Source organism: Streptopelia decaocto (assembly GCF_964273445.1).
Source record: "Streptopelia decaocto genome assembly, chromosome: 6".
In the NCBI taxonomy this organism is placed as follows: domain Eukaryota; kingdom Metazoa; phylum Chordata; class Aves; order Columbiformes; family Columbidae; genus Streptopelia; species Streptopelia decaocto.
The window spans coordinates 18,228,799-18,372,977 of NC_138660.1; the positions used below are offsets into that span (position 1 = coordinate 18,228,799).

At 42.3% G+C, this 144,179-nt stretch overlaps 2 protein-coding genes across 2 annotated transcripts; both read left to right on the forward strand.

Annotated features, from left to right (window-relative positions):
* Positions 1–9,835: 9,835 nt before the first annotated feature.
* CUL3 (cullin 3) lies at positions 9,836–66,539 on the forward strand. Its single transcript, XM_082057116.1, has 16 exons — positions 9,836–10,305; positions 28,970–29,167; positions 36,101–36,214; positions 42,561–42,721; positions 44,020–44,134; positions 45,416–45,644; positions 47,224–47,369; positions 49,839–50,015; positions 51,081–51,251; positions 52,656–52,763; positions 56,056–56,180; positions 56,507–56,603; positions 57,650–57,784; positions 62,793–62,979; positions 64,718–64,863; positions 65,567–66,539. The coding sequence occupies exons 1-16, from the start codon at positions 10,240–10,242 to the stop codon at positions 65,696–65,698; spliced, it is 2,307 nt and encodes a 768-aa protein (XP_081913242.1). The 5' UTR covers positions 9,836–10,239; the 3' UTR covers positions 65,699–66,539.
* Positions 66,540–77,870: 11,331 nt separating this feature from the next.
* Positions 77,871–84,791, forward strand: FAM124B (family with sequence similarity 124 member B). The gene is made up of 2 exons (XM_082054912.1): positions 77,871–79,064; positions 82,074–84,791. The coding sequence occupies exons 1-2, from the start codon at positions 78,336–78,338 to the stop codon at positions 82,650–82,652; spliced, it is 1,308 nt and encodes a 435-aa protein (XP_081911038.1). The 5' UTR covers positions 77,871–78,335; the 3' UTR covers positions 82,653–84,791.
* Positions 84,792–144,179: the final 59,388 nt, after the last annotated feature.

Here is a 144,179-nt window from a genome sequence, read left to right on the forward strand (position 1 = left end):
TTGCTGAACCGTTGCCTGATGTCTAAGAGATGCTGATTGTGACAACATTTCAGCAATGAAAGGGCTAAAATAGCATAAGTGTTGCTCCTGTTATTTTAAAACACCTCAGGACTATCCTAGAATTTACTTGCTTTTATCTTCCTGAACAATCTGGTACTAGAGACAAGGTTTGCAGTTAACATTCATCCCACATGTATTTCATTAATGCACACATTTCTTAAATTCTTGTTCTGCTAAGATGCCTACTTGATTTAAAACATAAAATAAAATTGGAAATATTTGAGGAGGAGAATTCTTTAAGATCTTTATCTAAGATGAACCCAAACCCTTGCAAGTTGATTAAGAGCCTTTTTAAAGGCAGCTGGATTGATGGCAAAGTCACAAAAGGACACTGGCCTTCTTTGGGGGAACTCTGGGTGCCTAGATCAAAGTTTATGTTCTAGAACATGAGAGGAAAAAAGAAGGGAAGTGGGCTCCAGGGGGAGAGGGGTGTCAGGAGAGGCAGCGACCGTGGGTGCTGCAGTCCTGGTGCTCCTCCAACACCCCAGGAAGGAGCCAGTCCTGCTGCTGCACCTCCTGAACTTGAAGGAAATGTTTGCCCAGTGACTCAGGGAACAGGGCTGGACCTCAGTGATAAACAGGCAAACAAATGGGAAGTGTTTCTAATATATGTGTATACGGACAGTTGTCCTGCATGCTGGAAATGTCAGAAATATCCCTTGCAATGGCATTTAAAGTAAAATTGAAGGAAATGTTAAGTAATATTGATAAAACAATGAAATAATGTAATTTTGAAAATACCAGAATATTGTAATTGTTTTGTATTTGCACCTCCTTTTTTTTTTTTTTTTTTTTTATCCTGCAGTCCTGAAACCAATAGAGAGTAATGAAGCATGTAACTGAATCCATATTACCAGTTGAAAAAGGTTTCTGATGATAGTACATGCCTATCCCTAGTTGTTACAACTCCTCACTTAGAAGAAACAGAATAGCGGGAAAGGGAGATTATAGTTAAGCAATTTGCAGGAATCTTTTTAATTCCTCCACTCCCAGCTGGACATGGCAGGATTCCTTTGAACTGAGAAGAAGAAAATCATACTCCAGAGAGAATTCTTATTGCCTGTCTAAAATTTACTACTACTATTCTCTTTCCATACTAAGCCAGAAGTGTTTTACAGATTCAGATCTTTTTTACAGTGGTGCCAAACTTCCTGTTTGCTCAAATTAAGGAATATAATGGCTATGTGCAATAAAAAATTATTTTCAAGAATGCTAGGTGCAACGCAGGTCATTTGAGGAATATTGCTTGCCTTATGTTATATGGGCAGAATCTGCAGACTCTCTGACTGCATTTTAGATCCAAGTAGTGATTTTAGTCATGACATGAATAAAACATCCCCTAGACCAGTTGCTGGAGCCAAATATGCCTTGAGATCTGGCCACAACTGATTTCAATCCCTAGAAAGAACTTGGGTCAGAAACAGACACTAAGAAATGCAATTGCCAACCTGAGTACCATCTGGAAAAGCTGTTACTGTTTGTTCAGATATCTTTATTGTTTTTATCAGCACAGCAGACTTGTGTAAAGTAACAATGAACTTTTGTGAATATACACTGCATTTATATTGGGAAGATTTGCCATGCATCTGATACAGCTAACCTGAAAAAAATGCTCTTGCATACAGATTTTTATTCTAGTGTATGTAGCTCTTAATCCATTATGATCTTGGTTTTTTTTGTTGTTGTGTGTGGTGTTTTGCTTGTTTGTTTATTTGTTTGTTTTTCCCTGCATTTTGTCTTCTAATGTCTTGAGAAACTGTAGCCATTTCATGGGAGTGGGTCTGTACTGCCCAATATTAACATACCGTGCCCTCTCACCAGGACTATTTATTTAGGCATTTCCTGAAGGTAAAAAAACCAACTCATTGGCATCAAAAGCTTATCCTTACCTTGCATCCATGTCATGTCAGTTCCAAAAGCCAGGCTCAGTACGCGTGGACCTGATTGACTCTCGGCACAAGAGGCGTACACCTACATAGGTGATCTCATGCATGTCCACAGCAGATTCAAGATATCTAGTATGTGATTTTTTTTTTCCTCTTTTGCTTTAGGCCTCCTTTCAGACTCAAAGTCCAAGAACTATCGTCCCATTCCTGAAAATACACTTTCCTTCCCACCAATACACCTTTCTGCCCACCACACCTTCCTTATAACCTGCCTTATCTATGTCATTTGCAAGCTTTTTTGTACAAGACTGTCTGTGCTTTTTGGTGTGTTTGTCTGGTGCTGGATGAGTCTTATTTGTTGACCCTTAGATAAGAGTGTAGTAAAGATAGCAGCAATAATCTTACTGCTTAAGGAGGTACCTTGTCTGAATTTAGTGTCATGCTACAAAATCTGTTAAAAGATCACTTTCTGCATTGAACTCAATCTTGTGAGTTGGAAGCTGTTTAACGGCCAAAGGACAGTTGCGTTTTTCGCGGATGTTTCACATTTTTTACGCACAACTAAAAAGATGGACAGCTATACTGTGCAACGTGCTTAAATATTTGGTGGTCATGGGCCTTTACCACTTTGCAAACACCTCTAACTGCTGAAAGTCTTGCTCCCTCTACCTCCAGTTTTGCATTTTCACCATAGCCAGGAGTTACCACTGGGACAAGTCCACCAAAAAGGTGTAGCCAGGGGAATAAATGCATCAGACAAATTCTGCTGGGTTAGCTCAAACCGCTTTGTCTCCGGCAGACTAGGAAAAGAGCAGCACAATTCCAATTTATGGAGCTAAGGGAAGAGCCCTGATTTTCGGGAATGCGCATTTCAGCTGCCTGGCATCTTTAGCCTGCAGAACCAGGGCTGGAAGAGGATGTTTACCAGAAGCCTCTAAAATAATGACTGTTTTCTGAGGCTACAGTCACGCAGTCATTGTAGAAATGGCTTTGTGGCACTAGAAGATGTCGATTCCCACCCATAAACTGGAAATTACCCTCTTCCTCATACAGCTCAGATGTCACAATAAATCATCTGGGCACTCCTCACGTGTTTCAGTGCAAAGGCAGCAGGTTAGTAAGTGCTACTAGGAGTGATGTGGGTTTACCCACCTGACTTTACACTGGAATTTAAACACTGATTTTTTTTTTATACAGTCTTCTCCACTATGCAATAGGGCTGACTGTACAGCTGCTGGGGAGTGATGACAAACATCTGGATGTCAGTCACATGTTAAACTGGCACAGCTGCTTCTCCCATAAATACCTGACTCGATCCTGAAGATTAGTCACTGTGCTGCCCAAGGCTTCCTATGGCATTGTAAAGGACCTGGGAATTACGCAGCAACAGCTGGCTAGACGAATCTGCTGTGCAGAAGTAAGATTTAAAATGATGCATATTTTTTAGGTGGAGGAAATTCCCACATGGGAAACCCAGAATTTTTACCTGAATGTGAAGAGGCCACAAATGTACAGGCATTTTAAGTATGTAACATGACCAGTTCTTTGTCACTTAGCTAACAGGAAACATCAAAATAGCTGAGGCATGAAAGTCAGTAACAGCGACAAATAAAGTAACCTCTCGTAAGTGTAACTGTGAAAGCTTTGAAATGTGTTTCTCTCTCAACTTTCAAAGCAACTTCCTCCAGTCCCAAAGAAACTGAATTGGTACTAAGAAACTAGATCTCATAAGAATAAAAAATTGTCAGTCATCTCAGAGCACACATACTCCAGCAGCATCGTGTGCCACAACAAAGCAGTGGGTGAGTGCCACCAAACAGCTGTATTACCTACCCCAAGTTGTGCACAGTGCTGAGAGCTGCCAACAATATCTGTACAGAAGTGAGTGCCTCAGTAAATCCAGAGCTGCTCTTTTGGAAGAAAGTGGCATTAGCTAGTCCTGACGAAACCCACCCTGTTTGGACTCTGACTTGGTCTTTAGCAAGTTACTGAGCTTCCCTTGACAACTTGAATAATGAAGGATCTGTCACATCTGTAGGTAAACAGTTTTAAGGAATAATTACCTTTGGTGTAGCATTGTTTTTGATCTTGCTTCACTCTCCAACCATTTTGTTGAGCTGTCTTTTCCTACTTTATTTAAATCGCAGTACTCTCAGAATGCACTTTCCCACGTGGGTGCTTTACACACCAAGATCAGGTCACCCCTAACCTTTGGTAGGTGTTTGTGTAGCATGATGGTACTAGCGCAAACCTGTTAACTTTCATTTGGGTTTGTGCACAGTATTTTCTGCCGTGGTTTGTAACAGAAACTATTTTTTTCTTTTCTGAAATGAATGTTTTGAAGTGTCTGGCTCTTTCAGGCCATCTTCTGACACACTATGTACAGACTTGTTCCCCTCTAAGAGCAGATGGTTGTGACATGGTAGGAAAAAATTCTGAACCTGAAACATTTGTCTAACCACACCATTGCACATTTCACTGTTGGTTGCAGCTGCTGGAGCATGTTTTTTGGTTTTTTTTTTTGGTAATGTGAATGTTGTACAGAAGTTTTACTCTGACCCACTCTCCTGTCACACTACTGAAAGCCTGTAAAAACTCTCAACTTGACAGTGAGACAGTGGTCTCATGGCTGGAAAATGGGGCTGGAACATAAGAGTCTGCCTTTTCTCAATTTGACAGCGTTATCTGTTCTAGCAGTGGTAGTTTAGTGAGGACACAGGTGCTGACACTGTCACCTTATGCTGCTGAGGTCCTTGTTCGACAGAGACCAAAGCAGGGTGTGAAAGAGGCTGCTGCTGCAGTAGTTACAGCAATTCTGCCATAAGAAAAGGAGCAGCACAGGTGAATTACAGGCCATCAGTTTGCTGGTGTATTTTGCAGTCATATTGTGCAAGATGACTGTCAAAGGCATCCATTAGAGATGTGAGTTTGCACTTGAATTGAGACTTGGCATCGTTTGTTAAGGACTTCAGTATTATTCCATGTATTATTTCAGCAATCTTGAAGTGGGTCAGGTACTGAAAGGGAAGCCAGTGCTGGTTGGACAGCATTAATTTGGGTTATTATGTGCATTGTCTGGTTAGACCTGTTTTTAAAATGTGCCACTACATGATGTGCTCATTACAGCACCCTCACCATCTGCTGCCCGTCCCCAGCTCACAGCCAGGATACAGTCCCCTTGTGTCTGCCTGTGCTACAGGATAATATTGGCAGTGGAGTTGGCGGCTGGGATGGAAAGTGACACACAGAGCCCTAAGGGAGAGCAGGGGTTAAGCCGTGCCCGTCAGCAAGGGTTTTGTCTGTTAAGTCAAGTCAGTAATAGTGAAAAAAAAACAGGGTTGAGATAGTACCTCAACATCTCTTTTTCTTCCTGCTTGCAAGAATATTTGAAAGTACTTTAGTCTGTTTTAATTTTGAAACTGTTGGGCTGTTTAGACTGTCATATTTTTGCATTTACTCTATTTGTGGTGGCATTTAAATGCAACAGAAATTAAATTTAAACACAACCCAGCCAAATGTTCTAAGCAATGAGTTTCCATGAGGGAACAAGCAAATAACTTTATGTTGCCTGTTTTCCTTCTTGCTTTGCAACTCCACAGCCTTTCACTGCACCCCTGCCCTCTCAATCACCCTCACTGCCTCCACCATGTCAAAAATCCCCCAACCAACCAACAATAAAACCCAACTGTGTTCCTTTTTAAAGAAAATAGTATTTACATTACTTATGTAGAAGGAAGAAAGGAGAGTAAAAGCAGCCTCCTAAATTACAGATCTAACTGATATGTAGGTAGCTTTATTATGTTGAATTATACCTCTCCCTAAAGTCCTCTGAAGCAGTGATGGAGGAAGATAAAACCAAACCTTTTCTTCATCCGGGACATGCAGGAAAGTCTCAAAGTGGATAGAAATAATGTGAAACAGTTTGCTTTGAAATTGTTCTGTTTCTTTGAAGAGAAATTTAATAGTGCCCCGGTAAATCATGTTTCTGAATATTTATAATGTTTTTACAGGACCCTATTGTCCTTATTCTTATTGCAATCTACCTTTGTACATAAATCAGTCAGTTACTCTTCTGATTTGCAGGGGAGGGATTAAAGCATGAAAAGTATACATGTATCTGGTTGTCCTGACCTTTGTTGTTCTTTCAGTAACTTGGAGAAAGATTCTGCTTTTGGCAGAACTGCTTTTGGCAGAATCCTCAATACAATTTATTCAAAACACCCTGTGGTTCATTCATTGGATGCTTGTTTTGCTGGTGCATATCTCTGTGGTGTTACAAAAAAATATACATTTTTTCCTCAGGTTGTAGAAATAGTGATGAAAAGAATGATTTTACTGTATCTCCCAAAACAGTAACATGGGAAAGTGAGGGAACTGTCTTATACATACGGTTACTGCGTCAAATATTATTCATGCAAATCTGAAAGCAACCATCACATGCAAAGTGTTGCAGGCACTTAATGGGGAAAAAAATAAGAAAAAAAAAGGTAAAGCCCTCCCCTGATATTTGTCTTTAAAGGGAGAGAACTTAGTGTTTTTCCCACCACAATATGCAAATGCCTTTTTTCTTTCCTGCCTGTGTTTGCAGTCGGGTGTTCAGGTGCTCCGCAGACCAGGATGCGGTTGTTCTGTTTCCTGTGTGGTAGAGACATAGTTTTTTTTTCTTTGTGCTTGTGTTTTTCAATGGTCAAATATCACTGATGGTTGCAGGAGTGAGGGAATATGTAAAGAAGACCTGAAAATATCTGTGTACGAGTCCTTGGAAGTGATGTTTACTTAAAAAACAAAACAACGAACCTTCGTTCCTGGCTTTGGTGGAGCACAATCAAATCTTGCCAAGGAAAAAGTCACAATTGGAAATTAAAAAATCGTATTATCATAGGTACATAGAGAATATTTTTCTTTATGTTAAACAAAAGCCACGTTCTGCTTTTAAAGGCCCAATTACAAAAATGTAAATTTAGATTGATTCTAATGTAATGTACTCTTCACATTCTTCTAAAATTTCTGCTGCCCTTCACATGATTAAGGTAAGTGCCAAATCAGATGATAAAAACAGTGTTTAAATAATTAAATATTTGTTGCCGCCTTCCAGATACACGTCAATGAAGAGGGTCATCCTTGTGCTGACAGAAGGATGGCAAAATGTCATTCAGGTGGAAATATTCTGTGTGGATTAGCAGGCACCTGAGCAACTTCCACTATTAGTTAGTGATATCGTCAAAGTCTTAAGTCAGAGGACTGATAGGACCTCAGAAAAAAGCAACCAGTAAATGACTGTGTTGGATACTGCTGAACTCTTCTCTGCACAGCGTAAGTAATGTTGGAGGCCTTCATACCTCTGCATGTTGTTGTGGTTGGTGTGAGATGTGTTTATGGCTGCTGCAGTGCACAGATGTGAACTTTCCAACAAGGGCGACCATTCTTCAGCACAAGAACTGCTACTTCACTGCCGAATTAACAGAAGATACACAAGATAAATATGAGAGATAGCTGAGATGATCTAATTAAGCAACAGGGTGGCCTACTCTTCCTATGCTAATCTGTCCTTCTCCACCTGCCTGTCTTCCTTCTGGCTTTGACCAACCTAGAATTTACATTATAAGCATTCAACAAACCTCTAAATCAGTTCTTTGTGTAAGCTCAAAAGCTAATTTTTAGCAAAAAATTAATTTTGTACATTATGTGTGGAAATAGAAAATTGGCACTGAAAATATAATAATTGTCTCCACCTTGGACAGTCACAGAACAGACCTCAGACATGCAGGGAGGAGCTACTGGTGAATTTCCATATAGCAAATGTCCCCACTGGGTCATAAATCTGCACAAAAAGAAGGCTCAGACTGCAAATTCAGCATTTAGTAATAAAGCTAGACTAGCAATATACTTACATTTTTGTGTTATAGCTATAAACACATAGTGTAAAATAAAGCTACTTGACATGTGAATTGAGATCACATGGTAGTAGTTTTACTTTTTGCTGAGCAGACTGTGCCTGACTGAATGGTGTCTAAGGGTGAGTCAGCACTTTCCCAACTTTTAGATAAAGATGTACATTCGTCGAAACTTAGATTAAGAGAATGCAGGAGTCTGGTGGTTCAGGGCAGTAATGGATATAGTAAAAGCTGTTATTTTTCTTCTTTCTTCAAAGAAGAAATGCCAGTTCCTCAAAAACAGCTTGGGGGGGGGGAAAGTTTTGGTGTTTGAAAACAACACTAAATTTGTTGAAAAGTATTCCTGTAACATTTTAAAAATTAAAAACCTCTCTGTTTCACTACAAATTTACTTATTACTTTAGAGTCAAAACTAAACCTTTTCAAATGACTTGATCTTAACTGTCAGGAATGGAAAAACACCCCAACATATTAACGTAAGAGGTTGTCCTCATTTGCCAAAGGAAGTACTTAGGAGGAGAAAGAAGATTGAAATGATATTGAAACAACGTGGAAGCCATACTCTTCATATTATAATAACAAATGGCAATGTTTCCCTTCTCACCTCACGTTTGTTTCATCTGCATTTTGACTACACTGTAATTTTGAAAGGACAGGTTCATATTGCATAGTCATGTTGCAATCATTGTTTATTGTGTTGCTGTTATATAATATCTTCTCTAGGCGTATATGCTTCAGCCTGATCAGGAGATTAAAAAACATGTCATATGGGAACATGCACGGTTCCAATGGGAAGTGGTTGTAGAACGTAAAAGAGACAAAACCAGTGAAAATACTGTTACAGAAGGTAAGCTAGCTCAGAGAAAGTAAGCTGCTTCTGTACCCCGAGGGCATGTGCTGCGTGGAGGCACCTGCAGAAGACAGTGATGACACAGGGCAGTGGAGCTGGGTGCAAGATCTCCATCAGTCACCTGGTGCCCTGGCGTTTTGAGTCCAGTTTAAGAGTCACCTAAAAGAAATTATCTTCCTGGCCATGCCACGTCCTTCCTCTGGGGCATCTTGAGCAAGGCATGTTTTCAACCAGATTTCAATTTCATCCACAAACTTTTCAGTCAGTGACCTGGTGACTGCGACACAGATTTTTTTCCGGCTCACCAGCCCAATTCTCAGAGGTTCTGTGCAGCTACTAACTCCCAGAATCTGCCATTTTCAAAGCGTTCTTCCCTTGTACAGCATGGGATGACCCACATTTAACTCCGCGCTCACGTAAGCGTTGCCCCAGGTACCACCCTCACTCCTCGGGCACGCACGGCGACCAGCACAGCACAGCAGCGCGAACTGCCCGGCACCGTGCGCGCCGGTCACCCCGCCGGTGCCGTGATTCAGAAGGGCGGAATGGGCACCCGGGAGACTTCAAAGCGGAAGGGACAGAACAGAACGAGCTGTGCTGTGCCGTGCCCAGCAGGTGAACCGCGGCGCACGGCGGGTGCTGTCGCGGGGCTGGGGGCCGAGCCCGGTGTCCCCGTGCGGCTACAGCAGCGCCCGAGCCCCGCTCGCGCCTCCCGGTACGGGCGCCAAAACCTGCGCCGTAACCCAAGTGAAACGTGTGCCACAAGCGCAGGTGCGGGGTGTGTGCGCGTGGTAAAACACCACATAAACCCCACTCAAACCAAACACACACCGCCCCAAATACAGGCAGCTGCGCTTGCACCAACCACCACCCCCCGACCGGCCGCGCCGCCCGCTTAGCTTCGCCCCGCCCCGCCTGCCGCGGCGTCGCTCTCCGCCAATCAGCACCGCCCTTTCCTCCCGCGCGCCTTCCCCGCCCTCCCCTCCCCGCGGCCGTGACAGCTCGGGGCCGCCCGGCCCCGCCCGCCGGAGGGGGCCCGACCGGCCATCTCGCGAGAGCGGCGGAAGCCTCGCGAGAGCGGCGAGGCGCCCTCCCCTCGCCCCCCGCAGGCGGCGCTCCGCCCCGTGTCCCTCCCGCCGCCCCCGCCCGCCGCCGCGGCCGGATCTGCCTCTCGCTGCTGGCTGGGCGGTGGGAAGGGAAGGCACAGGAAGGGGGGGTGGGGGGGCTCTCGGCCCTGCGCACTGAGCGATGTTTGTCCGCCATCGCGGCGGAGGAGGAGGGTGAAGGAAGCGCCGCCGCCGGAGCGAGGGGCCTGCGCCGCCGCCTCGCCCCTCGCCGCCGCCTCCCCCGCCGCTCCCCCACGTCGGCCCGGCCCGGCTCGGCCCGGCCCTCCCGCCCTCCGCGCAGCCCCGGGGGCCGCAGCCCGGAGTGAAGGTCGCCAGCGGCCTCCCCCGCCCGGCCCCCGGCCCCGCTCCCGCGGTCTGCCGCCCCGCCGCGCGTCCCCCGGCTCTCCTCCGGACGGGAGGCGCCGCCGCCGCCGGGCCCGAAGATGTCGAACCTGAGCAAGGGGACGGGCAGCCGGAAGGACACCAAGATGCGGATCCGAGCCTTCCCTGTGAGTACCGGGCCTAGGCCGGGCTGAGCGGCCGCGCCAGGCCCCGGCCTCCGCCTGCCCGCAGGCCCCGCGGCCTCGCTGCCCCGGCAGCCGCGCCGTGTGCCCGGGGCTGCGGGGCGGCAAGCCGGGCCGGCCCCGGGCAGAGGCGGCCTCGGGCTTCGGCGGGGGCCGCGGGTGCGAGCGGTGCGGGGTGAGCTGTCAGCCGGCCGGCGGCCTCGGGCACCCCCTGTGCGAGCTGCGGCGGGGGGAACGTGCGGGAGCTGAGGCTCGGGGAGCGGGGCTGCCTGCCGCACGGCCGAAGGAGGAACGGGGCCCGCCGTTATCGCCCCCCTCGTCAGTCAGGCAGTCAATTTTGAAAATCCACGGACAGTACTGGGGAAAAGGGGGGGGCTGGTTTCTTTGTTTCCAAGGAAAAGGCCTCAGAGAAGGAGTCGAAGGTTGTAAGCCGACATCAACAAAATTAGTCAGCCTCGGCAGGGAGGGGGGTATTTATTTATGTCTTCTGGAGAGTTTCCTCTTTGTGAATTTATTTCGCTCTCTGCTCAGTAAAAGAGGCTATAAGTCATATGATTATAAGATTTAGGTGGCACAATGCCAGCTGTTCAGAATATGTTACCGTAAACATCTAGGCATAGGTAACTTTCATGCGTGTTCAGTAGAGCCATGAGCGTGCCATCCCTTTGAGTTTCCAAGGAGAATGAGACAGTTTATTAATTTATACTGCCATAAAGCTTGCTGTGTTTTGACATTTGGTTCAATTAAAGCTTACAACAGAATAACAACTGCAGTACTATTAATGGTGTTGAGAACGAGAGAAATAGAGAAGCTTCAGTTTGCTAGAGGATGGCCAGGAAGCGTGTATGTGTTCATCGGTGTGTACGTTAAAAAATATACTTAGTTGAGTCACAGGCTTTTAAGGCTTAGCGTTAACTTTTTGATGCTGTGTCTGATCCCAGTAGGCAGTAGTGTAGAACTAGCGCACCTTCCTTTATAGACAAACTGGACATACCTGTTTATCTTATGTCCCTGGCAAGGAATATGTCAATATATTTGCTTCATCAAAACTCTCTCTGATGAAATTAGAGAATTCTTTATGCTCTCAACAGCAGACTTAATCGTAGCAATCTGATTTATACAGCTTTTCTCTTACTTTTTCATGTACTTTTAGTAATTGACAGTTGCATTTAATTGTAAAAGTCAAAAGAAAAAAACAGGCTGTGAAATTGTAAATTTTAGCTGACAAAAGGTTTTTGGTCTCCAAATGGCATTTATTTCTCTAAACAGCCTTTTCCAAGATTGTCAGCTTTGTTGGAATATGTTGCATTATAGGAATAAAGAAAAAAACTTACTGCAACATGGCCTGGGCTTTAGTAACAAGTAGTAGAAAAACTTGTACAAAAATAAACCATGACAAATACAATATGTAGGTTTTATACCAAACTACACCAAAAATATAGCAGTCTTTTAATTTGATAAATACATTAATGTATCCAAAGTGTGAACAAGTAGATATTGGTCAGCCTACAAAGGCATACTTAACAGGGGGACAAACTTTAGTTTGTATTTTACTTTTTTCACCACTTTTGTAAATGAACATATGAAGTCGGTTTGACACGTCAGGAATGCTCATACAGAAGCCTGTTAAACAGCATCATTAGGTTTTTTTCTTCCTAAACAGTTTTTGCTATCATTGTCTTTCTTCTCAGTTGCTTAAAGAATGTCTAGGTCAGAAGCAGGTTTGCTTGTTTGGTTTTTAATTGTTTTCTCCCTAAAATAATAAGTAAGGAGGCTTCAAGGCCTATAGATCTTAAATGTTTGATGACATCTGTTGACAGCATTTTTTTTGACAGTGTTCCCTTCAATAGATTGTATTTTTGAAGACAATTTGTTGATAAAGTGTTTATAGAAAATAAACCTGTACTTGGTTGAGAGATTTGGAGGAGTTTCACGTTCGTAACTGCAGAAGGCAGTAGCCATGGTTCATGTAAAAAACGCAAATTTTGTGGAGGCCTAAGTGGTTGTATAGCTTTGGTCCTGTGAATAGTGCCAGTGACTGCAGTGGGATTATTCATGTCAATGAAGTTACGTTTGTGTGTAGGACAGAGTCTATATTTAGAAAGTATAGTATTTGTAGTTCAGCTTCTGATCTTTATTCTTCAATCTCAAATTTGGTGGTTTTGCATTTCAGTTCTGAATTCAGAGTCCTTCCAGAGGTGACTTTGTAGGCTGCTTCAATTCATCTTCTTATTCATCATCTTTCCTCAGCAGGTCTGCCTGTTCTAGATGAGTTTGCTTCTTGCACGGAGGTAGCTCTTTACCATTATATTAAACTAAAAGTAGCCAAGTTGGAGAGGCAAAGTTCCTGGAACGCAGCAATATTAGGATAACTTTCTCCATGTATGTTCTGTCTCTTTAGTACTTTCTACTTTTCATGGTATTTTTTGATTTTTCTGCTGTTATATTTTAGAGTAGCTAAAGGAGAAGTAGAAATTTACAAAATATTGCTACTCCAAAGTTTTCTTTTTCTACCTTACTAGAAATTAACTAGAAATTGCTGAAAACATTTGAAAACCACCAGGGTTACACCTAGAGATCTGTAACGTTTTGGAATTAATTTTATTCTAGATTTCTTTCTTCTGTTTTGTAATTGGTGGCACATTATCTGTTACCCCAAGCGTCCGTTAATATTTGCTAGATCCTGGTATGTGCTCTGATGTGCTTTTTCTTACCTCAAGGGCAATGACTTTGAGTATTGGCCATACTGTTTTGCTGAAGTTGGTTGTAGAGCGATCAAAAATAGTCAAGGAAAGTAGTTTTCTATACATTTAACTAATTTTTCTGTTCATAATAGAAAAAAATGCATTTATTTTCCTAATTTAAAAACTAACTTATTAAAAATAAGTTTCTTGTGTTCTCCTGTTGCGCTTGACTTAAAGACGGTGACAATCTTTGCATCAGAAGTGGTCCAGATGAGAATGCATTCTTTTTTGAGACTTCAGACTTGGGCATTTTTTTTTAATCTAGAAAGAATATTAGGCATTTTTATGAAAGTTTACTGTATAGTCAGTAGAGCAAACTGGTGAGGTTAGGCTTGTACACTTAAGTAACCTTAGGTACCAGCGTAAATTTCTGTTGTGCTACTTTTAACACCTTTGTAAGTATATGGCTGTTCTTTATCTGTATGAGGTCTATCCAGATAGTGTTCGGAGTAGCATTAGAGTTAAAACAAGAGATGGAGTACTGTAAGAGGGCTTTTGCATGAGTGTGGGTTCCTTTTTTAAGTGATCTTTAAACTATTTTCTTTCAAATTCATATACACTGCAACAAATAGGAATGTTATCTTTAATGCCCAATCATAATTTTTGAAATCTTGAGTAAATGTCAGTGATATAATTTGGATATAGTTTATAAATTTGGGTTTTTTTTATTATTTGGAGGAGTGCCTTAGTATTTTTGCTGAATACAGAGTATATGCATTATGTGAAAATGCAGGTGTAATGCTCTTACAAAACATGAATCAGTTTCACCTGGAGAAGTGTTGGGGGTTGTTTTCTTCCCTTCTCTGGTTTAGTTTAAAGTACTCTCAGGGTCTCAAATTGGATCTCATTGTTTAACTCTCAGTGAGCCTGTTACTGCTGACTAAAGGAACACTTCAAAAGCTCTCAAACAAGCTTGCACCCAATCTAATTTTAACACTATTTAATTGATCTTGAAAAGTGGTCCCAAAGAATGCTAGGTTTAAAACTTTTGCAGAGATGTGATGTCTATAATGGAGATAGAGCATGTATAAATTATGTTTCCTGCAAGTGTATTTGAACTAATTTGCTGGAACAGTTTATCTAGTGGAAAATAGTAGCCTTAAATGTGTTTCAATGGAAAAGTTATACAAAGTAGAAAATACGCATTGCTTTTGTAAACAAACAGTATGTGAGAATTCAGAAAGCATTATGGGAATTCATTTTCAAAATACATACAAGTAATGTTAAACTGTGTCAAATGAACTTTTTGCAAGAATTCATTCTTATCTCAGTGCAATATGTCAGTTGTCACCATAGAATTGGTTGGACAGATCTTTCTGAAAACCAGCATGACCCGATGTAGGTTATTGGGGCTTGGTTTTTTTTTTTTTTTTTTGAGTTCTTGTAATCATTTTTATTTCCTGCAGAGCTATCTTTCCTCTCTAGAGCAGGCTACAAAACAGTGTTTTGCCAATTCTCAGAACTATTCCTGTGGATCAGTATTATATGATTACATGATGAATTCTGGAAAGCATTTAGAGAGATCCTGCACACACACTTGAGATAGAATGAGTCTTTCAAGTATGTGTATATATATGTGTGTGTGTGTGTGTATATTTAAGCTTCACTGATTCATTTTATTTAAAATACTTGTGCCCAAGAAAATTCTGATTTCATCCAGTCTGCAGAAAGGCAGACAGCCTTTAGTTTCTCTCAAGCCCATTTATCAGTTGATGTTGCTTCTTCCTCAAGTAAAGTTCTGTAAACCTAGAAGTAAATGGTTTCAGCTCTTCCATGAGAAAGTGTTAATGCTTGTATTTTCATTGCCACTGCTCATTCTCCTCAGATCTAACAGCCACTTGTTTTAGGCTTTGTGTAGGCAGAAGGCATATTTTTTCTTTTTTTCTCAGGCAGTGCTGACTGCTTCTGTGGTTTGTTTTGAATCTTGGGGAATTGATGATGCAAGCTGAGACGAGGTTTGTTAAATTTATGCTTCAACCTATAATGCATAGATCTGTCAGTTGAAGAAGTTGATATAAATTTTGTGTCTTGAACATCTTACAGCACATAGACCATATAAAACAGTGGAACTATGGCTAAATTTTTACATGTTCAGATTATGTAAGCAATACGTGTATTTCTGCTCTGACTTATAACCCGTAGTGCACATGTGCTGTATTGGTGAGTGAATGGAGAGGCACGGAGGATGGGAAGAGGATGGAGCTGGAGGGTGGTCTACTGCAGGCTTTTTCAGCTTTGATTAAAGTAATGCAAACCCACTGAGTTTAAGATCACTTAGTGAACTTAATGTTTTACCTGGTTGGCTTTGTGAATCTTGATTACTTTAAATTCTCAAGCATATTTATAAGAGCATCTTAGCCATTAATCCATATAGTTTATACAGTAGTAATAAATCAGTGCTCACAACTTAGAATTCTGGTAGCTTTAAAACCTAGGAAAACAACAACAACAACAACAACAACAAACACAAAACAAACAAACAGACCAAAAAACTAAACCACTGTTTATCTTATTAAAAGAAAAAAGGTTGGGTGTTAATGTAAATTACAGAAAAATACATAAATACTTTCTGTTTACTGACCAGTTAATCTTATAAAGGCCTTCTGGTCTTCACAGGTTTTTTTTTTGTTTTTTTTTTTTTTTTTTTTTTTAAATCAAATGCTATGAGCAGCCTGAATGCCATAATGCTACATGTAGAATATTTAAGAGATGATAACAGTAAATCCAGAGTATACTTTGAGTAATTGTACGTGCTTGGTTGTATTTAACACCCTGTACATACTATCTTTTAAGTTGTGGTCTAACCTAATCTCATTAGCATTCCTGAGTTCTGTAGATGTTTGGGGTTCGCTTGCAAATTTTCTTATTTCCCCTTGGTAGTTGGGTCTTAAGTTCTGAGCAATGATCGTTACGGTTGGTCTGAGTTTTGAGCAGGTGCCTCTGCATAGCACTGGAAAGAGAACTGCTCGTTGTGGATCTTGACTGTATTTGAAACTTGCTTGATTTTCGTGCAAGAATATAAAGTAACAGCATTAGTATTCTGTTAAGACTTTTATACTGGCTAATTCAATCTGAGTTTTTTCAAGTGTCTTGGTAGTTTTCTCCACCCCCTCATTCTTGTGCTGTATAGTAGTGTGTTACTAAACAGGAATTACTGTTTTTCCCTGGTAGCGGTAGGTAAAAGGGCTTTATGAGAGCTGCTATAAAACTGACCTTCTGGTGTTCTACATTAAGAGTTAGAATAATAGAAGTGTTTTCTAGAAAAAAATGTTACAATTTTTCCAAATGTTTCTTTTAAAAATATTTTTCTAGACAGGTGTACACAGCATAGGTGGGAACATTTCTCAAAATTTCGAATATGTATTCTGAAGTCTTGGGCTTTGATCTGTACGACAGGTAGTCTTACTGCAGGTGCTTTTACATTTTCATCTGCAGTGTCTGATAATCTCTCTGTATGTGGCGAAAACATTTTGTGGTAGACTGGGGCAGATTTTCTTAAGATAGTTTGATTGAGTCCATTCATAAAAAGCACAGTGATTCTGTTACAGTCCAAAATAGGTTCTTGACCTTGTGTGTCACTGGATATTATCTTTGGTTTCTAGTAGCTATACATGTGGAAAAACAGCTCTTGAGAACAAGCAGCTCGTATTTCTCATTCGGAGCCAGTTTTTGTGGAAACAAGGAGTAGAAAATACTGTAGTGGAATTTTTTTTTTTTTTTTTAATTCATATGGTGATTTTATTTTTCTGAAGTTCAACGAAAGCCAGTAGAATTTTTAAATCACTAGTGGTTCTTTTGTGAGGGTGCAAGTACTGGTATATCAGCAGAAGTAAATAGTGTTAGATGACTTAACAAAGGAACTTCCATATCAACATTTTTAACATAAGCATTTGAGGGAAGGAAAAAAGTGCATTTAATACCTGAGTATAGCAAGGAGGACAGCACTGTAATAAACATTTACATTTGAATGGTGCTTGCTGTGGAGTTGCCTAGGTTCTTTAATTAGTTGCACACAAAATTAGTGTTTGAGGGCTGGAAACTGTCATGCCTGTAGTTTAAATAAGGTGTAATAGTATGCAAAATGTAGACAGATAACTTACTTTGTTTGTTTATGGTTGTGGATGAGGTGCATTTCTGGAAATGCCAATTTTTGGTTTAATATTAATAAGAATAAACATAGATGAAGACAGTAATAATTTAAATTATACATGGGAAAGATATAAAATAGGAGTAGCTTATATCATCAAAAATTCATAACATTAATTTCATGTACAGCATGTAGTCTGAGTGAGTATGTTTCTTATGTTTTGTCTATGAAGAATCTTTATTGAAATGCTTTTTACTTTCACACTACTTTTGTTTTTAAAGTGTTGGTAGCATCTGAGTAGACCTTTTTTTATATATTATATACATGGATGTAATTTCCATGTGTAGCTCTGGGTTTGTTTTTCTGTTGCACTCATTTCAGCATCAGTCTTGCTCTTCCAGGCACTGCTGCTTTGTGCATCCTATCATGGTGTGTGCACTGTACGGTGCAAAAATGCCCCAGGGAACGGTTATTGTCAGCATGCAGGGGTATTGATTATCTGTAAATGTGTAAGTGATTTATTACATGTATCTTCTTTCCCTTCCCTAAGTAAGCTGAGAAAAAGAAATTATCTTGTGTTGGCCTCCATCTACTGTAAAATTTTACCCTTTATTTATGATAAAAGTTCTTGAATTGTTATGCCGTTATCATTATGGAGGAGGAGTTGTCATCAAGCCCAAAAAGCCTCTAGAGGCCCTTCTCCCTCCTGCCCTTTTCTTCCTTCATCCCCCTCAAATTGTTCATTGAGCTTCTTATTTTGAAATGGCTTCAGGAAATCTGTCTGCAATCTGTATAAATTGGTGTGTATTTCACAAATTTCCTCTTTAAATAGTGTTGATTTTTTAAACAATTGTAAAATATTGAACTACTTGTAGATAAACTGGAGAAAACAAACAAAAAAACACCCAAAAAAACAACAGAACTGATTCTTGTGGGTTTTGCGTTGAAGTTGAGTGCACAAGGAACAGGCCATTGTGGGTGAGAGAAGCTTTCTGAATCCAGGTCACTGAGGCTGAGAAGTTAATGAGGTGATGGATTTTTTCACTTGGAGAGGTGATACCCTGAGGAGACTCAGTGCTGTCCGCAGAAGGTACAGATGAGCAGAACATTGCTCTTTCGTTTGGCAGATACCTGGGATGGCGGCATGCAGCACCTCTGATATGCTTTAAAGTCATTATAATGTTAATAGTATAGAAATCATCAATATAAAAGAGTAAAACAAACAAACATGAATTTTCCTCTTACTAAATTAATACTATTATTTCTACTTTGTAGTGTTGAAAAGTTGGTCTTAAAGCTAACAGAAGTATGATCACGTACCAAATCAAAGCTTTAAATGGTTTTGACTTAGCGTTGGGAGCGGTACAAGCAGCAGGCTGGGGTGTAGTTGTGCTGCTTCTGCGGACAGTGACCCCTCATCTGTTATGGCAGCTTCAAAACGATGTTACCCGGAATGTTGCAGCCCTGCACCTGGATTTTAGAAGGAGATGAGGAGAGACAGGGACCTAAATCCTATTGAAATCTGAGAGTTCCAGCAGTTTTTAATGTTTGCTAGTAAATCTTGTTAATAACTCTCCTTTCTGCTCTTAAGTAAATTGACAGTAATTCTAGTGGAAGAGCCACATTCCTCCTACTGCAGAGTAAGGAACCAGCTATCCCAAGTAACCTGCTTTGAGGAAATTTGCAGTCAAAATTACTTTGTGGTAGTTTGCTCATAGTCCTCAAATTTTGAAAAGTGTGTCCTTGGCTGTTCTGAGATTTTATTGCAGTGGAATGCTAAATGACATCAATGAAATTTTTAGGATCTGACCCTTTTTTTTTGTAACTGGGGAAAGGCATGCCCAGTAGTTTATAAAATTTTGTGCCACCGTTTCCACTGTATTTTCACCTTTGACAAGAGCCTGTTTGACAGTGACTGACACACAGCTGAGCTATTGAAGTGCAGAACTACGTGTCTCTCCATATACCTACTAGACCTCTAGGATCCTGCTGGCAGATGAGAGGGATAATTCACTCCCAGAAATTCAGCTCTTCTTCATGCCATTTCTGCTGCCAGAATTAGGTTCAAATATTTTAACACCAACTTTAAGATAAAAACCTTAAAGTTATTGTACTATGAACATATTTCTTGCTGTTACACATGCCTTACAGATTATTTTTTTTTTCCATAACTTTAATTTAAGGAAACTTGTCTTAGGATTGCTATTTCTGAAGTGAATTGAGAGGGCTCTGCTACTTCTCATTAGTCTTCAAAATATTGATATTCATTTTTAGTCCTTTGGGCGGGAGAGAGCAAGTATGCGGATCTTTGGTGTCAAAGCTGTGTGTTTATTGCTCTGTTTCATTCAGAATGGATTTTTCTTGAGTTAAGCAGTTCTGACCTGATATACTTTACTTCCCCCGCCCCGGGGTGTTGTTTTCACCTTAAGGAATCAACACAACTACTGAAATAAACCCAAAACTTATTTTGTTACCTTGCAAAGTTAAACATGAAAGATCAGACTTTTTGAAGGGTAAACTTAGATCTAGACTTCAGCTCTAACAGTTTGCAAATTAGTAAGAGAAGTTTCAGAAGTATAGATAGTTGTTCCTTACTATTGGTGGGTTGGAATGTTCTTAGGAAATAAATAGTTTCATTATAGGAGTTTTATAATCCTCCTCCATTTTCAAGCACTATAGTGACGAATGCTGTAGAAATGTCATTGAATGTTTTTAAAAGAACCTTGGCTAATAATACAGGCAATGTCACTATTTTGGCTGTATAAGCACTTCCATTCTATAGCAGTAACAACTATCTTTTGCACTAGAACTTCCTATATTTAGCCACTTACCAATTCAGTTCTTGTAGAAGCTTGAACAACACTAGTTAATTGTTACCTTTTAAATACAACTTTTTTTTTAAAAAAAGTTTGATAACCTGATGGCAGGAGGGCAGAAGCTTGCACCATGGCAGGGGGAGAGTTAGTAATTTACAGATAATGCCTTCTAGTATTTGAAAAGGCATATTTGTCTGCAGATACTGGGGGGGTGGGGGGATGTAACTTAAAAACGTGGATTTCTGTATTTTTAATTAAATACTACTCTGCTCTCCTCTTCGGGCAAAGCATGTGCAATGAGGGTGGTGAAACACTGGCCCAGGTTGCCCAGAGAGGTGATGGATGCCCCATTCCTGGAGACATCCGAGGCCAGGCTGGACAGGGCTCTGAGCAACCTGAGCTGGGTGATGTCCCTGCTCATGGCAGGAGTTGGACTGGATGTCCCTTGAAGGTCCCTTCCAACCCAAACTATTCTATGATTCTATGTAATTCTAGTGTAATCAGTAGCATCTTTGAAAGTTTATGTTGCAAAGAAGTTAATTTTGGGCTGTTTTCTTTGGTTTTTCCCCAGTATCCAGCTCTGTGGGAGGACGACATCCTTCAGTCCTTGCTGACTAAAGCATATGCATATTTCAAGGGGTTTTGGTCTTGTGGAAAACAAATAGTAATACAGATAGGTGTATAAGAGGCAAAGCTAAGCTGTGTGTAAGTGATCTTAGATACAGTATTTACTGAATTTTGATTATCCAGTGTTGTTACTTAACTTACTGATACAGTTTCAGTACAGAACCTTGCAGACTTGTCTGTGTGAATCCGTATATACCAATAAGTGAATGAAAAATGAGGCTGGTGAGCTATCATTCATTTTTCATTGACTCTTATAGACAAGTAAGATTCTACTTCTACCTGTATTTGTGAGAGTTCTGGTTTTGTCTTTATTAATGAGACTTTGAAGGTGCATTTTGTGAGTTGAGCATTTTAAATTGCAAATTGAACCCATAAGTTGGTTTTTAGACAGTATAACATAGTTTGTGGATTAACCTTAATGGACTTGTGGGAGAGGAAGGTAGGTGAATGTTGTCCGTGGACTTAAATGTGTTGTGCAAGAGTCTGCATCTCTAATAAAAAAATTGAAAGAATTAGCAAATCAAGAGAGTCTCAATGGTATTACTGAGTAGTGAATACACATAGACCTTGCTTTGAGTGAAATAGCTGCTGTTCCATACTATGGTTCTGCTATTTCCTACTGACCAGATATGTTGCCTTTTACAGTTGGGATATGCTGTGAAACCATTTTATGAAAGGCTGTTGACCTTAGTCTTTGTGTATATGATGCATTCTTTAAGTTGCTCATTAGTAGTTGTGAACACTTAGCATGAGTTAGTGTTGAGAAAGTGTACAAAGGTCTGTAAAGGAAAAGATACCTGTGTTCACAGAATCAGCACTGTGTAATTTTGTGTTTCAGTTTATGTTCAGTTGTCTGCCTCTCCAGGTTGTCTCCATTGTTTTTGCATTTTATAAAGTAATTAAACAAGGTTTTAGATTATCTTTTGCCTTGTATTTGTTCAGTAACTGGCTACGCAAATTTACATAGTTCGTAGTCACAGTTTAGATGAAACAGGTGTTTGGGAGGAGTTGTTTTGCTCAGGTTTTGCGCTTTCCTCCAGGATGTTATGTTCCACGGATTTGCAAGACTGAAGTTGAGGAGGGGCATTTGGGAAAAATGAAGAAATGGCATTAAATAAAAGTTGAAATCTAGAATGACTGAGGTATGCTGGCAGTTCAGGATTAGTCTCATTCTTCTGAACTGGTTCCTTAAATATGAAAGAGAAATGAATCTCTGATCTTTCTTTAAATTTGTTCAGTCTCCTAAACATGTCAAAACTGTTGCTGTGGTATGACATTTTCTATTAAAGACTTGTTTTAAATTTTTTATGTAGAGTGTTAAATTGCTATTATGTGGTGAAGCTCCTGACAGGTCTACCTATAATGCAGACAAATGTTACCTTTTGAGCGAAGGAGCAAATATTTTCTTCCTAGGATTTTGGTTTACTAGAAAAGTACAAAACCAACCAACCAAACCCCTTCCTCTTCCAGCTCCCACCCCAAAGCAGCAATTACTTTGTGATGAGACCATCAGTGCTGAGGCAGTGCCTTGGAGGTAGAACCAGTCTGTCAATCACTGGGCAGGAGGTATGACCCTGTCTTTTAAGGAACAATCACTTTTTAATCTACTTACCTCTTCCGCTCCATGCTGGCAGAATAGCTTTTCATTGTTGCAGAACCCATTTAAGCAAAGTGGAGAAGGAAAGGGTTTTACCTAAAATCCTGCAGCCGTTGGTTGTTTCAGTTGACAAAGAAGATTCCCCTTTTTTTACTTAATTGCATGTTCTGCATCCTTCTGCTGCATAAAGCCTGACAGAGCTGGGAAGGAGAGGTGGATATTGTGATTCCTGCATTTCTACTACTGACTGGATATTGTCATGGAGCCCTGTCTATTCTACACAGGCTTGAGCCTGTTTTGGGGTCAGACTAGGGTTGATTTTTCTCTTGGCCTTTATGGGATTACTGTCAGCACTGGTTACTCAGTTCATCTTCTGCGCCTGGAATGGAACATGGTACAGACCATGAAAATTCCTTGCAGGAGCAATCTGGAGAAGTTTAGTGTGGAGATTACCTACTCAAGCAAGGGTAAGGCTTGAATGTCAAGCAATGAGTGAAGAACAAAACACAGATATTAAGTTGTGTTGATATTTAACGCTGCTAATGATAACTGGCAGATGCCATAAGCAAGCTATAGCCATAGATCCCCCACCACCCCACACACCCTCTGCGGGAGTGTAATAGTGTAGTAGGCATTTCCTGGCACTCCTAGGAGATGTGGATAATACTGGATCATCATCTCCAGTTGTTGTTGTAGGTCACCTAGGAGCAAAAGTATAGTTATTAGGACCAGTTTTGGTAGCACATTGCTATGACTTCCCTGTGACTTATTCAGCAGATGGCCAAAGTAGAGTATTAGCCTGTATGCAGGAGAACAGCAGTAGGTCAGGGTGTCCCTTACTTTCTTAGCGTTCCTTCTCTTAGCTTCCAGTCATGTGTTTTGGTGTGTGATAGTCGACCTATTCAGATAACACTACTGAGGAATTTGTGCCTGGTGTTTTTAGTTGTTCAGAGATGAGTTGTTTTTATTTGTGAGTGTGTGTTACAGAGTTGTTTGCATGTTGGCATACAGATGTTTCTTAGGCAGTGAGGTGTTGCCAATATATCCTCTTCCAGATATGCTCATTGCTACACAGTGATGAAAACTTCAGAATTCAGAAAAGTAAAAATATTGAGCTGTCCGTTTGTCATTAATAGGAGTACGTTTTATCTGCTCTGTATTTGAACAATATGTAGTTCCGTATCTTATCCATATGCCATTTTTCAGATATATTCTTGGAGCTAACACTAGACAATATATCTCTGTCATTGTCTTTTAAATTAATAATATTCGAAGAGTTTATAAAAATTCAAGTAGTGATTAGGTTCTGAGGCAGGAAATGTGCTGCTCTTGCCCTTTTCTGGGTAACCTCAGCCAAGCTTCATCTGAAATGAAAGATCCAGGCTAAGGATGCTGAATTATTGTGTAACGGCTATTTAATACAATCTTGATGAATGCCCCGTCTTGAAATGGAAGTGTCTGTCAGTTTTGACAGACTCCCTTACCTCTTGGACAGTGGGTCAGGACCCCCGATGGCAACAGTCAGCCCCTGCTCCTTTTGTCTGCCAAGGGATAGGAACTGGGGGAGTGAGAACACACTGCAATTACTAGGTGCAAATGTTTACTCACAGAGCTGCTAGCCAACTTTAATTGTCAGTATTGACTCACTTCCTTCAAGGCAGACAGTGTAAACACTTGCATTCTGTAATTTCAGTTGATTCTCTCTCAGGTGCTCTGAGGTATTAGACCTAAAGGATGTCATGGAAAAGAATGAGACAGGTGATGGTTGTGTTTTGGGAAAATTTTGAGAAACATTGCTCTGCAGTAATCATTTCCAAATTAATCTGTTTCACCCAGTAGTGTGCAGAACTGTGATAGCCACTCTGTAGCTAGTCTGTAGAAAAACTGAGTAGTAATGTTTGCAACTTTTTTTTAGTAAAAATGTCCTGCAAGTGTGTTTACAATCTGTTAAAACTTCTCAGAATTAACAACAACCTGTTTGGCCTGAGATCTTTGTGATAACTTTATAGAACTTTTCCAGAAACAACTTCTGCAAGAAGGATGAGAAGCTGTGTCTAGTCATTAGTCTTGTGAGTACTAGTTCATGTCCCTCCTGTTTCTGCTGGTTGGTAAATCTCTGTGAATACTCCTACTGAGGTTCTGTAGGACACCTGTTACCTCTTGTAGGGAACAAATGCCTGGTCCCACTGGTGGCCACAAGTATTTTGTTACTCATCTTTGTTATCCTGCAATGCATTTCAGTTTGAAGACTGGTGCTGGCAGTTTTAATAGGTCATTCTTACTCAGGGAGTCCTGGTTTCCTGTCTTCCTTTGTGTACACCAGACCACAGGATGGTTGAGGTCAGAAGGCACCTCTGGAGGTCATCTTGTCCAACCTCCCTGCTCAAGCAGGGTCACCTAGAGCTGGTTGCTCAAGTGTGTATCCAGGTGGCCTTTGATTATCTCCAAGGACAGAGTTTCCACAGTCTCTCTGGGCAACCTGTGCCAGTGCTTGGTCATGCTCACACTGGGGGGGGAAAAAAAATCCCGATGTTCAGAGGGAATATCCTGTGTTTCAGTTTGTGCTCATTGCCACTGGTCCTGTCACTGGGCACCACTGAAAAAAACCTGGCTCCCTCTTCTGTTCACCCTTTAAGTATTTATACACATTGATTTGATCTCCCTAAGGCTGCTTTAAACTGAACAGACCTGACTCTCTCAGTCTTTCCTCGTATGAGATGTGCTTCACTCAGTTATTTATCTTAGTGGCCCTTCACTGCATTCTCTCCAGTATGTCCCTGTCTCTCTTGTACTGGGGAGCCCAGAGCTGGATGCAGTACTCCACGTGTGTTTTGGCAATGCTATGCAGAGTCCCAACCTGCTGGCAACACTTCTCAAAATGCAGCCCACGATATCATTAACTTTTTTTGCTTCAAGGTCCCATTGGCTGCTCATCAGTTTGGTGTCCACCGAGAGCCCCGGGTTCTTTACTGCCAAGCTGCTCTCCAGCCAGTCGGCCCCAGCATGTGTTAGTGCAGAGGGTTACTCCTCCCCAGGGAAAGGATGTTGCTCTTCCCTTTGAACTACATGACTGGGAGATTATAACATTTTGTATTAAGTTATGTATTAATACCAAAACTACTGGAGTTTAGCTGTTTGCCCTTTTTGATTTAAAGAATACTGATAAAGTTACTTGAAAGAGGTGGCGTCTGTAGTGTGAGTTTCTAGGGGGGAGACACTGAGAAGTATATTCAGGACTGTTACTAGCTTTACCTGCTGGTGTCAGTGCTCTTCAGGTGATAATAGCAATAGATTGCTGACAGCAATTGTTTATTTGGTCTTGGAGATTTTAGTCAGATAGACAAACATTGTTAAAGAGTTGGTATGTATCTGATCCTGCACTGTGGCAGCACTGTGGAATGAAAGACATTTTGAGTCCTCTGAAGACTTTTTTTTTTTTTTTTTGTGGAACAACTGCACTTTCATGTGCACTGATACTTTAGTGTAATTTCCTCAAGATGTACTTCTGCTACACTGTGAGTTCAGCTGTTTGTGTTCAAGTTGCATCTTTGAATCATTAGCATTTGGGCAGCGGTTTGTGGAAGTTTTCCAGCTAGCAGCTTCTTATAAACAGCTATCTCTCCTGCCAATAACAGACTTGACCTCTCTCCCATTCCCCAAGAAAGGTAATGTTCAGATGAACTGGAGTACGTTAACGTATTTCCTCTCTTTGGACACTGGCTTCTTACTATCGTGGTGAATCTGAGTGTGAACACTACAGAAATTACCGGGATTTTTCTTCTGAAAGCTTTCTGAACCTGAGTGTTTTTTTTTTCAAAGCACCAGCAGAAGCAGTAATGTAGCTTCTGCTTAAATCTGCAAGAATAGAAGGCACAAGCAAGGCAGCTGTATTGCAACTGTGGAGTTTGCTTTTAAAATATAACCATTAGAAGAAATCTGGGACGGAGCATGGAAAAACACTTGAACTCTGATCTGTATTCATATTTGTGGAAGCTGAACACTTACAGGCTTTGTTGTTGATAGCGATATAGAGAGTTGCATAAATCTTCACTGTTGGGTCAGACTGGGGAATTAGGATCACAGTTCTCTAATAGTGTTTTTAGAGATGCTTTTGTGCAGAATTCTGAAAGATGCCAAAATGTTCTAGTAGCATCACGAACTTACTTATTGCTTAGTTGTTTGGTGTGATGTGGGGGATTTTTTTGTTTTTTTTTTTAATCTGCGTGCAAACTTGACTTAAGGAAGGGGGATGAAAAGAGATGAACCTGTGAGTTAAATAATCCAAGGGTAGATTTAGTTATTCCAATTCTTATATAACTTTGATGATAATGTTACAGGAAGATCTATTCAAAAGCTAAACAGCTTTTCAGCAGTGGAGAGGAAATAATAAATTCTTGCTAAAGCTTTACTGCAGTGACTTAGTGTTTGATAGAGTGGAGTTATTTAAAGTATTAGGAGTTTTTGTTTGCAGCAGCGTTTTCTAACAAGCTAGCTATGCTAGATGTTTTTTTTGGAATATAGTGCTCTTCTAACTTAATATCCTAGAACTTTAACAACCCTGTTCCAACAAAACCTCACAGATATTAATCTGGAGTAAGTCAGCAGCAGAATAGGAAGCTGCACTGAGAAGCAGAGTCCTTCATGCTTAGTCTTAAAAGGTCATCAATTTATAATACTGTTTCAAATAATTCTATATATTTATTCCATGGAGATATGTACTCCTTAAAATTACCTTTTATGGATCTTTCTTGTGCTTCCAGAGCAGCTTGTGGTGTGTCAGTTGTTTAGTGGCAAAAAACTCTTGTGTGCATGTTTGTATTCAGTGAGTTTGGAGCAAATAATATTACAAATGTGCCTTCATTTTTTATAGTATTTTGATTAAAAGCAGAATTAAACAGTTCACTTTTACCTTTTCTTGAACAGATCCAAATTATTTGATTTACTGATATTCTGTAACATACAGAAATGTTTACCAGCTGGCCAACCCAGAGACAGCGATGCTGTCATAACTCTTCAGTTAGGGGCTGGTGATCTACCTGTGTCATGATTTAACCCCAGCTCACAATCCATACCTCAATAGCCGCTCGCTCACCCCCCAAGCAGGACAGGGGAGAGAACAGAAAGAGAAGGTGGAAAATTGTGAATTGAGATAGAAACAGTTTACTAAAACACGAAAATAACAATAATATACTGCTATTATATATTAAATAAAAATAAAATAAGTGATACTTAGGAATTTCTCATGAACTCCATCTGTACCAAACAGCCAGTCCTGGGAAGAGGGAGCACCCTGGTCCCGAATAGCTGATCCCGGAGAGACAGAGACCAAAAAGGCAGAGGCCCTGAGGCCGCTGCAAAACGGCAAAAGGGTGGACTAACCCCGAACTGCAAATGGAATAGAACTAACAAACTGGAAAACGCTAACGGAGCTAAGTAGGTGGGAAAGCAGTCTCCAATTACATACTGAGCGTGATGCTAATGGTAGGGAATATTTTGTTGATCAAGTGGGATGTCAGTCTAGGTGCCATCCTACCTGTGCCCCCTCCAGCAAGTTTGCTCCTGCATCTGGATGGCCAAAAGCGTCCTTGTATTACTTGATGACAGCTGAGAAATCAGTGAGTTCTTAACATCCTTCTCATTCCAGATCCCAAACACTGGAGAAGCTACTGGCTTTTTTCCTCCCTTCAGCCTTTTTCTTTGGATGTTTTTGTAAATGAAACCAAAGTTCACTTAAAACATTGCATTTTAAATTTGTTTCAATTAAAAAGTGTTCTTTTCACTTGGGTGATGAAACTTGCTAAATCACAAACTTCAGGCTATGTTGACATCTGATATTTTGTTGTTACATTAATTTGCCATCCTAGATACTGCTTTATCTATAAAGCATCATACTTTGAAGCACTTAGGCATTGGTAAAGCACAATTGTAAACTGATATACACTAAGCATTGGATAGTAGAGGACAAAAATTGATTTGCTGTTATATTGAGACTATTTCTTATAAGAGTGTCTCTGAATTTTTCTTTATTGCTGCAGTTTTTATTTGCTCTGTTTACTGAATAACAGATCAAGCAGATGCATATTCTGCGCAGTGCTTGATGCATATCCTGTAGCAAGTTATTAAACCGTATTTGTACAATGGAAATATGTTCAATACAGATGTTAATTTTGGACGTATGTGGGGCTTTTCAACAACACCTGTAAGTATTTAAAGTGTAGGCACAATATTGTAGGTACATAATTCTTTAGCTGTTGCTGTAAATAAAGAACACGTAGTTAGCTCAAGCGGATTACTTATTTAAGTTTGCTAACTCTGCGCAGACATTGTTATCTTTTATTGTACAAGTTGTTTTGGGATCTAGTTAAGCAGGTCAATGTTGCAGTATGATTTGTGAGGTGCCAAGTAGCATGTTAGTGTGGGAGGAAAGTGAACTGACTATCATTTGAACACTGGGGAGGAAGAGCAGGGAAGAGACTCCTGTCAACGATTACCTACTTTCCCACCTGCACAGGCTCTGCAGTTGTGTGGATTTGCAGCTCCGAAGGAGAAAAGCATTAAACTTTTACAAATAATGATTTTCATAACTATTTCTTGAAGTCCTTACTAGTTTCGTAAATATTTTTTTTTTTTTTATGAAGTCTGAGAAATCTTGTGATAATGGAATCAACAAAATGTGGCAGAAGCAATTAGCTGCTCTTGGAGTTACAACTTCTGAAGATAACTTTCTGTAGTGATCTTTCTTGATTCTAAACAATAATGTGTTGTTTTATCTTTACAGATGACTATGGATGAGAAATATGTGAACAGCATTTGGGATCTTCTAAAAAATGCAATTCAAGAGATCCAGCGAAAGAACAATAGTGGTCTCAGTTTTGAGGAGCTGTATAGGAATGCATATACAATGGTGTTGCATAAACATGGCGAAAAACTCTACACTGGACTAAGAGAAGTGGTCACTGAGCATCTAATAAACAAGGTATGTAATTTTTTAATTAAAATTCAAGTGTCTTATATGAGAGGATTCTGAAGAGTTATTTAAATGACCAAAAAAAAAAATCTAACTTTATTATATTGCTTTGTGTTGAAATTGTATTGCTAACCTCAAAAATGGTACCTTGGAACTAACATCAAGCTTAAACGATTTCATATTGTAGATACTGTTTGTTCTAAGTTGCTGATGTGGGGCATAGGAAGTATTTGAAACTGTATTAATGGAAACAACTTTAGCTGAGGCAAAACTGTTTCTGACTTTCTCACGACAAATTTTGGTTTGTTTTCCAGACAGTTTTTTCATCTGTGGAACAAAATAAATACCTATGTAAGAACCTGTTTGTTATGGGTTGATGAACTAATTCACAAGTTAATGAGAGAGTTCTGCTAGGATTATGCTATTTAAAGAGGCGGTAGGCAATGTATAAAAACATCAGCTCAGCAACAACAAAAGTTCCGAGTAGTCTGCATTCTATCATTTCAGCCTTTTCAAAACCATGTAATTCATTCAAAATAACATACAGAAATGTGTTTCTGAAGATGTAGCATCTGAGAAAAGGCTTCTTCGCATCTCATGTTAAACCATGGAACCACCTCTTCAGTCTTTGTGAAGAAAATTTAGGCTTGGTTAATAAGTAATTGAAAAAAAAGTTAAAATTCACTTTTTAATGAATCCAGATCATATTTAGTGTTAGTAGCATTGTAAGTCTAGGGAAGATGCCTTATTCCTTGCAGTAACATCCATAACTGCCTGTCTTTGAAAAGAGATACGTGTCCACTTTGATCCCATATACTTGGCTGTGGGTCCAGGTGGACTATCACTTTTTTTTGTCCTGTTATTACAGCATTTCTAAAGGAAAGTCACACACAATCGTGTGTCTTGGATGATTACTTCTGGTTGAATTACAGAGAGTGGATGGGACGTTTATGTGTAAATAATGCGTAATGCTTGGGGAGCTTTTTATGGTTTCTAACTGGAGTTACTGCTGTGGCACAGAAGTGTTGCTATTTCTTTTCTAAAATCTTAGTTTTCAAAGGTGTGATCCAGACAAGTATAGCCTAAAACTGCTTTGAATATGGTGCTTTTTTTACTGTTTGCCTGAGAAGAAACATCTTGTATGAAGTGGCTAAATAATTTATGGTAGTATTCTATAATTGTAGCACATCTGTGACTCTAAAACACTTCTGTTTTCATAATCTGTGCATTCGTAATCTGTACTGTTCATAAAAAAAAATGTGGCAAATGAGTGAAGCTTTTTGTGCTTTCTTCTTGTATTTGGCTATGCTTACAGTATATACTTATAATAATCATGACACAAAACATTTTATTCTTCCTAGGCTTCAGTTTAACCTGGCTTAATTTGGGGAAAGCTGCTTATCTTTGTTCCTAGCTATTCTGCCTATTAAAAATTATACATATGCAAAATTAATTATTCTGAAGTGCTGGTTGTGGCAAACTGACAAAAGAGCAGAAAATCCTGTGATCCTTGTCACTGCGCTGGCTGAGAGGGTTGCACAGATACCACTGTATGGAAACGCCTGATTTTTAATGTGATTAATCAACTTATATGTATCTGTATGGGTAACATAAAAATAGATGACCAAAAGTTTTTAAAGAAAAAGGCTAACTACTGAGTTTTAGTAGTTAAATACTGTAAAGTTTAAAAAGGCTAAATAACTCAGATGTCTGATGCTGTCCTATAAATTAAATAATCACAGAAAAATATTAAAAGAAAAAGTGGCTTACATTAAAAAGTTCTAAACAATAAAGAAGATTTCTGTAGGCTCAAAGCTGCTACTTCTCCTTTTGGTGGTTTGCTTAAGGATGTTATGTTGAGGCATTTATAGATGGAAGAATGGAAAAAGTAGTGCATTGTTTATTAAGAATAGGATCAGTTTTGTAATGGCATCTTATGATTGTGCCATTAGTACTTGTTGTAAGATAGATAAAAAGAAGTTTTTGTTTAGCCTCATACTTTATGTAATGGAAATTGTTGAAAAATCTTGTATTTTCAGTGTCTCTTTCCAAGAGCAGTTCTCTGTTAAATGTTAAGTAGCTGATTGACAATAAATGCTCTCATCACAAGTCTTTGTAAACTTGAATTCAGAGAATCAGTGGTCGATAGTTTAGAAGAAGGGGATTTTGCCAGCTGAAATGTTGTTCATGAAATCTGTTAACTTTTATCAAAATGAAATGTACAGAAATGCATAGATTTTAGTAAAGGACTGCACTCAGGTCAGGGAGTGCTTCTGACCAACCAAACCCAAATTTTGGATTGCTGGAGTCCTGGAAACATAATTGTCACTTGCTGTCAGCATCTGCTAGTTATCTTTCTACAAAAAAGTTACATTCCTTTAGTATTGCAGTCATGCTGGTTAATTAGGAGTAGATCAAGAGACTAGGTAGAAGCAATGTATTTGTTTAGATGTTTTTACAAATAGTATTCAAGCTTGGAGAAGGAAGTTTTCATTTTTGTGTGGCACAGTTAAGAGCTGTATTTATACATATGCTTATTTATTTGCTAGATGAAAGTTGTGCTTACTCGGTACTTTTATTAGAAAGAAACCAAACACTTTAGAGAATAAAATTATTTCATTTCTTGACAAGAAGACATAATATCATGTGCCGTCTTTGCAGCTTGTTTGATTGTAAATAAAAGATAGGTGCAAACATGGTCAATACAGAATACAACCACGCCAGCAAGTTCCTGTCCAGTGTGCTCAGTTTGGAACTTGCAGACCCTGATGGTTTGTAGTTACAGTCACCAGGTTCTGGCTGCTTGATGGTGGCAGGAGTCAGCTGTTGTCAACCTCCTTGTTTTTACTACAGGGTAAGGACATGCTAAAACTTGTCTTTGCCTGTGTATTGACATCATTATAAAAGTATAGTACATGTAGAGTTGAATTTTAAAATACTGTTGAATAAAAAGTGCTGAAACCTTTCATCTTAATTCAAGCATTTAATTCTTGTGCATCTGGTATTTCACTGATTTCTGCCTTTCTTGTTCTTTGGTGATCTTGTAGCTTGATGTGGTTGTTCGTTCTTCACACTTCTCAAGCCTGGTCTGTTAGTTCTTCAAACAAATGTTGTAAAAGTGTTTTTAAGAAAGAAACACACAAAGTTTAATTTACAGCTGTCTAAAACTTGATGACAAGCAACATCACTTGTGTTGGAATAAAGAAATCTGAAGTTAAAGTTTAAAATTTTGCAAGATAATATTTTTTTAACTTTCCATCATTTTTATGAATACTTCACAGTCCAGTGAAATCTAAAGCCATGATCTGCAACGTATCATCTATATTCTGTAAATTGTGTGTGTGATAAAGGAATTGATTGATTTGTTGACCAAGACCAATACAATTTTGTTGGGTTTTTTCCTGTGCAGTATACATCAGAGAATCAGAGATGTAAAGGACTGTCCTAAACTTAAAAGCGCAAAAACATGCTTGTTTGGGGAGATACTGGGACATTGCTGAAGGAAGAGATGCTTGAGATGTTCTCATGTCCTATAGGAATTCTTGATCTCACCAAACATTTCTGTTGCTGGCACGCCAGAATCCCTTGCGACATGGTGATTTTTGCTGCACAACTGGTGGAGTTTGGTAGCAGTAGTGCATGCTATTGCAGAAGAATAATAAAGGTGGGCAGGCAGGAAAGCCTGCAGTGGGCGCACAGAGCCAGTCGTTGAGTGCAGAAGGAATTGTATGGGGTGCCTATGCAGAAGGAGTGGGGTGAAGCGAGTATGTCTGCTTTGGGGCTTGTAAAGGTATATCTGTAATCCTTGGCAAGCTTTAAAATTTGCTATCATGGTGTTACAGAAGGAAGGGGAGAGGAAAGATGGGAATCTCCTACAAGGAGTTTGAAATAATTTCCATCACACCTATGAAATAGGGAGGAATGACATGAGGAGTCATGTAGGAGATGAATTAATTAATGAGCATCAGGGTGTACTGTAAGACTGATTGACAATGGATGAAGTGTTATTTGCCTTTATCTTTCCTTAATCTTTTCTTATCCTTTTCCAAAAGGATAGCAGCTGCAGGGGTGAACAGACATTTCTGCTAAAGTAATAGTTAATCTGTTAACTTAGTAGGAACTCTAAGATTTTAGAAAACTTATCTTTTGGACTACTTAGTCTTCTGCAGAAGATAAACTTGGTAATAAAATTTCTGAGACCTTGAGGCCTTGGTTTGGAAAGTGCTGTTCTATGCTGCTGCTCCCCACAGAAGGTTCTGGCTGTCCTTACAGTAGTGGAAATCACATAACTGAACTATTTGTGTTGCTGTGTCAGGCCAGGCACTGTAAGAAAGAAAATACTAGGCCATAAGTCTGCTTTGTGTCTACTTTAATAGAGTTATTTAAAGAAACTGAAAGCTTATGCCAACAAACTATTCCTAAGAGATCAGCAGTGGAGGGGGCTATATTTCCTTAAGAGCTATGTCCAGTATAAAATACAGTTGAGCCTGAAGTTATATACAGAGTTTCATTCTTGCGAATATAAGAAGACTTTACGTAGTTTATGAAGCTGTTAATTTATTTTTGAGACTGTATGTAGACAGTCCTATTTAAGTTGGATATGCCTGCCAATTTACTGCATAACTGCAAAGATTGCCATAGAAAGCACTACAAGCTCAGTTAATTGGAAGTAGCATTCTACTGATAAAAATGTTTGAAATTTTCTTAAAGCTTTGGAAGAGCAGCAGCTGCATCTCTGAAAGGCTTTCTTATCTGTAGAAGAGTGTGGATATCCAGGGTTTTTTACTCCAAGTCACTTATTCCACTAAGGTGGTTCAACTCTGCCCTTTTGCATGGCTAAGATGTTTTGTGCATTACAGTAGTTTTTCTGTAATGTTTTTGTATTCATAGCCCATAAAACAAATATGTTCAATGCTGATTAACTAGCCAGATGTTGTAAGCAATAATTTGGTTGGCTTTAGTAGTAACTAAAAGAACAGCTTCCTGAACCTGTCTGCAGCTTAAAATAAACCTAGAAGAATGTCATTGAGAGGCTTCACAGAGAGACTCTTGGAGTAGTTTTGTTGTACAGCACCCACTCCTGGATTTATGGCACATTTCCAAAAAGCCACACATCATACTGTGCGAAGCAGAGGTGGCACAGGTCTGAGCATCCCTGTGTCAGCTCACAAGCATGTTGTCATTGCTACCTGGTAGTTGCACTCCCTTTTGCTACCAGTTTGTGTGTGATTTGGCACTGTCTGGTCTAGTAGGATTATTGTGCTGGATGTGTGTAATTATAAAGGCACACTGTCCCTGAAGAGTTCTGTGTTGGTATGTTGCACTTAGGTAAAATGGATCAATCCTTGCCCTGGTTATCAGTGCTTGTAAACTAATCATGCTTTTACTTTTGCTTTCATAAATTTTACTAGTGTGGCTAATCTACCAAATAATGTTCCCAATGTTTTTCCATGTTGACTAAAGAAGTGAAAACAACCATGTTATGTTTGTCTCTCTTGTTCTGGGAGATGCTGAGCACTCTTTACAAGTATGGCTGGTGAAATTTTTAATGCATATTTACATCCTTAGCTAAGAACCTCATAGACTGGATTACGACAGGGCACGCATTTGGGAGAGCAAAGGGTAAATGATGGTCACTATCAGAAAGAATGAGACAGCTAAGCAGTGCTGGTTGTGATTTCTAAGTGCAGATTGTGTTTTGCAAAAGCAAGGAGGAGAGGCCTTGCCTGAGTCTGGGGAGTAAGTGCTGGAAGATTTCTGAAAGCTTTAAACAACCTCCAAGCCTACCTGTGTTACCTAGATTCAATAACAAGGTGAGTATTACAGGGATCAGTTTCCACAGCTTCTCGTTAAGAGACCGGTGTGTTTGTATGATACACTATGCTGTATTTCTCATTTGTTCATCTAAGTTTATGGAGTGTATATACTAGTGTGGCAGACTGAATTTTTTGTTATGCTGGTTTTGCACGATAACTTCATGAAACTTAAATGCCAGACTGAAGTCTGTCAGGTGGTTGCATATGATGTCGGTGCAGCTTGTGGCTGCTGATGACCTGTGTTTTGTTTTCCTGTTTGAACTCTCTGTACTGAAACTTACACTATCACACAGGTGTAAATACAGATCTGTAAATATAAAAATACATTACAACAGAGGGCAGAATGTATTCTGCATGTTATCTCAGAAGTCAATTAAGATGTTTTGTTTACTGGAACTTTTTTTTTTACATTCCCTCAGGTTTTTCTTTTATGTGAGTTTAAAGCTTGAGCACTGTAGTACTAATATGCGCCCACTGCATGAAGATTGCAATATGAAACTGGATGTTCTTTTTCATTGGTAGGGAATAGCAGTGTCATGAGACAAATCAATCAACTAGCAAATATGTTGGTAAAAACAATGACAACTTTGTTCTCCAGAGTGATCTTATTGGCAATTATGGACTATTCATATAAGAGTCTGGTCTTTACCAAGTGATTGTTTCCTTTCAGAACTGTTGTTTGCTCTAACTTTGTTATCTCAGCATGTCTTTCTACATGTTGTCATGGCAAATTTTCCACTTGTTCCTGTTTGTAACATTTACTGGTACTATCCAGTATTCTGACATTACTTGTGATAGTAAAGTTATCATCAATTGAAACACTATAGCATAGGAGATTAAACCTTTGAGGAGTTGTAAAAAATATTTGAGATTTCAGGTATTCCTTTGAAATTCCATGTTTCATTTCTTACTTGTTTTTAGCCTGATTTTTCTTACTTGCATGAAGTGAAATACAAGATAGGAATGATCAGCACCCTGGAAAAGCAAGAACTTCTTTGTAATATTCAAGTTTATAGAGAAGCAAGTTTTTTTTTTTTTTTTTTTTAAGTAAAGCTTGTTAAGATTTAAATAATGCAGGAGCAACTGACTTGTGTTTACGGCAATATATTCTTTCCTTTTCCTTCAGGTGCGAGAAGATGTGTTAAACTCCTTGAATAACAACTTTCTACAAACACTAAATCAAGCATGGAATGATCATCAAACAGCGATGGTGATGATTAGGGACATTCTTATGTATATGGTGGGTATTCTGCTTTTTCACACATTTAACTTCATGAAGTAAGTTGTCTTTAGATAAATATGAACCAGAGAGCTGGAGGGGTAAAAAGCAAGACATACTTATCACTCTTCTTCCTAAGACTTCTCTCTGTCCCTTGTTTTGAATTCCCTGTATGCATGCCAGACTATTATGGGTGTGTGACAAATTATAAGAAGATTCTTCTTTCAGGTCATCTCATTATCACTTGAAAAATGCATCAGAAAAATGACTGAATTTTGCAATTCTTAACAAATAAGCTAGGCAGACCCCTTTTGTGACATTCTAGATGTTACTTGCTGGTTTTAGTTTGGGTAGTATTGGTTTCTTACTGTGGAAAGCATGATAGTGCAAAGCTTCTTCAAACTTCCAGTGTAGCTGTTCTTTAAGCTTAAGGGTTTGAGGAGGATAACTTGGCTTAGGTACAGTCTGTGTCCTTGAATGTTAAATTCTAAGTGAATCCTTTGCTGTTCATATAGAGCTTGGATGCAAGATAAAGCAGTGTATGTAGATGAGAATGTGATCTTTGGTTGCATGGTTGTAATTTTAAAAGAAAAAGCAAAGCATTCCTTATGTGACAGCTAACGGAAAAGGCTTTTTTTGAAGAGATAGGGCTTTGCATTTTTGTGTCTGGATTGTGTTATGCTCTAGGGAGTTGGTATATGTTTTAATTCTCTGAATGGTGGGCATGCTCTGAGGGTGCAGGAGCATCTATTTTTGCATAGCTTCTAGCCAGAGGCTTGAACTTCAGAAGGAAAAAAAAAAAAGTTACACTGTTTTTGTTTTGGTTGGTGTTGTGGGTTTTTTTTAATTCCCTCCCTCCCCCCCCAATATCATACTGAAGATAGTACTTTATGCAGTATTAGGCAGTGAAGGACAGATAATGGTAGCACCTTTTTTGGCAAAAAAGGTGGTTAACTAAGATTGTACTCTTATCTGTCGAACAACTGGGTTTAAGCTCTTGTCTTGTAGAAAACAAAGATCTCATGCTATTAAACTGAACCTGTTTGTATTAGCTGTGAAGAAATCCCACTTGATTAATAAGCTACAAAATGTTAAATAATTTAAAGGAATTACTGTATCCACATAACTTACTTATAACTTACTTTTTAAAATTGATTTACTGTTGTGGGTTTTGTGGGAGTTGGTTTTTTTGTTTAGTTTTGTGGAATTTGTTTGTTTGGTTGGTTTTGTGTGGGTGTGGGTTTTTTTAGGTTAGGAAAAGACCACATATCTGAAAATAGAAACCTGGATAAAATACCTTTAGGGGCACTTAGTAATCTGCGTAACTTGTCAAAAGGAAGGCTGAGAGATTATTTTGAAGATTTACAGTCTTCTCTATGAGAAATCCTGGAATTTCTAGTCTGTTTGTGAGGGACAAATACCAGTCAATTGCTGCTGGCTGCATCTGGGGAAACTCAAGAATAGGTAACAATTAGAATAATCTACCAAAACTAGCCATGAATTTTCAGAAACGTTAAAAGATGGAATCCAGAGCTTTCTAGGAGACTAGCTGTTGTGTTTTAGCCAGATGCTATGTATTATTTCAGTATAGGAGGTGCTGGATGCTCCGAGGTACCAGGTGGTCAGAGTGGATAATGCAATGTAAATCTTTGATTCCTTACACAGTGTCAGGGAGAGCTGGCTTATCAGCTCTTCCTGCTTTAGTGTATTAACCAGTATATTGAGGACCAAGCAGTCTCGTCTTTGAGGACAAGTTACATGCTTCAGTTAGCACTTTTGGGGACAGATGAGAGCGGTTTCCAAAATATTTTTTTGTGCTCAGGAAAGGAGTGCCTTGACTTTTGTTTGAAGCTTGCAAATGTTGTTAGAGCCAGACAGTTTTCTCTTTTTTCCACCAAAACTCCTGGAGATGGAGACCTGCAGCATTTTGACAAGTGCAAATTGGACTTCATTGGGTTATATGTTAGATTCAGAACAGAATAACAAATAAACTTGAATGCCTCTGTAATATACAGTCTTTAGTGTACTGTGTGATAGTTTTCTAATTATTTCAAGTGGGTGTTCTGTTGAGACTTCTGCTTGAATAGTTATTTGCCTCCCATAGACTTTTTTCTCCTACCAAAATGAGATCCAAGGAAACAGAAAAGAGACATCTACATTAAAATGTATTCATAATATAATAGTGAAAATATAATTTTTTAAATTTCAAAATACATATATAAACTTCTGAACCTTTAGGAGGTCTGTCTGTTAAACACCTATAAGGTAACATGGTTTTTATAATACATTTTATCTTTATTAGATAGAATCATCTAAACAAGGAGCTGATACAGTGGGCAGATTCCTTCCTTTTCATTGACTTGGAGGGGTGTAAGACAAATTGTCCTTAGAAAACAGATGCTTTGATTAAAAATTACAGTATAGGCCATGGTTTAAAACATGACTAGTCTCAAAGATTTGAAGTTTCACCTTTGTCACTGGGATGTCCTGTTGAGTCAAACATAATTCTGTTCATTGGAAAGAGACTAAGAGCAGGAAACTTCTAGTCTTGAGTATGTGTTCATTCAAAAAGCTTGAAAAAAATTATAAAGCAGAGGAACAGCTGTCAAAGATGAGACCTGGCTGCTCTTCAAGAACTTTATGAAATAAGGAATTATTTCTGCTTTTATTATGTTTGGTCTGAATAAAATGTAGTTTTACAGTGATATGCTTATGTCAGTAGTTGTTTATACCTTTTATCCAAGCACAGCTAACGTAATTTACACACAAAATATTTCATCTTAAAAAAAACAAGCAAGCAAGAAAACAAAGAAAAAAGGAAAACAAACAAAACAACACTGTATAAACTCAGTTACCAGGCATTGTTCATTGCTCTGCTTGTGTTCCACCAGAGGAAGTATATGCAATTATAGTATGTTTATGAATAAAGGATAACCCAGTCCTTCTCTTATCTTGTAGGCTGTGCCAGTTGCTTACCCATCACTTTCAGGAAATGTACCTCTTGGTACCCAACAAGCCACAGTCTGATGTCAGTGAAAGTAAAACACTTAACATCCCCTTGAATTCTGATCTTACTCTCTTAAATTCTTGCTTCAGCCTAGTGATGTTACATCTTAAACTAAACCATATCTAGTTTAATGCCATGTTTATTTTCCAGCTTATTTTTACCCATTAGTTCCAATATGAGCTAAGTCAAAACAAACACCTCTCCAACTGACCTTAATCTCTTTCCTCTGTTTAATTTTGCGACATATAAAATAAAAATTATTTCAAATAATCTTTTTTATAAAGGTATATGTTTTGTACAATGGGCTTTGTACGTTATTATGATACTTATTGACTAGAATACTCTGAGGTTTATGGCAGGATTTCATTTTGCTTGCAGAACCTCTTCCACAAGACACTCATAAAACTTGCCATATAGTTCGATTTTAAAAGAGGTTATTACCTTGTCTCTTGTGTTGTGGTTGTTGTCTGGAAAAAGTCCACTTGAATTCAGGTCTGTTGTATAATATAGATCTAGTGTGAGGTTTTGCAACCTGGAATTGCACAACAAAGGTAAATCTTAACTTCCTTGAGATATTCTAGATTCTACAACTGAGTTTCAAGTTTACATAGTTCCACTGTATTTTGTAGTATATGTGCACTAGCTCTTCTCCTTTTGATTTGCATGTTCAGGATACAGCAATCAGTGTCAGAATAGCTATAGTGCTCTCTGTAAATTCATGGCACTGTCTGCAGCAAGTACCGAAGCAGTGCAGTCATGTCGTAAGTGGCGTCTTCACAAAGTCGAGTCACGTACTAAGGCACATTGAAGTAGTGAAGTCATGTGCTGCATTGGGCATATCTGGAAGTCAGCCTCATGTGTGGCTCCAGTGTAGGTAAACTTACCCACAGTAGCTTTTATTTAACTACTGTATGTGACAGTAGCAGTGGAGGTGCAGTTATTTGGTCTTCTCTTCAAGCTACAAGAGTGTGAGTATTCTTAGAATGTCTTATGGAAACTGGGCTAAACTGGATTCTGTGGTGTCCCTTCTTTACTACTTGTGCTTGCTAAATTTAAAGGAGTTTCGGGTATGCAAGTGCCGCAATCACACCCGTGGCTACATTATACATATGGGTAGTGCCAGTGAAGCACTGTCAGAAGTGAAGTATCACTCTTGGGAATACCGCTGTGTATCTTGCAGAGGGCAATGTGTTCCCTCCTTGTCTGTGCCGTGCATGAAGCTGGCATCTTGATTTAGGCCAGCACTGACAGATCGGCTGCATGAGCTTTGACCTCAGGGCATATGACTGTCATTGTTCATGGCTTATGCAAAAGGTAGTAGGGAGGATCAAAGGCACTTACCATATAGATACACGACAATGTCTGAAAGCTGTATCATCCAGGTAGTGCATCTATACAGAGATGGGTAAAATGCAGCTGGTGGTATTTTACAGTAGGTAACTTGATTTAGTTGAGATCAGAATTACTCTGCAGTGTAAGCAGCATTGTAGTTGGTGAATAATTACTGTCTTGAAACTCCACCCTTGTCTCCTGGGAGTTACTCTTACCTTTTAAGCACCTGCTGCTTCTCCCCATGGGAAGTGATTGCAGTTGAGTAGCATGCAGCCTTGTTAGTCAAACCTGTTCCCAAATGGGGCTTCCTGTCTCTAAGATTATTTTCTTTTAGGCTGGGAGATCTTCCAGTAAATAGTAAAAGTGATATTTTACCAAGAGTTAGCAAATCAGTATCAGAAACAGAAATACTGCTGCTCTAATTTGGATATTGTAGAGTGGTCTGGCTTACTAAAGAGGCATTGTTGTCACTTTGAGAAGAGTTTCTGGTGCAGTTACTATTTCATTTCATAATGGCAGTGTTCAGCACTGCCACAAGAGAAGCTATGCAGGTGAGTCATAACCATGGCTTTAATTCATTTTGATACGCTGCTGCCTGTGCTTCAGAGGCCCAATTATTCTTTGGAAGTAATATATATATATATTTTTTTTTCTCCTCAAGTTTTGTAGTATATTATACGCCACTTTTTTTTTCCTTTCATCTCTTTGAAAGTGTGTTTTAAGCTTATATTACTTTAAAGTCACATTTACTTCTGTTCTTGATGTAAGTGTGTAAATAAGAGAGTGAAATAAATAACCCTTTTTCTAAATAACAAAAGAAAATGGAGTAATATATTCCAAGGATCTAGACCACCACATATCACTAGCCTGACTTCATGAGACCGGTTAGTAAACTTCTTGTTTGAGGCAGAACTGAGCTTGCTTCATGAGCCATGGAATGGGCATAGCTCACCTATTGCCATCGTGTTTTTCCATTTAAAGTAAGTGCTGCCTCTGTGAAGGGAGTGGGAAATAATTTGTGAGTTGTGGAACCCAGTGTTTTGCTTTCCTCTGGTCATCAAGTGGCAATCCAGCCTATAATTAGTATGTGAATAATTTTGCCATGTAAATTCAGCTGTTAAAATACTAAAGGGTGCGGTGTCTGTTCCTTCTGATTTTTTTTCTAATTGTGGAATTTATATAAACTTAGAATTTTGTAATCTTTTTCTGTAGTATGATTTTTTTTTTAATTTATTTTTGTTTTCTAGGTGTTTGAGTAACTTTACATTTCAATTCTGAGTGTGGTAAAGCACTTCAGATAATCGATGGAACCAATGGAGAAGCTAATCTTTATACTCAGTTCCAAGCATTGACCTTCATCCTGTGTAGAATTTGTGGTTTTTATCATTATTATTTTGTTATAACTATATAAATTCCACAGATTGCCACAGATTTCTGAGTGGGATGCCAGGGGGTGTTCAACACAAGTTCGTATGTACAGTTTTGCAGAACCAAGCCATAAATGTTTGGTTGTAACATTTTGGCTTTTTCTTCTGTTCGTCTAATGATGCTATTTCAGGACATTTCACTGAATATTGAGGTGGAACTGTCTACCTATAAGGAGTGATAGGAAGATCTGTGGGAGATGGGGAAAAATTAATTCTTCTGAAAGAACAAAAAGGGGTGGATGGAAGGGGTTTGAGTAGATAAGTAGAACATCTTTCAGATTGTTCCATGAATTGTGTCAGTATTTGGAGATTCCCTGACCCCAAACGAAGAAGTGTCAAGGCTGTAAATTTGTTCTGGCATACTTTAGTCATAAATGCTGTGCTTACAGTCTTATGCAAAGTAGTCTTTCTATGCAAATGGAGTTTTGGAAAATGGGACTGATTTTTAATTTTGAGGGTATTCATAATTTCATTTTATGAAGAAAGGAGATAAGATTAGTTTGTTTATCTGTGCAGTACGAATATGACAATCTCCTGCAATTTTGAATAGCATGGGTGTACTGAATTTGAAATGTCATTGCTGCATATGCCTTTATTGTAGGACCGTGTGTATGTGCAACAAAATAATGTGGAGAATGTCTACAATTTGGGCTTGATTATTTTTCGAGATCAAGTTGTACGCTATGGCTGCATTAGGGATCACCTGCGGCAAACTCTGCTGGATATGATTGCAAGAGAAAGGAAAGGAGAAGTTGTAGACAGGTAAGATGTTTGTAAGGGATTGTCTTTTGTTGTAAATATTATAATACCTGTCAATTTTTAAGAGTGAATCAAGAGCATACACAAATAAATCATCACTTAAGGCTACATTTCTGATCAAAAGTAAAATTTCTCCATAATCTGGAATAACATATTTCTTTATACATTAAGGGTTAGCCTAATGGTAAATGGGAAAGCTGATTAATATATTTTTTTAATATTTATCTGTGTTTTTTAATAAAACTTTTGTTAAATCTCTGCATTACTACCTTGTGCCAGAGCATTTGGTTATAAAGCGGAGTTTTGACAATTCTCTGCCTCTTGCTACTCTGTATTTCCTCCGTACTGAGAGGTTGTTTAATTTTCTTGCACCTTTTTTTTTTTTTAATATATTTTTGAAGTTTTCTTTTGTAATTGTATTTTCCTTCCTCATGTTTTGATCCATCTGTTTCTTGGTAGTTCAGTTGCATCTCTGAGTTTTTAAATCTGTTCTTTGTGTTCTCCAGCCGGTTTAGTAGATGTGGAGTTTTGTGCCACATGCTGCAGATACTGCAGCTGCACTCACTTCAAACTTGCAAGTTTTCTTGTGCATCTCCAGTTTCAGAGCAGCTGTTGGGTGTGGAGATATGTAAACGCCACGCTACCTTGGCTGCAGTTCTGTGACTGAGATTGCCCAACACGTAATTTATGAAGAGAAAAATATTCCCTGGCAACAGCTGTGTATTGTCCCCTACTGCCAGCAAGTGGAATTTTTTTCCTGGATGCAGTTCTTTTGTTTTCGCATTTTATTGATCTGTTTCTAAGCCTGACTAAATGCTTAGCTTGCTGATACACTTTCTTTTCTTTTCTTTTCTTTTTTTTTTTTTTTTTTTAAACAAAAACCCATCCAACCAAAAAACACAGAACTTTGCACAGCAACTTCCATCTGTGCAATTGTTTTGAATTGCTCAATTCCAACCTACATGTGCAGTTTTCAGTTTTCTTTGAAGGAGAATTTTTTGTTATTTTCTTGTATGTTAAAATATATTATTAATAGTTTTCCCAGTTTGTACAATTTGAGACTGCTCTGCTATCATTGTATTTAAAATATTTAATAAGCATTGTCTGCACCTTAGTTTAGAACAAAAACAATCTTGCTCCTATAATCTTCCTGAAAACCTGTCATGAACAAAGCAGATTTAGGAAGGACTTTGTATCACTATATTTTAAGTCGATACTGTGTTCTGAGTTGTTTTCTGCTGTGTACTCTGTTTTACAAGCATGTGGATTTCTCAAGTTGTTAACAACTTACTTTTTGGCAGAGGCGCAATAAGAAATGCTTGCCAGATGTTAATGATTCTAGGTCTTGAAGGAAGGTCAGTCTATGAAGAAGACTTTGAGGCTCCGTTTTTGGAGATGTCTGCAGAATTTTTTCAGGTACAGCAATGTTGTAGTATCTTATTTAAAATGTTGTTACAACTGCCTGGAACCGTGAGAGTTGATAGTACTTTAAGTAGTTGCTGCTTATTTGCTGAGTATGTCCATCTCAGTTAAATGAAATAAGAAAAAAAAAATAACAACTTTGTGGAGAAAGTAACACAAATTTTACAAAATTACCATCATTTGAATGTAGTTTTGAGCTATGGGTGCCAATAACATGTAAAGTAATCACCATGCTCATCTTGTGCGTGTTTTGGGCTATTGCATGCAACTTAGTCTGTTCCTGAGTTGCAGCCGCAGTCTTTTTTAAAGGTTCAAATTGTTGCAGGTTTTGTTCCCTTCATAGTTTCTATATTTTTGAGTTGTCGTTAATAAAATGAACAAAGTAGAGGAATCAAGTGTATCCAAGTTGCTAGACAGTTGTTGACCAGCTGCTGAATAACACGTTTCAAATATTTCCTGAGTTGTTTTTGTGAAATAATTTAAAGAAAAAAAGCCAATTGAATGGCTGTTGAGTGTAATCACACTCATCTATTTTGGGGAGTTGATAGAAGTTGTAAAAGTGTGTTAAAAGATATCTAGATAAGATAATTTGTCAGTCTCCCAATTCTTATGCAGAATCAACTGTCTGTCATATCCTCTAGTCTCCAAACTTCTTTGAAAATCAGAAGCCTATATTACACAACCATTTAAAGTCATTGCATTCTGGTTTTTTATTCATGCTGCAGAAAATTAAGAAAAATATTTACTTACATTTATGTTTGAGTTCTTATTTCTACCTTGAAAAAATAAGATCTTTCCTCCAAAAGACTATGCTGAGCAATATGAATAAAATAAGTTTGTGAAATAATGTGCTCAGCATTTTCACTAATGAGAATAATGAGAACAGATGATCTTCACAACTTATAAGTATTACATAAACTGGTATTTGAAAGCATTTTGTGCCTCTTTCCTCTCCCCGTCCTTCTGTTCTCTTTGGACCCGTGGCTAAAACCCTAGTTAGTAACTGGCAATTAAGTTGGCTTAGGTTGTTTTAGTATTACAAGTACCATGTCCATATTGCATGTACCTGCTTACGTATGTAACACAATTAGAGTAGTAGAATCTTTATTTTCTGTTTAGCATGTATGTAAATCTTGGAAGTATGATAATCTTATTTCTTGGACATGCTGGGTTTGATTTGAACTTGCTTATAAATGCTGATCCAAAATAACTAGTGCATTTCATTTTTCCCCATTGAAAAAAAAAGTCTAAAGTATTAATTTCTGTTAATCACAGATGGAAAGTCAGAAATTTTTAGCTGAAAACAGTGCTTCTGTGTATATAAAGAAAGTAGAAGCTAGAATTAATGAAGAAATAGAACGGGTGATGCATTGTCTGGATAAATCAACAGAAGAACCAATTGTGAAAGTTGTTGAGAGAGAGCTTATTTCCAAGCATATGAAAACAATAGTGGAAATGGAGAACTCTGGGCTAGTCCATATGCTGAAAAATGGGAAGACGGAAGGTAAGACTGCATCATATGGGAGACAGAAATGCTTACGGTACCCCCTATTGTTTTTAAACATAGGATAAGTCAAGCTTAATGTTTTGTGTTCCAATGTAATTGTAAAAACATTTGGTGGCTCTGTTTTGAAAATATCTGAGAATATTACTTCAGAGACTTTTAGAGGGCTTGTATAACTTGTTTCTATTTAGCGCAAGATACAAGTACTTTCTTGGTAAGCCAAGTATCTCTTAGGAAGAGTACAAATCTACTGGAGTGGTCTTTGTTACCTGTTTTCCATGAGGCAGTTTATTACTTTAATTCCTTTAGTACATAGCTATCAAAATGCATCGAAGCGTTTGGGCCCACAGGCAGTGATTTAAAAAGCGCTACTGTAAATGACTTACTTAATAGAAGTATTGTAGGACTAATTCTTGGGGAGAGAACTTTGCAGAAACAAAATTAGCTGTTTTTAAAGGATAAGAGGCAGCTTATTGAAGTGGTTGAAAAAGAAGAGCTTGGCTCGATTTGATTTTCCCAAAAGAGGTTAATGTGTGACAGAATGACTGAATGAAAGTTACTATGGAAAGAAATAGAACATAAGTTTCTAGAGCGGCATAATGAAGAGACTGATTGTAGTATCTATATTTAAAAATCTCATGCTAAAGCTGTGAGAATGGTGAACGGACTTGCTGCTTAGATTAATGGCCTTTACTCGTTAAAGCAGCTTCGCAATTACTAAGTGACAAAATGAGCAAATTTCTTAGCTGTAAGAAAAGAGAATTACTGTATTGAAAAGGAAAGTGATGATACTATACTTAACATTTTTTCTTTAATATCCATTTAGGATAGCCTTCAGGCTGAGGGTACAAGGATATTGAAGGGTATTTAGAAGATACAGGGATCAGTTTAACTTTTCTAGGTCTTGGTTTGATTTATTTAAATACTAGAGAGGAAATACTTTCTGCATTGTGAAGATAAGATTTCACATAAATGTACAGGGATGGATTGGAAGGCAGTCTTCAACCTAAGCCACTTACCATTATTTTAGATGGATAAAACAAAGAACTGTAAAATTATATGGTGGACTTTAAGACAAATATGAACTAAACTCCAAATTTTACTAGTTTTTGCTTTGAATACAGAAACAAGTGCCTTGTTAGTGTTTTTATATTTGTTTTAACTTAGATTTTTCTTAACTTTTAAAACTGTATTTGATTTTTTGGGATGATAATCTTGGGAGCTACATTTTTAAATACCACTAGAAAACATAGTCTTACTGAAGCTTTAAGTGTACTATCCTTTAGTACAAGCATCAACTTTTGCTGGCCTGCGGATCAGCAATAACAGATTCCATGCTACAGACAACCTAGAATAATTGATTACAATCTTTGTTTTTAATTTTGTGGCTGCTGCAGTCAGCATGTTGGCAGGGGCAAAGGGGACATCAGAGGATTCTAGTGCCCAAGCTGTTACGGGGAATGGTTTTTGTGTCTCATATGACTGAACTTTTACTGTTGTCATTTGCTATGAAATGAATCAGTTACAGAAGTGTAACAGACAGAGGGTGTCTGGCATAACTTCTCATTCTTGTTTCCAGACCTCGCTTGCATGTACAAGTTGTTCAGCCGTGTGCCAAATGGTCTGAAGACGATGTGCGAGTGCATGAGCTCATACCTGAGAGAGCAAGGCAAAGCACTGGTTTCTGAAGAGGGAGAAGGAAAGAATCCAGTTGACTACATTCAGGTAGTTAAATATTTTAACTTCCTTTTCTTCCATCTTTCCCATGTTCCTCAGAGTAGCAGTTAACTATGTAATTAATAAGGTAATCCTTAATATTGATTCAAAAGGGATTATTATTGAGAAGCTACTTTTATAATGTTGTTTAAAATGTACATTCTCTGAATTTTCAGGCAGGTTTACAACTCTTCTTTCACCTAAGTTGATTGGAAATTACATGTTCAGTTTTTGTGGTTTTGGTAGCTGCTTTTACTAAACAACATATTCAGGCTAATTATCTAACTGCTGGGAACTTTTTGGATTATCCTAAATGATATTTGCCTCCAGAGTGAGTTGTACGTCTGCTGGCAAATAGCTTTATGGTGTCTGTTTTGTTTAATTTTATGTAATGTTATTGAGACAAAAATCATGACAGTATTTCATGGCAAGATTAACTATGTTGGAGAGGCAAAAGTGTTATAAATCATAACAAATGACTTCATTCTTGGTCCCCTGAGAAACAGAACACTTCTGCATGTTCAAAGGCGTAAGTGTTCTTTCTTGTTCTCTATTTCTCACTGAGAAGTGATGTGTACCATTAATTTATCAATATCGCAAAACATGCTTTAGGATTGTGTGTCATCTTTTATCTCCCATTGTCTCTGAGAAGATGGTTTTAAATTTGCACATAAAATCTTTATAGAGTTCATTGAACTTTAAGGAAATGTTTTTATAGATGGAAGATGTGTTATACTTAATGTGAAAATGTGCATTCATTAAACATTAAGGTTTTTTTTTTAAATGTGTAGTTGTAGTACTTGTGTCTGATCTTTGAGAAACATTTAATGCTGTATGTCTATTATCTCTCTTTTGTTTGAAATCAATAACTTCGCTAGAACTGGCTTTTATTAGAAGAATCCATTTGGGTATAAACCCATTTTTTATTGGATTATTAATTTTCTGGCAATGCTGAAGCAAACTTCATACTAGGCTCTGACAAGAATCACCTCTCCAAGGATTGTTAAGAAGAAGAATAGAATGCCCTTTGAAATTTATTAGGTTTAATGATTAAGTGCTGTTATGATTTAAAAAAAAAGGGGGGGAGTGTCAAATGATGTGCAAAATAAGCGTTTGGATTACTTTGAAGTAATTTTCACTCCTTTTAAATCTTGAAGGACCTAAAGGACTATCATAAAAAATATAACTGAGAACAAGTTAAAAACTTAATTATAAAATTGCTATCGATGTTTTCTGCTACAAAGGCAAGTAGCATATGAAGCTGAAGGAGAGACTTACAGCCACACTGCATGTTCTTTGGCAGAGCTTGTCCTCAGCCGATTAGGATGTACCCAGCCATCTCAAGGCGATGTCCTTGGGAAGGGATTGATATTTGATTACTGCTACGCTCCCAAACAGATTTAGCCTCATCCGCTTCCATTGACACAATGGAAGAAGATAAAAGTACTTGAGAAACCACCTCACTTTTCTCATCTCAGCCACGTTCATCTGAATCTTTCAAGGACTTAAATGGCAGTAAGAAGACAGACAAGGAAGCAGTGTTAGACCATCACCAAAAATCTTCATCACAGTACAGCACTGCAGTTGTTATCCATCATAAATTTAACTCTTGAGTGAAATTTCCCTCCCCCATCGAATGCTGTCTTAGTTACGTCTAAATCCTGGGTGTACTTTGTATGCTTAGCAAGGTGCTTGGGTGATTTTAAGATGCTTTCCACCTTCTGCACTTGGTTGTTTTAAGTGGGTGAAGATGGTGCAACCCCTAAAAACGATGTGAAGAATCTGATTATTTAGCTCAGAGGAAATGGTTCAGTTCAGGCTTTTGAACTTCACAGTGTGATAACTGGAGACCTATTGCTTGTACCTGACATTCATACCTTCACAGCAACTCTTGCAGATCATTAAGAAACATGCAACTAAACAACACAGAACATGTCCCTGGATTGAAATTAGAGATGGGGGAAAAACACCTGACAAGATTAGGCCTGTTGGTGCATTGTGTTTCCTCCTCAAACTTGTTTAGCAGCTCTAGGGATGCAGTTAATGGGTGCTTAGCCTCATCTTTCATATCCTGTTTTCGTGATGGTGACTTTGTCGAAGTTATTTGAAATAGGAAAGGCTTAACAAGTGCAACAAATACATCCTTTAAGTTGTCGATTTAAAAATACAGTGATCAGCCTGTTTAACAAGGATGATTAAAAAGCTTTCTTAATCTATTGCATAGCCTATTACAGCAAACTGCACCAGTATTTGACACCAACATTTTAGGCAATTCATTTGAAAATTGTTTCCGTAAGAGATTTATGGCAGCTATAGGTATTTTTAAATGGAAATTAAATTTCAGACACAATGCCGAATATAGAGAGCTTTGCAGAACCTCAAACTGAAGATGTGGTCTTCTCTACAACTTCATATATTTTTACTGTTTTACAGCTTACAACTTCAATTCAGTGAAAATGGTTTTGCTTTGTTTTAAAGGGTTTACTGGATTTGAAGAGTAGGTTTGACCGCTTTCTTCAAGAATCTTTCAATAATGATCGACTCTTCAAACAGACTATTGCGGGTGACTTCGAGTATTTCCTCAACCTCAACTCTAGGTCTCCAGAGTACCTCTCATTATTTATTGATGATAAGCTGAAAAAGGGAGTCAAGGGAGTAAGTATAAATTAGATGATCATGCTCTTTGCTGTGTAAACTTGGATGAAATGAAACTAAGCTACTGTTCCAAGAATAATTATTTTTATATTTAGAGAAATGGCAATGCTGCCTTAAAAATGTATTTGTAACACATCTGAGCTCACAACACTTTATATCTGAACTTACATATAAGGCACAGGGACATCTCAAGATGTTGTGTGGCTTTCCTTCATCTCTGAAGCAGTATACCTGCATCGCTTCTGGCAGATAGCCCCTCAAAAAACAAAAAAAAAGGTTGGAGCTCCCTTCCTTTGAAACCTAAATATATATTTTTTTAATATAGTTTGGCACTTACTCTCAATATCTAGTAATTTGATTTGGAAATTAAGTCACTTGGGTAGGGGAAACAGTTTGTCTTTGCTTCTTTTTACTGCTTTCACATATCAGAGGACAGATATCCATATCTGTCTCTTCTAGCTTAAGTACAACTGTTTCTGTCAGTCTTACCTCATAGCTGCTTTCATGAAGTTTTTTGACATATAGCACCCAGAACTGGACAGGGTGGTTCAGCTGAGGCTTCAGTGGCTCTGAATAAGACTGACTATTATTGCATGCATCTTATGCTTTGGGAATCAAATAGTAAATTCTACTTATTTATAAAATAAGTAATCATTTTATTGGTTGTGGCACTAGACAGGCTTTGCAAAATGAATCTTACCATGTAAAAGCTTTCATTCCAAGCTAACTTTTCATACTTCTAATACTGGTTTATTTTTTGAAAGCATAGATGAAAACCAACTTATACAGGAACTTCTACTGTATTTATCCAGGCATTCTACCCATCCATCATATCCGTTCTCCCTCACAATTGCTTTTCCCTCCATTTTACATCTATTTCTTTCACCGTTCTATTGAGTTTGTGTTCCGTTCTCTTGGCTCTATCGTTCACATGTTGGATCTGTTTTGTTGGCTTTTTATAGGCTACTGTTAGGCCATATGCTTGCTGTGAATTACTTTAAGTATTTAGATAGTATAAGACACTTGTGCTGGAAGGATAAAACCAGCAATTTATTTCTTTTACAGCTAACAGAGCAAGAAGTAGAAACTATATTGGATAAGGCAATGGTTTTATTTAGGTTTATGCAAGAGAAAGATGTTTTTGAACGTTATTACAAGCAGCACTTGGCAAGACGACTTCTGACAAACAAGAGCGTTTCAGATGACTCTGAGAAAAATATGATATCTAAATTAAAGGTAAGACAGTATCTGCATTATTCTTACTTAATTTTTTTTCATAAATATAGGTTATTCTGTTTTCTCATGAGGGATATATAGATAACATACATCTTGATTGCTGTTAAATACAGATTTTATTTTAAAGCCCCAACAGAAAATAAGAAAGCCTTTTCTGAGTAATTTTGTGGAAACAAAAGGAAATACTGGGAAGGACCCGTGACGAGAGAACGATCTAGAAAGCAAAACAGGTTTTTTTTTTCAAAATCGGTGAAGACTTTCCAAATTAGAAGACAACTACTGTTATCTAGTGACTGGATTTGAAGACAAGACTGTGTTTTATCCTAGGTTTTCTGTTATTCACAGTAGAATTTTTATTACATGCGTTATCGTGTTTTAGTTTCCTCCATCTGCAGACTGGTGATAATGCTCAATTTGCTTTTGCTTAAGTAGTTTGAGATAGATTGGAAAAAAAAAAATAACAAACTTCCTATCAGTATCTGGAAGGTGAAGAGTCCTTGAAGCAAGTTCTAATGCAGCTTCTTCCAAAGTGGCGTGATAAATGGCTTGGGAACTTCAAACCAGAGTGATTTGATCCTAAATCAAACTTTACTGATCATCATTTTTGACCTTCTTATTCTGTCAGTGAGTGCAGCCTGTTTGCATGAGATTTCTCCAAATTATCAGTATTAATTCCAAATTATTGATATAAATTCCTTCCCAATTACCTCTCCACCTCTTCTGCCCTCGTGATTTAGAAGGCACAGGGCATGAACGTTTGCAAGGTGAGTCAGTGCCCTCTTTTTTTACGGATTTGCACAGTGATTAGGATGCTGAAGCCAACATGCTTGCCTTTACCATATATGTCAAAATTTGTGTTAGAAATAGGTACAAAGTCCTGTATGTGCAACTGAAATGCATGTGTTTGTGCACATGTATCTATAGATCCATATGTCTCTGATTCTCAAAAGGTCTGGTAATCTCACTTGGTAATCTGCAGTAAATCTTCAAAATTATACATTCTTAGGACAACAGGGTTGTTTGCTTTAGGGTTTTTTTGTTTATTTTTTAATACAAATAATGTTTATTTCCTTTTATGGCATCATGCTAAAAAGCAGGTGAAGGTGTGTGCCTTGATCTGATAAGCTTTCACAGATATTTTTTTTAAGATAGGAAGATAAAAAGAAAGTGAAAATACAATAATGCAGAAGGAAAACAAGTTTTGGTATGTGTAGGATTAGATCCTTATATGGAATATGAAACTTACAGTAAGTTTTGAAGGTAATGCAAATGGGAATCCCAGTAACCAAACGTACCAAAATATCATTTCTGTGACATTTATAAACTAACTTAGTCTTGCAGTTCACATATCACAAGTTCTCTTTTCATAGTGCTGGCACAACAGGTTATTTTGTGTGTTTTTAGACCGAATGTGGATGTCAGTTCACGTCTAAACTGGAAGGAATGTTCAGGGACATGAGCATCTCAAACACGACGATGGATGAGTTCAGGCAACATCTTCAGGCAACCGGGGTAAGAACGTTGGGGGTTTGTGTGCTCGTCCTTTTACTGTAGTACAAACCCTAGGCCTGTATCAAGGTTTGTGATTTTTAATTTGTCAGTACACGCCTGTGGAAGGAAGGATTTTGTTAGCATGCTCAAATTAGATTTATTTTACTGTGTTACTTATCGTATGGAATTTGCGAGCATTTCCTGAAATAGAGAATGCAGTTGGAAGCTCGATCTGCAGTTTGAGTGGTGCCAACTTCATTCCCTGAAATCCTGGGTCAGCTTCTCTGCTACCTGCCCTCTGCCCAGAGGGCCCGGCTGCCGCCTCGCCCGCCCGCGGCCGCCAGGCGGCGCGCTGCTCCCGCTCTCGCCGCCCAGCTGTGCCCGGCTGTGCCGATCTGCCGAGCCCAGCTCTGCCGGTCTGCTGTGCCCAGATGTGCGTGCCCGGCTGTGCCCACCTGTGCCCGTGCTCCTGGGGCCGCCTGCCCACTTTCATGTGCGTTCCCAAAATGCCGTCTTATTTTTTAATCTTCATTGCGACCTGTACTTTATGCTACCAGCAATAAAAATATTGCATGCTTTGAAAAACACACCATCTCTGGTGTAACTTTCCTGGTGCAGTTAATGGCTTTAGTAAAAGCAGAAATCCCATTTTATTCCAATTGCCAAATATGGATTTAACTGGAAGTGTCATACCTTGGTGTGTAGTGGACCTCTGGAATATTACTTAGGGGAGAGATTGCTTCTGTTTTGAGGTATCAGTTTGCTCTAAACACCTTTTTTCTGTGCTGATACTCAGTAGCATTTAATATATAACAAACATCCAAGTAGTTCCTTGTCTGCAGGCAAGTATGTCAAGCATGTCTGAATCGCTTTTAGAAATCTGAATGCCAGGAATATCTTCATGGATGTACTCTGTCCAGTGTCCCTGGGTGTGCAAGGTGATACAAAATCTTTGCTGTCTTGAAGTGCTTGGCTGAGATCTTCCCCATCAGAATACTGTGAATCACCAGGAGTGAAAGAACAGGATGTTCTCAGAATGGTTTCAGAAGAGGTTCTAGAGGATATGGATACGTATAAAGGTGTTTGTGGACAGGCAGCATTACTACTGCTCTTTTTCTTTAGAGGTTAATAATGATTTTTTTCTAGAATGCTTGAAATATTAATTTCAAGAAAAATACATTAGAGGATCCCCATTTTTATAGGTGGTATGTGGGACTCGTACATGAGGGGTTTTAGTGTTAAAAGTTCATGTACTTTACATGACAGTTTTGCACTAGGTGAGTTAATAAGTGATGTCTCTCTTCTTACTAGCTATGTACAGCTAATAACAAGAATTTAAAATGTTAATAAATATTCTGCTAGGCCTTATTTGAAACTACTTCTTTTTTTTGACAAAGAAGCAGCAGTTTGCTTGGTGGTTGCCTTTTGGCCAGCCTAATCATGGCCTTTTAATGACATTTCTAGAATATTTATTTATTGTGGAAGTGTATATATTTCTATTAGTGTCAGTAATGTTTGAGAGGAAATAAAAACATGAAGATTTTGGGGTTTTTTTATGTTACTGTCAACGTGCTGGTGATACTGTTTTATATGAAGTAGCCCATTCTACTCCTTTTTAAGCAATTTGTGTACCTTGGTTATGTATGGTGCCTCCTAGAGGAGTCAAGTGTCTACTCTTCTCTAAATAATCCTACCCCTGCTGGATCCCATATCCAGAGATACAGGTAGTACCAAGGACCATGTAGATGGTTGGTTTGCCACCAGTAAGTGGAAAGCTCAGCACTAGGGAAAGTCCAAGCTAATTCATTATGATTAATTCCTACAGCTGTGATCCTGAAACTTCAGTTTGTTGGGGTTTTGTACAGATTAGATCCCTTCAGGGCACTTTCCATTAGGTCATACCATTTTTATGCTGAAAAGACATAAAGTGCTTCCAAAACTTCTCAAGTGACAAACTGCTCAGTGTTGCGTATAACGTGTGATGTGAGGTATTCTAAATGCTATATTCTGATCTGGCGAAGACCAAAATAATTTGGGCAATGGTTGCTATCTCAACTGAGATATTTCAGTTCCAAGTAAAGGTGTTTTCTGTATCTTTCTGCCTGCATTGATGGCCTTTTCCTGCACTTTGGCTGGAGGGGGAAAGCTGTTGAAGCTTGTGGTTTTTTAAGTGAGTCACAGATTATCTAGTTTTCTTTGTCTAAATGGCTGTTTCTTTGTCTAAATGGCAGTAATATTTGCTACAGAATAACCTTTATTTGGGTATTTACATACCTTAGTGAATTGCTCCTCTTAAACCTTAATGAAATTCAATCAAAGGGATTTCTGTATGAGTAGCCTGTCACTGCTCTGTCTGGATTTTTCAGGAGTTTTCTAGACCCAAGTTTATTGACGCACGCAGGCATTCAACACGCACGATACAAAAACACTTCCATAGTGCATGGAATGCTACTCTGCTATTTAGCAGTGGAAGTTTCTGAGTTCATATGACAGGTTTTGACCTTCTAAAATGTAATGTGCTTTAATTCTATGTAGGAGGTTTATAACAAGTTGCATATAGTATGCTTTGTTTTTTTGTGTCTGTAATGTGTGTTCTTTGAAGGTGTTAGTTATACCTCCTACAGCTGAAAGTAGTCAGTTTTAAGTTTAATAATATCCAGCTTAGTTGAGATACCTAGTAAGGATTATGCCTCACTGGTAGCAAGATGTTTATCACCTACTGACACAATTACTTTATAGATCAGCACAACATCAGTTGTGGAATGTTTTCTGACCAATGCTGAATATTTATAGGAACGGTGATGTTTAGGGGAAGTGGCTTGGTTGTGTGTGTAAAAGCAACTGTTTACATTGCAGTCCAGAGGTAAATTGCAGGAAAAGCTCCTTATGGTTTAACATTAGATATTCAGTATTTACTTTCTGGAAGCAGAGAGTAAATTTTTAAACAGTTATTTTGAAAGTGATATGTTTAGCAACCTGGCTTTACTGTATGTTGTCAAAAACCCGTTTAGAAAGAATTGTTACATATGAGTTCTGTTTATGATCAGACTTTTAATTCTTCGCTAAGAATTTATTTTGTTAAATTCTATGCACTCTTAAATGCCTGAGGGCAGTAACATGGAGGATTTTTGCCATACCATCTACTCTGATAGTGATGAATTAATGTCTGGCTTTGTTACAATAATGTTTATAGATTTATGTCTGTCTTTTTTCTTAGCCTGTGAAAATTCTATGTATTCTACACTGATAGAGAAAAGTGGTGAAATGCAGTCCTGTTTTAAAATAACATATGTTTTCTTCCAATTGTCCTTAGGTCTCATTAGGTGGTGTTGATCTTACAGTGCGGGTCCTCACAACAGGTTATTGGCCTACTCAGTCAGCCACACCAAAGTGCAACATCCCTCCAGCTCCCAGACATGCTTTTGAAATATTTAGAAGGTATGTATTGAAGCAGACTTTTAGGTAGAGGTTTTAAGAAGAAACTTTCTAAACTTAGAGGTGTTTTGCTCTTAAAGACATGCTGGCATGCTGTGCTTCAGCAGTTCATGTGAAAATTAGAGAATACAGTCACCATGTTGTGAGGCTTGAGTTTTTGGGAGCTTCTAGGTGGAATTCTAACAAGAGTTAATGTTTTCAAAAAGCAAAAGTTAGAAGTTTCTTAATCCTCAATGGCTATGCAAAGTCTGTGTAACTGTTTAAAGCAGTTTTCTCTTAGCTATATAATGTGAACTATGTATTAAGTTTTCAATTCAACTGTATTACAGATTTTATTTAGCCAAACATAGTGGGCGACAGCTGACACTCCAGCATCATATGGGTTCGGCAGATCTCAATGCTACTTTCTACGGACCTGTTAAAAAGGTAAAGTATCGAGATTAAAAAACAATGCAGCATTTTTACAAAGTAAGCAAATGCATGCTTTTAATAACTTCAGAATTTTGTAAAATAAAAGCTTACCCATCGATAGTATGAGAATAAGGTGCTTTCCATTGGCTTTCTAGTCTGATTATTCCTTTGTAGCAGTTTTGTTTTGACTTTTTTCCCCTCTAAATCTAATTTGAATGCATTACTCAGCATCATCTCTTTGCTACCTCGTAGAAAAGCAGTAATTTTGATCTTGAAGCGATCTCAGTGCTTTGAGTGCTTTGGGGCTTTTTTGACTGTGACTCCGTCAAAAGTGAAATGAAGCTTTAGAATAATTTTTGTTACTGTGAAAAAGTATTGTTAAGCCAAGTTTAGCCTGCTTTTCATATGCAGAGTGCTAGCAATGTAGACAAAACTTTTTCAAACATGAGGATTTTAGTAGTTTATAGAAGTACAATGCTTAATGTTTATGTATACGAGAAAACAGTTCGTTAATGATTTAGACCAGTTCTAAAGTGCTAAACTAGAGGTAGTAATGGCATGATGCTTGGGAACATAGAGGAAATGCAAAATGAAAACAGAACTCTTCATAACACAAAGTATAAATAACATGCACTTGAGAGGATATTAAAATTGTATTACTGTAGGATAAATATTTTGGTAATTTTAAAGATAAGAGTGAGAAAACAGGAGGGTGGGCAAGTAGTGGAACAGGGGCTGGAGAAATGGTGGAGTCTCCACCCTTGGAAATTTTCCAAGGAGTGGACCCAGTGCTGTGGAGTGGACACAGCACTGAACATCCTGCTCAGAAGGCTGGGCTGAGTGGGCGCTGCACCGTGGGGCCTGCAGAGCTGCCTCCAACCTCAGCCACCCCAGGACTCTGGGGCAGATACTGGAGAGACAATTCTGTGTATGCCACCAGGCGAGTGCTGTTCTATTGGTTGTGTAGACTGATCTGCTTGATATATGTATTTCAATCTTGCCGAGGTAAAATATTTTGCAGTGGAAAATAATCTAATAGTAGTTTTGCAATTTTAAAATAGGAAGATGGCTCAGAGGTTGGCGTAGGAGGTGCCCAGGTAACTGGCTTAAATACACGGAAGCACATATTGCAAGTCTCCACTTTCCAGATGACGATATTAATGCTCTTTAACAACAGAGAAAAATATACATTTGAGGTAAGTGTTGTGGTTTTCTCACCTGACTTCAAATAACTGTTTCATGCACTTAATTGCCGGTGTGAACAGACTTTTCATGATCAGGTGCCTCTCATTCTGTTTGAGTGTGGATCAGGCCGATAATACTGGAAGTAGATCATTAGCAATGCACCTGGGAAGCAATCCTGGGGGAGGAAATTGTTTGGGAACAGAAGTTTTCAGAAGTGTTGAAGAGTTGTGAGTGTGGTTATTCCTAGGCCATAGAGCTATTGAAAAGCTGAAGCTGGAATGCAGCAGGTGGCTCCATTTGCTCATTTTATCTTTGAGACACTGGATTTAGAGTCCGAAGGGTGGAGGAGAAGAGTTTGTATCTCGGCTTCTTAAACACTGAAGTGCTTAGATTGGCAGGCTGGAGTGAGCTGTAGGATGAATCAGAGAACTTTTGTCCTTTCTCTGAGCTGGTGAGCCACAAAGGCCAATGAAGAAGGACCAGATAAATTATTAACAAGGCAACTACATGGACATGGCTGCGAAAGGTCCAAGTGGTGAGCTGACAGGTGATGACGAAGGCTTTAGGAGTGGAGGAGGACTGTGCTAGGAGGTTTGAACATTGTATTATTATTGTCAATTAAGACATTATCAATTGTCATTGACATTGTCAATTTAGACATTATCTTCTGTTTGAGAGGGCAGTGGCAGCCTTGAAAAGCAGAATGGGTGCAGTTTAAAACTGAGCGTATTTCCAGGTTTTCTCATCCACTTTTGACTGTGTTATGCATAGTAATCATTTGCCTTTTTGTTTGGATTTTGTTTTCAACTTATTTGGCTTACTTCTAGCCTGTTAATAAAGAATGTTTCTTTGAAATGATCTCAGTTGGGGTTAAGGAAGGCAGGGTTTGATAAGAGGATCTTAACAAACTATTCACAGTTCAAAAAAAGATTATTTTAGAGCACAGAAAGTCCTGTGTGTTGTGAAATCTATTGCAGGAGCATTACGGCTTTGAGCACTTTATCTGCAGAATACTTGGAGGAGGATGGAAAAAAAAGGAAACTTAACAGCTTTTTTTTTTTTTTTTTTTTTTTTTTTTTTTTGGAAGTTGGTGATGAAACTGGGCTGGTGGGTTGGTGGCTACCTTATTCCACAGAATTGTAGGCTTTATTGAGTAGTAGAGCCTTACCCGTATATGAATAAATAATACTCAGTAGAGCAGTGAAAAATATAACTTTTAATATAGGCTCTAAGTTACAGTTTGTTTTACCAAGACCAGATGATAAATATGTCCGCGTGCTTTTAGGTTGTGTATGTCTTGTTTATTTCTGGTTTGGGAGTTCTTAAACTCTTACTTTGTGTCCCACTGTAACTAAAGCATCGAGAAGGCGTATTTGTTTTGTTTGGTTTCTTTGGTGAAGTGTGTGGGAGTTGTCTTTGACTCCAGCCAGGAAAGCTTGTGAAAACTTAAGAGTAGAATGAATTTTATCTTTGTTCATTGATTACTGGATATCATGATTAATTGCTGAGTGCTGTGCAACTATTACTTCTCTGTCACATCAAGTTAGTACTTTTACTGCAATATAGCATGAGCGAGGACTTGCGGTGTGTGTTTGTGTAGGCATAAAACTGTCTGATATACAAGTGTTCCTGTAGATTCACAGCTGAACAGATTAAATTGAAGTTGCCTTCACAGCTGAACAGACTTCGCTGTTTGGTTTTGTGTTTAGTGTGATTTTTTTAAGTGTAAATTTGACAAGATCTTCACAATAATCTTACTAGCTATTAAGCCATGATATTGAGAGAAAAACAGGATAATGATGACGTAAAAATTATGCATAAGATGCTACAGAAACTTAAAGAATTATTGTATAGCAAAATTCTTTCACAAAAACGAATTTATTGTATCCCTATACAGCAACATTTTATTTACATATGCAGAAGTATTGGTGACCATATAGGTCTAGGTTACTGCTACTTGAATCTAAGAGGAAGGATCTTCATACATGGCTTCAAAGAATGCTAAGTTTTACAAAGAATTTGATTTCTTCTAATCAAGTCTCATCTAATACTCAGCATATTTTTAGTTTAGTTTACAGTACATCTCACTATTTTAAAAGGTGAAATCTCAATATTTTAATGATGACATCAAAAATAAGGGGAAAATTTTTGTTTCTTTCTTTAGATTTTACAAACAGGAAATACACACGTGGCTCTAGTAGCAGTTACTGAATAATGCCACAAAAATGAGAGATTAGAACTTAAAACTGGTTTACCTGTTTCCTCTTTCACTGATCTCTGCTTTGGAAGGCATACAAGTTGGATTCTGTACATTTTCCTTCTAATAAACTTTTCCATGTATAGAACTGGATAGAGACAGTTCCATGACTAGAATAATGTGTTTTGTAGCCTCTGGGTACAGGTCACTTGGTAATATTTTTAGAACTAAGATTGTGTAATTGGTACTGCTGTTGTGCACGGCTAGTATGATCTTTAAAATAAGTCATTTTTGGAAATGGGGGAAAAAAGTACACATTTTTCGCTGTTGCATCAAACGTCTATATAAAAATATGTTTAGAAAAATGATATGTCACAGACTGAAGGAAAAAGAGCACAGGAACATCTGTTATTCCCCATTTACATTCATAGCTACACTTTTATATCCAACTTGAAGTTTTTGCATTCTTCTGAGGCAGCACAGTGCAGTGCAGCTCTTTCTGTGGTTCTTATTTTAATGTTGGCTTATAAATTCTGAAACCCAAATGGTTCACATACGTTAGTGGCTGAGTTGGAATCCTACAGAGTGAGGTAAAATAAACACAGAAATACATAGTGGTTAGTATAAGGATGTTTAGCTTAAAAAAAAAAATCTAATTCCATTTTAGCTCTTTGTTTTACTTTCGTCAGAAGTAGAGTAGATTTATTTCCCTGTAGAGGTGATTCAGTTTTGAAAGGATTAACTTTAGGTGCTGAACAAAAATCAGAGTTTGGGAACCTGCATGTCACAGGCATTACATCATTCATAATCTGGATTTGGGCTTTACATTTACCCAAGTCCTAAAATCTTAAGTGTCACCTTTCTTTGGTTTGTTCAATTTATGCTGAATAATCCATTTCAATGAGACTTTCCATTGTGACCATGTAAAGGATTATAGAGGTTTGTTTTTGTTTTTGTTTTTTTTAGTAGTACTCTGTGCTGTATCTGGGAAAAAATGTGTGAAGGTGACAGCTGTGTCTAAATAAAGCAACAAATGAAGAAATGGTCAATTTCTGTGAGCTGCTTGGGAAGAGGCCTTTTGGTACTAGCAAATAGATGAAGTATGTGGATACACAGCTTCAAATAGGATGAATATTTCTGAATGTATTATGCTAAGAATACTCCTAAGTTTAAGAATGCTTTATTATTACCCAGTCATCCATAAGCAGTAGGTACCAAAAATTCTGATATATTTTTTTAATTTTAGACTTTCATTTGAACGAGGTAAAGTTTTTTTTTTTTTCAAATGTATTTAAACTTGCGTGAAACACAATTTCACATGATTTCACATAAACGTTGTACGTGTAATGTTGGGTCCGTAGTTGAAAAGTAGGGCATATTCTGAGTCCTGCCAGTGAGATGTTGTGTATGAGATGCACTGGAATTAATGACAGAGTCTGCATAGAGACCAGTACAGCCAAATTGTTGTTATTGCATGTTGTCAGTGTTGGATGACCACTGAAGAGTGGCTTTTTTCTGGATTGATTTTTTTTTTTTTTTTTTTAAAGAACTTGAGTACACTCAAGAAATAATATCATATAATAGAACTTTGTTGTACTCTGAAGTTTAATTTTTCTGGTCAGTGTTTAAAGAACTTTTAACAAGTTCTTTACAGTTCTTTACAGATCTCAACATTTCAATCACTGGGAGTAGTTACTGCCGCTTTTAGCTTGAAGGTTGTCAGTTTGACTTACGTGCCCTGAGATTTAGGAATTTCTGTGGACAGTGTAAGAGCTTGATATTGCTCTTGGAACCGAAGGTGGGGAAGCTGAGAAAGTGGCAGCTCTTGTGGGCAGTTACTGTCTGTGAGGTTTATTTTTCTATTCAGTAGTTTTAATCTTTAGCTGCTAGAGGTCCCTCAAGAGTCTAAATGGGAATGTGAAATCAACAATGTCTGCAGTTTCCTCAAACTATTAATAGAAAAGGGAAGAAAATAGAGATAAGACTAAAATGAACTTACAGTGAACGGGAGCTCAGTAAACAAGTTACGTTTGAGGAAACGGCGATAGTTGACCTACTCCTGGAGCATGTTAAGACATCGTTCTGCATCCAGTATAATTTGCGTTACCAACTGATGATCACTGGTGGCTTACCTAACACACAGCTCTCAGCTGAACTCTTCAAGTGCTGACAGAGGTGTAACAAGTTATGTACATGTTTTTACAAACATTCTTCTTCAAAGTTCATATGTTTGCACTATGATGTGGGGTTTTTTTATTTCACCTGGAGAAGTCCCAGCCAATAGTAAATAGTTTCAGAAACGAGGTGTAATTAATCTAGAGTCTTGCTGTGTTACGGTGAAACTAGACCTTGTTTGTTCCGGTTTGTAACGATTTTATTTTCAGCAGTACTGCTGAATGCAAAAGCATTTACGCAGATTTCCATCAGGAATGCTCATGGACATCGTGGATGTTTTCCATCACTTGAGTTGCTCAGAAGGTTTGGTTTCGCTCTATTCTGCAAACGGTGAACAAATCCTTTCAGCCTTCTCAAAAATAGCAGTGAAATGAGACAGCTGGTTATTCGTTCTTCTATTTTGAGATCATGATGACTATTTACTTGACAGAATTCACTGTCTGTACATGGACCCAGGTGGATCGTTTTGCATAGTACATATTGAGACTTTGCTGCTGAATGAATTTGAACATTTTGAGCCCCACAGCTCTCAGTAGTATTTTGTATTCCTTGAAGGTGGACATTTAAGCAAACAGTGCTGTTGTTTGCAAAATATGATACTTACTTCTGCCATAGCCATAAACTAAGCAAGGTATTTTTTTCTTTAGGAAATTCAACAAGAAACTGATATCCCCGAAAGAGAACTGGTTAGAGCCCTACAGTCCCTTGCATGTGGCAAACCGACACAGCGTGTTCTCACAAAAGAACCTAAATCAAAAGAAATAGATAATGGTCATATATTTACAGTGAATGATCAGTTCACGTCTAAACTACACAGAGTCAAGATTCAGACGGGTAAGTGAGCTTTATATTTACTCTCTTGCAGTCCCAAAACTGCCTTAAAATGTCAAATTATCTTTTGCACGATTTATGTTCATAAAAGTAAAAGGGAGCAACACACCTTTTGTTGATGATTAGTTGCATCAAAATGAAAACTTAAATACTGAGAAAAGTGTGGAAGTCACACTTAAGCCTTTTACTTTACAAAAATTATCATATCTTAAAAGGAGGTGTTGAAAGAGAAATAAAATTCAAACTAAATTGTAAAATTAAAAATATGCTATTAATTGATTGAGAAATAGGAAAATTGCCTTATAAGTTGCTATACTGCTGTGAAATTGGGTGTTGTTTGTAGCTGATGATACAACAGCCATTTCCAAGTGCCAGCTAGCTGTAATTGTTTTGGGCAATGATTTGGGTTTAACAAATAAGAGAAGCTGATGAGTGCAATACCACTTCACTAGCTCATAGCTGGTTTGTATTATGCAGAAGTAACATTGGCGCCTTTTGTCTAGAAAGCTCTCTGGAAATAATTTCTGAGTTGTAGCATTGCTGTGGATGCAGCTCATGGAGTTTTTTGGAAGATCAGTTTGTAGAACATCTAAAAATATTTTCTGACTTTGCAGATCTCAGTACATAAAATACACAGCATCACTGTCAGGGTTTTAAGTGTGATGTTGGTAATTCACATGCTCATTGCACATAATATAACTTGTTGGGCTTCTGTGCAGCACGCTGTGTCCTGGGATGTCAGCGTGTAAAACCCAGTGGTACCTACAGACGCGACATGGCGTGTGTCCCTCTGCACGGGGGCTGGCCGCGCTGTTCCTGGCCATGCAGGTTGCTGAGGTGGCCACACATTTCCCGTGTCTGGAGAATGTTGCTGGTGAGCAGGAGCGCAGCAGCCAAGTGAGGGTGTTGAGAACCCCCTGATTAGGGCACAAGGCACTTCCCTGGCCTAATGAAAGTAAATTTTGTGACAGCTGTGTGAGGTTTAGTGGAATTCTGCTCTTTTGTTTCCACTTAACAAATGTCTGTGAATAGTGAATATGACTTGGGGTTTAAGGTGGATTTAGAGCAAATTTGGTACTTGTCGTTTTATGTTGATACCTTACACAGCAGACTTGTTACACGTATCTCTTTAAAACTGATAAAAACTTGGGGCTTTTGAGTGAAGTGGGGGAAAGTGGTATAGCTGTGTGGGAGATGGGCTTGGTTATAACAATGGTTGGGTGACAGGGTTAAGAAGAGCTAGACGTAAGTGCAGAATAAAGCATGAACAGGAGAACCAAATACAAAGAATGTAATTGAGTTGGAGAGGATAAAGTTGGACTATTTCTTCTGATTGGTGAACTTTTAAAGTATTTAGCTAGTTTGCGAAGTAAATTTTCAATTGTTTTTCTAATTTAATTAATGGATTATTTGCTATATTAAAGAGAAAAATGTTTAACAGGAGTGTGGGGGTTGGTGGTGCCTGTAAGCAGATTTGAGTACTGTTCAAATTTGAACACGGCAATAATTAAATAACAGATTGTTACCTTGTCAGTTGCTATGAAAATATGCCAAAAAGTGTTAATGTGTTCTCATGGTTCCTTTTCATTAAAAAAAAAAAAAAAAAAAAATCAAGTTTGAGAATGTCAAAACTCAGGAAAATATAACTTGATGTTTAGATGAAATAAGCAGTGAAACTAACTCTTACAGAATGAAATTAATTTTAATTTTGCTAACATACTTTACCTTCTCTTTCTTTAAGTTGCTGCCAAACAAGGAGAATCTGATCCAGAAAGGAAAGAAACAAGGCAGAAAGTAGATGATGACAGAAAACATGAGATAGAAGCTGCTATAGTTCGGATAATGAAATCTAGAAAGAAGATGCAACACAATGTGCTAGTAGCAGAGGTATACTTGTACATAGTTTTGATATGGGCTTGGGGAGTCTTTTTGCTTTTTCTTTTGATAATGAAAGTTACAGAGTTCTCACTAACATGATTCTGAAAGGCTTTTGAGAGATGCCATATTTAATCCATCCCTTTTTTTTCTCCCCGTGTATCTGAAGACTTGTAAATCCTTATCCTTCAGCTTAGAATGTACTCACGGGTATATCTAATTTTCCTTCCTCCTTTTAGCGCTATTATGATATTATCAAATTCCTTGAAATAACAGTTGGCAACAAAAACCACTGTACTTAACATGAATTACTTTGTGCTTTGATCATGTTACTGACTGTTGGGTCCAGGTTTGAGAGATTTGAGCTTTTAGCAGAGAGAGAGAGTCCTGCTGCTCTTAACCCCCGAGTTCTGACAGCATCAGGACTAGTACATGTTTTCTGCTCTGGAACTCCCTTAGGGCTGTGAAATGGAGAGGATTGTCAGGTTGTGGCTGTGCCTCTGTGGAGGGCCAGTACTTAGAATCCTACCCAAAAATGAGCAAGCAGTTGCAGGTGGGGGGGAACTCTGAGAATTTTGCAGCCTGCTTCTTGGGCTTCATGCTTGTAGCCAGCCCTGTCTAAATATATTTTTCTGATTATTTGGGTCAGTTAGGATACTCAATGACATTACTTACCCTGTGATCTTATATCGTTGGTTTTGATCTTGTGTTTTAGGTAACCCAGCAGCTGAAGGCCCGATTCTTACCAAGTCCAGTTGTTATTAAAAAACGTATTGAAGGACTTATTGAGAGAGAATATTTGGCACGAACACCTGAGGATCGCAAAGTATACACTTACGTAGCATAAAATGTGTTCAGAAAATTTGACTTATTCTTGGACTATACTCTTCGCATGAACTGGGAAGTTCTTTTAAATCATTAATATTAAGACGACCATCTCTTCTATTCAATTACAATACATGTTCTAGACCATTCAGATCCAGCCTTTTACTCCTTTTGAGAGTTTTCAACATCAATTGATTGAGCTTCAGGCTTTTCAACGTTATTCCTGTAGAGATCATCCTTACAATTCTTCGGGAAAATGTGAATGTGCCGCGTTTGTTTTCAATACTGTATGAAAACAGAAAAATAAAAACAAATTTAGAAAATACAGCTCATTTAAAAAAAATAAAATTGTTGGAATTTCATTTCCCCAGATCTTCAGTGTTGATGTAAATGTGTTTCTGTAGTGTTGCTTAGCACTTCGCGCATTGTATAAGTTGGGTTTAGAAGAAACCACAACTGGTAAGGCAAAATTCCCAGTTATATTACTCTGCTTCAAATGTTTTTTTAACTAGCCATGTTTAATTTAAATATTTGGTAATTTTTTGAAGACCCAAGAAGACAACTTGAGCATGTTTCACTCTTCCAGCTGCACTCACTGTTCCAGCAACATGAATCAGGAACTTCTGGGGGCTCAGGAAAGACCATAATAATTTTGGCTTTCCCTTCTGTAATTTGAGTTCTTCTCAGTTAAACTCTATATTGATTAGGTTTGTTCTGGTTTCTTTATAGGCAAAAGGAAAAGATTTTAGTGTGTATAAACTGTATAATATTTTTTGCTGTTGTACTCACTGCTGATGGTGGATTGTACAGGGCGATGTTTTTATTTCACTAAATGTAGACAAAATAAATTTAAAATAAATGGATTTAGTGTACACAAACTAATTCAAGTGTGTTAGAGTACAGGGTTGACAATCTTTTGGAATTAAATACTGTCCCCTGGGGAAATGTACTGGGATTATATTTTGTTAATAAACATCACAGATGGATCTGTAGCTCCAGGGCTTCCCATCATCAGTGCATATTTCAGGAGATTAAAGTGAAGCCAGCGTGCACTATTTGTTTTTAAAAAGGCATTTAAACATGCAATAAAAAATTGTTACTGTAATGAAATGTTTAGTTCTTACCTTGGAAATTTTTTCTTCTTGTCAGCATGCTGCAAAAATAGATTAAAAATTGCGGTTTAGCGGCATCATTATTCTCATAGTTAGAAATTGTTTGAGGTGTGCATTGTACTGCAGAGTTATTAAACAATATTTCTCACATTCCAGTGCACATATTAGATGGTTTCTCTGCAGTAGCTATTTTTCTCTTTAAATTCAAAACTATTTTTTTTCTTGGTTCACATTAATTGCATGCATAAATACTAAAAAAATACAGTTGGGCTGGGCTTCCTGATATGTAGAGCTGGAGCTGAAATAACAACAAAGCTTTGGTTGTAGAGTATTAAGGTAGTGCCAGAGCATTTATTGACGAGCTGTATGAAACAAATACATGGTGGTGCTGTAATGTGGTGGTGCCGCTGGAGAGTATTTTACGTAATGGGTCCCCGGTTTGGCCCCTCTCCACCTGGGTGAGATACAAGTCCTGGCTGTTGTTCAGTAGTAGGGTGTTTCATCTCAAGAGAGGGACTGCAATTGGGGTGGTATTTCAGCTTGACTATGCTGAAGCTTTTTTTAAGCAGCTATATACTGAAGTTTACTGCACACCCCCAACACACACAGGGTAGCTTGAAAGTCATTAGAGAGGCGGTGGCTGAGGGACTTTCCTGACATTGTTCATCAACATTTGGCCCCAAAAGAAAAGAGCTTGGCCATCAGCCATTCTAAAAATGTATTTGCTGACTGCTATTAAAACACTTGTGTGTCTCTGTCCAGTATACCCAAAACTTTATTCAATAGGAGTGTAATTGTTGTTTGGCCACTGAACAATGCTAACTACAGGTTGCATGAGATCTGGGGTTTGAATTGTGTCTTAAGTCATCAGAAACATCTTCCTCAGATTATAAGTCTTTCTTCCACGTATCAGTATGAAGGCTTTCTTTTATGCTCATTTTTTAATAGCATGAGTGTTGTGATAATTGTATGCTAATGCTTTCCCATGTGCTTTTCAGGGAGAAATAGATTCACATACTTTTTCCCTGGGAAGCTTATAGCAATATTAATGTTGCTGTCCATGACAGGGGGACTTTGTCCTTAGTGGTGTTGGCTCTGCATCAGCCAAAGCTTTCTACCTCTGGTGGCTTTTGAAGTGCTGAGGCTGAATGTTACATGAAGGACTGCGTAATTATGTGTTTAAGGTTTGGTTTTTTTACAAGCTGTGTGGGCAAGAGTGTTTGCTGAAAGAATAGCAGGTGGTGATGGCTATCTTCAGAAACAAATACTAAGAGTGTAGATTCCATTTTAAATTTGATAGAATTTTGAAGACCCTAATTATTCAGGAAGGGACTTCTGATGAAGTCACCTTTTGGAAATGTGCTCTTTACCATTGAATGACAAGACTATGATACTGAGGATTTAAAGACAGAGAATGTGAAAGCTGGTCAGAGAGAGCAAGACATCACTAGGACTCTGCTTAAGGTGAGTTTGCTTGTCCCTTTACACTGTGTACATCAGTGAGATTTATTTTACAGTCCATAGTAGAATTCTGCTGTGCCCTATCTAATCTTAACTTTGCTTACTTTCCTAATTTTCACTTCGTAATTTTGTTAAAATTTCATCAGTAGGATTGTAGTTACATGTATGAGTGTAATTATTAGTTTGGTTTCTTCACGTTAATGTGCCGTTAAATGCAGTAAAAACATAATAAACATGGAGTTTAATTATTTAGAATGTTTAAAATTAAAAGTGGGTTTTGAGATTTATAGCTATTTAAAGATACATAGGCATGTACTTTCCTTGTAGACAAGTTTATTTTAAGGGGTTGAGAGTACTCTTCATTTACCATCATAACGAATAAGTTTATCCTATGTATCCCTGATTTAGTTCTTGCTCTTTGCAATGCTAGCTACCTTTACAGCTTTGATTTGCCCTCCCTTCCTCCCTCCCTCCCTACAATTTCCCCATTTGCAACAAAAGAAATGAATGTTAAGCATGTCTGTGAAGTGGTCTGAATCTTGGATGTGAAGATATTCTTCTCTGGAATGTCTTTCCTCGCCCCCTTTCTGAAACACAAACTTTGCCCTGTTGTCCCTAAAGCTTTCGATGTAATACTGCCTGTTCTCATTACTTTTGCTTATTGAGCATTGGCAGCTGCCATAAGATATATTTTTCTGAACCTGTAAAACCAGAAGCATTGCACTGAATATTCTGGATGACTGAAGTATTTTATTCATATGTATTGTAAACAAATTGTTCTGTACCTGATAGGTGGTGCATATATATATATATATATATATGTCTATATATATATATGGTAATAGAGCCTGTCATGTTGCATGGTTTAGGCAATAAGCTTGCACAGAGGTGTGGTTCCTATTTTGTCTAAGGTAGCAAAAACTGGAACTATTGGTGGCCTCCAGTGTTATGTCCAAAACTGACCACAACCTTTACAGCTTAATCTAAAACTCTGATCGTTAGCTCCTGATTCCTCAGAGCCCCTGTGGATTAGAGGGAGCATTAACAGTCTAGAACTGGGCTCCCAGAGTGGAGGGCTCATGAGAGGCGTCTTGTTTGTGTCTGCACCCAGTTCCAATGTCTCTTAATATTCATTTTGATACCTTGAATAATAGTACATGGAATAACCAATGTCTGAAGTATGAGTTCAATGGCTCCTCTGTCTTCTGGAATGTGTTATGTGAAAAGTTCATAAAATGCAGAACTCTATCCAACTGAAAGCTGGATAAAAGAACAGGAGAGTAATACACCTATTTTTCTGTCTTTCATTGTGTAGGGAAGTGTTCATAGAGTGTGCCCACAAACTGGATTGAGTATTTGAAATCTTTTATCTGGCTTTATCCATGTTTTAACCCTGTGTCTGGCATTGCAGAAGTGAACGTTAATGTAAAGGTGCTGTTTTGATTTAAAATAGTGGCACACCTTTACTTGCCTAGCAAACAGCTGTGGTAGACAGCGTGTGGCACTGCCATCCGCACCAGCGCAAGCTGGCTCACGTTCTTTGGGCTTGGTGTTCTCCTTCAGAGCAGCAGCTCCCCGAGGTGTGCTGCAGTCCGTACGTTTGGTGTGACCAGACCCCTTAGCGCAGTCAGCTGCTGCTGTGTTGGCATCAGGATGTGCCAAGTTCATAGAACTGCTCCATGCCGTCAGGGTCTTGCTCTTTTCTCCATTTCTCCTCCAAATCTGGAACTCTGGGGAGAGAGCCCATGAGAGCTAATGTGTTTAATATCATTGAGATTAACATGAAGTTTACGGATAGGTAAAGAAATGACATTTGAACACACAGCAGTGATGTTTTATTAATTATTCTTTCTCCTGCTGTTCAAAACTTAACTTGAATTCTAGGTACAACAAATGCTGAGGAACCCTCCAACCTTAATGACTACTATTCTGTTCTTCCTCTTTGAACAACATATCTCTGCAATTCACTTAATTTGTATGCCTTATCCTTCAAATGCTGGCCAAGTGTTAATGTTTGACCTGTCAGAAACTGAAGCTAAAGCAAAGGTGGTGCAGTGTATTGTGCACGCTCAGGAAATAAATGTTTAGGCAGCAGAGTGGCGCGTTTTCAGTGAGGGACTGTCTGCTGTCTTCGCAGTGTGTCGGCTGCCGTGCAGGCAGGCACATCACCCGGGAGAACAAGGGAACTGCTTGGAGCAAAACCTGTTCTGAGATTCTGGCACGTGGTGTGGGGCCGTTGGTCAAACCTTGTACAAAACGAGGGTTTAGTAACTTGTATTCATCATGTATTAAGATGTGGCCGTAGGTTTGTGGTGTCCTGGATGACTTCCAGCAGGAAATGAGTATTACCAGAGATACCTTTTAACAACAACAAAGCAGAGTCTGCAGTACAAAACTGCTTTGAACTTCAGAAGTTGTGATGCTGTGATTGTTCCCACAACACAGACGAGGCTCTGCCCGTGCTCTCGTCACAGATGTGTGAATCCATGGGGGACCGCAGCGCGTCCCAAAGGCACTGCTGCCAAGCCACAGGGCTGTGCTGAGCGTTTGTTATTCTCATGAGGTTAGTACCTGGAGCCTCAGTTGTGATCACATTGTATTAATAATTATCCTGTATGTGGAAAAACACAGCATTGGTTCTTGCTTTAACGAGCTTATAATTGTATTTATGTCTAAGGTGAATTTCTTTATTTTTATGACCTTTGAAATGAAGCCAGGTTTTTCAAGGACAGCCTGGCTGGTTTAGGGGAGTACACTCACACACTGTGGTTCTGCAGCATAATATTTCTGCCTCATGCCAGACTTAAGGCCATGAGGTCCAGGCAGATACTTCTGGTCCTTGGGTCTTCTGATACCAAACACAATCTGACCTTTGTTGTCATGCTTTTTGCTTGCAAAGAAGATCTTTCAAGTGTGATGGGACTGTATCTGACACAGCAATGTCTGCCTGGGTCTCCAGGCAGCCTGATGTGGCCTGCCTGCTCTCAGCAGCTGTTCATCCTGAATCAAGAAGGCCTGTTCCTGTTTAGGAGAGATGGACCTGGTTCACCTCTTTTTTTTTGGGGGGGGGGACTGCTGACCTCGATTAGCTGCAGCCAAGATAAGGAAGTTTTCTGCAGAGATGGTGGCCTGGGAGCCATGTGCCCCTGTTTGCTTGAGGAGGGAAGAGGGATCCACCAGTAGGTGCAACTTCCATTCACTGTTTAGGAATAGCCTTTAGCAGCCCTGTTCTTGGGAGAAAAATATCACAATGGGAAGTCCTGAAGTCCTCAAAGTGATCCCACTTCAGAGCCTGATAGTGCTTTACTATGGCCTTGGGGTTCATGGGCAGCTGCTGCTTCGCAAAGTTTGCCAGGGCATGCCCCAAACCCCAGTACCCCCTGAGTTTCTGAGACCTTGTGAAACACTTCTGCTAATACTCGTTTGATGTTTGAATATTGTGCTTTTGAAATTCTGGTAGAGATGAAGCTAATAATCTCCTGCAGCTTTGTCTGTCACAGCATTCGTTATCAACTTAATTATGTAAATCTGCAATTCCAACATAATGTGGGATCCAGGCCAAGAGTGATTTCTTTTATCAGAGTTTGGGGTGTATTACTTTGTATCTCAGGAGGGTTATCCTCAGGAAAGGGAGTAATTAGAAGCCTTCACACCACATAGGTCTGACTTGTTCCTTAAGCTGGAGCTTGGACTCCTTGGCGAGCTCACCATCTCCTGGTGATTTGCTCTTATTAATGCTCAGTAGGGTGTAGTTTTTCTCAGCATCTGCTGCTGGCCTTCCAAGAATTTTGCCTGGAGTTGTCTTCAACAAAGCTAAAAGTAAGCTGATTAAATAAACACTTCATGGGGCCCTGCAAGTCTCTGTTTCAATTAGATGTGCCTGTTTGCTTTTTCTGGTGGGTTTTTAATTGAAGCCTATTGGCTTCTGATGTTTACTGGATCTTGGTTTGTGTGTATGGAGTGCTTTGGGGTTTTTTTGAAATATTTTAACTAAACTGAAAAGTGAGGAAGAATCTGTATCTGTCTAGAAGTGCCTCAATTTGCTGAGTACACACAGGCCAGGTTTGGTTAGAGCTGAATACAAAAGCTGCCTCAGTCAGGTTGTATAAAGCCACATCTCATGAACTTTGTGTGTGTGTGGCTGCTGTGGGATGTCTGTAGCCAGGCAAGGATGTGCTATGCCTTTTTATGACCTATTTGTTACTGATAGGAAGCTATAAAGGAAAAAGCATATTTCACAGCTTTTGGGGTATGCAGTGTGCGCCCATTGCAGCCAGCCAAGGCCACCGGTAGCCATCAGTGTGGAAACTTGACTGCGGAGGCCTGAACCGTGTAAGAGTTTCTGCAAAGATGTCATATCAGCCTGGTTTGTATCACTGCAATGACTCCAGTTTAACAGGTTTCCAAGATCCTGTTGAAGTCAGTATGTATTTGGAAACGCAGTCCTCAGTCTAGGCTCTCCTTTTCCTGAGAGATTACTCAGGTACCAATGGTAAAAGTTTGATTGCCTCAAAGTCTACAGCAGTTTTAACATGAGTTGTGGTTTGGTCCATTGCCAGTGATCTCCCTCATCTCTGTGTCTCGGTGCTGCTTGCCCAGCCTTGCACTTCCACCAAAGTCTGTGTTGCTTGAGGATAATTTACTTGCTTTACTTTCATAAATAGAGTCACTCAGTGTACATGGAAAATGTGGTTTGACCCCAGTTGTCCCTCTGATGCTGCGCTGTGCTGCTGTGAGGATGCCTGTTTCCCCAGCTGCTTCAGATGAGTGTCAGGAGGAACCTGTCTTGTTTTAGTTTGCATTTTATCTCCCATGAGTCTTGAAACCCCATCTTGTGTGTGCATCTCCCAGCTCAGTGTTCCCCACAGCTGGGGTCTCACCTCACCGTGTCCCATTGCTGGGAGAGGCTGCAGCCGCTGCTGCTGCCAGGTCGGGGCTGTGGGTCCCTGCAGCAGCCGTGGGTCAGCCCCACCGGTGGCTCTCCCAGCTCGGACAGCCTGCAGCCCCGTGTTTCTGGGGGGTGTGTGTGTGTGTATGTGCTTGTATGCTGATTTGCTGTGTGTGGTGGAGCTCTCTGTATTTCTGTGTCTGCTGACAGATCCTTGCTGGATTCCTACTCTTTGTTAGCTGGTTAAAAAGAAGAAATAAGAACCATTCAGGAGAGAAGTCCACTTAAATAAACGCAACCACGTCAGATGATTTTTTTCCTCCTTTGGTTATTGGGGTTTTACTTTCCTCCAAAGTGATGATGAACTGGAGTCACAAGGTTTGGAGCAAGAGACAAACTGTTTGAAAAGCTTATTGTATTCAAGACCTTAATCCTGATTATTATTTTTTTTGTCTAAGTACTGTCTATCTTGTAGATAATTGTCATCCAGCAGGTTAATTTAGTGTTTTTGTCCTTGTTATAGGAAGATCTTGAGACTGACATAAAACAACAATAAAAATTCTTTCAAAAGTTAGTAAGCCCAAGACATTGCATGGATTTAATGAGGCCTGCTCCTGAGATGCTGAGGTAATTCATACCCAGTCTCTCTGAAGTTAATTATGTGCTAGTAGAGAAAGCCTAAATCCTTATAATGTAACTTCCTTACAGAAGTTATTATGAACTTATTCAATCCTGTGATGCATCATCAGTCTTGTTGGTGTGAGCTAGAGTGAAGGGCTCTAAGCACTGTGGAGGACTAGGCACATCCTAAGGTTTCATTATGAAAAGGAATTTTTAATTATTTTGCTGTGCCTTTCCTCCATAAGATTTTAAACACACGGCACATAATATTCTCTGAAGCTTCACACAATAAAGTGTTTGTTAGTTGTTTATGTTTAGACTTTATGCAGTGTTTGCTCTAGCGTATATATTGGTGGTAGACACAAATGTTTGTATCTCAGGTGATCTGACACAAAGCTGGACTACCCCAGCAGCCTGTGTGGCCAGTCACTATCATATGGGAATGGTGCTTTGACACATTTTTTTGTGTACCATATCAGATTGCTTTTTTTTTTTCTCCCTCCTCTCATCAGAGTGACTTTTCACATAAGATTGAGCTGCTTTTTCTGATCTCTTAAGGAAGTCTTTCTTGGAGTGTTCAGTAGGCCACTATGAATAATGTGCTTTTCCGTTTGGCAGCCAGGCTGGAAAGCTGGGGGAAGGGGAAGTGGAGAGGAAGGCAAGGACTCACTGCATTTGGGGATTGGAGTGAAACCGGCACATCCCTTTCCTTATGAGATCCAGCGAAAGCCAGCACTTTGTTCTGGTGACAGCCATCCCTTTCGGAGCCGAGAGCTTCCTGCCGTCTCTGAGAAAAGTCATGGATGAGGAGGTCTGAACTCACCAGGCTCGGCAGTGAGGGAAGGGATGGCTGTGGCATCCTGGCTTTACCCCAAGGTCTTGAGGGGCAAGAGACAAAGTGAGGGCATGAGAATACCCTTGTCTGAGGTTGGGGAGCCTGGGTTTGGGCCCTCCCCTCTCAATATTTAGATGTCAAAGCGAAGTGGAAGAGGAGCAGAGCACTTCTTGGCTGGGTGGTGCTCAGCCAGGGTGGTGGGGATGCCCCCCGAGGAGGGGCCGAGGTAAGGCTGCTGTTCAGTTCGTCTCATGCTTCTTCTGACAGCAGAGCTGGCTACCCCTGACCTGGAGCTGCTGGAGAGCCTACGGGTCCAAGAACAGGGCCTAACGCTGTTCTGCAAGCAGCTCCTTCAGATAGAGCTCACTGGTGAGGCTGCTTCCCTGTCCCACCCCTGCAAGTGTGCTGCTCGCAAAGGAATCACAGCATGGTGGCAGGGCTTGGGATTCAGCTGTTTTTGTGCATAGGTTCAGTTTCTTAGCTGTTGTAAAACTTGGTGACACTTGAAATGTGTGGCAGCTGTGTCAGATCCCAGCTCTGCACAGGAGATGCTGGTCACCTGCAGCAGTCTCTGTGGGAGGCACCTGACCATCTGGAAACCAGTTTAGCTCCCACTCCTCACAGTGGGAGCTGGAGGGAGATGTGGTGTCTGCATCCTCTCCTAACCCCCACTCCTCCCAGCTTGCCCGGCCTTACTCTCTACAGCTGCTTTTTGAGAATTCTCATTACTGGTATTTTATCTTCTTCATTACGATGCTGCTGACGCCATGGGATCTGAAACAGCCGGGCTGATGTGATTCAGGTGGGAATGGGGGGCGAGAGCTGCAAGCCTGTGGTGATGGATGGGACTGCATGGGGAAAGCAGCGCTCACCAGCGCTCGCTCCCTCTTCGCGCTCGTGAGAATGGAAGGTTTGCCGGTGGAGGAGTGACGGCATCCTCTGCTCCGTGGGAGAAGGGGAAATGAGGGCGGGTACTGGGACTGGGGTGCAGGAGCAGCCCAAGGGTGATCCCCGGGGAGGGAAGGAGGTGCAAGTGGGGTGACCCTGCTCGTGGGAGGGGAGGGCAAGTGCTCTGCGACTGAGCAAACAGATGCTCTGGCTTTTCAGAGGCATTGCAGCGTGCCCCTGAACTCGTGGCCCAGCTCCTAGCAATGCGGTAAATCCTACATCCCTGCGTGTGCTCAGTCACCTGCTGAATCCCAATAAACTTCTGGTATCATGTTGCCTTGTGGGAGGCTTAGTGATGTGTGGAGGAGTGTTTCCTCACTTGCCTGGAAATGGTTGTTGCTATCTGCAGTTGATTCCCTTGCTGCTTTTTGGGAAGGTACTTCAACTTAGGACTGCCCTTTTAGCTTCCTCCTGCCATTCATAACCTTATGTATTTATACTGTATCCTGCTATGGTTCCTTCTCCAGGCTGAAGGTCCTCAGCTGCTTGTTCCTCTCACCAAAGCTGCTTCTTCCATTACTCCTGTCTTCCTCCTCCTGCTTTCTCCCTAAATATGCATATCCATCTTTCTAAAGGGCAGCTGAAACAACATATACTATTCAAGATACAGATGTGCTGTGGATTTATAGGTTGCTATATGATGTTTTCCATTTCCCTCCCTATTCCTTCCCTAGTAATACCGTTGTTTCAGGCTGCTGTTTTCACCCAGCTGCCTGCTCAGCCCTCCCCACCAGGCCACGGTCCCACTGCTGTGTGCGCAGGGTGAGGATGCTTTTCCCCTGCTCCGTGTTTGTGTTCACTCATATTTACCCCCTTTGACTCTCACTGGTCTCTGCTCCTTTCCCTGCCCCTGGGGCGGTACCGCAGGGGTGTGTTGTCCCAGGACCATGGCTGTGCCAGCACCTCTGCCGTGCCAGCAGCATTGCCTCTTGCCACAACAGGGACCCTGAAGTGCAGCTCATGCTTCCAGCTACAAACCAAGCCACCATGAACTTCCTTAGTTTTGGTGTTATCCTGTGCAGGCCAAATTCCCCTTTTCCTCACATGCAGGAAGGCAGATGACTGCTTGCCCCTACCCTGTCACAAAGAGATGAAGAACCATTTCCTTTTCCATATTTTAGTAAGATCGTTTTGTTCAGAGCTCATCTAGAGCATTTTAGTGTTTTGAGCACTTGCCCTCCTCTCTTCACTCTCTTCCTGCAATTGTCCAAATGCTGGACTTTTTTGTCTCCGTCCCAACAGTTGTTGCTTGCTTGGAAGTGGTGTGGGTGGGTTCGCCTTTGTCAGCGGAAATTTATTTTTCGTAATTTTCTAGTCAGCTTTGTAATTTTTATTGTACATTGGTGTCAGTGCAGTTTTAAAGCATGAATGTGTATTTCTGCAAATGAGATTGATCTTCTGCATAAAGGAAACCAAGGCACTGCTACTTGTACCTCTAGACCTTGGAGATTTTGTTCAATTGAATATAAAGCTAGAGTTATATTGAAAAAAAATTATTTTGGAGTTTTGAATAACAGATTCTTATTAATGCTGGGATTTCTGCATGGTGAACCACTCCTTTGTGTGCTTGGCTGCTTGAGAGGGAAATTGGTATGTCAGCAAGAGAGAGATGTGCTGCTCTGAATTAGAGCTGGATACATCATCAGAGGCCCCAGTGTTGATTTAAATACTGGCAGCAGTAGCGACAGTTCTGTACAGAAAATGGGGGTTAATTTGACTTGTATGTATTGCTCCTGGGTTGGCAAAATAAGGAGACAAAGGGACAGTGTGATTTATTGTCTACATGCTAGAAGAGGCCTGGAAAGAGGTGTATTTTTGGCATTCCTATTGTAGTGTACATAATAAGCTAAATTAAGTATCAATATGTAAAGTCAAGGAGCAGGGAAAAAAAAACTGGAGCATTTAAGGGTGCTTATTACATGGGCATCTCAGCATTTAAAAACAAACAAACAGAAAGACAGAGGAAAAAGAGGCTAACAGGGCATTGAAAGGGGAAGCCTGGTACCCAGCTTTTCTGTGCTGTGTGTAATAACCCAGGGCCTGGTTTCCAGCAAGGCAGGGAGCTACCTGTGTAGTGTAGTGCATAACTATAATAGGAGTTGAGCTTTTTTCCCAAAGCCCCTCTTTCCTGAGGCTGATTCATATCTGCCCTTATCTGTTGTGTTCACATGTGTTTGGGTTTTTTTCTTTTGTTAGTCTGTTTTCCTTCCTCATTTTTAAAGACCAGCTTATCTGTATGCCCCAGAAGGGTGTGACTTGCAAAGATCACAAGCTTTTTAAATGACCTAAAGCCCAGCCTGCTGACTACAAGAAAATATGCTGAGATTTTTCAAGCACGAGTGCCACGTCACATTCACAAAAGGCAGCGATCGCACCGAGATGCACAGCGTGGGGCTCAGCTGGATCCGCGGTGTTCGTTTCCACCGCTGACAGGCAAGCGCACCGACACCATCATCTCATCACAGAGGGTTACCGCGTCTGTGTTTCTGTGCTCTCCATCTCCCCTGCCCTGTGCAGTGAAGGGCAGGAGCAGCAGGACACAGAGGTGTTTCTGGACATGTGGGTGGCATGGACACAGTGGACAGACTTCAAGTCTTGTAGTTGAAAAATGAGGTTTCACCTGAGCTCAGCTGAGATGTGAGTGCCCTGGGACCTGTCACGCAATGCCTTGTCACCCTTTGTTCTGCTGCAGTCCTGGAGTACGGCCCTTGGTGTTACTGAGGCTTCAGTAGTAGGAGAAGGACAGGGAAGGCACCAGTTTGTCTATTTTTACTTTTTATCAGGAATCTTCGCAATGGATGACAGAGGAGATTCTCTGATGACTGTGCATCTTCTTGCCAATTCGGGACACTCATTGCTTCTGCAGCAAACTCTGGATCGGCTTTTGGATTGGATCTGCCCGGATGTTCGCCTTTTCCTGGTGTCTGAGCGAGTTACTCCACTGAAATACTACGAGAGGTATCATAAGAGAAGCTGTGGCTTTCCTGGAATATCTGTTCTCCTTTTTCTGCACGAGTCCTTGGGAGAAGAACGGATTTTCCAGGTCCACGAGCAATTCCAGCGTCCGCCGTGGTGCTACCAGTGTGCCCAGATTGCTAATGGGCAAAGCCACCCCGGTGTCCCAGCTCAACAGGACTTTTACAGCCTGGACGACCAGATGCCTGTGTGGGGCATCCGGCGGGTGCACTGTGGCCCCGAAATCCTGCGGGTCACTCTCTACTGCAGTTTCGATAACTATGAGGATGCAGTGAGGCTCTACGAGATGATCTTACAGAAAGAAGCAACCATGCAGAAAAGTAACTTCTGTGTCTTCGTGCTGTACGAAACCCAAAATATGGCCATGCAGCTGTGCCTGAAGCAGCTGCCCATCGGGGTGGCTGCCGAGCTGAAGGAGTCATCAGCCTTGCAGTTCAAGGTGCAAGAAATGGGGCAGCTGGTGCCTCTCCTGCCTAACCCATGTGTTCCGATCAGTGACACCAGGTGGCAAACGCAAGACTACGAAGGAAATATAATTCTGCTTCAGGTATGTTGGTTGTTTGTTTTGGTTGTTTGTTTTGGTTGTTTGTTTTGGTTGTTTGTTTTGGTTGTTTTTTTCTCCCGAGGAGAGCAGGACTGGTTCAAAGTGGTAATTTGCTTGTTCATGTTTTCTTTTGAATTTGTGAATGCAATAATTGGTACCTGCCAGTCCTGTGATGCTGTTGATAAATATAAACGCAGATCCTTGGGACGTTTTTATATTGTTAAATTAATATCATTACTGCTTGCCTGAAATGGAAAGTATTAATGCTTTCTTGAGCAGGCTTGTTTAACATCTTCCCTTCCATACCTGAATCAAATGATCATGGCAACCTATTCTTTATCTGATAAGCCATTATGTTATAAATGTTCTTGAATACAGGTTTGTAGCATCCAAAACCAGATGTATTGTAAGTATAGCGTTGATACAACATTGCCATAGATTTCGTGAGCTCTTGAGTGAGGGGCAGTTAGGTAAAAGTGCTAAAGGAATGTCATAGGAAATCTCTGCCTTTTCTGTAACTGTGCAGTCCAGGGGTTGTATGAACACAAATTAAAAAATTACAAAAAAGACTGTGCTGAGATGATACATAGTGGGAATTATACATCTGAGCAGGATGGCTTAGCCCTGTGTGCTTTCTTTCCATTGGAACAACTCTTCCCACCTCTGATTACTTTTTTCTTGTAATTTGGGTATTTTAATGTTTGTCCATCCTATGTTTTTTGTTTTCCCTTCCAGAGCTCATTTGTTACAAATCAAGTTAATTATTCTGTATGGCTTATTGTTATGCTGCTCTGAACACTAATCCTCAGGGCAGCTTTTGTGTGCTTCTCATTCAGTATCACTTGATAAACTGCTTTGCCACCCACTTGGACTGGCCAAGGCCCTGAGCATCTTCACGTAGCTTTGAAGTTGGTCCTGCCTTAAGCAAGGGACCAGGCCAGGTGACCTCCAGAGGTCCCTTCCTAAATTATTCTGTGGTTCTTCCTGCTACGCATACAAGATCCGACAGATGTACACGAATTCACTGGCAGGAAATTCAGAAGCTGCTTTGGGGGCGTGTCTGTGCTGCACTCTGCTCCTGCCATAGGAAACTGGAGTCCACTTGAACCTGGGGATGTGTATCTGTGTCTGTGCCCCACGTGCTTTATTCTGTAGCTCTTTGGTTTATACTTTAAACATTTATTCCAAGTACCTTGAAATGATTTATTTTTCTCTCTTGACTTTCTGCCTTATTGCAAACCAGATCCAAGGGTTTGCTCATGGACTGCCACCCACATAGAATTGTCATTCTCCCCTGAGCCTACAAGAATTCTTTTCTTGTTTATATTGGGGAGGAGATAAACCAAGCCACCTAAGTTGGTGAAGAAGTAAATAAACCACATCCTCTCCTTTCTTTCTTTTTTTTTTTTTTTTTTTTCTGAAGTTACTCACTGATTATGGGTCTATTCCCTGTCCTTTCTCTGAGTGCTGACAGGAGATCCCTGTTGTTCCAATTATATAAGTTTAGCCTTAAGACTCAAGTAGGAGTCTTAAGTAGGAGAGCAGGACCACTTCCATGTGCGGTTTAGTAAATAAAACCATGAAAACCATCTCCAGCCTGGCAGAGGGTTAGTGAGGTGGGTACCTTGCCCTGGGCTGGTGTCCCCAGGGGCACATGCTCCACGGGAATGAGTGGGACATGCTTGCAGGTCCTGATCCCGTTGGCCTTGCTGCTCTGAGTACCTCCTCCCTGGATTAGTGTTGGTCCATGTGTTGCCCAGCCATCTAAGGAATGCCATTTGATCCAGAGCTTCCTCAACGCGTTTCTTTCCAAAAACAGCTGGTCAGGATTTGCAGATGTGAAGGAAGTGCGGTAGATCTGATGTCTCCAAGAAGGTTTTGGGATGGGCACAGCTATTTGTGTGTGCTGTGTTTAGATCACCTGTAGCAAATCTGTCATGTGTGCGCACTAGTCCTGAGAGCCCTCTGAGAGCTGCCCAGAAGCACCACAGCATGTGCATGCTGCCATCAGGAACATCCCGAAGAACTTGATAGGTACGATGTGGTGATTCAGGCTTTTTGTCTGGACTGGGTTTTAGCCACAGCTGTCTGTCCACAGCTGGTGATAGATGAGTGACTGCCTTGGCAGGAGCAGCAAGAGGACAAGTGTATGTGTTACACCTCACCAATACACTCCTGAGCTGCCTGTTTTAAACTCGAGGATCTTCTAAAGGCAGCTGTGGTACCTCTCAGTGACTCTCCAAGTGTTTATCTGGTCTCCACTTGAATCCATGGGAACTTTATGTATCCACAACATACTTGGGCAGGGACACCCCCAGGTCTGCTGCTACATTCCTTTAACTGACACTGGCTCCAGCTGCCTTCACATGATGGCTCTGCCTTTTGCATTGCAAATGGCAGGGAATGGACAATACCTGTCTGTTTCTCCAGGTGGCTCAAGGTGTTCTAGCCTTTTATCCTTTCACTCCCAAATTGTTTTTTCCCCAGGCTTAAAATTCCCAGCATATGTGATTGTTCCTTTACTATAATTGCAATTATCCTTGTTCATTTCAGAGCATTTGCAGCTTCATGATACTGTGTCCTGCAGGTAAGGGACAGGCACCATGGTCCAGCTTTGGGACCACAGCTGCACCATGCACAACAATGTTCTCCATTTGGTTTGGAATAATTCTTAAGATTTCATTTGCTTTCTAGACTGCTGACAAGCCCTGAACTGAAGCTAACACAGCACTGTCTGTCACAGAAATGAGACTTTGGGTTATGGTCAACTTATAACCTTCATTTTGCATGTGAAGCTGGGGTTGTGTTTCTCCATGTGCATCACTTTGTCTACACAAAGTTTCATCTGCCATCACTCAGGCTTGTGTGACCCTTCTGCTGTTCTCCAGTGGGGCTCTGACTGACTCATGCTGCAGGTGATTTCAGCACAGTGAGACTGGTGAGAGCATCATCGCTTGGTCAAGCTATGTTAATGATATGTTAATGGTGTTCTTTCCAAATTTTCTTCAACAGGTTCAAGGCAGTTCTAAGGCCCATGAAAGAAATATTGGGCTTCTCCTGCAGGACTCTGTCCCAGCCCCTCTTCCTGTAAAGCAAGGTAAACCTGGGTGGAAAAGCCAGGTGGTCAGACCCACGAAGGGTAAAACAAAATGTGACCAAAGCGAAGCCCTTACTCCCGAGCAAGCCAGCAGTGACCTCCACAGGCACTTCTGCTCTTCTCACCGTGCTCCAGCAGCCCGGTCGTGGTGGGATGTCACCTGCCTCCACAGGCGGGCGAGCAGCAAGCTGCAGGCTTCTTTCCAGGAGAGCCGGGTCCGTCGACAGGCACTGGAGACCAATGTTGACACCGGGCTCACCGTGGTGAACTCTGCGAGCGGCCGCTGCCCCCTGGACCGCTTCCCCAGGGAGCTGCGGAGCTGCCTCCTCCAGCCGCCAGTGCCCAGGGACGGGGCCAGCAGGACACAGCTGCCCTTCGCTGCAGCCAAAAGCACTGAAGGAGCAGGACAAAGAGCTCCAGGCTTCCCCTTCCAAACACCACAGCCCAACCCTGCAGGCAGAGCGGAGGAGAACGAGGAGGAGTTCTTTATATGACTGAAAGAAAGTGTGCCAGATGGACTCATCATTTCCAAAAGACACCAAGGTGCTTTTGTGTATACTGTACCTCTTTGTGCTGTGGCCACCAACACTTAACTTTCCATGCAGTGATGCTAAGGAGGCTGAAGGCAAAGCAGAAAAAATACCACTATATTTCCAGAAAGGTTTATTTTTTAAAAATGCAGAACAGATTAGAAGTTTCTTACGCAATGAATAGCAATAAGCCATATGACTCTTAGAGCTGTTCTAAGGTGTTAATAGCCAGTGACGTGTTCAGATGGGGTTAGAAGGTGCCCACGTGGCAGGATGCCCCAGCCCTGGGGCTCACCCATCCCTCGCTGGATGTATTGGCACAAGGTAGTGGCGCAGTCATGGTGGCAGTGCTGAATTTACTCTGTTCCTTCTTGTTTCCCCTGTTGTTAGTATTATAGAGCTATCAATGTTGTCAATTTAATGCAAGATGTGAAACATAAGAACGTTCTTTCAAAATATTTTTGAAGAAAATAATTTCTAGAGAGACCTTTTCCCCAAATTAGCACAGCACATGCAAAAGCAAACATTTGCAGAGAATACTTTGAGCTGTGTTTATGCTCTAGTAAGACCTGCTGTTGTCTATTCATACAACACTTAGCAAAATAAACTCAGCAACAGGCCAGGCTTTGTTAAACCAGTGTGCAGTTATCAGCAGGCAATCCTAACTGGGTTTTAATTAACAGAAGACAAGAGAAGATAAGTGTCTTGGATGAGCTGCTGAATGCTGGAGAGTAAAAAGGATATCAGAAATGAATTAACGTTTCAGCAACAGCTGCTGAAAGACCTCCCATCTTGATCAGCCGTTTTCTTTTCTCAAGTAGGAGTAATTAAATCTTGAAGGGAAAGAGATGGGAAGGGCATGACAGAAGAATGAAATTATTAAAAGAAAAGGCAAATCTGACCATACTTACCTTCCAAGCAGCAGAAACAAAGAAGTATTCTCTCCTTAAGTATATCTGGACTCTGCTTTACACAACAGTATGAATTTGTTTGGAGAGTGCCCTCTCTTTGCCTCTTCTTAGCCTGTAACTCAGGTGACAGGTGGTGGGTTGGTGCAGCCCAAGGAGAGGCAGAGGGCGATGGGCAGCAGCAGAGCCTTCCTGTGGGGGCAGTTCTGCACTTTTTTGGGTGTTCAGGAGGTGTACGTGTGCCCACTGAGCACACCCCGTGCTGCAGCCATGGTACTGGGCAGGTCCGAACCCCGCACTGTGCTGCTGGGGTGTGCAGAGAATGAGCCCCCACTGGGTGTCAGCTCGGGCTGCAGGAAGGCCCAGCGTTTTGGGAAAGTTTGAAGGTTGGTCCGAAGAGCCGCAGGTGGCAGTAGGATTGTCCCTGCTCTGTGCCTCCATGTCCTCCCAGCTGCTCTTGCCCTGTGACACTCACACACTGTCTGATTCAGGGACCTAGACCTGCAGGAAGCTGTGCAGGATGCTTCACTGGACACTTACAAACCCTGATGCCACATTTTCATAAGCTCTGTAAAACTGTTGACTTCTTAATAAAATATACTGCAATATTTTACATCTATGAGGGTGATTATTTAATCTTACTGAGCATGCTAGAAACTTAGCTGGTGCTTTTCAGTGCTGGAGAAAATGCTTGGTTAACTAGGAAAGCAGCAAAGAGGAGAGGCTGCAGGCGGGTTTGCTGCGGCGTGTGCGAGCCGGGCTGGGGGCGCTGAGGAGGGATGGGGTTGCAGCCTGCCAGTGGGCATGGGAAGAATAGTCAGGAACCCAGGACTGAGAGAAGTGGAATTCCTGGGGCAAACTGCTTTAAAGAGAGATTTCATGGCCTTCTCTTTGCTTTCATGCTGAAGTGACTTCAGTGTGACTATTTTACCTAAGAGGGTAGGAAGTCAGTATCTAGCATGGGGAAAACGCTGTATCATTTAAAACAAAAATAAAAAATGGAGGAAATTATATGTGATGTCCACCTGCCTGCAACAGAACACAGAAGACAAGGAATTCAAGTTAATGGAAAACTGCCCTGAAAATAGACTTGTAACAGTGAATATATAAAATCCACATATTTTAAGTGCAGGATATACCTAGCATGAATGCTGTATTACACAGGCAGATGTAGGGTCAGAGGGCACCGTTTCTCCCTGGGTGGTTTCAGTGGTGGCAAGCAAAGTTTTAAATTTTCTGTAGACTGTTCATATCTCTGCAACTCTTGTTTTATGTTTTTTCTTTACATACTACGCAATTCCTTTCAGGTTTTTTGTTTGTTTTGTTTTTTAAGAGGGCTAGTAGGAGATACCACGAGTTGGCAGGGGTCTGCTGAAGCTCTGACACAACATCTGAACAAGCTCGCAGGAGAGCAGCCACACCTGGCACCATCGGGGAACAGGGGGACGTGTGGGGTGGGCCAGGCTGGCAGAGGCCTGAGCCAGGGGCTCATCTCCAGCCCAGCTCTCAGCCCGTGTGCTGGTCCCAGCAAAGCACACAGGGGAAAATGATCTTGATGGAAAGCTGAAGATGGAGTTTTGAAAAGCTATACTCTGTGCTACGATGGCATTGCCATCCTGAATGAAGGGAAATGAGGGTTCTTTACCATAGCTTATGTATAAAAATGTGAAATAAGTTGTTTACTCCTGTAGAAATGACTTTTCTGTGAGCATCAGAGTGATGGCATTATGGATGCTGAGCTGCTGATTCCTCTGATAGGCACCTCAATAGGCATCAGTCAGGGTGGTCATTTGGGCAGGCACCTGAAAAACAAGATTTCAATTTTTTGAGGTGCGTGTGTTTGCGAGGGCAGCAGGCACGCTCACGTCTGTCAGGTGGTGTCACACCTGGCAGCGTGATCCTGACCCCAGGGCTCCTGCAAGTCATGTTGTGGGTGATTTATTCCCAGGAGGGAGCAGAGGTGCTGCTGTGGCTGTGCTTGGGAAGGGATGATGGGGAACAGTCCGAGCCCAAAGGGAAAGGCTGACAAAGCGGAGTAGGGTGCGTGCTAAGAGCAGGAACCGCTGGCAGCAGGAGCTGGGCAAAACAGGAGAGCTCACTCCGGAGTCGCCTTAACCCAACCTGCAGAGGCAGCTGCTGTTGCTTTCATTGTATTATACCCTTACTACAGAAATGGTGTCTTTTGTCTCCTCTGAAGCGAGTAGAGTGGTATTTCTGAGGGATGCGTTGCTGGGAGGAGCGGGAGTGCTCTTCACTGCCAGGATGCAGGCACAAAGTCGTGGGTGCCTCCCCCTGCTCCCCACACCTGGCACAGTGCCACAGCACAGGCGGGCACCCCGGCAACCCAGCCGTGGCATGGGCCGCTGGAGTCAGCGATGCCATGGGTTTGGTCTCTTGTTTCAGGGAGAAGGTGGCAAGCTTGATTCTTTCGGGGAAGCAACTGCTAAATGCGCTCTTCTTTCCTGAGTTTTGGGACAAATTCAGCTTTCGTGAATGTGCTGGTAAATCCTGGGATAGTCCAGTGAACACAGCTGAGCTTTCTAGATTTACACTATTGGGTCTGTAGTGGGAGTTTTCTCTCAGTTGAGGCAGGATATTCTTCATCCTTGTTGGTGCTGGGCTGTGTGCTGAGGCTCAGGAGAGAGAAAGCTTCACAGCCACTTGGTGGAAGGAAAAAATGATGCACATATCAGAAATCCTGTGTTTGTAATGGGGGCACAAACCAGATATTGTCCCCTTCGCCAAAGAAGGGTGTTGCAGCTCCAGCTCCGCTGCCAAATGCGCCATGATGTGCTCCAGGCACCTGTGCTCAGCACACCCACAGCCTGGGCATCGCGCCTCTGCCGCCGCGAGCTGCACAGGGAGCTGCAACCACTGGCTGGTGGGCCCCTCCAGTAATCTGTACATAGCTGTAGCAGTAATGTAAATTTTTTGCTATTGCCCCTCTGCTATATTGCTTGAGTATGGCTGGGTGCCCTGTCCCCTCACCTCTAGGTCTTCTCAGTTTGCCAGATCTCTCTCTATATTTTTTTTCCCTTTAATTTTATTTTCCGTTTGTTTGTGGTTTTGTTGTTATTGGCTGGTTGCTTGCTTGGTTTGTTTTTTTTCCTTTTGTTTTCCAGTAACCCGGCTGTCGCGGCAGAGCTGCCGGGCCGTGCGCTGAGTGGGGTCCCGGGGGTGCGGGGCTGCAGGGCCGAGGTGCAGACGCCCATCGGGGGCGGGGGGGACCAGCACTGCCAGCCCCCGATGCACCAGCTCCGCCTGCTGCCCGCACACGGCATCTTTCCTCCCGCGGGTCCCGCGCCCCTGGTAGCCGCCTGCTCTGGGCGTCACCCCGGCGGTGTCACCCCCATCCCCGGCAGTGTGTCCCCCCCGCGCAGCAGCGGCAGAGAGCGCGGGGGATGTGGGTGCCTATTGCCCAGACTTTCCTGAAGCCGCCCGGAGGAGCCCCAAGCCGTTGTCCCCGTTCCTGCGGTCACACCGAACGGTGACATTCATACGGGCAGCGCCTTCAGCAGGGGTGGGCCAGGGCTCCCACCACCAGGCTCTGCCCTTCTGCAGCATCAGGTCTCCTGTGCACCCGAGCTCCATATGGAGCATCTTGCAAAACCTCTTCAGTCCCCCTCACCTTCCAGTAATTGAGACTTTTAATCCTCACTTTCATTAACATTAAATTGACCTGATCTATAAGAAAACAATAGACACACGAATAACAAAGAAAGCCAATTTATCTCTCACTCGTTCATTTTCTCTGCCAGCAAACTAGCTAATTAAGGCGATTTGTCATGTAAGTGACAGGGAAAAATAGAGTCCTTCCTCAATGTGTTTCATTGTTTTGATGGCACACTCAGACATTGATGCTCTGCAATTTCTTATGCAGTTGTTACTGTGTGTCTGCCAAGTGTAGAGAAAAATTAAGATACAGTACTGACATACTTGTTACAAAGACATTTTGCTAAAAAATGCTATGGCAGATCAGCTTTTTAGCTGTAATAACAGAAAAAAGTAAATCATTACTTTTAACTGGGGGCAATCTACTTTTAAAGGTTAAAAAGATAGACTTCTCTTTTTTCGTCAATAGTCGAGCACCAAAGGATCGCTGTTGGGTTGTGATGAATTAATCCCATTCCCCTTTATGGAGGTGATGGTCCATTGTGTGACAGAGCGGGAAGGGAAGCAGGACCTTTGCTTTGGCAGGGCAGAGCAAGAGGAGATGCAAACCATTCCTGGGTTGCTCTGCTCCTTGCTTGCAAAGTGAATGATGAAGCTCAAAGGCTTTGCTTTTTGCTAATAATGAGCAACAGGAAACTTCAGCTGAGACCGAAGTCCAAGGAGAGGTTTGGGCTGGGAGAGGGAGGGAGAGGGCTCGGGGGCATTCCCATGGAGAAACAAGGATCACATCCAGGTTTGGGAGGGTGTCTGGAGGGAAAAATCGATGTGTTGGGTACCAGTCAGCAGGGGCCTGTGGTCCTGGGCACTACGGGTAGGCAGTGATACTTCCACTGAATTTCTCAGCCTTCTCCTTCAGCAGACTCCTCCTGACACAGAAACTGCATTGCAGTTTGCTGTACTGTTCTTCTAATGTTTAATTCTCATAATTTGAGAGGTTTTGAGAGGTTTCCATCTCCCACGGAGCACTTGCATTAATATTCCAATTCAGGATCTCAGTTCTGCTGCTGATTACAGGCAAGGACAGATCTGATTCTTATTAGTGTGAATTAATATTCTTTAAGAGTTCCAAAAGCTTTCTTCTCCCCTATCACCCCTCTTCAGGCACTGGCAGCCTGGCTATGCTGGGAGGTGATTAGGTTTGTAAATTTGTTCCTGCAGACTATCAGTGACACCATTAGTTTTCTCATCTCACTTGTGCAGCTGAAATTGTGACAGCCTCACTTCTTTAATTGGGATCATCTCGAGTGGCATCTCAGCATCAGAAGGAGCCTTGTAGCACAGGCCTCGTAGGCACAGAGCAGACAGGAGCCACTGGGGCTTCTAGCTGTCACGGCTGGTAAGAAATTCATCCTCGCTTTCCAAAAATTGAACATAGGATGAGAGAGACACTGACAACGGACTGGAGGTGGGAAGGTGTCCCTTGCTCTGAAGTAACCAGCTACTGTTGGCATAGCTGGAATTCAGCACCTTGGTGTGGAGGAAGAGAAAAATCCCTCCTCCTCTTGTTGCCTGAGGTTTGGCTCAATGCTGCTCCCTTGGGAGGGGCAGGAGAGATGGGGGGAGGAAGTGGTGTCCAGGAGTACCCCAGCTCTTCTGCATGGAACTGGCTGTGACATGCTGGTGGCTGGGACCATCCCTGGTGGGTGCAGTGATGGGGACAAGCACAGGTCCTGCATCATTTCTGCGTTTAGGTGTTTGGGGTGGGAAGGGGCATAGTTGGAGCTGTGACTCCTTGACCCTGGCTTGCCCTGTGCCTGGGCCACCTTTGCCTCTTTGTTCACATGGTAGCAGTGAGTGCTTCCGTTGGGCTGGGGGGACCACAGGTCTCCACAGAGTTCCATGCAACCCTGAGTCACCCTTGTTCCCTGTGTGACAGGGTAACACCCTGCCACCACTGCAGAGTGATACTGTATTTATGTGAAACTAAGTATTAAACTGCAGCCTAATCTCCCCTTGGATCTCACAGTTCATCCATTCCTGTCTGCTGGTGTTGTGCTGCTTGGTCAGAGGCTGTGGACATGGGAGGAAGGGCTGTTGTCAGCCTCTGGCTGGTGTCCATCATGCTCATGGCCTTCACACAAGAGACCGAATTGGGTGCTCAGGCCATAAATGCTCATCTGTGATCCTTTCTCTGGGCTGGTTAGGAACCCCATCCTACCAATGGCCTCCCCAGGGCTGTCACTGGCTGCTCTGAGCTGCCCCACCATAGCTGGAGCCTCCTCATGCCATCTGACCCCTGAGTCCATCACCTGCAGAGGGAGTCAGGGCTGCTTTGGGGGAAAAGAGGGGCAGTTTTGAGGGCTACGAAGCAGCAGAGGACAGGCCCATGGTGCTGGGAACAGGGCTGCTGGAGGCAGGCTCCTTGGAGGAAGCAGCTGCTGGTGAGCTGGGGCGAGCACAGCAGGTCTGGTGGCACAGTGTCTGCCCACTGGCTCACTGGTCCTGCAGGCAGCTCTGTGCCTAGGCTGTCACCAAACACCTGTCTGTTCCCGTGGCCTGGCCTTTCACCGTGCTGTGGGGAGACGGCGTTCATTGTTGCCAGGAACTGAGCTGGGAGAGCAGGTATCAGGGTTAGAGTTGCTGGGGCGTGGTAATGGTTATTGCCCACTCATTTTGGTAATGAGCCTGCCCAGCTTGTTGGACTTTCCCTCTTCAGCCAGACACCGTGGCTGAGCAAAACACTGCTGCCAGCATGTGCTGTGTGCTGGGCTGTGTGCCCCAGCGGGGACACAAACCCCAGGGAGCACAGCCATGTGCTCTGCCCTGCCCTTGCACGGGCAGCTGCCCGCTCCTGCCCGGCAGCGCCACAGTGCAGCGCGTGGGCTGTTCACTCGCTGGTGATGGAGAGTTGTCCTTCCCACCTTGCTTCTTGAATCTGAAGCTTCCCTGGCGTATTGTTGGAGCGGAAGCGTGGTTTGTGTTTTTGCTCTTGCTTTGACTAAAATTGGCTTAAAATGCCCCAGGGATTCTCAATTAAAACAAAGGAAGGAGGTTACATTTCAGGAAACTCCACAGACTACATGAGAGATGTAATTCTGAGTGTGCAGTGAGTACAAAGGGATCATGTTTTGGACATTCCAGCAGCTGGAAGTTTTGTTTCCAGCCTGGCAGTGGATCTAAGCAAGCAGATTTGGTTGTGTTCCTCTCCACCCCTTGTTTGTTGGGTGTAAGACTGAAGCATCCTCAAAGGGCAACCACATGTGTTAGGGACAGCACCAAGAGCAGCTTCCTTCAGCTGCGGCTGTTGGGGAAACTGCTAATGGTCACTGGGATGGGTTTAAATGAGCAGTATGAAACCTCATGCTGTAGATCAAATACAGCATTTCATAGCATTGATATCCAACTTCCCAGGGGCTTCCTTACCCTTTGGGTATGGCAGTTGTGGTGTTGGCCTGTGTGGCCTCCTGCCAGTCCAGCCAGTGCTTAAAAAGGCAGATGCTTTTTCCAGAAGCAAGTGGAGTTGTTGGGAGATGGCTATCAAATTGTGTTCAGCACCACCAGAAGTATCTCAGTGGATCAGATGCTGAACACCAATGCCTGAGCTGTGCTGAGGGTCCTGCTGGGTTCCCACTGGCCTTGATGGGGGCTGTTTGGACACCAGTTGGTTTCATCTGTAGGATCAGGGGCTTCATGCTGTGGAGGGGACTGTGGTCCCAGACCTGCAGCCCAGCTTCCCAAAACCCCCAGCCCTGACCTAAGCCAGGCTGTGAGGATTTCCAGGCTGTCCATGTGAGCTGGGAAAACAGGGGAAAGGGTGGGGTGGGAGCAGAAATTCCCTGATGATTTTGCTCTTGTTTTTCATTTTGACCTAAGTCAGAGCTACTGGACTTCATGGAGGGACAAGCTGACTGCAGAAATGCCTCATGCTGATGCTTACCAGATATTCTTCTGAGAATCATTCTGTGTCACAAGAAATTTTGCAAATGTTAGTTTTTGTTGCAAATCAGAGTGAAACCAGATTTCAAGAGGCTCAAAGTTCTCACAAACTTTGAGTTCTGGCTGCCTTTAGCTGCAGCTCTCTGGCAGTCTGCTTGCGGTGCTGAGATCCCTTGTTCTTTAGCATGTGGCACAAGGCGTTAAAATAGCTGAGACCAGCTATGTGCCGTGGGAAGCGAAGCATTTTATATTAAGGAAGGGTAAAACTTTACTTCTTGTAGCTGTTTTGATTCAGTAGTTGTCTTAGTGGAGACTTCTTTTCAGTTTCATTGTTTGAATCTGGTAATAACCACTGTTGTGTTTGCGAGTTTTAAGTGAAGACAGTCCAAATGCCTCCCCAGCATATCATTTCTTCCTGTGTCAGCGTGCTGGCTCTGTCTGCCTTCATCAGCACTGAGGACTTTCTCTCCCTTGCTCCGCTTGAGATGTAACTAAGCTGTGGGGAAGCCCTGTCTTGTACCATGGGATACACAGTCCTCATGCCTCCCTAGATGATCAATGTCTCAAGGTGTCTCTCATTCAAAGAGATTATATTTGGTCTACAATTTGCTAACATCAGTAATGCAGGTGCTTGACATCGGGGTCCTTAATGGCCTTCATGTGCTTGTCTATGCCCTTTGTTGTACTTGGTTCCTGGGTTTAGTTTGCAAAGGTGGTGCTGCCAGGGCATTGCTGGGAGGAAGAGTTGTGTGGGCATCAGGAGTGCGGTAGACTTGGCAGTGGGCTCATGTGGAGGGGTCACGAGGAGCAGCTCCACTTCCAGGAGCAGGGACAGTGGTGGGAGAACGTGCCTGGGGCTGAAATCAGCCCAACTCCATGCACCAGGACAGGCTGGCCATGGCACATGCCAGGAACGGTTTCTTCTCCTCCTTGTCCACATGTGCTGCTGGCACAGCCTGTCCCTGCAAAATCTGACCAGGGGAGTGCAGCACAAACAAACCTGGCAGCATCAGCCAGCACAACCCAAGAGGCAGCGCACTTGGTATCTGGGAGTAGGGAGATTTGGGTTTCAGGGTGGGAGCTGCCTAGGCACGGGCTGACGTCAGCCCAGGGGCCCCTGTGACACCAGACAGCCCTGTCACCGCCAGGCGCTTGCCAGCTTGCAAAAGCTGCGTTACTTATGCTCACGAGTGTTGTGGGAAGCCACATCCCAAAGAAAACCTTGTGTGCTTAGCCAAAAAAAAAAAAAAGGGGGGAGAGGAAGGAAGGAAGGACGACCTGTAAAACACTTTCCTCCAACGTCTCACAGAGTCACAGCCCTTGCGCCACTTATCTGGCTGCTGGGTTTTACTTTCAGCTGTTTGATTCATGAGAACGTGTCTCAGGGCGTTCAGAAGGGTGTGGATTGCTTCCTGTCCCCCAGTGAGTCATGCCACCACGGTGAGCCAGGTCACCCTCCGCAGCCCTGCTCCTGGGGAGGGGAGAAGGGATGTCGAAGGGGGGGTCTGCCTGCACCCCAGAGCCCCTGCAGCACTGCCTGGCAAGGCGACCATGCAGTTTGCTACAATGGGATAGCGTGCAACTTAGAAAAACAGAGTGGGATGGGATCTTTCCAGGTTTAATTTGAGCTTTTTATTGATTTTGATGTAACTGTGACATCTGAGGAACTCCTGTGTTTTCCATGTTCTGCTGAGCTTTTGTGACAGGAGCAAGGGCAAGCCTCAGACTGTCATCAAAACCTGGTTTTGAGTTGTTTGTGAAGGAAACTATATTGACAATGAAAGTACTTGGGAAGTATTGCAAAACCAAGGCTGTGTGGAAATCTCCTCCCTCCATTGCCACCACAGAGAGCTTGGACCTCCAGGAGGTGGGTGAAGATGGAAGCGGTGGCCCCTCATGAGCAGCTGAACCAGGGCAGTCATGGTGAACGGGTCGGGTGGCCTCCTGGGTACTTGTTTCTGTTCCTATTCTGTATAGGATTTGATTGCAAGAAAATCTGTCATGGTTTTGATAGATTTGAGGGTGATTAGTTGAGAGCATTTTTTCTATGTGAATCTCTTTTGTGTTCCGTCTTGCTTGACCTGCACACAGAAATGCATGTTGGCAGCCTCAGCCCATCCATCTATTATCATTAATGCTCCAGCATGTGTTTTTACTTTAGGCAGGATTGCACAGTGTTGCTGATGGTAATGGGAAAGGAGATGTTATGGGCATGCAGCAGCCTCTCTTAATATCTACAACATCTTGGCCAATTTGTAAAAGCCAAGGCAGTCACCCGTTGTATGTTCTAAAAGTTATTTGTCTGTCAACTTAAATTGTAATAATAATAATAACCTTGCTGATGCAGAGGATGTGTGGGAGAAACAGGCCTCCTTGAAAATTTCCTATGAGGCTTTGCCAAGCTTGAAGTGATTTTTTTTTTCTTTTTTTTTTTTTTTTTAATATATGACTGAAAGCCATTTCTCACAGCAGTGGGTAGCAGTTCCAGCTGCGATATGTCAGTGCCGAGCACAGGACCAGGCTCTGGAGGCAGTGCAGCTCTGTGCTATAACCTTTTGCAAAGCGTGTAGGAGGCAGCACAGTAATTTCCCCAGAAATTAGGGAAACGAAGCCCTGGATGCAATTGCATTTCAGTCCTGCACAAGGCACCATCAGAGCAGTCCCATCCCCTCCCGGCCTGGCTCCTGCATGTCTGTGGCTTGAAAATCTCAGATTTGGGCTCAGCCTTCCCTCAGAAACCCCCAGTTCACCCAGCACCAAGACTGACAAGCTGCTCATCTCACTGGAAAGGATGCAACGCACCAGCTTGCTCCAAAGAAGTTAAAACTTGGTTACCTCTGCAGGACCCTGGAGATCTCAGCTGCATAAATGCGATTTAATGCTTTGAAACCAGCAGCACATGGGGGCGAGGGCAGGAGCTGGGAGCTGGCAGGGGTGTGGAGCAGCCCCAGCTCCAGCCACCCCTGGGACACTGTGCTGCGGCACAAAACTGATGAGATTGTCACAGGTACAGCCCTGCAGTCACGGCTGGGGAGGTGCTCCTGTCCCCAGCCCAAATCCTGGGGCTTCCAGCCTCTCTAGAAAATTACCCTATAGAGTGTCATTTCTCATGCTTATTCTTAGCCTAATGGTGTGTATTGGGTTTGGGTTTTGGGAGCTGGATGAAAGTCAATTCATTTGAGTTTAAAAATTCAGTCAATTGGATGTGGTTGGTTGAATTGTTTTTTCTTTCACCTTGTGCTTCATAGATGTTTTGCTGGCGGGCATTCTGAGCATGAGGGCCGAAGTGATCTAAACCTCTCCAGTGAGTAAGAAAATAGTATTATTCCCATTTTCCTCAGAGGGAAATGAAAATAAAGGGATTTTATACAGCTTGCTCAACATCACAGGGAGAGTCCCTTTGATAAAAAACCGATCTCTCATATCTTAATCTTACATGTTAACTGCAACAACATCCTTCTTCCTTAATCCTCCTTTCATACACTTCAAAACTTTGCACTAACAGTTTGTTTTTATTGGGCATGGCCTTGATAAGTGATTTCTTTGAACAACAGCCAATTCACTGCCTATTGTTCAGTGATAATGAGCTGGCTTAACGTAAATTCAACAATATGCCAAGACTTTATACCTGAATAGGCATCCAGAGGTCTGAAACCTATGTCTGATAGTTGAAAAAAAAAAAAAAAAATCCCCATTATTGTTTGGGAAGAAGGATAAGAACAATTAGGAAGAGGACAAATGCAGATGTATGGCATAAATGCAAACTTCAGTGATCTTGGGTACTCAGGCTGGTTTCTCTGTTTTCTTATCCTGTAACATCACTCTCTGTTTCAGTCTTTATAGTTCCTCTTTGTCAGAGGGATGGTGAGCCGATGATGTTGCCTTTAATCAGGGATGCTGTGGGCTGGGAACTGCTCGTTGAAGATTGGTCAGTGGTGGGTGGAAAGGAAGGAAGTAAGTTTTGGCATCTGTATGAGAAGAAGGGGCTTCTGGATGGCAGTGAAGAAGTCCTTCTCCTTTCCTGGAGGAATGACGAGGTCTTTAGTGCGTCTTTCTTGCATCTAAAGTGGGAGTTGGGCGGTCAGCTAGAATACAGTTAGGGCACTTCTTGATTAATCTGGGCATTCCCAGACAACAGGGTATCTTGGAGGGGCATGAATGGTGGGATCAGAAATAACTCATGGATATTTTTATCCCCATGTTCCTTATGTATTTATGTGTGTTAATGGAACTATTTCTTTTTCGTGCCTTTGGAGTTGCTTATTGCTACAGGGTGCTGGAAAATCCTGGCAGTGCATGGTCCTACTTTGGCCGGAGCATTGATTGTGCTTGGAAATTAAGTTCTAGCAGCACTTAGAGGTTTTTACCCTTCCCCTGGTAAAGAAGTGCATGTTACAGTTGTGTGCTGTACAGTCATTTGGATACTAGGGAAGCAGTTCCTAAGACACCTTTGCTGTGCCCATCTCTTGTGGGTTTAGGTCAGTCAGATAACGTATTGTTGATGTTGCCTTTTAGCAGTGATACAGCTGCAGTAGTTGTGCCTCCTCCTTGGGGTGCTCTGGTGCTGCAGAATCCCCATGTCCACCCATGGGTGCTCTGCTCAGTGGGCAGTGCTCCTTCCCAGGCTCCTACCTGCCAGTGGCAGAAAACAGATGCTGATCCAGCAGCGCTGGGTATTGGGAATATTGGGGCTGCCCCCGCTCATGTGTTGGCCTGCAGAGTTGTGTTGTGCTGCTGTCTCTGCAAAGCATTACTGTAACTGATTGTGTTCGTTGTTCACAAGAATTTTCTCCTGGGGTCACAGATTAGGCAGTTTTGGTTTGCTCTTTTCTCAGTTTAGTTTTAATTACTATTTGACCTCCTTGCGGCTGGTTCGCTTCTGCACTTGCTGTATTGTAGTCATTTTGCTCTGGGCTGTATTCTGAGAAAAACTAGGACATAGTCAGGGCCTTTGGTAGATGTTATGCCTGGAAGGTGGCCCAGTGCTGTAAGATATGCTGCTGACTGAGCAATAGAAGCCAAGAAATAAAAAAGCTGTGATAGTGTTCCAGTTAAAACATGGGAGTACCTCATACAATTGCAAAGTGGCTTAGTTTATGTCATCACAGTACCAAAAGAAAGGTGGGACCAGGGTGCTGCTGTTCCCAGGAGATGGTTAGTTGTATAAACAATCACTCAAATTAGGAGGTTTCAGAGACAGGTGAAACAGGCAGTGTGGTTTTAGGCTATGACCTTTGCTAGTCTAGCTGGCAGACAAGCCATCCCTCCTCTGTAGGACTTAAGTGCAAAGGACATGGTTGCAGGCTCAGTATTTATGAAGAGACAAGGCGTTGCTGGACTTTTTCTAATGGGTATAGTTTTAGATCCAATGTCCTGCTCTGCTTTCTGTGCCTGTATTTGTTTAAATCTCTTCCATGTGTGTTTCCCAGAGTGATAACATCTCAGCAGCACAACCTCAGCAACAACAATTGAATTTAGCCCATCATCCTTCAAAAGCCTCTGCTGTTGGCAGCAGCCAGTGGTTCCTCCTCGCTGGCTGAGGAGCTCCTGGGAGAGCTGCCCACAGGGATCACGCTCGAGCAGCGAAGCTGGAACAGGCCATCCGTGAAGGCAAACAGCTGAGAGTGAGCGATGGAAATGTTAAATGAGATATGGTTGCACCTTTTAAACCCTCATCTGGGTTATGTAGAGGGTAAAAATGCTTGTGCAAGGTAAACAAGTATTGTTTCTCTTAGTCCCTGTTCAGAAGGGTGTAATGGTCATTACCTCCAAATCAGAGTTGTGGCATATGCAGCAACTTACTCCAAAGCTCTTGGTTTGACCCAAGAGCTGGAAATATCCACCTGGAATAACAAAGATCTAGGTAGGTAAAGGCAATGGCAAGAGAACTTACAGTGGAGATGCCTGCTTTAGTTGAGATTTACTACACGTGACTTCATTGCCTAAATCAGCAAGGCTCCAATGTGCTTTTGTCAGTGTGACTTCTCTTGGCAAGGACTGGGTCTTCTGCTATATCTTTGTAAATTTCTTTGTTTAACAGGGCTCTGATTTGCTGGTGATATTGCTATGTGAGACTGAATATTGAAATGTTATTGTTTAGTGCTGAACAGGCATAAACTTGCTTTTTATCATCCCTACTGAATTTTTCTTAGAATGTTGTTGAATAAAATACTAATTTGTCAGCACGACTTCATTTTTATTGTATTTGTGCATTGAATCTAACCTACAGGCAATGCTGAACTCCACATTGGGCTGTGGAAATGCTGCTATTCTTTGTCTTGTGCTCTTTTAAACAAAGTAATCTGTAAAGTTTTCATCTAGGGGCATAACAGACGCCCTATGAATTGATGTGTAGCCCAACTTTATAAGACTTGCATATTAATTTGCTTATTTTCCATCTGAACAAAGGATCTCAGGAACCCACAAACATGATCAGAATCATCTTGATACAATTTGCTACATAGTTTTGCTTGACTGTGCAGATGTTTTCTGTGTGTTTGGCAAAAGAGAGGTCAAACTCTCTATCTGGGCCTACTATTTCTGGCAAAAACCCTGATGTTTTTAATCGTTTCTGGACACAAATCTTCTGAGAGCTTATTTTGATTTATTAACCTGATTGTTTGAACACAGAGAAACAGTCTGGAACTGTGACCTTCATTTGGGGAGGTGCATGCTCAAGCATTTCTGCTCTGAATCCCTCTAAGCTCAGTGCAAAGTGTGAGAAGGACCATGATGTGCACAGCAGGGCTCTTCAGAGGCACAGGTGAGTGTTGCCATCTGCCTCTGTGAGGTCTGGCTGCTGTTGGCTCTTGTGTTCTGCATGGGGTAGTGGGAACCGCAGCATGTGGTTACGCAAACAAGGTCTGATGGGGGGCTCCGGCTGTTTCTCCAGGTACCACTCCATGGCTGAGGAACCCCAGCCCCACCAGCATTGTGTGGAGTTCTCTGCTCTGGAGCAGTGTTGGCACAGGCTGAGCTCACCTGGAGACCATGGCAGGGCACTGGCCTTTGTAGGGGGTTGCTGTCTTATCGAGATTGGTCAGGTATTGGGAGATGTCACCCCATGCAGTTTTACTAAATAGAATAATTTGCTCTATATCTTCAAGGACCTGGCAATTGCCTCTTTCTGCATGCTTTGGGAATGTGTGGTATCTTAGCATCATATAGCTCCCATTGCCCGTTTGTCCTGTGGCTGTATGTGAGCTGTCCCCAGCACGGGTGTTATACAGACATGGCACAGAGGGACAGACGCCGTCCCCAGAGCCTTGCAGTGAAAGTGTACTTCCCCAGTGAGTGGCAGGATGAATAATACTCTGAAAATCTTTTGCGGGCTCGGCAGCCTGTGTGACGAGGCAGCAGTCTGGGTGGCTATACCTTCCTTCCTGTTACTCACAGCGGTGCTGACTAATTCACACATTTCTGGCCAATGCTTTTCCAACTTGGCTGCCTCAAAGAAGACACCTCTGAGGAGAGCAGCTGGGTTTTTGAGAGGTGCTGGGGAGTCCCTGCTGCCAAGCAGAGCCAGATTCACTTTTGCTAGCCTACATTTTCTTTATAATTGTAAACTCTGTAAGCATTATCATTGCAATTGGAATCGGGTATTCTTTTTAATCCCATGCAGCTGATCTGAGTGTGCTGCAAGCAGCCCAGATGGACCTGGGAGCAGCAGGGAGGCAGGCAGGAGGGTTCCCTGCCCGTTGCGCATCTGTCGCTGCAGTGCCAGCCGTGGTGCAACTGCTGCTGACGGCGTAAAGTGTGTGGTGCATGTCCAGGGAGGTGTCTGCTGGATGCAATTAGTTAGTGCTGCTTCTGCAAGCTGGATGCTGGAAAAGGAAACTGATGGAAACAATAACGGGAGCCAATAAACAGCCTTGTATACAGCAAACCTTTAAATTCTCCATTTCGTAAGAAATAGCAATTGTTCAGAGCCAATATCATAAACGCCCGTTTTGGAGTTCTGCTCTCCATGCTGACGATGACCAGATGTTTAGTCAAATCTGACTAACCTCTGTTTCACAAGTTCAGGCTTTTCCTGTGCTCTGGGCCAAACCCAAAGCTCACGGGTGTGATGGAGGCCCTCTGTGGGACGCAGGGGCTTTGAGATGTTTTCAAAGCTACGAGGCTGTCTGTATAAATATTGGAAAGTGGTTCTCAAGCAGCTCTCACTATGTTTTGAGTGCTGTTTGCTTCTGGGCTTTGAAAATGTGTCAGATGCAGACATCAGTGAAAATCCAGCATTGTGAGTGACACTGGAGTGAAACCTGGGGACTGGGAAAGAGTGAATTAAAAAAGCTTAGCTCATGCTACTTGCGTTACATCTTGAATACATTTCTCTCCCTCTCTTCTCCAGAGAAATCTCAGTGGGCACCACAGGGGCAGCTGTGGTTCAGATATTAGCCAATGATTTTATGTTCTGACTTAAGCAAAATTAAATTTTGGACCTTTGTGCTCTTTCCCAAAGCACATGCTGTAACTACGTTTTTGATTTAGGGATGAATTGCTATGGCTTTTAATTACCAGTCTTGACTGATGTGGCTTTGTTACCTCAAGAAAGCCCTTTTCATCATGAAAGCTGTCTCCAAGGCAAGCTCCATGGGCCTGTGGGTGAAATTCAGAGAGGTAGCAGGTCTCACAATCTTTTCTTCTAATTTCTAACTAAGAAGAGTGGAGCCAGCCAGCTGGTGGCACAGGGATGATCACTGCCTTTGGCTCCCGGTGACAATGACTTACCCTGCGCATGTTTCCAAAAATCCATTTTCACCCAGCAATGCTCTAGCTGGTGGAAGTGGCTCTGAAGGAGGATCCATCCCCAGACTTGGATTCATCTCCGTTGCAGTCTGATCTGCCTAATGGCCTGGACTAAGAGATCCTCAGCTGTATTGAGGCTGAGAAGGTCTGGGACAGATGTTGCATTTCATGCCTTGGCTGCCTCCTAGTCAGCATACAGCAGCACAGTGCGACGGCTTGGGCCCAGAGCTTGTCAAGGAAATTTCTCTTTTAATCCATAATGGAGGGCATCTGTCAAATTTATTCTGTTTTCACTAATGCCATGGTGCCTACTATGGCATCTTTGGAGTGGTGGTGTGTCTTTGTGTCCCTGTGATAATGGTTCACTGTGCAGGTGCCTCCTGGACACGCACAGAGAAAAACCAGGATATTTTAGGATAAAACTCCAATGCATAAATTTCTCCTGTAACTCCCCTAAATCACATACTTATCTATAAAATTGTCAAATATTTCCACTTCATTCTGCCCCCTCTCCTTCCCACCACATTCACATCTTTTGCTGTTGTAGCAATGGTCAGAAGAGTCAGTGCAAGGCTTTTCTGTAGCGTGTGCAAGGACTGGGTCTGTAAGCATACCTGAATTATTCTTCACCCATCTAGGGAGTCCTTAAAGTCTTAGATATTGCCTCTGCACAACAAACAGCACCTTAAATTACTTTGCTTTCTGATAGAGACAATTTTGGAGGTGGCATGTATGTGCTTTTCTGAGCCACCATGTGTTCTCCAGAATTATAACTTTCATGGCTACAGCTCATTTCCAAGGCAGGAGAGCCACATCCAGGAGCTCAAACTGTGAAGTCATGAGGAGAACCCTTGGCTGCCCCATGTACTTCTCCCTATAGATGAAGACCAGCACAGTGAAGCTGGCTGGTGTCTTCAGGTAAGCTAAGAAGGGCTTTAGCAGGTCAATAACTAGCTGTCTGTTAGAGAAACTTGGGGTGGAGATCATGCTGGAGAATGAATCACAAACTTGTGGACTACCCAATGTTCTCATCTAAGAAAACAAACAATTTGTTGCCAATCTGGACAAACAGTGGTGGGGTTTTTTTGAGCAGGACTTGCTCTAAGCCAGTGGTGACAGCATGTCTCATCCCAGGTTGTTATAAGAAATCCTACATTCAATGCAACTCTCTTAATAGGCTGCCTACTCATCTGCTAGAAACAGAAATTATAGTAAATGCTTTGTACCGTTTCCCCCCAGTATTTCACGTAACAGTGGCGGCTCTGATGGCTTGCACTGGAGCGTCCCAAATCCCAAATGTAGAAGCAATGTGCTGCTGCTGACAGCAATGCTGCAGGATTTGAAAGGCTGGTTGTTGCTTTCCTGGCAAGCTCTTTTAGGTCTCTTGGTCTCACTGTACCACCCTGTCCCCAGTAGGCTAGGTGATGCCTCATGGACACAAAGGGCTGTACCAGGCAGTGAGGACGTGAGGGGACGAGAGCTGTGGCCTTTGTCACCTTCCTCAGCAGCAGCCACTGCAGGGCAGGGACAATCAACCTCAGTGGCATCAGGGTCCACTCGTGTTCTCAGGCAGCAATTCCATGTGGGCCAGAACACCCACATTGTGCAATACCAAGTCTTGCAGACCGCACAAGTGAAAGGTAATCTCCAGGTACTTGATCGGTTGATTGATCGCTGTTCCTCTCGGACACACAAAGCTGCCTTGTAGGTCTGACCTGACCTCTCACTGTTCCTAGCAGAGGGGAATGGAGCCATCAACATCTGGTTTCCACCAACATCTGGATTTACCTGTATGCTACAGAGAAGGAGCCCTTTCTGCACCTTGATGTTAACCATGGTAGGACGAGGCATTGCTTTTGCTCCTCTCTGCTTCCAGGCAAAGTTTCTGTGTGTGGGCAGTAGGAAAGCAGGTTTGTGGAGTGCTCTTCCCTCCTCAGACCCGCGTGCTGGGATGCGCACTGCTCCCGCATCCCTGTTACAGGATGATGTATGAGCTGGTGTCACATGTAGCTCTTCATTTCTGTATGTGTGTCTTCCCTAAGAAGGATCTCTGTCTTAGCACTGACTGTAAAAATTAGGAAACATTGGTGTTTTATAGCTTGGCAGACATGGAAGCTGGGGCTTGACCACTGCACCATGAGAGGGTACAGCATGTCCTCCCTTTCAGTGTTTAAAGTAGGTTGATTTGAACACTATAACAGATTAAGGCACTGTGGGTGTTTAAACTTTCAGGATGATTGATCACCTCTCAGAGAGAGGCAGATGGTACCGTGATGAGTTCCAGATCCTTTCAATTGAGCATCTCCAGGGAAAGGTTTATGGACCAAGCTGGGGGGAGGGTGCCCTTAATTTGATTATTTTTTAAAAAAACAATGTAGGATTTCAATTTAGATCTTGGCTCATAAACAGCAACTCTAAAAATTGACTTATTTTAAAATAAACTGCCTGAGCCACTCTAGGTTGTGGGCCAGGCAAAAGGGCCTCGGTTTACAGACTCCAGAGGCTTTGGGAAGCAGGTTGGACTTTGTGCCATGGTCTCATCCAAGTGCTGCTGCATGTCCCCTGAAGGGAGCCCAGGTCTTCTCCCAGACACATGGCCTTGGACAGTGACCACTGCCAGCTCCTGGGCTCTGTCAAATGCATCTGCATTCATACCCCTGTTTGGATTACCCTACTTAGGAGTTTTTGATCCCTGGAGTAGGAACAAGCTTTCAGACCCACTTAAAATGTTCCAGTGGCTGTACTGACACTGTTAGCCCAGCATCTCCGTTATGGGGCTGATGGCCAGTGAGCTATCATTGATCATCATCAGCGAAAAGCCATGAGCCAACTAATGAGCAAAGCTCAGCAGCTTCCCAAACATGTCCCACCTCTCTGCTAGCCTCAGTTATCTGAGGTGGGGGAGGATTGATTAGAAAGTCATTTGCCTTCTTGTTTTCTGGCATAGATTTTAACACTTTTCAGCAAATGTGCTGTGCTGCAGCCTTCCCTTCACCCAAAGCAGTTTCCCCTGATCTTGGAGAAGTGTCTGTCTCCATGTTGAGGGCTGTGCCTCCATGTTCTCCTTGGGCCCCGGTTAGCCAGAGAGATCGGGAAATCACGCGTTGGCTTCAATTCACAAACCGTTAACTCTATCGATGCTGAAGGATCTCTTTAGTTTTTTGAAGGCGGTTTCTGGGCTTTACGGTGATGTAAAGTTTCTCTGCAGCCAGCTGGCAGCAGCGCCTGGGTGGAAGCCCATGCTGTGTCACTCTTCCTTGAAGCGCAGTCCCAGCCTGCCCCGATCCCAGCTCTGTGCCTGTTTGCGCTGTCTGGCTTGACTTCTGCAATTAGTTAAATGTTGTTGTAGGTTTAAAATGTTGCCTGCCTTGGCAGTATCTGTAGTCCCTTAAGGCAAAGATGCCTGTTTATTGTTATAACGCTGTCTAAGCACAACACAGCAAAGTCCCTGTAGAAAATAGTATTTCAGTGAAGCAGATTTTTTTCAAAATGAAGTCTTGGCTGGCCTCTGGAACTTAAATACCACTGGAAACTAATACTAAGTTGTTGGTTTTTTTCCTCCATAAATCACATCTCAAAGCTTTTGTTATTCTGCTCTCGCCCTGCTGTATCTTCCCAGTGCTGATAAAGAGCACTTAGCTGCTGTCTCAGATCCCCAGGGGGTGAGCAGAGCTGCTGGGGCTGCTGGCAGGTTTCCTGGGGGCTGTGAGCCCCGTGCTCTGGCACCACAGCATCGCCTGAGATTGGCAGTGCTGCCCGTGGGACCGTGGCGCAGTGGTGTTTTACCAGCGCTGATGGCTCCAGCCCTGCGAGTGTGTTTATTCAGTTGTGGTGCTGCTGCTGTGCAAACCTGGGTGCACACTAACATTGCCAGCATGGTGCTGGGCTGGGAAAAATGTTGGTTAGTAACAAAATGACTTTCCATTGGCTGTTGGCTGGTCTTCACTGGGGTCCATCCGCTGTGTTTTGCTCTTTGCCTGAGCATTAGTGGTTGAATAGACTGCCTGTGTGGTCTTGTTTCTCTGTGCTGGAAAAATGGTGCAGAAAAACCCTAATAATCTCTATTTCCTACTGGCCTTGATTCTCTTTAGTGCAGCTGCTGGACAGCCAGGGCCGCACATGAGTGGGGCTGGGTGGTCGCACGGCTCCTCTCCCTCTCTAAATACCCAGTCACCAGATAAGCCATCTCCAAAAGGAGGAAATCCTGTTGTGAGATGGGCTTGCATATGCATTAAAATAAGCAAATGCCCTGAAATCTATTTTGGGCTTACCTTCAGAGGGACTGGAATATCCAGTTCAGTATGAAAATCCCCGCATCCCTCCGAGTGTGAAGCGAGTGATGGCTGGCAAGCAAGAGTCTGTCTGACAGGCTGTTTTAAGGGTTTGAATGCTTGTGCGTTTTTATATGGCAGAGCAAAACCATATATATATATATATACGTATATGTATATGTATATATATAACCATCTACATATATATGGTTTAAGGGTTTTTTTCTCCTCTGGCATCCATCTTTGAAGCTTTGCCCCACCTCCACTGGGGCTGGGCAGAGGAGTAGCCAGCCCAGCATTACCTTGTGCCTTCATTTCACACACATGGATGGGAAGATGCTAAATGGCAGGAGAATTCAGTGTTCTTATGTGTCCAGATGGGTGCATGTGGCAGTCGTGCTGCTTGGAGGGAGGGATCGCATTTTGACAGGCTCCAAAGTGTTTGCTCATTTCTGAGTACTCCAAGCCAGGTAATTCTCGAACATTGCAATAATGTGGAATAAATACTGAGGTCTTTTAAATTCTGTAGCTCACTAGAAAAGGCAGTGATGCATCACCCTGATCCTTTCCTAATACTAACCAGCAGGGCAGCCACCAGTGAAATGGTAATATCTCTGTTTCTATACTGCCTGACTGTACAGCCTGTGGTAGCTGTTGAAGATTTTCCAGTAATCTGGCACATGATGAACTGGAATGATTTCTGATTTCACTCCTGACCCCCCTCATCATGCATGCATAATTTAGCAAGAATAATGAGCCAGATCATCATATCTGCTATGATACACCAGCTGATGAAGTGGCCCATCATCTCTGCAGCTAAGAGCACATCCTGGTGCGAGCAGTGGTTTGAATGCCTTGGCTTTTACTGAGAGCACTGAAACTTCTGAGTGGATTTATTGATATTTTCTCCTTGCATTTGGTGTGAACTTCATGCTAATACACTTCAACTCTCTTGATGTTCCTGTCAATATTCCAGCTTTTACATCTTTGCCAGTGAGGAGCAAATCAATTAGGTTCCTAAAACTTCACAGAACTGCTGTTTTCAAAGCAATTGCTTGTAAACACATTACTCAAGGAAGACAATAAGCAGAATATTCATGGTATAGGTTTACCTTCCAGAATGAAAAAATTCAGGCTTAAATATCTCTGTATGTTTTATCTGTCATACTTTCCTTTTTGGTGCTCCGTAACTACTATACAGGATTCTAACATAATATAAAATCTGTCATTTTGAAGAAAGAGATATTAAATATCTGCATTTTTTTTTCTCCTGCTATGTTAAATGGCAACTGTGGAAACAGTCTTTTCTGAGGATGAGGTTTTAATAGCAGTGTACATTATACCAATGTTTTCCTAAAAGCATGAAGTGGAATTTACACTTAAATTATCATTTGATTAAAAGCAGGATTATGTGAACTCACAGTAATGACCTTTCAGTGAGGATAATTTCTCTCTCATTTCTCTGAGGGTAAGGTGGGAGGAACCCTCCTGGAAATAAACAGGGTCGTAGTGCTATTGTAAACCTCCCATCTTTTGAGAAGAACTTGGGACAACACTTACTGAAACACAGTGCTGCTACAAGCCTGTAAAGTTACAGTGCACCCACTGCCCTTCCCTGGTGGCCTGAAAAAAATCCCTTTAGACCTCCTTTTGATAAAGGTAAGTCTGAATATTGTGATTTTAAAGACTTCTAAAAGGAGTTTAAAAATTTTTAAAGCCCTTTGCCAGTGCTCAGCTGGGCAGGGCGGGTGGTAGGGGACTCCCCTGCAGACCTCTGCTCAGCAAAGTTCTTCCACCCCACTGCTTCCTCCATGCTGCTTTGGGAACCACAGGCATCTTTCTTCTCCTTTGGGCATGTGGTTCATCAATGCTGTGCTGCAGCCTGTTGAGCCAGTCATACATAAAGAGCTGCTCTGCCTTCTTCAGTCTCGCTGGTTTTAGAGATAAGTTGTTTTTGTCCCAGCTCGGTTTGGATGCCACCTTCAGTGCTGCTTCCCTGCCTGAGAAGACCCTGGAGATAAACTCCCCTGCTCTCAGCACAATACGTGGATGGCTTGCATGCCTCAAGTTTCTGAAGCAGAGCTTCACTGCTTTGTGTTGGGTAATGATGAGATCCTTTGCCATCGTGCATGCTGTGCACAAAGCCATCAGGTATCTCTGTCCCACACGTTGTTAATCGACCACGGGTACAGTTGGCATTTGACAGGCAGCCAGGGGGTGAGCACCCTTTCAGCTTGTCGTTCACAGCTCACTGGATTGGGACATAGTTTTTTGCAAACATAGAAACTGCTCTTGAAAGAGTTCGGCAGGTTCTGTCCTTTGAGAATTCTGGTTGTGCCATGGGCTTTGTAATAAATTAACTTTGATACAAATGTTATTTTATTAAGTCTGGGAGAAGTAAACAAATGTTTTTGGGGTAGTTATGTCAGTGTTAAGCTGCTTTTTCATGTTAATACCCCATAAATTAAAAAATGACAACCTATTATTTGTTCGGAACCATACACAGGCTGTTGCACAATATCCTTGCTCACTGCAGATGAGCTTTATTTTCTGCGATTTTTGACTCTTAGTGGTTGGAGCATGAGCAGACAGGAGCTGGGTCTGAGTAGAAAACAGCCCCCAGGAGGGGACAAGCCTCGTGGCCACAGCAGGGCTGGGAGAGCAGCAGGGTGGCCATGGTGGCTGAGCAGGGGTGGGCTGGCTCTGCTGGTGGTCGCAGCTCTGGTGACATTGTGGGAGCCCTGTGAGAGGAGGAACAGGGCTCAGCCAAGGTGTTCCACACATCTACAGCGGCTGATGGTGTGCTTTGGGAACAACTGGCAAGTGCACTGTTTCCTACAGCAAAATTGCAGCCAGTGGCTGAGGCTGGGAATCAGTGGGAGCTCGGCAGGGAGGGGACGTGTCTGTGTCCTCGCCAGCTGGGCGCCAGCCCTCTGCCGTGTCACAGTGCAGGTCCGTCGGCGTGCTGCAGGGTCCCTGGGCTTTGCTGGCAAGAGCTGTGTCCATCTCCCTGCTGCAGTGGTTGTTCACGTGGGCTCACCGTGCTGTGCCACGCTGTCACCTCACTCCACACTGTGGGACACAGTCTGGCACCACAACCCCCTCCCAGTTGTGAGCACAGCAGCAGCTCTGCCACCTCACAGGGCTCATCTTGTAACGCCAATGCTCCAAAGGAAGAATTTGACTGTTGACAGTGTTAGGTGCACAAGAGAGCTCTTGTGAGACTGCAGACCTAGACTTCTGAGTCCTGAGCAGCAGCAGTCAGCAAGGGGCTGTGAAGTGGGATGGTCACTGGAGAGCAGCTATGCAGCGAGGACGTAACGACAGTGTGACCTCCCTGCACTGCCTTTTTGGGGCCAATAATTTCCAGATTTACCAAAATTAAATCATGTGCATGGAGCTGCTTTTGCAGGCAGGCAGCAGGCTCTGATCAGGGTATGTCTGTCTGTGTAGAGCTCCTTAAGTCCATTATTCACATTATTCCTGTGCTCAACATAAAAGCACTGCAGTGATATAAGCACATTCAGGCATTAGAGGCAGCCCTAGGACCTCGCGCAGGCTGTGACCTCAGATGCCATTGGCATTTTTAAGCTCATTTCTTGTGTTTCAAGTAAATGCCAATAGAGTTGAGGGCCACAAACAAAGCACAGGAGAATGCCACAATGACCCAGTGTCACCTGGGTGGTGAAGCCATACATAGGCACCAGGGCCTTATTGTGCTTGCAGTGTAGCACAGGCCTTGCGAAGAGCTGAGTTCCTCCCATCGCTTGGTGCCAGGCTGCTTGCCTGCAGATTTTGAACATCCTTCAAGTAAAACTAGAACAAAGCCACCCTCCCGCCTCCAAAGCTCCTAATTTGCCTTTGCCGGCAGCACGTTGCTGCTGACAGGAGCTGGCGATGTCGAGTGCCGGCAGATCTCACGGCAGCACAGATGGAAGGTCTGACAGGGGAGCGAGCACGTGCTCTGCACCTCGCTTTCCAGCTCCGAGCCGATGTGGTTCAGCTGCCAGTGCCAGGCAGGAGCCAGAGAGCGCCAGCAGCTGGGCAGGGGCTGCGCTGGCTCCACAGGAGGCTCCGGCGGGCTCCTAGCACTGCAGAGCCTCCCCGGCACTCCATTCCCTTCCCGGGGGTTGCTCATGCACTATGTCACCCCACAGCCTGAAATGCACGTTTATATGCGCCGTATGTTTTGCTTCTTCCCACCATCCTTCAGCGAGGTGCTGGAGGAAGCAGCTAAAGGTGGGTCCCAGTGTGTCTCTGTCGGCAGAAGCTGGGAGAGTTGGGACGTGTGCTTCTCCCTCGAATGTCACGGGTGGCTGTGAGACAGCCTGTTTCAGAAGGTGGCTCTGTCTTTGGGGAGACTTGCACTTACCCCCACTTATCCCAGCTGATACTCCTGTGCCATGCTGCTTCCCTTCTTATCTCTGTATCCCTAATTCTCCTCCTAACTTCCTTTCTCTCCCCATTTCACCCTGCAGTTGGAGGCCAGCTGTTATGGTGTGACCTGGAATCTTTCTGCAGAGGCGTAGGACGTGCTCTGATTGAATCGGGTACTCGTAGAAACACTGAAGGCTGCTGAGACCACCCCTCTATGATGTTGAAGCGCAGCTCTGCATCCAGATAAACCACTGTAAGTTTTTAACAGAGTCAGAACGATGATTTTCTTTTTCATTCCCATTCCTGATGCGAACATTTCCCCTAAAACCTTGAAAAACTCAGCCTCAGGCAAACACCTGGCTTGGAAAAAAATCTCATTGTGATTGATTTCAGTTGTGCAGCTTTGCATGCACCTGGCAAGGAAAAGTTTGGGGGCAGTTGGTGGCCGCAGGTCCCTGCAGCAGCCGGGAGGCCTCGGGGCAGTGGGGAAGGAGCTGGCTTGCTGTGCTGTTTGCAGCGCACCAGTGGCCAAGGCCGATGGTGAAGCTCAGCTCCGACTTCATCAGGAATTAGATTAAAATGAAATGCTATCGAGTTTCCTTTCTAATTATTGCTTTTCAGTGGGCACACACAAGTAAGCATTTAGCATATAGTGCGTGGAGCTTTTAGTGCCCTTTGAAAGGCTTCTTTAATACCAAGCTTGACTGGAAGTAGGTCAACTGAAAAATGAGTAAATTACAGTTGCAAAAATGCATTAGGAGCTGTGGTGTGCATAAATCTAACTGCCATTTAGCAGAGGTCCTAACAAATTAGATATTAAAGTTTTAGATAGAAAAGTTTTCCAGGCTGCAGTTGGTGAAGCAGCCTCTGCCTCTGGGCTCTTTGCCTGCCCTGGTGTTGCTCTGTCACCTCCCCTGGGGACCTGTGGGAGCAGCATGTGGGGCAGCTCATTACATGGCTTTGTCTGTCAGATCTCCTGTCTTTTTTTTCTTTTAAGGTTAGAGTATTCCATACAAACTTGTTTCTTGATGCACTCTTTATAAAAGGATGAATATTGCAACCACTGGCAAAGCCCCGTTCAGGGACAACAAGTGCTAGGCACCTTCTGAAAATCGGAACCTGCAGTTTATGTTTATGTAATATTTGGGCCTCACCAGGGGTTTGAAGCTAGAAGCCTTCAAAAATCCTTCTAACTTTAGTCGCTGCAAAGCCAAACTCACAAATTTGCACCTCTTGCCCTTTTTCTTAATGAGAGGGTGGGGGAGAAGAGGCAGGAGCTCAGGGGAAACACAGTTTCAGCAAGGAAAATTTTAGTCTCTTTAAGTTTTCTTTTTAGAGAGAAAAAAAAAATACACACCAAAAAAACCCAACAAAAAACCACAACCACCCTGAAAACCCAACCTTTCAAAACTATAGTCAGTATACCCAGCCAGAAATGCAAGCAAATCTGTTTCTCAAAGGATGTTCCTTACTCTCTAACAAACATTTTAAATACCAACTCTCTAAAAAGTGGCAAAGCAAAGCAGTTTAACATAAATATATTGGGTTGATTGTGATGACAAATACTTTGTAAATGTCATTTAAAGAAAATATTAGTGTTTTCTTGTTTCTCAGACTTATGGTTTCTGGGCCAAGCACCTTCAAACTGCAGAAAATCAAGATTTTTCCTCCTCCCACCTAATTTGAACTCTGTTCTCTCTTCTCCAGTGTGGTTCTTGTTCTGCTGTCTGCCAGGCATGCCTGCTCATCCAAACACATACAAAACTTGTGTTGTATTTAAAAATAAATGTTCATTATGTGCTGGCACCCATGCTCATCCAGCTCTCATTTTAAGGGTAAGAAGTACATTATTTTCTCCAAAAGGCAGCAGAAGATTAATAGTTAAGAAAATAGCTTTAAAAAGTACCTCCTTTTAAACACCTTTCCAGGTGCTTATTTTACTGACTGTATGTGCTCTCAGATACCCAGGCAGGGATGGTACTTCTGCATGCGCTGCTGAAATCAGTCAGATAAGCAAGTTTAAAGCACAGCATGTAAGTTCTCCTCTGTACTGCAGGTAGATGCTAAGCACAGTCCCTGGGAGCCCTGAGTACAGCCAAGGGCAGCTGGGAAGGGAGATTTTTAATTGTTACCTGAGTTCCTTCACAAGTGGTAATGGTATGTAAGCCTGGAAAACTTCTGTTTAATTCTTTGTTGCTGCTAGAGCTTCTTTATTCTTGCACAGTGAGAAAATTCACCCTGGCACCGCAGAAGGCAATGTGAAAACCCCACATTGCTGCCTTAAATCCTCTTGTAAATCAGAACCATGCTTTGAAATGTGAGGAGGCTTCTTCCTTGTGTGTCTTCATCTCCTCCCCGCTTTCCCAGCTGTTCTGCAGTGAGTTTGACATCTTCCTTCTCGCTGCATCCATTCCTACTGCAGGGCTGCTGGGTGATGCCACCACTGAATCCTTCTTTCTGATTGAGGGCGAGTATTTAGCTGAGTTTTGATCATAATATCCTAAAAGAGGAGCAACTATGAAAACTGTAAAGTTATTTAAAAATGCAACTGAGCTCCTGGACATAACATCCCTGTGAACCTGAAGAGCATAAGCCGCTTACTTGCTTTGCCAGATTAGCGGTTTTTGTGCTCTAAAGCTCTGGAGTCCCGAGTGCTAAATGTGCGATAGCCAGCACCAGAGTGAGGAAACTCAATCACAGTCACAGAGATTAATGTCCTGTCAGCTCCTGGGTTTGCTGTCCTTTGTAACCATGACCCACATGAGGCAACGGAGGCCTTGTAATAAAGTTCAACTACTTACCAACACCCCTCTGCGTCACCTGCTTTCCTGTGTCAGCTGCATTTTTCAGCAGTGGCTTCTACTTACCCTGTCTTGGGACCTTGGTCTGAACTTCCAAAATACCTTCTTGTGCCTGAACCTAGGGTTTGTATCAGTTTATTTTATAGTTTTCAGGGAAAACATCCTGGTTTGGGGAGGGAGAGGAGGCATTCTGTACAGTTCTGTTGCACTGAGCATCAAGCTATGTGTTTAATTCTCCATAAAACAGTTCAAAAGAAAGCTATAGTGATTCTACTCCAGGTTAAATGCTGTTTTAAATGCAAGGAGAGAATTACACTTGTAGACAGCTTGCAGTTTCACTGTCTTTCAAGTACATTTTCTCTCATTTTATATCTTTTCTTAAATAGTATGCAGATATTTCTACACATAAATTTTGGGTCATTATTGTATATACTTCTGAGACAAGGAAGGAATAGGTAAGACTGTGTTATGATGCAGAAGTACATCTGCACCCTCAACAACAGAAGCAGAAGCTGAGGCCTGACAGAGGCTCAATTCCTAAGCAAACTCAGCAGATTTCTCCTGGGCCTGGAACAGAGGGGCACATAGTGATGGGGACGAGACTAGGGCTGCACACCAAATTACATGTGTGCCACCAGTGGCTTTTCATCCTTGCTGGCACTGGGTTTCTGAATCTTGTTAAAAGAAAGAGCACTGCACATCGTGAGCATGTAGGCTCCTAGGAAGAAATAACCCCCCTGTCCAGGAGCTTTGCTGAGATTTGAGCTACAGGAGGTGGCTTTGGCTAGTTTATGGGGAGAGGTAAATGAATGGGAATATTCTCCAACTTGTAAAGCCTTTGCCACAGGAATCCCTGGCGGGTCTGAGGCTCTTTGGCAGCATACAGAGAGTCTTCAAATGGATACACAGCAGATGGCTGTGCTTGTGTATTCAATGCATCTTTCAAAATCTCTGCTATTATGTGATTTTAAACTGATGCTTTTCATACCCCAGTGTCTTGGTGTGGTGGGTCCTGCCTTTATAATGGAACAGGATTGTTCTGGGGAAGACTAAAATAATGGCAATGAAAAAGCTGTTTTGCTTGAATACAGCAGAACACCTATCTAGAAAGATAAGCAGTTCTGTTGCAATCAATAGAGTTATGTCTGTGTACCAGTAATGTGTCAAGTGCAGGACTATGGCCTTGTGTTGTATAATAATTCTGTTTCAAGCTTTTACAACTGTGACTCTCCATCTCCTCAGCAGCCGCAGAGTAGCACATTCCAATGACTGTCACGGAGCTCTGCTGATTTGAAGTGTTTGCATGTTGTTTTGCTGAGGAAGGTGAGGACGAGCACCTGGGGGCACTGGGAGTTGGGTGTTGCTCCGCGAGGACGGCAGCTCTGTGAGCAGAGCTGTCCTCTGCCTGCTGGCCTGAGCAGCTTCCCTGGAAAGGTTTATTAGTTTCCTGCTAACCGGGGATCAAGGTATGGGGACGCAGTGGTGATCACAGTTTGGATGAGGCCTTGTCTCTCTTCACTTCTTTTTTCTTAAGTTACCACTCAGTCAGTTCACCATTTCAAAGAAGGAGCAGAGACAGGCATGAAACCCATGGGAGTGCCTTTCTTTTTTTCTGTCTGCAAGTTGATGACAATAATGATGATTATTAGTAGTAGTAGTATTATATATTTTGTCACTTGAATGATATATATCAGAAATCTGAGCCAAGCAAAGTAAGGATGATAAATACATTACCACAAGCAAAATATAAGGAATATTTGCCTTTGTGTTCTTTTAGTTAGCTGTTTTGCACAAAGTGTTTCAACAGAGCAATTCATCCTCTTTGGTTACTCTGTATAACTGTATTAACAGAGGATGAAGTAATGATTGTTAATGATAGGTAAATTACTGTCAAAGCAGGTGAATCCTATGTGGTTTTGTTACGCATTTGTATTTATCTGTTGCATATTCCTCCACAGGGGACCAAGAGAGAACTGGCCCTTCAGATCCAAGTAACCAACCACTGTGTGTCTATTATCAGCAGAGGTTGTGCTCTACTTAAAATCTAACTTATTCCAAATGTCACTTCCAGATGATCCGAAGAGAAGTGCTTACAGATGCCTGACTTGAGGAGAACAGCAAGGGAAAGGGTAAAGGGCATTACATGCATCCATCTCATCAGGAAGTTTTGTCACATTGTCAAAACCTTAAAGTATTTGAGCTGCCAAACACAGTTTCTCTTGCCCTCTAAATCAGTTCAGTATGCTGTGCAGAAAAGCAGTCTGAACAGCAGTGTCCTTGAAGGACCCAGTACAGCTTGATTATTTTAATTGAAAATAATGAACCAGATGTTCTGCATATACTGGGAAACCCAAAACGCATCCCTACTGTGGTGGAGCCAGACCTGCAATGGATGGAGTGGGACCACATGTTGCTGGGACACGTTTTTCCCCTGGAGCTGCCTGGGATCTCCCTCCCCTCCCTGCTTGTTGTCCTGGGCATCTGCATCCCAAACCGTTCCCGACCCCATCCTGCCCTGTGTCACCGCTGACCCCAGTCCCAGTTCCAGGGTGACCCAGCCCTTCGCAGGGCAACTGCTGCCTCCCTCCCTCTCTGTGCCTGACCTCGCGTACACTCAGATGTGCTCCACAGTTGCATTTTGTTTTATATACTTATTTGGAGTCAGAAAAAGCACAAATGGAAAAACAGCTGCTGTAGCAAGTTACCTGACTTGTCCTTTTCCGTGTGGCTTGGCCGCAGCCCCGGCTTGCAGGAGCAGGGCTCAGTGTCCTCCAGCCTCCCCGTCTGGCATCTGGTCGGCTTTCAGCTGGAGCAGGATCCAGGCATTTACAGTGAGGAACAGGGGCTTGTGGGAGATGCTTGCATGCAGTAATGTGCTCTATGGCTCTCAGTCTAAGTATTGAAAAATGCAAAACACCCTGGAAAAACTGCCAGCCTTTGGTACCTAGCTCTTTGATGATCATGTAGCAAGTGGCTAATAACTCTAATAACTTGGGATTGTTTAAAAGTATACTTGTTTCCTCTTCTACTGCTTAGTTAGGAGAAAAATGAAATCTGACTTGCCAGCCCTGTTTAGAAAAATCTTTGTATACTTCTTTTCTTGTCTGAATGATAGTGCTATTTATTTCACTCTTTTTACTCTGTTTCAGATTAAATATCCTGGTATTTATCGATTTACTATTTGAGTCATTATAAGGTAACCAATTTTCAGGTTCTAGCAAGGATTAATCTGCCAAGATGCAGTTTCACAGATAAGCTTTCAGTGAGACTTGCTGAATTAGCTTGCTGGATCACATGTTGTATACAAGCATCGTTTGCACTGAGATTTATCTCAGGTGGCAGCATCTCCTGTCTGCAATACGAAAGTGGTTCACAGACTTGTGTCACCAAGAAAGGGTGACAGGAAAAGCTGACAAGTGGCCCTAACATCTCTAATGCTAATGTCTGACAAGAAGCCAGGCGCTGGCTGGGGCACTCGTGATGTGGCGAGGGGAGCGGCTGCCCCGGTGTGAGCACGTTCCCAGCACCTGCAGCACTGGGCGATGGTCGTGGAGGGTTCTGGAGCACGGAGGTTATGTTAGAGCTAAAACACTTGTGAGAATATTAAGGCCCAAATAGCAACATGAATAATTTTGGTACATAACTGTTATGTTCAAATGCATGTATAATAATTTATACTATAAAAACACATTATAAATTTCAATGTACATCTGTGGTGTATATGGCTTTAACACCTTTGCTCTAGTCTTCTGTGTGAAAATGCACAAGCTACTCTGTGAACTTCAGTTGATCTGTGGTCCTTCCTCTAGCCATCAAGTATATTGTTTAATATTTTTTGGACAGTACACACATCACTGATGGGCACTTCATAAATATAGCTAAATCCATCCTGGCAGGCTTCATCTTTAATTTTATGATGTGATTTTTCTGCCTCAGATGACTACATTTTTTCCTAACTGTTTTAACAAAAGCATCCAGCATGATCCAGGTTTCTTCTCTTAGCAATTGTACTTGGTGTGCATTCAAATTAACCAACTCTGCCATCTGGAGAGCTGTACAGTGCTCTTGAAGCAGCAGGTGAGATGCTTTAATCTGAGATTCCCATTAGAACGCTGGTGTAATCACTCCGTCTGACTTCTTAACACCTATATGTGGATTTTTGCTCCTCCCTGTGATCAGGAGTGACTCACTGACTGCAACTTCCCTGAATGGCTCTGGAGAAGCTGCCTGCTTGTCTGTGGTACTTGCTCTGCTTCTGTCTCTCTCCTAGGGTGACTGATGGGCTGGTACCAGGCCAGCTCCTCCTAAGCCTGTTTCTACCTGAGCCTGGCTCTAAGGGCTGGCAAAGGTGTGGAGCAGTTGTGCCCTCCCCTCAGGATTGTCCCATGTGGCCTCAGCACTCAAGAGCTGGCAGAAGCAACTTGCTGAAGAGGTGTTACAGTTTTGGTCAGTCTCTTGGTGCTCATAGAGCCAAAGGTTTTACTGTTTTTTTTTGGTCTGTGCGGTTTTTGTTTTGTTTTGCTGTGTTTTACTTTCCTCCCTGTGCATGCTCTCTTTTAAGAAGTTTAGAAAGCAGAAACATTCAGAAACAGCTGGAGCTGCTGGGTGAGAAGAAAACCATATCAGTGATCAATTTGAGTGGGAATAACAGAGAGTTGTTGGTGGGAGGTCAAGGCTACAGTGCGTCATGTCTAACTAGCCTGTTTACCTTCTGCAGTTCTTTCAGAATGTTTCTTCACTTTTTTTTTACGTGGAAAATCTGGGGGTGGTTCTTTCCTTTCTGCTTGTAATCTCTGGGTTTAGTTAAACCCACAAAAATGCTGAAAGAAATTGCTTAATCCCACTGAAGTCTGTCATCATCTTTAAACTTGATATAAATTTTTGTTTGATTTTGGAGGAAACTGGCATTTAAAGTACTTTTTAGGCTATGACAGAAGATGGTATGTGTCTATCTGATGGAAAGGTTTTTAATAAGTACAACTAACATATTGCAAAACGAGTGTCCTGCGCATTCAGTTTTTAGGGGTATGTCAAGGAAATGCCCTAGAGGGTTGGGCTGAGCAGGCTCTGTCTGCTGCACTCAAGCTAGTACAGGTTTCACCACACATGACTACTAAGATTACATATCTGTGAGGGTTTTGCTTTCTGCTGTATTAGCCTTTTATATATCAAAGATCTCACTTTTAGTGCAAAGCTCAACTTCCCAGCTTTATGGCACTACTGCAGCCTGCTCCAAAGGAGATACTTACTATGGTCTCCCTTGTTAATTCTTTTAAAATCACCTTTCTTTGAAAATACATGTTGTGTTCTGGTCGTTACAGGTTTGGTCATTACCTGTCCATGTACTTGGCAGGACAAGAGGTGAAGCAGAATAAAATAGATTTATAGATGTATATAAGCCCTGGCTTTCCAGAAGAGTTATTGGTAAGAACTGCATTTTTTTAGCCAAAATGTCCAGGACTCAGCATCCATCATGGATCTCTGGAAGCCATTGTCATACCTGTCAAACTTTTGAGTTTCTTCCACCCTGCAAATCTCCTGAACTGCTGTTGTATAAGCAGCCTTTTAATTAGATCTTTCTTACAAGTCTGCTAATTATTAAAAGGGCCATCTGTACTATCTGAATAAGCACAGATCTCCTTCCCTTTTCCTTCCAAAAGACCTGCTTGTAACTGTGGCAGATATTTGTGTTCAAGCCATCACCTAATCTAGAAAAAAGAGATCTTTGTTACATAGCACTTACGTCCTTGTGACTGTATTTCAGACTCATAGCTGACACTGAGTGGAACTTGCTGTTGAACTCTCTATCTAGCAGCCTGAAAACATCTGGTTTCTTGTGACTGAACTGAATAAGGAGCAAATTCAGTGTTTTTTGTTGTTAACAAGCTTTAGCACAAATTCTGAGAAACCTCTATATCTTTCATGTTCTGAATGTGGTCATGAACTTTCCTTGGGTATAGCAGAATACCCATCTGCATCTATAACAGGTTTCCCGTACTTTTTGTCAGTTGAAGCTCTAATGATAAGTTGGCAACATGGTGTAGTGTACCAGGCTGGGAAGACACCTCTTGAATGGAAAGCTTGTGTCTGTTGGTGGCAGATGCTGTACAGAAGATTAGTTAAGTTGAGCTGCTTCAGAAGTTACCCTCGCTATTTCCTGAGAGGAAGTGTTTCTTTTTTTAAAAAAATAAAAAAATAAAATCCAACACTTGATTTGGGGAAGCAGGGGAATTCAATTCTCCATCAAGGAAGTCAGTAGGAGACGTTTCCTGTGGGAAATGTTGATGAAATGTTGACACTTGTCAGCTTTTACAACGATGGGTCTGTGCCAGCATTCTGGTGAAGTCACAGTGCTTTAATGCTGTCCTGTGACTGCAGCTCGCTGTGGGTAGGTGCTCTGTCAGCTTGTCACACGCATGCAGTAAGGAGCATGTGGCCTCTGAACCCAGTTTCACATCTAAGCAGGTTCATGTGGTTGGTTCCCAACAATAAATATTTGAGCCAAGAATGCTCTGAACTCCCACACTTCATGGGAGGTTGCAAAAAATGTGATATTTTGTGTTCTGGTTTAGGACAAAGCTGAATGGAGTTTCAAATGGGAGAAAATGGTAATACTTGAACGGTCACCCCTGGCCCACCTAAAGTCTGGTAAGTCAGGCTTGATAGCACAGATACACAATGGCCCTGGAGACAGCTGAAGGCTGAGCCAAAATATTTTGGAAGGACTGCAATAGAAATGGACAGGGCAGATTGTTCTTGTTCTGTCATCAGCTCTACCTTAGAGAAATCACTGTTATTTTAAATGAAGAATGAATAAATGTATTTGAAAGATGTAACAGTTCAGTCCATTGACTAAGGACAACAGCAATAGCCCTGGCTTCATCTTGTGTGGAGTGCTTCCATCTTGTAGAGTATAACAGCAATAAGCTGTATTTAATCACATCTTTGTGCACACCCCCCAAAAAATGCTCTCACCTGGAGCTCTCAGTTGGCTGCAATCCCTGTCCAGGCGAAAAGTGTCTCCTCTGCATCACGGGGCTGCATATTTAGGCAACAGGGGCATGGGGGAAGGGAGAAGCAAATGCTAAACTTTGGGCTGGAATAGTGTAGGAACCAGAACATCACTGGCATGGTGTGGGATCAAGTACTTGCATCCCACCGGGTTCTCTGTGTCGCAGGGTTGCTGCTGGGCAGTGGTTAACAACTGAGCTTTTCTGTCCGCTGCTAAAAGTATGAAATGACTCTTCACTGTTTTCCTGTAGCTCTTCTTGGCTGTTTTTCCATTGGCTGTGGGTGTTGTGAGGATTCACTGGGGGCGTTGCAGTGCTGACATATTCTGAAATTACTGCAAAAGGTGTTCCCTACAGCTCAGAGGAGCTGCATTACAGCACATAGTTGGATTATTTTATCCTAGTAGGAATCATACACCTGGGTTATAACAGACAAACCAGACTTGACCCAGTGGCAAAGAGAAAGCTACTGGTATCACCCCACTCATTTCCCACTTGGAGGTTTGAATAGAAACGGAGTGCTGAGTACAAATAAATACCCTTTTGCATGGCAAATAAATCAAGCTTCTGTATGGAGGATTAACATAAACTGAAGCCCTACTGATTTCTCTTGAAAATTCCTTGGGAAGACCAGTTGCAGTCGGCTCTTAAAACTGACTTCTTTTACAGCATCTTACAAAATTATGTGATAGATGAGGAACATGTGTCCCTTTTGACTGTCTTATTCTGTCCTACTTTAGTTATTTTCTTTCACAAAACCTGCCTTTTGCAGTATGTCTTAGCTTGATGTAAGGGCTCCTCTTCAAATCTACGTTGTTTCCACTCTAGTTAAGTGTGGAGAAAATATTGCTCAACACAGCCTAAAAAAAATGAGCATAAGAAAAGACTCATCTGGATGATTTTTGATCAATTGGTTGTGAAAAAGTGCAGTCACTGTGTCCTGTGATAGTTGGGAAACACCCACTATGAGGCTGACGGTGGTGATGGTAAAAGCCTGGCAGAAGTCAACACCAACTTACTATAGGTATTTGTGGAGGGAGTGCTTTTCACTGCACTAGGCAGTAAGAATTAGCTCCCCTGCTCCTTCCCGGCAGAGTCTGTCTCACCCCAGCTGTAAATCCAAGATGCTGTGTGGCAAAAGCTAAGGCACAAGGTACTTTTTGACACTCTGGTGTCCAAGGCTGAGAACAAAACACCATGACAAGATGATCCACTGAGTCATCTGCGCTGGGAACAGCGTGTGCTGTCACCAGCTTCTGGAAATCATTATAGCTGTTAATTTCCCAGGACAATCCCTTGGAGCAGTTTGTTTGCCCTGACAGGAAGCATTCACTGTAAATTTACGCAGGAGATGAATTGCTCCTATTTCTCATCAGCAGGGCCAGAGGGATGACTTGGACAACCAGCCCACAGGCCATGGGGTTTGGGTGCCCGAGCACGTGGCAGGGGACAGGGTCATCCCACTGTTTGGGACAGATGCTGCACCTTGGCGAGGCCATTGGTGCATCCATCCCCATGGCACCATCCCTGCTGCCTGTCAGGCTGCGCTTAGCTGGTGTTGAGAAATGAGCAGCTCTACCCCATGCACCCCTTCTGGCAAACAGGTAAAGAACTAAAACATGAAGCTCCTGGCAGCAGTTTTTGGTGGGCTCCAGCTGCACCGCTGAGGGCAAGTGTCTGTCTTTGGGCCCTGAGCAGATGCATTCAAAGTGGGCTCACCCAACGCTGCACTCCTGCTAAGAGAGCATGAATTAACTTCAAGGCTTTGTGCACTGAGGAGGTCTTTAACAGGAAGGAAATAAAAGGAAAAATAACACTCAGGCTTTCAGAGTAGATGAAAAATTCCAGTGTGATCCAAGAGCCATGGTTGGTTGTACCCACACACTGAATAGGAGGAAGGAGGAATCATTTCCTCAGGCCTCCTTTTGTGCCTGTTAGCTAATTAATGACTCTTTACATCTATCTGACTAGTTTAAGCTTGAGCACCTGGAAAGCTCTAGGTTGCATGTTGGCCAAAGAAAACATGTTTTTGCTATTAAAAGCACTCTCATTTTATCTCACCAGCCATGCTGTTTGCAAAGGTGAATTTGGGCTCTTTGCTCTGTTATCCTCACATGCAACTATTTAGTTGGCCAAAGGTAAGCTTCTAGCGAACATCTGACCTCACTGAAGAGAAATGACCCATTCTGGGGACGGAAGGTATAAAGGCTCATTTAGATTATTACAGCTTGTGTCATCCTCCGTAACAGAAACTCTGATGTGCGACTCGGGTAGCTGCACATTTCTTCACCAGCCCTGGCTGCTGGGGCCATCACAGGCTGGTGCTGGGAATCCCCAGCAAAGGTTCTGAGCTGACGGTAAGCAAGACAGATGCTGCAGTGTGGAGAGAACCACTCTTTTATGAGGTGAGTGGAAGGAAACCTCAAGCTGCTGCCAATCATACAAGGGCAGAAAAGTACCTTCTTGTGACGATCTGCAGTAAGGGTGGGGCTGAGAATGAGTCTCTGCTTTTTTTTTTGTTTTTCTTTCCAGTATTACTTCGTAGAGCACTTGTAAAAGATATGCCCTTCTGCAGAGTTTGTTTTTGCTTAACTTGATGAATCTGTTACTTCTTTGTACAAGAGCTCACGGAAAGATGCCCCTGATCCAAGGTACCACTGGTTAGTAGAAGGATGTCCTCTCTGGGTATTGGTCTCTGTAAATCTGTTCTTGTAAGACACCTTCTTGGTGAAGCAGGTGAAGGCTGTTGGATGCTGTGCTGCCGTCAGTGTCCAGCTTTGAGCAGTTCTGCACCCTCATTCCCTGAGATGCTGATAATAGAACCAGGGCTCTACTGCCAGAGTCCCCCCAGAGTACCCCAGCCAACCTGTTAGTGCTTTATGCAAGATGAATCATTACCCTTGTTTTGTTGGATTGATTTGGTTTTGTTTTGTTTTCTTCAGTGTGTTAATATACTATTTAATGTACTGTTGAATTATCAATAGAATAAGAAAATAATAACTTGGTAAATTAACCCTTTCAAACTCAGGTGTCTGAAATTAGATATACATTGTGTCAACTTGATTTCCAAATGTTTTGGAATGAATGCCTGCCCCGTTATTTATTAGCCTTTCTGTGTGTGACTAGCCCTCGCCATCCAAATCTGAATGCTGTAGGTGGAGACGAACCTGGAGCGATGACCACCATCTGGGGCAGCCTGTGTACAGTAGCGATGCTGTCTCTCCACAGCAACCTTGGGAGCTGGATGTAGTAGTGAGGGAAGCGAGAGGCTGGAGCACTTATTGCTAATGCACTGAGAAGAGGCTTGGGCTGTGGAAACAAACTGTTATGATTAGATTTTACTTGGTCTGAAGAAAATATTCCCATTCCATCTATGTTTCTAGTAACAGCTGGGCCATCCGCAGGCTCTGCAGCAGGTTGTGTTTACCAGCATCCTCCCCTCGCTCCCGCCTGTGTTTACTGCAGAGGAGAGAGATGCTAAGGAGAGATCCAACCTTTAAAAGACACACGTCTCCAGGTCCCTTACTCCCATGCCTCTGCTAAGACTATTTCCTAGGCTTTTCATGTGTAGATAGCCCTTGCTAACCTAGCTGTTAATTTAGTGAGCTAAATAGAGCTGCTTGCTTCTCTCAGCCCCTGGGAAGCAGTCACAGAGGGCTCTTGGTGCAGTGCTGGGCTGGGAAGAGGCTGTCTTTGTTTTGATTGTTGTTTTCTCCTGCAATATTTCAGCTGGGGACAGGCTCGACCTGCTATCCTAAACAGAGAGGACCTGTGGTTTTCCTGCATGGTTAATGAAAAGCCAAATCTGCACGGCATCCCGGGCGGCGCTGGGGAGGAGCTGCAGTGGTGGTCGGAAGAAGGAAACCCAGGTTTCCCCACCTACTATGAAAACGGAGCTAACAGCAGGGAAAGGCAAGGTAGGGGTGGGAAGTGTGCTGTGCAAGCCCCCAGGTGCTGGGGTGGACCAGGAGCCCAGCATTGCCCTGCGGCTCAGGAATGGCCGTAATGCAGAGTTGTTGCAGGGCTTGCGAGTCCTCACCGTGGCTCCTGCTCCCTGCTGTGCCTGCTGCTGTCAAAGGGGAAAGAGAGGTTGCTCCTGTCCCCCAAACAGTGAACCTTTATAATTTTTCTTTTTTAATGTGATTAATGGAGTCATTCTTACATATATTGCTACAAGGTCAGACCATTTGTTTTCATGGGGTATGCTAATATAATCTATTTTTTATTCCTTCTCAGCCATCTCTTGGAGCTTTGTTTGGTAAAGTGTTGCAGATATACTTCTACGTGACATATTTATGCATACCATCACTGATCTGCATTCAGCCCTGCACTACAGTAATAACTGATAGGTTGTAATGTTTATAAATGTTGCTTTGAGATTTAAATTTTAGAGACAAGCCTAGGAAATAGATCTTATTATAACACACTGTAACCAAATAGGCTCCCAATAAAGAGAAATAAAGAAAACAAATTTTATATCTGGGCATTAACATTCTCCCAGATGTTGGGTACCATCTGCCAGGATTTTTTAGCTCTAAAGTAAGCTGCGTTTATAACACCTATAAACCTGGTGATTGCTTCCCCTTTTTCTCCCCTGCCCACGCTTTTACAAGGGAAGGATACACACGATAATCACACATGGTAAAACATTCCTTTTGGTGTATGGCAGAACAGTGCAGCACAGTCGAGGGGACTTGGTTCCATAGGCAGGACCAAGATGAGCGCTGTGAGGACTGAGGAGTTGGATCCTCAGGAGCGGGAGATCTGTGCGTCCAGCTTCCTATCACAGGGACATGGGGAGGTGAAGCTGCAGCCCAGGAGGAAGGTGCATCTCCATCAGCGTTCCCACCTCTGGGCTGCCACAAACATCAGCACTGCCGGGAGGGATTTCTCTATGTGAGAAGGTTTTTATCTTCTGAGTTGTTCATATCTGGGATGCCCCTAGTTTATTCTGGCAGTAAGGCCGCTAGCTCTTAGTATTGTTTTGAAGAGCTCCATACAGGTATTACATGTATTTATGTGCACTTCACGTGTACTGCTTATAGATGCTCAAGGTCTCAATTTTGACCTTACTGCTATGTGCTTGTTATATCAACAGTATATCCCCTAGAACCCAAGTTTTTCCTGGAAAAAAAAAAAAAAAAAACAAAACATATCCACTGAGATACTGAAAAGTCTTATCTAGTTTTGTTTTCACTCTGAATCCCAGAGATTCCACACAAATATGAGACTTACTAGAGACTTGAATGCTCAGCTGTGTGCATTATTTCCTTTGGATTGGAAGCAGATTGAAAACTGGAGAAGTGGACATTCACATGGTCCAAGAAATTAAAGGTACAACTAGCACTGGGTTATTTTTTTCCCTTCTGAGTTATGCTGACAGCAGCCATAACATTAAGGCTGAAAAGTTTATTTACTATATAAAAGCCGTATTTTCCCTTCTTATCCCAGCTTTTCTTGGCTTGCGTTGCTTGGCAGTATCCCCTTAACCACTAACACCCAGAGGCATGGTATTAAACTGGGATGAAAAATGAACATACAGAAGAATATTGGAGATTTAAGTGGGTATAGTTCTAAGAAAACCAGTGGAAAATATGTTTACTCCAAGCATCTGTAGCACCTAATTGAGGCAGTGATATTTTCTGTAAGAACATAGGGAATGCTTTTCTGCTTTCTCTTTGGCTTTGACTTTCACGTTGAATTGATGTGACATAATCCATGGAATTATTTTCTCACAGCTGCAATGGAAACTTTCTGCCAATAGACAAGGATGTGTTAATCGCAGTGAAAAAGCTTACATTCAGTCCAGCTTTGTTGCTTTCTGGAGACTTTGTTAGGAACTGTTGCTTCCTCCTAATTTATTGAAATCTAGTACACAGTGAAGACTATTATTTTTGATCTATTAATGTTGCTATAAATTTGAATAGCTAGAAAAGGGTGGCAGATTGTGATCAAAAGGGAGCTGATCTACAGCTGTGTATGAAATCATTGCCTATACTAAATGTGAGAATGAAACACGTATTTATGTGCCCATAAAGGATGATTTAGTGCTCCTGGGCCTGCAGTATTGGCATCACCAAATGAATTTCTGTGAATCTAATTTAGAAGGACATAAAAGATCCCTTTTCACCTTTAGGGCATCTGCAAATGCTGCTGGTTGGTAGTCTGTTGCTCATTCCTATTACTTTTCCCGAGCATCTCTAATCTGAAGGCTGAGTTCCCTCTGGTGCCGGGATGGGGTGTCCCCTGGAAGAGGCGGTGGGTGCCAGCAGGTCCCTCGTGGGGAGGCTGTCGGGGCGCTGAGCACCGCTCCCTGGGCACACCTCGCTGGTGCTGGGCAGGGACCCCACTTTTAATTAAGTGCAGCTAAGCCCTGGTCAGCAGTTTGGTTCGTCATTGGTCTGGTGATTCTCCAGTGCCTTTCCAAAACAAATAAAGGCTGCAGTCCTGCCCATGTTACCCCTGGTGAGTGCCCCAGCTGCTCACCAAGGAGGGGAGATTCCCACACCTCACATCTGGCCTTCCTATTCCTTGCCTTTTGTCATATGTGCTGAAACAGTAGCTGTTTCAAAAGTTAACTTTTTTTTTTTATTCCAAGATACAGATCTACATTTTTTGGAGACCTTTGAAGATGTAAATTGAACAGGATAAATTTTAAAGCTCTTCTAATCAGCATCGCAGCCCTGGTTTATGCCATATGGAGGAGCAGAGGGACAAACTGGAGCTGAGAGACTGAGATGGGATGAGTGATACACCAAATGGCCTCAGAGCAGGTCACACTAGTAGAGATAAGTGCAAATGAGGAGATTTAATCAGCACTGTAATGTAGATGGTCATGACCATCACAACAGAGCATGACAGTACCATCAGGGTGCCTGGAAAAAACTCGATTTTCTCATTTAACCAACTGTATCATTTTACAGTCATGTTTTGGAGATTAACAATGAACAGAAGAGGCTACTGATGCAAGTTCTTGAGAGATGGGGAGTTCACCCTGTGAAAGCTCCAGCTGAAAACAGCAGGGCAGTGTTCAGGCTGTGCGAGCAGGGCCAGCAATGGGCTTTGAGCAGAGGCAGTTTTATGAATGTATCTGTGGGGGAAACAGTCAGGGTAGAAACGGCACCAGTCGCCTGCTAGGGTGGTGACTGGAGGCAGGGCTGTGCCAGGAGGTGCCTTTGCAGAACATCAGCCATGTAATGCCTGGTACAGGTAATGCCTTGGGAACAGTCTCCAAACATTTCTTAGTGAGCAGTTGGAATAAAAGCTAATGTCCCTTCCTGGACAAGGCTTTGCTGGTCCTTTGGATGGCTGTTGGCCTGAGTGGTGTACATTGTCCCGGGTGTGGAGCGCTGTGCCCATGAGGAGGTGGCTTCACACCAGGCTTAAAGCACTCCCCGCTGCGTGAAACACTGTATGGATTTGCTTATTCCAGCAGACCATGTGTTGTGACAGGAGGGGTGGGCTGGCTCCACTTACTCCCCACCCCTGCCAGGGTCACTCTGAAGCATTTTGTGGTGGGGTAGCCTTTAGGCAGATGAGAGAGGGGTCTGACCTGCTGAGCGGCCATGTCATTGCCAGATCCTCAGCACGGGGTGTCTGGGAGCTCACAGTGGCAATAGGAGCAGGACCTCCTGCTCACCTGAATGTCAGTTCTCTCACTTCCCATGATGCAGAGCAGGGCTTATTCCAGGATCAGTCCCTGGGCACAGGTATGGCTCACAAGGTGCTGGGAGCAGGATGCAGCAGAATTCAGCTCCCTGGGGTCTCCACTGGTGTGCACAAAGAGCAGACAAGGGGAAAGGGCTGTGGCACCAGACACAAAACAAAAGCAGAGATGAAAAGAAAGTTCTTGGTTTAAAGAAGGCTGTTCAGACTTTATCTCCACCTTCCTGTGCATTCAAAGCTGAGCTGTGTTCCCTGCATAGTCCTAAAAGCTCTTCAAGCCCTGTCTGAGCACAGAAAGAGCCCTGATTCTGCCACTCTTTTCCATTTCTGAGTCCTGTTGTGGTTTGGTTTTGGTTTGGTTTCCTCCTTTTTTTTATTTTTTTTCTTTTTGTTGGGAAGATTAATCAGAGTGCAAACTGATGGGCTGAGAAGGGCAGAGCTCTTCCCCTGGTCCCACCTACACCTACAGTGGAGGCCACTGCCTCCAACCTGTGTCATGGCAGGGCTGGCTGCGAGGCTCCCGTCGGGTGACAGCTCTCCTTGGGGCAGCTGCACTTTCACAGCTCTGTAGGTATCCAAACACTGATGGGGATTTCTAAAAATGGTTTTGACTATGTATTTTTACCTTTGCAAGTACTGTCAGCCATCACTGGGGCCTCTGGGCTGGGCTGCAAAGGAAGCACTAAAATAGAAAATATTTATGTAAAGAAGTAAAACATTGTTCCTTCTCTTTTCCGGTAAGTGTAAATTAATGGCAGTTCAGCACTGTGCTGAAATAAGTGGGGTGAGATTGTGGGAGAGTTATTTTTAGGCAAAAATATGCAACACTTTGTTGCCTTCTCATTTGCTTTTTAATCTGAACAAGGCTTCAGCAGGCTCCAAAGAGCACGTGCCCACCACCCGCACTGCCCTGATCTGCAGCGGGCAGGGGAGATCCGGTACATCCTTAGGCAGGTTTTTAAACAAATACAAGGAGCCAAATGTCACCTCCTGTGTCTGTGACTGTAGCCTGGACAAAGGGCTCCATGGCCTCCAGCAGTGGCCAGCTAGCAAAGGATATTTGGGAAGATCTAGCTCTGCTCCTTTCCCACAGCAGTTAGTGAGTGCTGATAACCTCACCAGCTTCTGTGGTGAGGATGTGCACACAGAGAAACAGCAATCATGCTGTAACAGAAGGTGGTCAAGCTTTGGGTTTTTTCTTCCCCAAATCCATGATTGTTTTTGAAAGGGGAGAGAGGTCTGATCTGTGTTTGAGGGTTTTTCAGAATCCTCTGCAGTGGCCTAATCCTGCTGCCACTGAGCTGAGCTGGGGAAGAGTCTGACCGCTGCTGAGGACTTCTGGCAGTGGAGTCCAAACACCCAAGCGATGCCCCTGCATGGGAGAGGGGCTGGAGACCCCAGCAATGCTGCTGGTGGCACTTCCAGAGCTGTTAGGCCAAACCAAAGCCAGCTCTGGTTCTCTATGTTACTTTGCAGCATTATATAGATTTACCTTGGGAATTTTTTTGCAGTTTACTATCAAGGAGATGGAATAACATTCCTCAGCTTCATCGTTGCATCAGAGTTTAAGCACTGTCCTTAACCAGACACAGAGAGCTGCGTCCTGGGGCTGTGACTGCACCTGGGACCTTCCCACACCACAGCACAGAATAATAATAACCCAACACTGACAAGCTCTATGTGTTCAGTCAGGATTGGACCTGCCATCCTCCATCCCGATGCAATTACTGCAAGTCTGCTAGTGCTGTTTCCAAGCGTATGTTAAGGCTTGCTATCAATTCGAGCAAGTCTTACATTTGATTCAAATTTTCTTCTGAAATATTCAATAAAGCCAAAGAAAGACTAAGCCAGAACAGTGAAGCGGAGATTAATGCACTTAAACTGGGAAAAAAATATATGCAGGACTCTCTTTAATTTGCAGTTTATCTGCAATTTAAAAGAGTAAACACAGCCATACTGAGGATGCATAAACACAGTTTGGAGAGCCATTGAAATCTAGGTCAGGGTTTCAGCTCTGCCTGGGGAGCTCATTATGGGAACCAAGGAGACTGTGCTGCTCCAGGAGCCAGGTGGAAAATACTTCTCAGTTGGTACAATGAAACCAGGTAGGCTTCTGCACAATCAACAGCAGCTTCACTGCAGACGTAAGCCATTGCTGAGCTGAAATTGCTAAATTATTACTCACACCATTCAGTAACAGGAGAGGAAATCTTGCTTTTATTGTTTAGTGGCTTCAGTTTTCACTTGTGTGCCAAGCAGGACCTGAAGCATTTGCCAGCAGTAACCAACTTACCTTCCAGGTGCTTGGAGGAAAGTATGGAGCTGTCACTCTGATAGTCATTAACAAAACACACTTTTTTAGGGGGAGGAAAAAAAAACAAAACCACAGCATTAAGTCATGTTCATTTGATTTGCAATCTGAGTATATGAATTTTGCAGAACATGACTCTCTTCTGAATTTGAGATCCAGTCTGTGTTTGTATTTCAAGCTAGTCTTCCAAGCAAAACATGTGAAAAGAGAACATTCAAACAGGAAGGGTTTGATATCTTTTTTTTTCCCCCCCCTCATAAATTTCTGTAGGTCTTGTTGCTGCTAATTGCTGGAGACCCAGCACAAGAGCTTTTCTTTCTAGCAAATCAGATTCTCATGTTTCCTGCCCTTCAGTTAATCAGTTATAATCTCCCGTTCTGTTTATTTAGCTTTTAAAAAGCTAATTGAGTGTTTGTGACATAAGTCGGCCTGAGAATGCGAAAGCAAAGTTTGTTTGCCTGTACCGGTGGAGCAGATGGAGGGTGGGTGCTGGTGATGCCCATTGTCTGCTGCATCTCTAGATGTTCCTCTCCTGATGCCCAGCCACCACCACCATGGACAGCCAGTGGGTTCAGCCCGCCTTGCTCCCCGTGTGTTGGCTCCATCCCCTCAGGCACCTCTGGGAGGAGGTTGTCCCCAGGAGCAGGTTGTCCCTAAGGAGGAGGCTGTCCCCAAGAGGCGGCTGGTCTGGCCGGCAGCCCAGTGCCCACACAGGCAGGGCAGGGGCTCCTGGTGACTCGCAGCTGTGCCCAACCGAGGCAGTCACAACTGGCGAGGCTGGATTGGGACCAAACAAGGCAGGGAAGTGTGCGGGAGCCACGGCAAGGCTGGTCCTCTGATTCTTCTGGAGGGGCTGGAAAAGCAGATTAGACACTAAAAATTGAGGAGCTTTATTGCAACCTCATTTCTGTTTCTTCTCTGTTAACTGAAGGAACACGCTTGTGGCAAGAGTGGTGGTCTTGTGTCCTCTGTTGCTCCACTGTCCCCATATCCCCTCTATGGCTCAGACATGCTCTTTGCTTCTCACTGTGAATACACCGTGCAGAACAGTGGCTGTGCACCCACAGCTCCTCACTGCCTTGTGCTGTGGAGTCAGACTTCAGAGGGTGAAAACCAGCAGGTAGGGGTGTCAGGGCTTCTCTGCAGTTCTGCTCCATCCCTAACTAGAGCCCTTGTCTGCGCCTTGAGCACCACAGTGCTCCGCAGTGGCTATTGCCGCTGCTTTGCAGCATCTCTGGTGAGGCTGGGCCTTGTCCTTGCCAGTCAGGTCAGGGTGTTACTAAGGGCCTGTTGGACCTTCTGAGCAAGATTAGGAGATGGCTTTTCTCAAATTTTTTATTTAATTGATTGCAAGTGAGATTTTTTTTTTGACCATGTGGTTTTTTTCATTGACCATGCAAGAATAACTGAGCCGCGCTGATTCTTTTTTTTTCTTTTCTCCTTTTAAAAAGGGTCCCCAGATCACATCAGACTTTGTCCCCCTAATAGCTTTCTGTGGCGTCACATGGCTACAGGCTCAAAGGCTGTGGCCAGTGGAGAAATCCTCTTGCCTAAGGGGAGTTTCTGAAAGGATGGGTCTGTTACAAAGTATCTTAGTCATGTTCGTGCTAGGGAGGAGTTTTCTTTTTTCTGGCAACTATGTGCTCCTGGGATTGTACTTTGGCATCAGAGGAACAAGCTGTAACACAAAGACTCTTCAGAAGGTTCCACTTGAATTCCTGGTATGACAAAACTACCATTTAACCTCAAGCCATCAAGTACGAGGTACTTTCTGTTTCTGAAGTGATTAAAGACATTACATACAGCTCTATAAAAATGCAAAATGGGGCTGCTGTATTACATCCCATAGTTCAGGAGGTTTGAAGGAATTGGTTCACCGTTTATCACCGAAAAAGCTCTTCCTTAAAGCCATGGCTGCTCCATCTTCCTTTGCTGCAGGCTCTTTATTTTTGTGCTTATAACATTGCAGTTTATTTCCGTGGCAACAACTATAATGTAACAATTTGCATCCATAATCACTTCACTGTTATTAGAAAACGTAAACTTGTGATGATAATTTTGAAAAAAAAGGATTTGTATCTAGTTGAAATAGCAAGCTGAAAAAAAAAAAAAAAAAAAAATTAAGTGAATTTTTTTAATATTAAATCATGAGATATTGAGCTGAGCATATGATTTTTCACCTCTCACTGCAGAAAAGTTGCCAATTGCAGCGGGGGGCAAGCCTGTGTAAGCAGGCTGGAGAGCTGAGCCTGTGGATGAGGGAACACCCAAGCACTCTCATTTCTATTTTACTTGAGCCTTGCCAGTGCTGTTCCTTGTTTTCCCTTCCTTGAGGGCTCTAATTACTCATGTGCTGTTTTCCTTCATTTTACTAAGTGATGCACAAATCATTTCTACATTCCAGGTCACTTTTTGACATCACTCTCTCCTGTGTACATGTGGGTGATGAGGATGCCACCCTGCTCGTCAGCTAATGCATCGGCTGCTGCATTTCAGCCTTGGCCGAAGGAAAGGAGCCGCATGGAGGTCAGTGGAATTGTGATGGCCTACCACTAGCCCTGAACTGGGCTTTGCCCCAGCAGCACCAGTTATTCACTGTTTTGGAACATGTTCTGTCTTTCATCTGTGTCCAAAATCTCAATGCTGTCCTTCAGTGGCTAGTTCAGAACTCAACATGGGCTCCACTGGGATGAACACTGTGTGCAATCAGTGAGGAACCAAGGGAAAAATTACTTTCTCTTGGTTTAAATTCCAAACCAGACATGGGGTCTCTTTCCTAGTTCTGTCTGCTGTGGGTTTTGCTTGCTTTAAATTGTTTCTAGAACATAGTATTTTTTTATTATTATTTTCTTGTGCATATATTCTCATGTTTAATTAAATAAATGAGAAGCCTGCATGTATGATGAGACTCACCTACAGAGGGTATGTAGCATTCCACACTTGCCTAGTCTTCAATGCCTTGCCTTGATTTGAATGATCCTCTGTTTCAATGAGTTGATTAAGTCTATTTTAGCTGACTACTTAGCCAGAGGTCAGGCTACTTGTAATATAAAATGAGTTAAGAAAAATATTGTACATATGCTTTCCTGAAATTCTTATATTTCCTCTGTAAACAGAAGTAAGAAAGCTGGCACTGAGTGAACACAGCGGACTATCAGAGAGGTTGATTTGGCTAGTTTAGAAATTGTTCTTCAGATGATATGATTTTCCATGAATTACTGACTGCATAACTAGGTTGAGATGTTTGACTTCTTTGAGAAAGGTAAGAGCCGTTTGATCCCACATGTGGCCATGAGCACTTCATCCTAGCTTGAAGCAGCTGGGCAAGTGAATATCACTTTTCTTCATTGTGTGTGATGTGGGTTGACAGTTAAAATTATGAAACAAACCTCCTCACCTGCTGCTTTGTCTCATTATGTTTCCATAGGCCAAAAAGAACAAAAAGCCCCATATCCAATAATGCAAGCATGAGCTTGCCTTTGTTCTGTGCTCCCTTGCCAAACGGTGGCAAGAGGTCTCTTCCCAGTCCTTGAACACTCCCAGGACATAGAATCATAGAATAGGTTGGGTTGGAAGGGACCTTCAAAGGTCGCCTAGTCCAGCCCCCTGCAATGACCCACAGCCCAGCTGGCCTGGCTCTGCCTGCTCCTCATGTGCGCTGCTCCTGCACGTGCTGCTCACCTACACTGCTACATGGATTTGGCAAGTAAAGTTTGTGGCTGTATATTGATGTTCTGCAATCCACTAGTTAATGTGTGCTCTTGATTATGAAGAAATGAGCCTGATGTTATTTTTGGCAAAGTTGGATGGGCCAAATTTGATTTTTGCCTTCTTTTAAATTTCCTGCTTTTCCTGTTGCATGATACTGCAGTCTTTTAACAGCTATTGGAGTCACTGTGTGACAAGTGCTCCTTGTTGCTGTGTGTTTATTTTTTGCTTCACATTCAGTGTATTATCAATATTGATTCTCAAGATGGTTCTTGTGCCATTTCTACAGAGACATGCAAATCTAGCCATTTTCCATTTAATATTAACTGAAACTACCCGGAACGTTATCATCTGCACAGCAACCAGCAGCCTATCTGTGACTAACATCAATATTACAAAGCGAAACAGCCTGCTTTTTATGTGGTAAATACACATTGTGAAAATCCTTATCAGATCTGAATGTGGGTTTGGTGGGAAGAGCCATCTTCTCCCTAACACTAACTGTGAATAATGCACGACAGTGATTCACTCTGCAGCTAGTCTCGTAAAAGTACACTCTTATTCTCTGAGATGAATAGGAGCAATATTTTTACAGACAAGTGTTGTTGTTGGTAAGTCCTTTCTAGGTCAGTTTAAACCAACACTCATAACCCCTCCTGGCTGAGTCCCAGCTGCAGGCAAACTGGCAGATCCACCAGTCGGTTCAGACATAGGTGCTGCAGCGATGCTTTGGAGGGGACACGCTGGACAGGCCACAGCATCAGGGTTGGGAATTGGGTACAAAGCCTCACCTAAGCCAAATATCGAAACTCAGGAGTGCTGAGCTCTGCTCTTTAAGAGAAAAAGGAGAGTGCCAAGTGCTTGCCAGGGAAGAAGACTGTTCATCTGGGCGCTAGCCACAGTGAGGATCTTCACATCTTCTGATGGTCTTCACCCAGGTGTGACACCAGTGCAGGATCCCTGTCTGAGGCCATGCCTTCCTCCAAGTGAATGGTGCTCTTCTGCTTGCAAGAAATCAGCACAGTATCAGTTTCACTGTCTTAATGGTTCCTCTTCTATTTTTCTACATATACAGCTGCTTTTATGTAGTATTTTCCATTAAGCAGTCCCATGCAGTACAACAAAAATAAACTCTTAAAATATGCGTAAGATTAAACTATTAAACTTGCTCAAAGCATACAGCTCATAAATTAAAAGTGCTTATGCTCATACTCTAGTATTGATTGCTGAGTTTATAAAAATAGAAGAACTTGCCCTTAGGAAACAAAAATCATAGTTCCTTAAGCTTTTCTTTGTCAGGAAGCCAAAAAGACAACATTACATGGAAATGTTGCCATTTGTTCATGTCAGATGTAGTTTACTCAATTAGATATTTTATAACTCTACTGAGTTATATGAAGGAGGTTAATATTTTTTTGTTTTTCTTCCTGCTGTGCTTCTAATACACACAAAGATAACTTAGCCTAGTAAAATATACAGTGTAATTTGGTAATGTGTTTATTGGATTCCAGTAAAAGTCTGAGAAATTATTCAAGATTTTTCTTCAACTCTTTTTTTCTTCCTCCATAATCTTGCAAGCTTTTTGTTTTCTGGAAATGCTTTAAAGAAGAAATTGCTAGAAACAGAGATGCTTTTTTTTTTTTTCCCAAAACTGTCAGGAAAGAAAGACTTTCTGGAGATAGTGGTCTTTAGTTACTCATGTTTTACAAAAATTGTGTATGGTTTTGAAATATAGCTGACATCTTGCAGAATGATAAATGCAAGAAGACCCTAAATTTACAGTAACTTGCCTTTTGAAATTGTCTATGGAGGGTTCAGATCAATTATGGCTTTACGGATGTGGTTTTATAGTAGTTTGAACTAGCAAAATAGTATTCATCTTACCTGTGGAATTAGTTTTCTGGCAGATTGAGTCTGGAACTCCACTCAGTTCCAGAGGTTGGATAAATGCCACCCTGAATGCAAGGAAGAGAGACAGGAACACACAGCCGGTGCAAGGGAAAGGAGAGGACCAGAGTGACATTGACTTTAGATGCAGTTAACCAGTGGTGGAACAGCAGTCTAAGCAGCTGACAAAGTTACGGGCTTGCTCACAAGTTTTACTGAACAGGGGCAATGGCACAGTGGCCTTGCCACAGATGTGAAGGAAAAGGAGAAGCAAGGCTGTTTAGCTGACTTTGGGCTGAGAACCATGCATGTGGTCCATGCTGACTTCCTAAAAGCTCCTGTAAGCACTTTCACTCTGTGAATCTACAGGAGATGACGTTTCTCAAAGGGACAACACCCTCCCTGGAAAAATTGGGGAAGTTCAGAAGAGGTGAAAGTGGAACACAGCCACCCCTTTCCTCTTGTGTAATTTGATTAGCTCATCCTCTGAGGCAGCAGAAGTTGCCATCCCCACGGTGTTTGGTTTAGGGCTTTTTTGAAGTTTTATGTTGTATTAGGAACTGCTATCGTGTTTGAACTCAATTGAGGACAGGAAACCAACTGCAGTTTGGTAAGCCATGTAGACTGGAGCTAATTTTTGTTCTCCATTAATTCACCTGCCTCTGTTTTTCTGTGCTGCTCAGGATTTAATCACAGCTTGCTCATGAGATGCTAACCATATTTGTCTGAAGCTGTGCTGGCAGCTGACCGATGGGCAGCAGTGGCGTGTCACCTGGTCTGGTTACCCTTGCCCATGCTGGGCACAGCTGCTGTGCTGTAACACTAGAAAGACCCCCCCACCTAAGGCATCCCTTGACTCCTGCACCCTCAGTACATGAGAGGGTCTTTCACAATGGGGACAGCTTTGGGCTGCCCCAGCTGGCCAGGAGCTTGTGGGGCTGACGTGCAGAAAATCCCCACACAGCTTATGGGTTACACAAAGGAGCAGAAGTGCTGGAGATGATGGTGTGCTGTGGCCTCTGGGAGGGACACTGCAGACTGTGATGACTAACAGTGGCCTGGAAGCTAAATCCAGTGTAACTAAGGGTGTAGGTTCACTAAATGCTTAATCTAAACTAAATGCAAGCTGCTTCCAACAGAGGTGCCCTCTCCACATCCCACATGTGCATTCCTGCCCTCTCGCTTCTGTCACCTCTTGTTGTCCCTGAGCCGTAGGCTGCCTTGGATCATTTTGTTCATCCAGCACAAAGCAGCTGCTGTTCTGTGCGGTGTAGGTTTGGTCTGTGTCAGGCCATAGCTATCCATATGACAATCTGACCTAGGAGGCCCCATCTGGTAGGACAGAGAGAGAAACTTAGACTACAGGGAAAACAATTTGAACAGTGCTTGGGGCTGAACTGGTTTCAGCAGTTCAGGAGACTAGAAAGCAAAAAAATTGTAAACTCCTCTTAGCTATCTCATGCAGGAACCACACAAAACCTGGAGCCTTCCACCACACTCCAGTGAGCAGGACTGCAGAAAGAGGAGCCTTCTTTTGGAAACATGACTTGGAAGAACTCTGCCAACCAGAGTTGGTTTGATGTGGCTTGCTGATACCTTCATGCAGCTTTGGTTGGCTGAGTTCCTCCAAGTCATGTTGGTCTGGAGACCAGGATGCAGCCTTACTGCTGTTTGCTCCTGTTTCAGAACAGGGATGTGGGCAGGGTTTGAACAGGGCTAGTGGGCACACAGTGCTGCACGAAACACAACCACGGCATCCTCCTCCCGCTCCCTTTCGTTGCTGTACTTCTTGTGCTTTGATTTTAAACAGAGCTTTTCCATTCCAGATGTAAACACTTTCCAGGATTATCACCTCTGGTTTCTGCAAATGGACATTTTCTTTTTGGAAACAAGTGGAAGAGCAGAACACTGCTGCGGCAAGTTCCCAGCTTCCAGCAATCTGTCGCATGGGGGCCTGTCTCCTGAGCACAAGATCATGTCTCTGCATTGAGAAGCCTATGGTGATTACTTCTGCCTGTCTTGTCAGGTAAGTGTAGCTGCAGAGCACTAACAAATGGTGTCACAGAACTGCTGAGAGGAGCAGTGGCTCAGGGAAGTTTTTGGGAGGCACAGGTGGGAGCTGAAAGTGAGGAAATAAGGAGGCAAGTGGAACAGAAACCATTCTTGGAGTGTGAAGAGTATTTGGCAGCTGTGAGAAGGATGAAGATGACTTATAGGTTTTATCTGTAATAAAAAAAAAAAACTCAGAGAAATCAGGAAAGTGGGGATGAAGGCAGGAAAAAATCTGGGAGCTCTCCTTCCAGTTTTCGCTTCTCTGTCCTGCTCCTTCTGTTCTCTCTGTGCTCAGTGTTGGCGTGTTGCTGCTCTACACCCTCGCCTGCAGTATTGCTGTGAATCCCACCCGCCCTCCTCCTCATGTGGCTCACAGAGCAGGTGCTGCTGGGGTGTTTTCTGACATGTACAAGTGAAGGCTTTGCCGGGATGGGTGCCCACCTCAGGTGGGTGGACTGGGAGCCCCCTGTATTTCCAGAACTGCCATGCCTACCAGCCCAGTACCCAAAACAACATGCATGCAGGATTTCTGAGGCTTGTGTGTGGCAGAAGCAGGGCTGCCCTATGCCAGCATGTTGTGAGTGACAGTCATGAGAGAGACAGATGATGAGAGATTTGGGGGCCCATCGGCTGCCCAGACGACACACCTTCCCATTAAAGCCGGAGGGCCCCACAGCAGCTTCTCTGCCACAGCTCAGGGATGCACAGGCTGGTCAGCCTGCACCTGCCTGCGGGCACAGCTCCGTCCCAGGGCTGCTAATGAGGCATTTGCCAGCCTCACAGAGGGACAGCGAGGGGAACAAACCAACGGCACAGAGCACAAGCCCTGGCACACCCGAAGAGAGGGCTGCACGGGTACCGACCTGGTCTGGGCTACAGACCCTGCAAACTTTGCAGTCAAAGCAAAGTCACATCAAGTAAATACGTTAAAATAATTTAGGTGGCCTGCTTTATGCAGCAACGTACTGCATGTACCATCACTGAAGTCTTTAACGAGTTCCTGCTACAGTAAATTCTGATCTTTTTTATTATTTTTAATTCAGCACAATTCCAGAAATGTCATCCTATTTCCCACTGTCATACAAAGTGCCCGAGGCTGTGATTGAAAAATCTTATGAAAAGAGTTATATTCTGTTTCAAATCTGATGCGCTTCTGTCTTTAGAGCATCTTCTAGTTTCTTTTTGCCTGTGTGCCTTTTCTATTTTGATGTAACCTCCTCCTTTCCTCCCCCTGTTGCAGTACCTCTGCCTGCAGTGCCAGTTACTCCCTCACAAGCAGTTAATGTGAAAAAACTACATTGCCCCATATCGGGGCAGGTCAGCTTCAAGTACTCCTGAATCACAGCTTCAGCTGATGTTTATGGCGGATAACAATGAAAAGATTTTTTTATACTGAGGATAATGGTGTATTTTGCACTGTAAGATAAACCTTAGATGTAAAAATCATTATTTATTTAATAGGAACATCAAAGAATACCGCTGGAGAAGGGAGCTTCAAAGTTTCTCAGAATAATCAGATTTCTGCTGTTACGTGGGGTATTTTTTTATCCTGACTCTATAATAACAAGTAATAAAAGTGTAGTTATCAGAAATAATTGAAAGCATTACTAGACTGAGCTAAAAAAAATAAATAAATAGTTTCCTTAGAAGCTAGAAACCTAGTAAGCGACAGGACTGCAGGGCTAATGAGAGAAAAAGAAGTCTGACTTGGAGCAGACTGCAGTGCTTCTGAAACTCACTCCCAACCACAACAAAGATTTTATTTTGGGGAGGAGGAGAAGTACCATTGGGAAAGCTCACTGCTTAATTTCCTACAGGACTTTCCTTAATTAAATGCGTATTTAAATAAGCAGGAGCTCAGCAGTGGAAGCATCCTACAGCATCATTGTGCATTGTGCTCCAGTGGCACAGAAACACCACTGAGGGCAGCCCTGTCCCCCAGCATCACATATTCTAGGTAGACAGTACCACAGAAAAGCCATCCTTTGTGGCTCTCCTGTTACAGATTTGTCTGAATGACTTTCTAAAGCCTCTGATGACTGACTGAGAAACAAGGCCCCAGTTGATTAAGGAACCGAGTTCCTTGGCAGAAGAATGGGGTCCTTCAGTTTCAATTCAGGCTCGTTTCCGTTTTCTCAGTCCTTTCCACGTCTGCAGAGAAATCCCTTATGTTTTTTTAACCCTTTGCTCTGCCTGGCTGATCCTTGGGAAGATGTGGGCTGTGGTGGTCACCGTGAGCCTTCTTTGTGGACAGCACCCCACTGCTGGACCAACCCCACAGCCCCGGTGCGGCAGGAGACTCACCAGGGGTGGGACAGCTGGGTCCCCTCTCCTGATGGGCAGAAAAGAGGAACCAAGGGGAAAAGGGAGGCATCCAGCAGGTGAAGCGTGTATCATCCAGCATTCAGGCCCAGGTGCTGCAGTCTGCAGCTGGGAGGGCAGTGTGGTGGCCGCTGTCAGCCCCAAGTCCATGTGCAGATCACTGGCCCTGCCTGTGATCTGCCCATGTCTGATGAAAGCCGGGGTGGCGAGTCCCCTGCTGCGTGTGTGACGTTCGGTGAGCTGGCATTTGTGTTTGACATTAATACACTCAGCTATTACTCCAGCCCGGGCATGGTTGTGGCCATAGAATTACCAGGTTTTGATAACAGCTGCAAAAGGCTTATTTATCCTGAAAGAACAGGGTTAATTTCCTATTCCCACAATAGGTGCATTGTTTGCATGTGTTGGGAAGGAAGCACAGTTTCTAAGTGGGCAGGGCAATGATCAAGGTCTCATTGGACCTGGCTTCTTGTCCCACAGCTGCCAAGGGACTGCTTGATGGCCTCCAGCAAATCACTTCACCTCCCTGTGGCTCAGTTTAACTATTGTGAAGCAGAAATAAAGGTGCTGACCCTTGGTAAAGTTCATACAGCGACTTCCATTAGCAGAGGGTATGGGAGGCTATACCAGTATTATTATCACAGCATGCATAAAGAGAACAATAGACAGAATTAGAACAAAATCAGAAGAAGTGGAGGAGGAAAAGGATGGAGCTTAGGCTGGGAAAGAATACTTTATAGCACTGACAGCAGGCAGAAAAAGTAGTTAGGTGAGAACACGTCCTGTTGACTAAGAGTAACCAGTGCTGTCTTTGTACATTAGGAGATGTGACCTCTTGGTGTCCATGTCTGATGTCCTTACTGTGTCAGATTTTTTTACAATAATGCATGTATTGCAAAGCTCTCCACAGCCTTTGGTTTCATTGCTCGGCACCCTCTGTAGGCAGCCATGGCATGCAAGTCACTCCATCCCAAAGACGAGCTCAGGATTTCACCCTGAAGCCGTGCCATGGGGACGGACCAAGTGCCATGGAGCAAATCCAGCCTGAAAGAGGGTGAGGAACAGAGGAAATTATTTTGGCTGAGTGACACTAGGAATCAGGGAATCACTCAGGAGAGCATGATGAGATTACTCCTCGTGGGACAAAATGTTGTAAGACATGTAAAGTAGCCACAGCATTTATGGGTATGATATCTGGGAGAGAAAGCAAGGGGCCACTCACGGATTTTGGTAACATATGGTGAATTAAGAAAGAAGGTTGCCTAAACTAGAAAAACAAAGATGATGCTGGGTGAGCTGTATATGTTTCATCTAAAAATCATTCTGAAGTTCAGAAATAGTTCTGGACTTGCAGATTTTGCCAAGTTGCATAAGCTATTTTCAGAAGGCAAAAGAATAAAATGGTATAAGTGAAATGGAAGAATTTAGATGATCTCAAGGTCTTGAATGTTCTCTATGTACTTGCAGATTGCATCAAAAGCATGGTGGATAAAAAGAGAATATACCTCTTGTCCTAGTAAAAAAATAAACTTTTTTCCTAGATAAAGTCTGATTCCAGAAACAAATGCAACACTATAATAGTAATATCAAATACAAAGGTATATTTTCCTTTTTCCTAAGTACCATATATTTTAAAAGTCTGTAGTTCAAGTGGCCCGAAGTATATGTCTTAAAGCTTTTCAAAGATAATAAGCTGCAGGCTGTTCCACCCCTGGACAGTGATGGATCTGCCACAGAGAGTCCTTTCTGCATGGAAAGGAGCTCCGTCTTGTGGGATGTGCAAAACAGCGGGAATGCAAAGCTTCAAAGAATATTGATCTATGTATAGTCAGCAAAGATACTGTCATTCTAATTTTAAAATCAATACAGGCACTTGTAATGATTCCTAATTGCATGAAGCAAGACTTTTACATCCTTTGGCACTAGGGCTGGTGAAGTCAGTACAGAGAACTTAGGTGGGAGATTAGTACAACTCTAACCAGGGCACAGGAGAGAAGGGCCAGAGGGTCACAGTGTAGGTGTCCACCAGAAGAATTTTTACTGGGTTAGAAGGAGTAAAAAGGAGGCTTGTGCTCAACACAGTGAAGTATTTTGCAGAGAGTAATACTAACAATGATAGCATGTAGAGCTGTCATAAGGACAAATTTTTGTGGACCAACTCTAAGGAACAGAGGCTGGACCAAAAAAGCCCTGTAATAACATGGGTGATAAATATAATAATAAATAAATATAATACCTTCTTCAACCTAGAAAGCAAAACAGAAAGGCTGAAAGAGTAGTATTCTGTATGTGATTTGTGGTATTTTTGTGGAGAACTCACTAACAGGCACATGATGTGCAGCTTGGAAGAGTGGGGGAAAGTGCTGGGACAGAAACCTGAGCTTTCAGAGAAATTAATCTCTCTGACATTAAATCAACCTCAGTTCACACATTTGTAGGAGAAAGACTCAAGTGCCAGATTTCTAATGAAAAGGTAGCCATGATGAAGCCATGAATAGCAAAGAGGCATGGGAAAGGTGTTGTGTTTTTGTTTTTTTTTTTTTTTAAAAGAAGGCAACATATTGAGGAAAATCTATACGGAATATGCTGGCTCCAACTGCAATATTGAGACAGCTGTTGAACTGCAGCCTGAAAAAGCGTAAAATATTGAGAACTGGTAACACAAGCTCCAATTCTGAAATGCTTGTGTGACAAGCAGAAGAGAAACTCGTTAAGCAGCTGAAAATGTCACAGAATTAATTGCTTCATTTTGCCAGCTACCTTCTGTTACATGCACATCAAAAATCACTCCGTAAGATGGGGAATGTTCAGCTTTTGAGGAGCAGTAGTGGATTCTGTGGCATCTGAGCACATCCATGCTCCAAATTTCTGCTGTCTGGCACTGTAGTGAAGAAATGCCACTATTCCCATTTTACAGACAGGGAGGTAGATCAAAACAAATGAAGTGATTTTCTAAAGGTTGCACTGAGAGTTTGTTGGTGGGTCAGGGATTGAACCCAAGTCCTCAAAGAATTAACTAAATCTTTAACCACTGGATTTTTTTTTTTTTTTCTGAATTGTGAAACAGGTCATTGTAAATGATCCAGAACTGTTATTCTTTTCTCCTTTGGCAGATTTAAGGGCTTTCATGTGCCACCTCCTTGTTCTCTCATGTGTTTGTATGGAGCATGCACCGCATATTTGATTAAAAGCCAAATGTGCCCCAGTTCCTCATCTGCTCTTTTTATGTTGCAACTTATCTCCCATCCCACCTCTGTATTGTCTTTTATAAGTGTATCTCTAATCTCAAGCAGCGTTTAGCAAACAGAGATACCAATGTCACAAGGGGTGACTGGAACTGTAGTGCTCCTAATGGTCTCTGCTAGTGCCCTGATGGAAAACTTGAGCAGCCCCAGGAACAGATCACTAGGTGTTTGAGATTATTTTCAAGAACCTTCGCTAAGTATTCACCAGGAATAGGGAGACAGCTGTTAACACTCCAGAAATACCAAGTGAAGGTTTGAATGCCAATCCAGAAAAGGAGTTGAAAATATAGTAGATGATTTATCAAGGGCATATTGGAGAAGTGTGAATAGAGAGGGTGCTGTCATGATGAATCTTACAGTGCCTGATATTGGACTGACTGCTTAGAGATTTCCAGTTAGACATGGCAAAATTTATGATAATTGCCAGTGTCAAGAGAGTCTATGTTAAATGGGTACCAAAAGGCAAACTGTGAAGAGCCTGAGGACAAAGGAATTTGTTGAGGACAATGGAATTTGGGTGTTTGGTTTTTGTCATTGCTTTTTGGGGGTTTTGGTTTTGTTGTGTTTGTTGTTTTTTGTTTTTTTTTTTGGAAATGTTCTGACAGATATTTTTATAAATAGGTAAGAGGAAAATGGCATTTTATCACCATCCCACTTGCCACCAGTGGCAGTTTTCCTCCTCCATAGCTCCAGAAATGAAGGGGTGAAGAGAGGACAGAGGTCTGGGAACAGCTCTGAGTGCGGCATTGCAGCGTGAGTGGTGGGGCTGAAGGAAGAGCATCTGCTGCTGTTCCCAGTTCATCACTGCTGGTTTCAGAGGCAGCTGGGAGGGAGCCAGTCATACAAAGGATGTAACTTAATCCAAATAATAGGCATTGGTAATAAAATATAAAAGGATACTTGGCAAGAGGATTGCTCAAAAAATAAATGTTTCAACCTGAGGTGTGAGCACACCTGAGGTGTGAATTGCTGAATTCAATGTGTTTAGAAAAGACAGATGCAAAACTGAAGGAGCTGCTCACACTGCTTGAGTGACACATGAGCTTGGTTTTGTCTGCATTACTTGGAATTGGCTTTTAGCTTCTGCTGCTCTATTATCTGCACTATTTTGGCAGTAACTTAAGAAAAGTAGGAGCCAACTGCTCTGAGATATCTCTGTGTCCACCCTGGGTGCTCAGTCCAAACCCAGCCTGGTGTCTAGCTGGCCATATGCATGCACAGATGACACTTTCATGCACACAGTTCTGTGCTAGTGCCAAGAGATGTGGCATGCACAATTTGTGCAGGCACATATGCAAACAGATATCTTGAAAATCTAGTCTTGAAAGTATGATGGTTATTACCAGAGATGTAATTCACCTTGAGAATCTGTTTAATAACAGCATTTTAGAATGAGTCAATCCTAATGATTACAAAAAGAGACCTGTAATAGTTTGTCTTCACGTTCTTCACATGTTCCATTCATTTTTAATAGAGTGTATGGATACTAAGCTCCAATTCTATGCCTTTGATCCTCAGGTAACTATTTATTCCTAGGCAAAATGGACTCTAAATGCTGCTGAACTGGAATTCAGTTGTCCTGCATTGCTCTGCTATTGTGAACAAACCACTTCTGAAAGGTGAGGAGCTCTGTGGTGTTTCATGGCTGCGTGACACAGGTTCTACATGTGTGAAAGGCTGAGCTTGGACTCACTGTATTTGACTGAAACACTCAGGCTTAGTTAAAATGCCTTTGTTTTGCACCTGAAAGGAAATCATATCCAGTAGGCAGTTCTCTGCTCTTGATGACAGTGAACACTCAGTACAAATGATGTAATATTAGATTGCTCAACACTTGACATGAAAAAGCTTATAGAAATCGGGTACATGAAGATTTATTGAGATAAACTGTGGCAAGCTCCCAGGAATTCTTCTGTGAGAGAAATAACCACTCTAAGAAAGCAGAGCCCAGAACACCTCTGAGGTCTGGGCTGGCCAGAAGTGACAGTGAGAAATGGTTTGTCTGGAAGCAAAGGGAATTTGAAGATCTCTTAGAAGAATGGCTATGAGAAGCTCGGGCTTTGAGCTGGCTCAAAACTACTTTGAGCCTAATTCCTGGCCTTTCTCTTACAAGTTACTAAAAACAATGGTTTGATATGTGCCACTTATTCAACACAAATGATTGTTCAGCCTGAACAAATACTAACCACAGAGGGCAGGCACGAAGGCACCAGGTGATATCACTGCCTTTGGTCTATTACATGAACCAAGTGGGAAGTTCCTAAGAAAAGCCTTAATTGCTTTACACAGCTCTGTCATCTGGGTTACCTTCCTGGACCTTCTTGATAACAGGCGAACTGCCAAAAATAGCTTCCTCTGATACCACAGGGCACAAGAACCAATAACGTAACACCAGTGCTGATGCATATGCCTCCTGCTGCTTCACATGCCTTTTGCTCCTTCCCGCCTAGGGTGTAATTAGAAGAATCCGCTATGAGGGGACATAACTGAAGCCATTTTAAGTTGGCTGGATGTTTTACGTGGTCCTCAGTGACTTCTGAACCACACAGAACATCAAATGAATTATAGATATTGGCTGCTTCAAGACATCCACATTTTTCTACAGAAATACAGCTCTTGGTGTCAATTGTTCAGGAAC

Bases quoted from the DNA above. Each gene is read 5' to 3' on its own strand.
- CUL3 (XM_082057116.1), top strand. From the start codon at position 10,240: ATGTCGAACCTGAGCAAGGGGACGGGCAGCCGGAAGGACACCAAGATG. The intron at 51,252-52,655 runs GTAAGACAGTAT...GTGTGTTTTTAG, and splicing joins ATATGATATCTAAATTAAAG to ACCGAATGTGGATGTCAGTT. The intron at 52,764-56,055 runs GTAAGAACGTTG...AATTGTCCTTAG, and splicing joins AACATCTTCAGGCAACCGGG to GTCTCATTAGGTGGTGTTGA.
- FAM124B (XM_082054912.1), top strand. From the start codon at position 78,336: ATGGATGACAGAGGAGATTCTCTGATGACTGTGCATCTTCTTGCCAAT. The intron at 79,065-82,073 runs GTATGTTGGTTG...TTTCTTCAACAG, and splicing joins GAAATATAATTCTGCTTCAG to GTTCAAGGCAGTTCTAAGGC.